The 144,179-nt window shown below is 41.2% G+C and overlaps 3 protein-coding genes across 3 annotated transcripts; 2 read left to right on the top strand and 1 right to left on the bottom strand.

The window, feature by feature from the left end:
- Window positions 1-13,020: 13,020 nt before the first annotated feature.
- LOC134564542 (E3 ubiquitin-protein ligase Topors-like) lies at window positions 13,021-16,321 on the top strand. Its single transcript, XM_063423436.1, has 2 exons — window positions 13,021-13,028; window positions 14,905-16,321. The coding sequence occupies exons 1-2, from the start codon at window positions 13,021-13,023 to the stop codon at window positions 16,304-16,306; spliced, it is 1,410 nt and encodes a 469-aa protein (XP_063279506.1). The 3' UTR covers window positions 16,307-16,321.
- Window positions 16,322-40,688: 24,367 nt separating this feature from the next.
- TMEM215 (transmembrane protein 215) lies at window positions 40,689-41,411 on the top strand. Its single transcript, XM_063422441.1, has one exon. The coding sequence runs from the start codon at window positions 40,689-40,691 to the stop codon at window positions 41,409-41,411; it is 723 nt and encodes a 240-aa protein (XP_063278511.1).
- Window positions 41,412-51,156: 9,745 nt separating this feature from the next.
- LOC134564541 (atrial natriuretic peptide receptor 1-like) lies at window positions 51,157-87,706 on the bottom strand. The gene is made up of 23 exons (XM_063423435.1): window positions 87,653-87,706; window positions 86,493-86,703; window positions 83,541-83,677; window positions 81,024-81,152; window positions 78,975-79,079; window positions 78,328-78,430; window positions 76,579-76,724; window positions 73,286-73,358; window positions 70,917-71,064; window positions 69,405-69,491; window positions 68,997-69,140; window positions 67,442-67,563; window positions 65,626-65,767; window positions 63,033-63,081; window positions 61,985-62,089; window positions 60,914-61,027; window positions 59,957-60,050; window positions 59,000-59,087; window positions 58,105-58,244; window positions 55,174-55,326; window positions 54,466-54,564; window positions 52,110-52,201; window positions 51,157-51,542 (listed from the first exon to the last, which is right to left on the bottom strand). Exons 1-23 carry the CDS (start codon window positions 87,704-87,706, stop codon window positions 51,393-51,395), a joined length of 2,685 nt encoding a protein of 894 aa, XP_063279505.1. The 3' UTR covers window positions 51,157-51,392.
- Between the last annotated feature and the right edge of the window lie 56,473 nt (window positions 87,707-144,179).

The raw sequence follows: 144,179 nt of genomic DNA, 5'->3' as shown, positions 1-144,179 counted from the left end.
TCTTTTTATGACATGGCCCTTAGCTAACCGAGAAACCTGTGTGATGTTTCGCATATACTGAAAGAACTGGGAGCCTCACTCAAGGACTTCTACTTCTCTAGCCTCTCTTGACTATTCTCTGTATCCGCTCTCTGGTACTGCTGTCACCTTCTCTGTCTAGCTCAATGCTAGAGTAAATGTCAAGGGTCCTAGAAACATCTTCAGTTCCACATCCTGATGCTGACCTGAAGTCATGTCAGCATGATGGCAGAAGCACAAAGACACTTTTACCTCCCCATAACACCAAAGAGGGATTAAAGACCCCATAGAGATTTTGAAAATACCTCCTTCTAATCTAGTGGGAAGGTGCTGGTTTTGGTTGGTGTAGAGCTAATTTTCTTCATGCAATTGGGCTGTGATTTGAATTTGTGCTGAAAACAGGCCTGATAACATTTTTTCTGCTGAACCAAGGCCTTTGCTGCTCCTCACCCTGCCACCAGTGAGGACGCTGAGGATGGGCAAGGAATTGTGAGGGGATACAGCTGGGACAGCTGACTCCCAATCCCATATGATGCCATGCTTAGCATATAAACCTGGAGGAAGAAGAAGGAAGGGGAGGAAGTTCAGAGTCATGGCATTTTTCTCCCTAAGACATCCTTACACATGATGGGGTCCTGCTGTCCTAGAGATGGGTAAACACCTGCCTGCGTGTGGGAAGCAATGAATGAATTCCTTATTCTTCTTTGATCCATGTGTGACTTTTACTTTCCTTATTAAACTATCTTTATCTCAACCCATGCATTTTTTCACTTTTACCCTTTGTCATGGGTTGGCACTGGCCAGATGTTAATGCACCCATGAATACATGTTTTTTCTCTAACAACTCCTGTGGGATGTGATCAGGAACAGAGCAGAGCAGGCTTAAATCTTGAAAACAAACAAAACCCACCAAAACTTTATTAATTACATAAGAACAGGGACAGAAATACTCTTAAACACACACAGAGACAGAAATAAAAACTTCTTAGAACATTTCTTCTCCCAGTTTCTACCTCCCCACCCATCACTTTTCACAGACCAACCTTTGGGTTTTAGATCAAACAATCACCACTCAAAAAAACTAATCTTCAATTCAGCAAGGGAGAGAGGAGTCTCTCTCGCACCACAAACTGTTCTCCAGAACACACAGGTCTACTCCTTATGTGTTCCCATGTCACCCGTGGCACCGCCCAGAGAAGTCTGCCAGGGTGACTCTCTCTTTTTCCTATGTCCAGCGCTCTCACCGCTGTCTCATAGGCCAAAACTGCATACAGGGCTTTTTAAGGATGCTGCATGCCGAGCTCTCCCCTTTTTACCCAGGGGCCGGGGTTCCAGGAGCAGGTCTGCCCTGAGGGCAGAGGGTGCCACCTCACCCTCCCCCTCTCTTCTCTGCTCGCTCCACTCTTCAAGTGCCAGTCACTGTAGCAAAAGCAAGGGCAGCTGCATCCACCCAAAAATGCAGTTTATGTTCAAAAGAGACTTAAGTTCAGTCCATGGCTGACATTATGCAAGAGAAGTCCAGCTCAGAAGGCTACTCCTCTCATTCTTCCATCGGGTTCCTTCCAATCATGCTTTATCATCTCGGTCCCAGGCCGCTTCCCTCTCTCCGAAACCACCAGTCATGAGAATCAATGTCTAAGAAAAGTTTCTTTCTGCCAAGCAAGGGTTAACAGCTTCTATCTCCCAGCAGGGTGCAGACACAGGCACTCCCAGGCTCGGCAACTCCCACCTGGCTCGGCACCTTCTCCCGGAGTTTGGGGGGGAGGAGGGGGTGAGCACACAGAAGGCACTTCCACAGTTTTCCACCCCTCCATCCTGGACGGGGCAGTTCAGTTCCAGTCCTGTCTCCTCTCTTCTCCCCCCCCCGGGGGCTCCGGCTTACCTGAGCCGACTACGTGTTTCCCCTCCCCCACCCAGCCTCGTGGCTGGGCAGGGGAAGGAGGCCTGAGACGTCTCTCTGCTGAAACCGGGATCTGAAAAGAGGCCGAACCCCTTAGACTCCTGCTTTTAACTCTTTGTGTCCTCAGAGGCGTGTCCAAACCTCCGAGTGACCAATCCAGGTGCCAGCAGAAAAGCTGATCACTGATTGGACTGCCCACATCCCCCTGGAAAAAATTCACCTCCCCCGCAACCACGACACCCTTCCAATTCTCTTCCCCATCCCACCATGGAAGAGTGAGCAAGTAGTTATGGGGTGCTTAGTTGCTGTCTGGGGTTAAACCACAACAGTCCTTCTTTGGACCCAACGGTGGGGCTCAAAAAACTCAGATTGTGACAGTCTAGATTGGAATGTGCTAGATGAAATGTTCAGCTGTTATGGCTCTTTAATTATTAATTATTAATTATGAAATTATTAATTTAATTATTTATCAGCAGGCTGTGCTTGCTCACAGGCCTCACCTGACTGTGTATTGCAATCCAGTACTTGTTGGTGGCTGTTTGCTGTAGTCCTGTGCTTCTTATCACCTCACTCTGCTGTGCCTGGGAATGTTTTGATAACTGCCACGATGGGCCTGGGCTGGCAGGTGGCCAGGGCATTGCAGCTGTCTGCTGCTGTACTGGATAGGCTGGAAATCCAGTACAAACTTGAGTCAAAGAGACTGTGACCGGTGGATGAGTACACAGTACAGGGGAAAAATGTGAGAAGTCCTTTTCCTGAAGAAGAAGGAGGGGCAGGAGGTGGTCCAGATGATGAAGCAGAGATTCCCCTTCAGCCCACAGTGAAGCCATGGTCAGGCAGACTGTCTCTCTGCATCCCGTGGAGGTCTGTGGTGGACCCTGTAATTGCTATAGCAGGAACTCCTTGTTGCTAGCCAGGCTAGAATCAAGGGGAGGAATTCATTACGCTACCAAACCCTTCAATCTGGCACAAAATGTCCAGGGGTGGAAATAGTAATGGATAAGCCTTTGAATTGTTGTAACCCATTATTTGAGTTTCGCTTACAGGAATTACTGTAATAGGAACCGCATGAACCAATGGAGGACAAGACTTAAAATAAACAGTGCAAATGCAGCAGAGACTTGACTTGAGCTGCTCTAGGCCACAGTACCATACCACATCACCTCTCCTCTCCTATCCTGTGAGTGACCAGCAGAACAGAACCCCAGCTCATGGGCCCTGAAATGAATTCAGCTGACATTCTATGGACATATATTAACATTTGATGGGCTTTTGCAGGGGATGTCCATAAACTAAGGGAATGATATCTGTGTATTATATCAAAGGATGGAGAGGGGATGGGGGCTGTCAATGAGATTCTTTCTATTAATTATGTAGCACTACAGCGTGACATAAATTGCATGAAGTAAGGAGTAGAGAATGTATTGGGTTTAACGTGGGTAGTTTTCTTCACAGTGGCTAGTATGGGGCTGTGTTTTGTGTTTGCACTTACAAGAGTGATGATAATATAAAGCACTTTCTGTTACTGCTGAGCAGGGTTTCCACAGAGCCAAGGCCTTTGTTGCTCCTCACCCACACCTCCAGGGAGGAGGCGGGGGGTACACAAGGAATTGGGAAAAGATGGGACACTGCCAGGACTGCCAGGACACAGGCCTCAGTGGACTCAAGAGATATCCCAAACTCTGTGGCATCATGCTCAGTATATGAAGCTGGGTGAAGAAGAGGGAATCAAGGAGGAGGGTATTTGTCTTCTGAAGTCACTGTTATGTGTGATGGAAACCTAATTTCTTGGAGATGGCTGAATGTCTGCCTGCCCGTGGAAAGTGGTGAAGAAATTCTTTGTTTTGTTTTGCTTGTTTTGTTTTGCTTGTATGAGTGTCTTTTGCTTTACCTATTAAGCCGTTATTGTATCAGCCCATACAGTTTTTTACTTCTACTCTTCTGATTTTCTCCCTGATCCTTCTGGAAGGGGAGTGAGCAAGCAGCTGCATAGTACTTGGCCGCCTGCTAGGCTTAAACCGCACCTATGAAGTTTGTAAGCCAGTTGTCTCATTTTTTAATACACTGATCTACCTCTCTCTGAAAAAGCTATCTATGAAGCTGCTTACTGACAGTGTTATATATTCCACCTCTCCTTCTTCTTCAAACTCTCTGTTCAGCTTCTGCTCATGTGCTTGGTCACAGAAGTCAAGAAGCACATAGAAACCCCCTCAACCTGCTTCAGGGATTTAATAAGAAGGACTTTGTATCAGTATTCAGCATCCACCATCTTCTCATCCAAGAAGATGCAGTTCAGAGAAAAGAGCCTGTGTCTCCTGTCACATTCAAAATGATACAGCAAATAACTATGTTTAGGCAGCATAGATGACATTCAGATGATATCACCAGAGATGGCTAAAGGAATATATGAATAATGCTGATGAAATCTCTCTCAGATCTTTTTTTTTCTTTTTAATCCTTTTTAATAAAGCATGGCTTATATATCAGAGCGAGACTGGTTTATTACTCTTGAAGTGGTTTGTTTGTTTATGTTTCAGGGGGTTTGTTTGGAAAAACTGTGATCAGCATGCTTTTGATTAGCATAGCTAAGAGGACTTTAATTTAATGAAATGATTAGTTGATTTACCCAGATACGGCAGACACACTAACAGCTGCTTTAATGGACACAAAAGATTCTCCTTTAAATACAACCTTATCTCATTAACATGAAGCAGTACCCATGGATACATGTTAATTATAAGGTTGATCAGAATATGTAAGGATAGCTAAACCTAGTATCAATGAAAGTTTTAGAACAGATTTTCTTGAGTGTGTTCCCCTGGCATGTACAGTACAAGCAGGGGATCAGACCCAGCCAGCATGGGTTTAGGAAAGGCGTCTTACTTGATCAGCCTAATCTCCTTTTATGACCAGGTGACCCACCTGGTGGATGTGTGAAAGGCTGTGCATGTTGTCTATTTGGACTTCAGCAAGGCCTTTGACACTGTCTCCCACAGTGAGAGCACATTTTCCAGCATGCTCCTGGAAAAGCTGGCAGCCCATGCTTGGACAGGAGCACTCTTTGCTGGGTTAGGAACTGGCTGGATGGCAGGACCAGAGAGTGGTGGTGAACAGTGCTGCATCCAGCTGGTGGCCAGTGGTGTCCATCAGGGATCAGTGTTGGGCTCTGTTCTGTTTAACATCTTCAGAGATGATCTGGGTGAGAGGATCAAGGGCATCCTCAGTCACTTTGCAAATGGCACCAAGCTGATCTGCTGGAGGGCAGGAAAGCTCTGAACAGCCTGGATCCATAGGCCAAGGCTAATTGTATGAGGTTAAACAAGGCCAAGTGCCAAGTCCTGCACTTGGGTCACAACAACCCATGCAGAGCTGCAGGTTGGGGAAGGAGGGCTGGAAATCACCCTAGAGAAGAACCTGGGGATGCTGCTTGACAGTGAGTGAACACGAGCCAGCCATGTGTCCACAGTGGCCAAGAAGGCCAAGTGGCATTCTGGCCTGTACCAGCAATAGTACAAGCCAGCAGGAGCAGGGCAGTGACCGTGCCCCTGTACTTGGTGAATCCACACCTCAAGTCCTGTGTCTAGTTCCAGGCTATTCACTACAAGAAATATACTGAAGTGATGGAGTGTTTCTAGAAAGGGCAACAGAGCTGGTGGAGGGTGCATAGAGTGAGTTCTATAGAAGAGCCTGAGGGAGCTGGGGTAGTTTAGACTCCAGAAAATAAGGTCAGGGGTGACCTTATTACTCTCTACAACTCCCTGAAAATGGAGGTCAGCCTGTTTTCCCAGGCTGCTACTGACAGGAGGAGAGGGCATAGCCTCAAGTTGTGCCAGGGATGTCTATGCTGGACATCAGGATGGATTTCTTCACTGAAAGGATGGTCAGGCATTGGAACAAGCTGCCCAGGGAAGTGGTAAAGTCACCATCCCGGGAAGTGTTCAAGAAATGACGGGATGTAGCAATCAGAGTAATGGTCTAAATGCCAGGGTGGTGGTGGATCAAAAGTAGCACTTGATGATCTTGAAGGTCTTTTTTGATTATTCTCTGATTAAGGTTGTAGCTGAATTATTTAATGAAGGCTATTGAAAATTAGCAAAACCAAGAAACAAAATCATTAGTCAGGCCCCTCTGGGCTAAATACAGGTTTAATTCACTTTAATATATGATGATAATCAATTTCTCACAAGTTACACCACCCAGAAAGCTTGAATATAATTGCTTCATTCCTGCATTACATGCTGTTTGAAAATGGAGGAATTGTGCAATTTCAAACTAGAGTCCTAATAGAACCTTCTGCTTCCTTAAAAATAATTACATGCTTTCATTATCCTCTTTATTGTTTATATAATACCATCTTTAACCAAAAGGCTATATAAATACAGATTTTGGTAAACAAATGCAAGTTCATGGTAAATGGAAACCATACAAACTTTTCAAATTCCAAGATGACCAGACAAAAGATGCGTGTAAAACCTAAACATGATATTTCAGACTACTTCAGACAAGTGGCTCCCAGGTCACCACAGACCAAGAAGCAAAAACTACAGCTTCTGTGAGAAAACAGTAAAACAGATTTATTTGTGGTATGAAACAGAGAAGGATAAGGGAGAGAGAGAGACACACACACGGGAAAGCAGGATTCAACACTGACCCCAAAGGACATATCAGGGGGTGATATGTCAGGAGACCCTGTTCAATGACATTGCAAATGCTTTGTCACTAGAAATATGGAACAGACGTGGAATTGGTTTCTCTGCCTTGTTGTGCTGCCAGATGTCTTGTAAGAGTTTGGACAGATGGGTTTCATTTCTCTGTCTGCAAACACAGACGGTGAGTTTTCTTGATGCATTGCCACTTCAGATCTCCTCCATTGTTTGTGCTACCGTCTTCCATCTCTCATCCCGTGCTGTGACCGCTTCAAACGATTCCGTGTTTCCAAACAGAAGTCAGTACTACGGGACCTTGACTCGCCGCCAGAGGCTCGACAAAGCTGTGTTAACACAGGAACGCAAGCAACCGAGAAGCAAAAGTGCACAAAGCCTTTGTGGGAGCTAGACGGCAGTGTTGGCACACGCTCTAAGAAACAGGCAAGCTACTGCCCAGGCTTTGCAGTGGGCTCTGACTGTGGAAACACCGTTTACAGGAATCGGGTTTCCACCTCCCTTTTTTGCCATCTGAAGAAAAAATGATTTAGCATCTCTGAAACTTCAGCCTCAAAAACAACCGCAAAAGAGATGCCCAGGACATCGGGCAAAGCAGCAGCCAAAAAGGCTCAAGTGAAGTTCCCAAAGCAGAAAGAACACACCATTTTCCTTAACAGTAAGGTGTTTTCTGCCTTTAATTCAAATTTCTGCGTGTTAGTAGAGGTCCAGTTGAACCGTGGCACACCACTAAATGAGCTTGTCACTAAGAGAAAGTTACAGGTTTTGAAATGGCTCTTTCAAATGAAAGAGAGGTGGTGAGCTCTGCCACAAACACTGGAAGAGACAAACGGTTAAAAAGATAAAGACATTCAAAGACCATATGTTGCCCCAAGCAGCCATAAATCGATTTTACTGTGGTTCAGTGAGTTTGGCTTGCTTTTAATGGTTCATTTGGCAAGTTGTTGCTGCAGAGATTACTACTAATAATAATGCCATAATAATCTTTTAACCGGGTACAGATGTGTGGCTATTCAGGAATGCTCTAAAAGTGATTTCTGGACTTGGTGAGATGGAAAAACATAGACAGTAAGTTCCTTTAGTACGTTCCTCTGTGGCACACATCACACTTAGAACAGAAGGACAACAGTCACTGTAAGGAAGAGGAAAAGGCATTTTCCTGCACTCATTTTGAAACAATTGCAGCAGCTAAGAGCACAACATGGCCAGCAGATAAAGACAGCATTTACTTTATTCACACTACGTGACTTACTGATTACAGTCATTAAAACAACATATTTTTACTTAGCGAGCTATTTTTTGGTAGAGTGGTTTTGTGAAAAATGCATATTATATGGCTCTACGCAGATATTTATTATATGTATTATGCTAGGTTGGAAAGTTATGCTGTATTAACATTTCAATAATATAGTAAATGTAGTAGTGTAATTAAAATCAAGAGTGGTTAAAATAGAAACTACGTGTGTGAGAAATTTTTTTTTAGCTCAAGAAAAGGAGAAGATAATCAAGAAATTCTTCGCACAGAGATAACAATAATAGAGACCCCTAAATTTTCCAGTGGAGAAGAATTTATGGCTCTCCTTATCAACAGAAACGAACTTTTTCAAGCCTGACTTACACTCAAAGGTGCCTGGGGATTAACAGAAAGTTTTGGACAAGTACCAGACAAATCTCTTGTTTTAAATAAAATATGCATAATCATGAGGTTACTCCTCTTAAGGGGTAAATTCTCTTTTAACGAGGTCCTTTTCCTGGCTCACTTTGGTCCAGGAAGAGGTACCCAGCCCGGGCTGTAATTCTTTCCTGGTATTGTCTCATTAATTGTCCTAACTCTAAATTGTTTAACCTTTATTATTATTATATTTGTATTACTATTTTTTATAACCATTTTATTTTTATTAAACTTTCATAAGTTTCAAAAACAAGCGATTGGCGTTTATTACAGTTTCATAGTTCTTCATTGCAAATTATATAAATGATATTTTAACTTTATCTTTGTGCTGATTCAAATAGGAAAGTAATCAAAATTCTTAAAATTATGAACTGTAATTAAGACCATATATTGTTTTTTATCGTGAACCAAAAGCTGAGTGCCAGCATTAGAGCATAAAGGGAAAAAACCCCAAACAAGTGAAATAATTTGCTGGTTATGCAGCTTGATAATCATATCTTTTTTCATCAGCTGTAGTTATCTTGCTGTCACTTCACATTGCTACAAAGGCTCTTGAACACAGAAGAACATACTCTGTGTTCTCTGTTGTCATTTTTTAGATGTAACTGTGGGTAGACAATACATTTTGCAGCAGGTAGAAGTGCCTATTGCAAGAAGGAGAAATTTGTAGCACACTCTCCTTTTCAATTCCCTCCCCTTTTCCTTTCTTTAGAAGATTCAATCCAAATTCCATACAAACTACTCACCTGAGCTGGGGCAAATAATCACATCAAAGTAATAAAGGCATACAATTTTAAAAATCATGCTCTGTGTAAACATCTGCAGTAGGCTTCTGTGTCAGACATAGAGATTCCCATGACGATGATAGTTGTTCTCAGTGATTTCAAGGTGACCGTTCACATACAAAAGCTTGTGCTGAACTTCCATGTTCAGGATGTAAACCAAATTAATTCAGTTTTAGCTACAAACAAGCATCAAACTAGAATCCTTGCAGGGGTGTTATTCATTATTTGGTATTTAAGTATCACTATGTGGCACCTTCTAAATCATAAATTCATATATACGAAAGGACCAGTTTGATCTTTATTTATGCGTCAGCATGTGTTATACATAAGTATTCCTATAGGGAGTGTACACGTGTTGGGAGCCCTATCCCGAGGAGGCTTTGCCTGCAGCCGATCAGGGCAGAGAAAGCTTCCACGATGGGGCTGCGAGTGACCCGCACTTGCTGCTGGAGCACATGCCCAGGAAAAAATGCCTGGGAAATGGGGCTGTGAGAGGAGCTTTAACACCGAAAAGCAATTAGCTGCGACACAACCAATGCCATTTTGCTTTGCGTTTCTTGGAGGGATCGGGGGCTCGCCCGCAAGGTCGGCTTGGCCCTCCTCGCCGCCCTCGCCTTTCCCTCCCTGCGCTGCTCCTGCTCGCACCTGTCCCGCCGTGCTCCATCTCTTCCCCGCAGCAGCCCGTGCCGCCCATCCCGGCGCTCCGGCGCTCCCCGCACGCAGCGGGCGCTGCCCAGCGCTCCCCGCCGCCCCGTGCCCGCCGTGCCCGCAGCCCCGGCCCGCGCCCGCCGCTCGCCCCCAACGCGGCCGCGCTGCTCCCGGGGCTGCGCGGCCTCGGCACCGCTCCGCCTGCCCAGCCCCGCTGCCGAGCTGACGCTCACCGGGCTGCAGCGGCAACATCTGTCCCCGGCCCCTCTTTCTTCCTCTGTCTCTCGTTTGCCCTCTCTGCTCTCTTTTCCGTCCCCCTTCGGCAGGAACACTTACCCTTCTTGATCAAGAAACGGTTCTCAGATATCATATTGCTGCCTTTGTACTTTATTTTTGTCTGAGAAACATATCCATAAGAATCCTCTCCAACTCCTCTTCCTACAGCAGGATGGGACACGTGAGTTGAGGTAAAGACCATTTAATAGGGAAAGTAAAAGCCAAGGAAATCAAGGAATTCATTCACTGCTTCCCATAGGCAGGCAGGTGGTCACCCATCTCCAGGAGAGCAGGGCTCCATCATGGATGGCGAGGATGGCTTGGGAAGACAAATGCCATGACTCTGAACTTCCTCCCCTTCCTTCTTCTTCCTCCAGATTGATATGCTAAGCATGGCACCATGAGGGATGGGATTGGGATATCCCTTGGGTCATCTGGGCTCAGCTGTGTCCCCTCACAATTCCTTGTGCAGCCTCCTTCCCTCAGCCTCCTCACCGGTGGGGTAGGTGAGGAGCAGCAAAGGCCTTGGCTCTGTACAGGCACTGCTCAGCAGTAACAAAAACACTCCTCTGTTATCGACCCTGTGTTCATCAGAAATCCAAAACCCAGCCCCATACCTGCCACTCTGAAGAAAGTAAATGCCAGCACACTTCTCATTCTTAGATGCCAGCATAAATGATGGCAGTTTTACAGCTAACCTGAAGCTTTTTCAGAGGGGTGCCTCACCTGATCTGGAGTGCTGTCCAATGCTGTATGGACAAAACTATGCCTGCTGGCCTCCTCCCCACACAGCACAGGAAGCAAAGACGTGGTCCTTCCCTGCCAAGGGGGAGGGCCATAAGATGCTGCATTACCCAGGGCCTGGCATCAGGCAAAAAGGGTGGCTGGTGCCCAAAGGAATATCTGATGATTTGGTTTGGATTATGGGATGCTCAGCTGGAGCTTAATTTGCTCTTTACCTTGTGCCAGATAGGGAATCCCTGTGGGGAGCAAACACCAGAACCCGTGTTTCTACCTGGGCCTAGAGAGTGGGCACATTAAGTTGCTGTTTTCAGGATGACCTCCTGATGCTGTGCAATAGCCACAGAGACCCATGGAGCTGCAGCTACCCTCCTTCCCTTCCTCAGCTTTCCCACTCTCTTGTCTCAGTTTTCTTCATCACCCTGTCCCCTTCGCCTTCCTCCTTAGTGTCTGCATGACACTGATCCATATGGCTTTAGCAGAATATCATTAACCTGCAGCACTACAGAATGCTGGTGCTTTCTTACAAACCTGCCACTTTCTATTTTTATGGTCTCTGAAGTACAGGCACCTCAGACCAAGCTGAGGGGCTGACCTGCTGCCATGTACTGACCTTGGCTGCTGTATCTCTTCACAGGTTTTATTCTGCTGATGCTTCAGAGATGGCTTGGACTCCAGGCTGTGTCTCTTCAGACTGTAGGTCCACTACAAATTTGTACAATATAACAATAAAAGGGTAGAAGTAAACTTGCATTTTCAGTTTTCAGATATGCCTATGCAAATGAGGATGCCTTTGAAACTTGAAGAAGAGAATGGGAGTTTGCTCTGTTTCTATAATTCAAATTCTCTTATTGCCTCACCCTCATCTATTTTTTCTCCTGCTTTCACAAGTGCTGCAAGAAATGAGCTAACTTGCCTTTAAAACACAGCGAATATGGTGTGGAACAGCACAAGTGTGCTTGTGCTTTCCTTCCACCACGCTGTACCCTCAACTTGTTCACATGGCTTTTTAAGCTGGAGTATGATAGTGTTTTGTATCATATTAAAAATAAGGACTCTCTATTTTTTTCTCACACAATATAGGTTGCATTTTTTCTTGTTTAGTGGCTGGCTAAGCAAATATTCACTGCGTTTATTTCATGTGGTTGCTTTCTGATTATGTAATCTCTTTGTGTAGTACTATGCCATGTAAATTTGGATGGAGGGGGTGTAGATTTTTACATTGCAGGCTGATTGCAAACCTCAGCATTTAGCAGCTGTTTTGCTGGCAGTTAGTTTAATCACATGTCCATGATAAAGGAAGGCACATGCGATTATATTTGTAAACTGCCTTTTAGTGAAGATAACTTATTTTACCTCAGAATTAAAAAAAAAAAAAAAAAAGTCTTAAAACTGTGAAATCCAGCTAGACACCTAACTTTCCAAACTCCAGGAATGCTAAAATCAAATTAAATAAAAATCACACCTTTAAACCTTTTCACATCACCAAGTTTCATCTTAAAAGACTTCTCAGATATCTAAATCTCAAAGCATGTAGATTGTACCTTTACGACTAAAGATCTTGGGGAGTTTTGCACCAGTTTTTAACTTTTAACCTCTGAAACAGAGGAACATAAGGCATAGTACCAGATTTCGACAATTTATGTATTCTCTAGTGAAAGTTGCTTATATAACTTAATGTACAGTTCATGCCTTGCAGCATCAGCCTGACTCTGAGAACTCACCATGGTTAGAGAGGATGCTGGGTCCCAAAACCAGGCTGTTCCATATTGGCTGTTTAGATGTTCAAAGTATATTCAATTAAAAAAAAAAAAAAGAAAATTAATTAAGTGGGCATGTGGCTGCCTACCTGGGAATACTCTGTGCTTGCAAAGAGGTGCAGTTTGAGTTGCAGGACTTCATAATTTGTTGCAATTTATTTCTTTCATGAAATAAAAGACCATTTATAGGTAAGTACAAAAAGTTCTTATCTTTTTTTCTTTCTCCAGCTGCAACATAATTATGTGGCATACAACAAAAGCAGCATTTCCACTGCATACAAGGAGCAGAGGAGGCAGGCCCAGAAGCCTTCCTGTGCACAGGGCTCAGCTGTCATGGAAGCAAGACAGGATATGATTTACCTTTGTTATTCTCTCCCTTATGGTCTCTACTCGACCTGGCTCATTCTCTTTATAAGAAGCTGCTGTTACAGTAGGATGTCACTTCAGTCCCTGTTCACAAGTTTTGGCTGTTTTTTTCTGAGACATAAGGACAGATAATTTGGGGGTAACTGGCTAAGGCTTCTAGTAAAACCACTGTGCCCTTTTTATTTCCGTATAAATGTCCGGGTAAATTTATCAGTGCAGGATTCTGCTATTGTCTTACACCAATTCCTGCAGACCTGGGTTGGAATGCTTTTTCTGACATCATTCCACCAGAGAAAGCATGAGTTGTTTTAGTAGTGTTCACACCTGTCATGCATCTCTTTTTCCAAGGTTCCCTGTTTCTACACTCTGTGTAGAACCACTGAAATTACACTGTGTGCTTTGAATACATTGCAGTGAAGGACCAGAAGCTGCCCAGGATCACAAAGCAACACCTTTCTAAGATCTGAAATGCCCATCAAACAATATTACAGGGATTCTTGCAAGTACTGTCCTGCTAGCATCCTTCACTGAGGAGGATGGAGTCACTGCTGGTTATATTGCTCTTCTTTTGAGGCATTAGGTTTAGTCACTGTGTGGACAGGCTGGAAACTTAGACATTGTGACTTAAGAGGACAATATGCAAGAAATCCTTAGAAGATTAAAAGTTCTGTATATGTGATTTTACCTGTTAGTGAGTGTGGAAGGTTTTCAATGGTGTCCTTGCCTATCTATGAAAACATGTGATATAATTTCTTCCCTTTATTTGTATTGTTGGTTTTGCTTTTTCCTGTTCACCTTCCTGCTTTTGTACATGGCTGCTGCTCTCAATGCAGCTTGCATCTGCTTTATACAATCTCTGCTGTCTTACAGTTCAAAACTGCCTTCAGTCTTGAGCAGAGCCAAGAGCAGAGCAAATCCTGGCCACAGAGCAACGTTGCCGCTTGGACAGTCTCTAAAATAACAAGCTTGGTTTCTCCCTTTGCTTAACAGCTTCTGTTTCAAGCCCTTTTTGACCCAGTTTTCACATAGCTTGAGAACTCATTGCTTGCTTTACTTTGTGTCTGCAATATGGCTCACTCTGTTCTGTGATTTCCACTTGACCTTTCCAGTTTAATTTGCTTCTTTGCCATCAGCCAACCAAAGGGCAAGCGTTGAATATGTTTAAGGTGTCAGGTTGCTGATGTGGGCACTGTTTGGGCAGTGGATCCCTGTAGGAATGACAGGAGGATGTATAGCTTGCTGGTAGAAGACAGTGCATTTCAGAGTTTGAAAGCTTTGCATAGGAGAGCCTGTGCCAGGGAATACTAAATATTATTTCATGTTCAGAAATAAAAGTCTGAAGATCATGCTGAATTTCTTTCTATCTTCTCTTCCAACTGTTACCCAGAGGACTCTTCAAGAGGAGCATGCAATTTCACAAATATTCAGTCCCTTTGGTCAGTGACTGCATGGTGTCCATACTTGGTCTTTTTGATTATGATGCTGGTTTAGACTGTGTATGTCCTTTCACATCCAGGAGACTGAGTCTGTGTTTTTGCTTAGATGATAATAATTAATTTTCTTTTAAAACAAATTCCATTTTTTTTTCTGTTAGAACATGATTATTTTATAAAGTAAAATAGCTCACTAGATTGTGAGCTCCATGTGGCTTAAAGAGGTAGTTGTGAAAGCTAAACCTTTGCCTTCTGACTCAATTCCCATTCATCTATTAGTGAGCAATGCTGCCATCTGACAGCTGCCTGCAGCTCACATCAAGATGTGATGGTTGCTTGAGGCTAAAGGGAACTAAAGGGAAAAAAAAAAAAAAAGGAAGACCCTCTAATCTCTACTGCAAGTTAGGATCCTGTGGGCACCCTTTGACTAAGAGCCAAGAACAGAGACAGGAGATGCACACAGAGCATCTGCTGGGAAAAACTCCTTATCTCAGTGAGCAAACTCAGCCTGTCCTTCACAGGTCAGGATGTGACTCATGCTCCAAGGTGCTTTGCAGCAGGGATGACCTGACTAGCCAAATGGTAATCCTAAAATGTGGGAGGTACTAGGTGCTTTCTGTTAGCTGAGAGATTGCAAAAGATAGCAATTTTTCGCCCAAAGCCAGCACCAGTAAGCTGCCGACAGATGCGTCTCCCGACTCCAAATGCCCCATCTGCCTGGATAGATTTGACAATGTTGCGTATCTGGACCGCTGCTTGCACAGGTTCTGCTTCCGCTGTGTCCAAGAATGGTCAAAAAACAAGGCAGAGTGCCCGCTCTGCAAGCAGCCCTTTTTCTCCATTTTCCATACAATCCGTGCTGAAGATGACTTTAAGGAGTACATCCTGAGCCCTTTAGAAACCAGCTCTTTTGCCAGCCCCGACGGCCGGAGGTTTCGTTACCGCACTACCTTAACGAGGGAGCGCCGCGCGCGCAGCTCCCCTTCGCGCAGGATGCTGTCCCCTCCAGATAACGGGATGCTGTTTGAAGGGCTGTCCGCTGAGCCAACGCGACACAGACACAGAGAGATTGAGCAGATGCTCAGGAGGCTGGCCTCGAGGAGGAAGGCCAGCGCAGAGGGCAGATCTCTGCGGCAGATTGAGGAGGAGGACATGATCAACTTCCGCAGGGCTCTGTACCGCACCGGCGTGCGCATCCGCAGCATTCAGGACGGCGGGCGGTACCGAGAGATTTCGGCAGAGTTCTTCCGCCGCAACCCGGCTTGCCTTCACCGCTTGGTTCCTTGGCTGAAGAGAGAACTGACGGTCCTGTTTGGAGCGCACGGATCTCTGATCAATATTGTGCAGCACATAATCATGAGTAACGTCACTAGGTATGATCTGGAAAGCCAGGCTTTTGCTGATGATTTGAAGCCGTTTTTGCTGAATCGGACAGAACACTTCCTGCACGAATTCATCAGTTTTGCTCGTTGTCCTTTTAACTTAGAGGCGTATGACCAACATGCCAATTATGACTGTCCTGCGCCGTCGTACGAGGAAGGAAGCCACTCAGAGTCATCAATTATTACAATATCGCCAGATGTGGCGTACCCTCAAGGGCCAGATAATAGTTTGTCTGTTCCTGGTCTGGGTCAGGCCCCCTGGGATGATGAAACTCCCGGGCCTTCCTATTCCATTTCAGAAGAGGTTCGTGCAACCATAGCTTGTCCTCTGGGGTCATCAGAAAGTTCAGATGAGGACTGTGCTCCAGGGAGTCAAAGAACTAAATTGCAGAGTGAGTTACAGGCTAATGCTGACTCAAATGACAGTGGCTCCTCCTCAGACAATTGTGTCATTGTTGGGTATGTTAAGCCGTTAGCTGAGAGGACACCTGAAGTGGTTGAGCTGTCCTCTGACTCTGAGGAGTCCATCAAGGAGGAGAAAAAGGAAGATGTCAAGAAACAGCAACCAGTCCAGTGTCACAGCTGGAGTGACAGTGAACCAAGCAGGAGTTTCTCACCCCATTCCCCAATGTATAGGGAGGATGTAGGAAGTTGTAGAAGATAAATACAGTGCCATTAAAAGATCACGTGAGCTTGTCTTTAGAGCTTTTTAGCTTGCCTGTCATCAGAATATTGCCAATTTCATATCTTGATTTCAAGTTACTAAAAAGCTGCATATGCCTGCCAGGAGATAATAAGATTAGAATGACTGGACTGGGGAACACAGTAAAAATATTCAGAAATGCCTGAATTCCAGGAAACAGAAACTCCTCTGTGAAAATGTCTTTTCAATCAATTCTAATTACAGCTGTCCACTGATAACCTCAGGGCCAGGATGAGATATTAGATTAATGCCATCAGGTGTGCTGGACTTCACAGCCAGACTGATTTAATGAGTTGCGTCAAAAGGTGTTATAAAGGATGTGAGTTAATCTCCTCACTGTGTGACTGGACATCATTGTTCAAAATCAAGTTGCCTGCTCTGGCAGACAGTGCAGCCTGGAACATCAGCTGAGCAAGCAAGGTTCTACCTGCTGCTTAAATACTATTTTATAATTTTTTAATTAATGAGGATGTTAGGGGGTGCTGCCCAGTGTTCAGGACAAACAAAATCAAAGTCTGTTACAGTATTGATCTTCTCTGGGTTAAAAAACAGAGCAGAAAACTTTATTTCACGTGAAGTTTGCCTATTTCCTCACTCCCAAGTCCTCACACATTTTATTTACATATATACTTCACATGCCAGATTTCCATTATGAATGGTTAGTGAGAAATGCCATTCCCTTCCAGATAAGCATTCCTGACATTTCCTCCTTATGTTAGCTCTGTCCTAACACAGGAGAAGCCATCATGGAACTTCTCGTGAGCACTGGAGGATTTGGGAGTGGAGTGATCCTGAGTCAGTGTTGGGAAAGAGAGGTATTAGATGAGACTTAAACACCAACAATATGCCTTTCTGTTCAACTTGTAGTCCTACTGTAGCTTCAGAAGACCCTGATGAAAGGGGTAAAAAAGAAAGCAAGGATTTTTGCACTGTCAGTTGAGACTCTGTCCAGGAAATAGAATATATTTGATAATATACAATTTTATAGATAGTTGAAGTGTGTTGGATTATGTTGGGTTTTGTTAGTGGTAAAAAAATACCTTCTTGATCCTTTGTTACCTTGTTCTCACTGTACATAATTGGGAACTCTTTCACTGAAGCTCACCTGATAATTTTGAAGCATTTGGGCAGCTTTGTTTCAAGTTGCTATTTTCAGTGTCAGTAGGAGGATATAAAGTATGTGACCTTATTATGCATAACTCTTAGAGTGAGGCACCAGAAACAAGTCAAGAAGGCCAGCTGTAGAGGTAACTTCCTGGTTATACCTCATATGACACACAGTTTTCTGAAAATCGAAAGGTTTTATACAGGAATGGTAAGGATGTCTCCACTCTCACTCCATGCACAGGTTAATTCCGTGTTGTTCTCTTTCTGTTCATTCTGTTTAATAAGAGCCACGGTTTAAGGTTAATTAGATTCGTTTTGCACAGTTTGGAAGCCATGGAAAGATGAAGAACAGCAAACGGATGAGATGCTCAGGAGAAACTCACGGGCTTTGAGGATGCATCACCCCTGTGGCATCTCTCTGCCATATGCCCCTTATGAAAAATCCATTAATTCGGGTAACTTTTTTGATAAAAGCTTTTGCTTCAGAAGACAAAACCTCCACACTGAATCTATGTAAGAACTCCATGATCTTTGCCTGTCACAAACGGCTTTTGTATGTGGCAAAAGGCTGGGCCCTTTCAGGGAGAAAAAAAAAATACAGATATTGTTTCAAATTCAGGCAGTGGTTACATATATTTACATATATTTCCCCACCTTAAACTGTCTAAGTAGAAGTCACCTGATGTATTTGTGGTGTAGCAAAACCCCTAGCAACCATTACCCTTGGATGTTTGTAGTCTCATGCAGGTAATTCACATTCACATTTTTAAGGCACTTGGAAGAAATTTGAGAACAGAGCACTGAGTAGTAATTCACTGGGCCAGACTCATCTGGCCCATGGGTGAAAACCAAGACACCAATTTTTCAGCAAAAACCAGATAGCCTAGGATGAAAACCTAGTTGGCCAATTTAAGTTAGACATCTAGTTCTTGGATGGCTGTTAAGACACAATGTCTGTCTAGGTTCTCACATGTTGACTTAATCAGTTTCATACTAGAGCAATTCAGCTTATCCATGCAGCCATGAGAAGATAATAAAGTCCTTAAAATAATTACAGATTTGTAAATATGGAATACAAAATAGGTGTTATCTCCTGGCTTTAAGTTGTATGTTAATTCTTTATACTGTTTGAAAGCCTCATTCAATTCTTTTAATAGAATTAAAGTACCATTTTTAAACTGTGGAGTAAGAGTCTGTTGCCTCTTTCTTACACTTCAAAACTTTACTATTTTCAAGGGGACATTGTGTGAAGTTAGCAAAAATTCAATTTGAGTTTTTAATTTTCAACTTGTGGCAAGTTGTGCCTAAACTTATTATAAATGTAGCAAAGGAAGAAACAGGGTTTTTTCTATTTCTTTTTCAAAGGCATGACTTTGCATCTGATGAGCTGATTGTGTAAAGAAAGAGAGTCAAACTTTCATTTGGTGGATATGGCCTTATTTTCTAAAGGGCAAGTGGTTTTAGAAGCTTCTACTTTGCATTTTGCCCCCTGGGAGGAATGGGGGTGTATGCCTGATTTGACAGGTCCTCTACATTCACATGCATACCATCAATCTTTTTTTTTTTTTTTTTTTTTTTTTTTTTTTTTTTCACTTGGGCTGTTCATACAACATAGCAGGGAAAGAAGCATTTCTGTTAGTGAAAAATAAGACTGTGAAAATGTTAATTATCAGCAGGCTGCAGGCACAGCTTCCTGTCTTCTAAAACTAGTAATAACTCAGTTCTATGTGGCAACTGACCTTGCCCTCTTAATTCAGCACAGAAATTTTATACAGATTTCTAAAGCATCACTTACAGTTTCATTACTTAAGTTAAACAGAAAAAAAATATAGGTGTTATACTTGACCCTGAGGAAGCAATAACAGAACATGTGCTTATTAATAATAATCCTACTAAGCTATTTTTTACAATTGCTTCCAAAACTAGAAGTATGTACTCTTCAAATGAGCTCTTTTCCCAGAAGCTGTTTAGAACTGTGGCTGAAAGAGATAAATTGGCCAACAACAGGCTGAGGCATGAGTGAAGTAGTTTTGAGATGCAGTTATGTTTCTTTCTTCCTCATGGGCAAAGACCTCCTAATTATGAAAAAATGATAGTGGTATTGACTTACTCATAGACTATCTGTGGATGAATCTTGCACAGGAAACACAGCTAGTTTATTCTAGTCTACTGATATCTGTCTTAAGAAAGCATGATTTTCTGAACTTTTAATATTTCAAGAAGTTGCAAGTTATCTTCACTATCCATTCAAATGTAAAGTTAGTGATTTGAGATACTACCACTTTACAAAGCATATTAAATTACATGTTGGTGCACAGACTTTGTCCTAATACATACTAATATATTCCATTTTATCTGGAGTAGTAATGAAAGCTGCTTCTGAATTTGTAAGTCGATCCTACTATTATTTATTGTAAAACATTTCTCCTTATCCAAAATCAAAATTCCCTAAGCAAGTTTGGCTGGTTGTTGCTGTTTGATTTTGCACTGGATTTTTTTGCTGGAAGCCAAAATTAATGGACCATTCAGAAAGAAACAAGCTGTCAGGAAAAATATAAATCAATCATCTGTGAGTGGCTGATGTCCCCATGTGGACACTTTTACTGGACAGACTAAGTGGGATGGTAAAAAATACTCCCATCTGCTGACTTGTTTCATCTTGAGGAGGGGAGTTTGCCATTGCCTGCCCAGTGGAACTGTCTCCCTTCCTATCCTACCTATCAGACCAGGGTTGTCCACTGTCCATCTTGCTCAGATTTTTAAATATCAGACTCATTGTCTTTTAATCTGGGACATTGCACTATGACACCTCAGATTTTATTTTCTGTTAATCTCTACAGTTCTCCACTGTCATCCATTTGCAGCCCACACTTCCCATCACAGCTGTGGCTGTGTTTCAGTACAGTTTCAGAAGTCTTTAATAGAAATCATATGTTAACTGTGTTTTTAAAACTCTTTTTGGCTTGGGAGATGCTGTATCATCACAGGAGGACTATGGTTAATCACTAGCTTTCACCTTGCCTGTGAACACAAATAACTTTCTTACCAGCTCATCTCCTCAGCTTCTGCTCAGGGAAACAGGCACGAAGGTATTTCCCTATTTCCCTTCATTTGTTTCTGGAGCAGTTCTACATAAGACTGTGAACTCCATGGACTGTGTGCTATCTTTTGCACCCCCACAAAAATTTGGCTGTCTCTGTGTTATAGTTACACATGGCTCTAACAGTTCTGTCAGACCTCCTTGAAACCTGAGATCAAGCCTAATTAATTGCAGTTATTTGGGGAGGGGTTTATTGCTGACTCCTTTGTCACTAGACTAAATCGCTCCATTCTCTTCTGACAAAAAGCCTTCTGGTTGCAGTAAATAAGATCTGTAGGCTACTGCCCCATGTGGAACTGCCTTAAGCCAGGCATATCAGCTTAATTAACTACCTTTTGAATTGGCATATTTTGAATAGGTAACTCCTAATATGTGCCATCTATCCGTCCAGGAATGGAAAAATGTTAACACTGCTTAGTTTAGTTCTCTTGAGGTGAAACACCCAAACAAGCATCTCTCTGTTGAGAAGGCAGCCCAGCTGTACCGAGGCAGGGTTTGCTGATTAGAAGTCATGGGTTTTTTTCTTGTGACAGGTGATGAGATGTGTCTCAGTTTAGGAAAACAGGTGTCTGCCAGGGAAAGCCAGAGCTTCTCTTGGAATGGAAAATGTAAAACCCCTCCCTCCGAAAAGAAAACCCTGACAGAGTCAGAATACAACCTGATGTCCTTTTGTTTAGGATCTTAGTACCAGTCCAATTAAGTCCTCCTGGAGTAACAGATGAGGTTCTGTTAGAGCAGAGATGATCCTGTAGAAGGGTGTAGTTTTCCTCTGAAGGTCCAGTGGTGGTGTCCGGTCTTCCTCTGAGAATCCAGGCTTCCTCGTGTTCTGAATCCCAGTTTTTATCCAGCTAGGAATGCCTGGCTCCTCCCACTGGGTGGAGCATCTCCCGATGGGATGATGTAATTTTATCAGTCAGTGCAGTGAGACTCAATGGCCCATTATCAGAAGATATCCCCCTGGAGGGAGGATGGGTCATGGAAGAGATAAAGAAACACCTCCCCAGACAGTTTCAACAGATGGCAATAGAATACATACTTTTGGTTACATCTCGCATTGCAAACCAAGACAGGTGATAATGAGCAAATACATTCAGCTGCAAATTTGACATAAAATGTAATCCACAAGCCTTTGGAATGCAAATAATAAAAAAAAAATCAGTTGGAAGCAGGTTACCTCCGCAGAGAGGTCAGCTAAACTCTGCACATTGTCAAGACCTTGGCATCCCCTTTTGCGTGTCATACTGTAAATTAGAATATGAGCCCTTCTTGGAGACATAGGGTATTTGGGTAAATGCCATCCCTGTAGTCTGACCCTGCAAACAGGGTATATGAATGTCCCATCCTGCTGTAAGAAGGGGAGTTGGAGAGGATTCTTATGGATATGTTTCTCAGACAAAAATAAAGTACAAAGGCAGCAATATGATATCTTAGAACCGTTTCTTGATCAAGAAGGGTAAGTGTTCCTGCCGAAGGGGGACGGAAAAGAGAGCAGAGAGGGCAAACGAGAGACAGAGGAAGAAAGAGGGGCCGGGGACAGATGTTGCCGCTGCAGCCCGGTGAGCGTCAGCTCGGCAGCGGGGCTGGGCAGGCGGAGCGGTGCCGAGGCCGCGCAGCCCCGGGAGCAGCGCGGCCGCGTTGGGGGCGAGCGGCGGGCGCGGGCCGGGGCTGCGGGCACGGCGGGCACGGGGCGGCGGGGAGCGCTGGGCAGCGCCCGCTGCGTGCGGGGAGCGCCGGAGCGCCGGGATGGGCGGCACGGGCTGCTGCGGGGAAGAGATGGAGCACGGCGGGACAGGTGCGAGCAGGAGCAGCGCAGGGAGGGAAAGGCGAGGGCGGCGAGGAGGGCCAAGCCGACCTTGCGGGCGAGCCCCCGATCCCTCCAAGAAACGCAAAGCGAAATGGCATTGGTTGTGTCGCAGCTAATTGCTTTTCGGTGTTAAAGCTCCTCTCACAGCCCCATTTCCCAGGCATTTTTTCCTGGGCATGTGCTCCAGCAGCAAGTGCGGGTCACTCGCAGCCCCATCGTGGAAGCTTTCTCTGCCCTGATCGGCTGCAGGCAAAGCCTCCTCGGGATAGGGCTCCCAACACGTGTACACTCCCTATAGGAATATATATGTATAACACATGCTGACGCATAAATAAAGATCAAATCAGTCCCTCTCACCATGATTTTTTTCGTTCTTATCTTTCCATTTCTTTTCCCCATGCCCCTCTGGAGAATGTCAATTTGTCCAATTACACATGTGAAATGAAATCTGTTTTCCTAATGATTTAACTTGCTCTCTACACTCTACGCCACATTTTGGAAGCCAAGGGGCTTGAAGAAAGCCAAGTTTCGGGGATGACAGCCTTTCCCCGGGAAGGACTTGTACCGAATGTGTTCATCCCCAGACTCAGCTAGGATGAAATGTGAGCTGGCTGACTCTGGTAGTACATGCCATCAAGGCAGGCACATGCCTCCTCCCTGTTGCAGCCTTTACCCAGTGCTTCATGTCATGGTCAGAGGATGCCGATGTCACAGTCGGAAGAGGGAGCTGGTACGATGAAAGCTACACCTGACAGCCATGCAGGAAGGAAGCTGTAAATTGGCACTGAGTGAAACCTTGATGGACATCAGAGACAGACTGATGTAGGATCCCCGTCACTGAACAACCTCCTTCCCAGATCTATTCCACCTGCCAACGCTAGCCTGACCCAGAAGCTGCCCGCTGTAATTCTATCCCTCGAGCAATGCAAGCTGAACTGAGCCCCTTGTGGGCCGAAAGGTAAGTGCACGCACAGGTGCAGATGAGACAGAACTGTGGATTATCCCATCTCACAGCAACTCAAAAAAAAAAAAAAAAAAAAAAAAAAAAAAAAAAAAAAAAAAAGGTCCCCATTGTATCTTGCAGACCTGGATGCATATTCTGGGAGTTGACATGACTGGAAATCCTACAGCATGTCCAAAAGGATCCCTGAAGTTCAAAGAGCACATGGTAGAGAAACTGCCCCCTTCTGACTCTTGTCATATTCAGCTTCCTTTTTGTGAGACCCTCTCTCATTGTAGCCCTGCTGCTTTTAGCTGCTGCTCCAGCAGTGCAGAGATCTCTCCAAGAAGACAATGTAGGCAGGGTTTACCTTTGGGCCTCTTGCTTTTGAGCAGAATTACAGAAGCAAGAGGTCATTGTGTTCAATCCTGGTGTTGAAACCTCCTCACTACCACAGTGATTATTATTACCACGGGAGCAAGTTTTCTGAAGCTGGACAAGGCCTGGAACGCCCTCCATTCAGAAACTCTGAGACTCTGATGTGACAGTTGGCTCCAGTCTGACAACAAGGGTCAGACATGAGCACTGCAGCTGATTTTACAAACCACGGGAGTCACACCAGATCGTTAGAACTAGGAACCAGTGGGCCTCAAAGCAACATGCTCTTGCTGCAAGGATTGGACTGAGACCTGGTCAAAAAAACTGATGTCAAAACACATTCAAAAGAAAAAGCAGAACAGCACCACTGCTGCTTTCTATCTCCACTTGCTCTCTGAGATTTTAAACACTTCTTTCGCTACAGATAGACATGAGCCAGCACAGGTGTCACAGGCTTGTTAGGCAATCGGGAAGTAACTAATTACCTCCGTGGGGGTGCCCTCTCAGGTATTCAAAACAACATGTGCTATGTGAGTACAGCCTGCCAGTGCACCTGGCACATCCCCTGCTCTGTGACCCTCCCCACCTATGATTGTTTAAGATCTAGGAGTGAATTTAAGCAGCAGGACAAAGAAGGATGATCAAGTTTAGCTGGTCTAGGAAAACCATGATACAAGTGTGTCTAACCAGTGTGCTTTTTCTTGGAGGACTGTGGGAACTGGAATCATTCAGGCACACACATCAGAGCAGTGTGAGGGAATCAGCTCACACACCACTGAGATGTATTTGTCACTGGGGCAAAATACAACAGCTGTCTAGCCATGTACAGTAGCAGTGTGTAACAGTCTTATGCTAAGAATGCCTGAATTAATTGGACCTTTGGGGGAATTGGGGAAGGCAGAGTATAATTACTTCAGCTGGAATTTATCCAACTTGAAAAAATCCCAGGTTATTCCTGGAAAAATTACTATGTGACATCCAAAAGGACCCATAATGCTGGATTTGTATGACATATTAAAAGCTATCCAGTGCTGTAAAGAAATCGGTCAAACACACTTTACAAATATAAGATAATTGTAAGGGGTTATCTGATGCAGGCAGATCTGATCAGTGAAAAACACAAATCAGTATATACCAATTGATTATTGGAACAACAGAGCTCCTTACACTGATTTATAAATTCTCCATGCCTGGCTAAAGGTGTGCTTATTAGTTTGTTTACAACATAAGAGTTATTTAAAATAAAATAAATTAGCATTAATTTTTTTTCATTCCTCTGGCCACCCTGAAGGCAGCTGTCATGTTGTGGATGAGCAGAAACCTATTGAAAAGTGACCTAACATAAGACTGTGAGTTTCTGAGCAGCCACAATTCTCTAGGATTCAGCAAATTTTGCACCAGATGTGATTGGTTTGTTATTTAAATTGAGTTAGTTAAAGATATATTAAGGTAATGGATGAAGTTAAGCCACTATGAGGCTAGTGAGGAATTTAACTAGTACAAACCAGGCAAATAAAGCAAGCTGAACTGATCACGATTTTGTGTTTAGACGAAGAGAAATATGTCCAAACTCAGTCCTGAGACTTACTTTTCAGTAGTAGGGTCTCTGCAGACCACTCACCTGGAGCACATGCAGCATCAGCACATCAGCAGCCTGGCACGTTCCCACAGGACAGGCTGGTGCTGAACCTCCTGCCAGAAGCCACCTGGGATCCACTGCAGCCTGTCTGCAGCTGACCTACCAGCCCTGGGGTCTTGTCCTCTTGTTCAGAAGTGAATGTAATGGCAAAGAGCAACTTAGGGCATGCTCTAGAGGAGCTCTGCTGTTCAGGTAGCAAGAGGACATCTTCCAGGACACAGTGTCCCACATCTAAGGCAAGTGGGACATTTTTATTATTAGAAAGCTATGATACATATTTGCAAGCTTCCACTGGATCTTTATACACTTTCTTTGTGGAGCTAAAACTCTAATTCTATTCATACTGGCGTTTTTGTAGCATGCTTTTGAGAAGCAAAAACCTTACAATTACAATCTTTATTAAAAAAAAAAAAAAAAGAAAAAAAAAGGCAAAATTTGCAAAAAGAATACCAAAATTTCTCTTGCTCATTCCCACATATTCGTATACAGGCTCAGGACAATCTTTTAGATATCATGTGCCTATGGATATCTGGAATTCATAGAACTCTGATATCAATGAATTACAGTTTTGTTTGGTTAGTGAAAGTTGGGTGTCTCATTTGACGCTTTGTGACTTGGATATATGTTTAAGAATTTGATCCAATTAATACACACTTAAGCTTCTATCCAGTAAAAATCTCCTTGGGACATATGGATTGACAAAGCTGATGACACTGTCCCAAAACTGGCTCTGAAGTGACAGTGGGCAGCTGTTACACAGCTCAATACTGAAAGCTGATCTGGTTTCATCTGCAGGCAGCCATGGAATTGCCTGCCCTCCAAACATTTCAGCAGAAAGAAAGAGGGATCGTAGCCAAAGGAAATGAGAAAGTGATAGGCATAAAAATTGGAATCAGCTGAAATGCCACAGAGGGTGATGGAATAAGTCTAAACACAGGCACAGCTTTGCTTTCATAAGAGGCTTAGCACTGTCTTCCCAGGACTAGCTTTCACACAAGGGAGCATTTTGGCTCACTCTAAAGAAGAAATGAAGTGTTTAAAGGCATTTCAGGAATACCAGAACAAATTCAGTGCTAACATGATGGGGGAAATAGCTACCACCAGCAAAACTTTTGCTCTGCTAGCACAGTCATACTGCTGAATTTCATTCCTTTTCTCTAAGAGTATTTGAGACACACTCCAGAAATCAGTTTCAGGGGAAGACAGAGAAATTATCTCAACACCCCTCCACCAAGTCTCTAGGAACAAATAAAAAGTAGTGGAAGTTCAACACTGGGCTCTGCAGCACCAATGGTTACAGAAATGCACAGCTGCCACCACAGAGGTAAACTTAGCTCCCATCTAGTAGGAGCCATTTTATGAACTCAGGGCTAGATACATGATAATGAGAGAATTTGCTACAGCACACTCATCTGACAGGACACCAGCTCCTGTCTCAGATGATTACCAGCTGTGAGAACAGACATCATCCAAAGGAGAAGCATAATGCATGCCTTGTTCCCCCACCCAAAGAGTAGGGGAATGGATTTAATTTCTTCTGCAGCTATAATGTTGTAATGGTCTTGTCCACTAATCAGGGAGAGTAATATCCTGGTCTTCCAAGGTTATTAGTAAAATTTCCATTAAATTTAACAGGATAAGGGACAGGGCCTTTGATCACAGGGGATGAATCTGTTGAATAAATGTTGCTGAGGAATTTTGGTGTTCAGATGTAGCTCATCCACAAGACCTTGCCTTAGTGTTATGTTCCCATAAAGAATTTCTGCTTTGGAAAAATATCAGCAGATATCAGGTCAGCCTCAGAAGACAGACAGAGTCTCAGGTGCTACAACATGACCAAGTACCCCATCTGTTAATACACCAAAGCACAAAGGACATGTGACTATTACACACAGTATCCTTAGAAACCACACAATATTCTTCGAAACAGCTATTTAATAGTAAATAAAGGAGTACAAAAAATGACCACCTGATAATTTCAAAAGAAATGACAACTGCAGCTCATCCAGTTGCGCTCAGCAGTTGACATGAGTGGGCTGGTAGACAAAGTTATTTTTTGGGCAGGCTGAGCTCGGCCAAGGGTGTAGCATGGCCGGTAGGAGTCAGCAGAGCAGTGCCAGTGACCTCAGGAAGCCACCACGAAATGCCCAGAGGACCAGCCAGAAAAGAATAGAAGTAAAAATATAATCAACGTGGCACAGGCTGCTTGTATAAAGCTACTCTTCATGAAGAAAAAAAGAAAAAAAAAAAAAGCTCTGGAAGCTCTTTGCTTAATGGGGTCCTTGGAGGCTTTTGTCAGGAAGAAATACAAGCTGAAACACTGAGCCAGTATTCACCTGTGAGCAGTCCAGCCCTGTGACTCAAGAGCACGTTTTGTCACACGGCTATGGCAGAAGCATCTGCTGGGGGAAGTGCACAGTGTGCATTTCAGAGGCAATTGCATGTAGTCTTCACTGCCTTCTGGCTGTCAGCACTCAGCTTCAGCAGAGCTGCTGGGTGCTGCAGCTACCCTGTGTTCCACGGCACCTTCAGTCTCGGGAAGTAGGTCACCAGCCTCCCAGCATTCCGCCATGGGGGAAGGCAGCAGCAGCCTGGAGGATGAGGAAGCAGAGGGCAGATAGCTACAGCAAATGAAGTCACACTTGATATTTGATGTAGCTGGTTTTGCATCCAAAAAGGCTCAGACAGGACTGGGAAGGGAGTGTTTACACACAGACAGCCAGCAATAAGGGATAAAAATCATAATGTGTGTGGCTTTGTGGAGCCTCTACAGCATAGCTCTGTTGCCATGAAACAGAGGAAATGTTCCAAGTTCTAGTCATACAGAATTTCTGGGAGTGAGAGAGACTGAGGCAAGAATTACAAACAATAAGTTGCTGAGACATGCAAACTGATAATCTCACTAATATTTTTGGTTTTCAGTTTCTATGTGTTATCCTAGACAATAACAATAATATAAAAGAATATAGGGATTCTAGTTCGGGATAGCATTTTAGAAAGAAAATCATGGAAACACTCCTCTTTATCAACAAACTGATTATCTGTGTGCCTCTGAGCAGGTAGCTCTGAGCAGATGACTTGTAGGAAGGCATTCCCAGTTTAAGCAATTTGTCCAATGAAATTATGTATACAGATTCACAAGCCAACTTCAACCCAACTTGGAGGCAGTATTAATCTCTGAGGCTTTAACCAAAGTTTCTGATGGTGTTTGAAAATAGGGAACTAGTTAGTATCCCCCCAGGGAAAAAGAAAATATATTAGATGTTCAAATATTCATTTCAAAGAGACCTTCCCATTCTAGTGACAATGAAAAACCTGATCTCAGCCATGTGGAAAATGGTATCCTGCTGAAAACCACACAGAGTAATTAGTTGCTGCTGTGGTACCACCCTATTCCCTTGGCAAGCTCATGTTCTTTGCTTTCAGCTCATGTTCTTTGCTCTCTTTACCCATCCAGAGCCCCAGTCTTCTTACTAGCTGTGCACTCATATGCTGTGCAAGGTCCAATCTGCCGTCTTTGCTGTCATCCACTCGCTCTTAATTTAGAGTCAAATATTTCATCCCCACAATTGTAATTTGTGAATGTGAGGCAGTGCAGAGACAGTAAAGGAAGGTAAAATCCACCTACACGTTTTCCCATTGGGACAGATTTTGTGGAGAAAACCAAGTTGCTTCTGGGTTAATTTTCAACCATGTCCCTATTTTCGGCCAGACTACATCTGGCACTCCTGTAGGTTCCTAAAGACTAACTGCATTTATGCAGTTAGGTAGGGTCAAGCTTAACATTTGAATGTTAAGGTAGAATGGAAGGACCTTCCTTCCTGCTATTTGAGGGAGGTAGGACCCTTTTCTGATTCTGTTAGGCTTTGTGGGAGATCCTGTGAAAGCACTCAGAATTGGAGCTGCACATGTATCCGCATTTTCCATAGTCATAAGATGCAGTGTTTGTTGGGCTAGCAGGAAGTTTGGTTCCTCAGTCTTCACTGAGATGCTGAAAGAGACAACACTGATGATGTGATGCACTTGGCACTCTTGGTGCTCAGTCTGCAAGCACTGCAAATTACTCTGACGGGCAAATCACATACAGGGGCATTAACTGTGCTAAGAACCAGCACTTACAAGGTCACCTTCAGTTTTCAAAAGGTCTGGTCTTTGGTTAAGGTAACGTCTGAAAACAAACGACATGACACAAAATATCAGAAGGAAGCATGTGTTTTGCCTTGATAAAGTTACTGAGCTCTTTGGCAAAATTGTCTTAACTTTTGGTGGCTGGAGATTCAAAATGTCCACTCAAGTTCCAGCTGTTTGCCACAGAAATTAATCTAATGAGTTGCCTGTGAAATAAACCATTAAAAAAGCTCTTGTTAAATTGTATCAAAGTAAATGGTTATCTAAAATACACACCACAGGGTGGTTCCTAATTAGTCTGTTGTCAGCTAGGACTGGAAATGCTTGCGGCAGCATGAGGCTAATTAAATTCTCATCCTGCCACATTGCAGCTTCCTGTCAAAGCACAAGGTATGATTCAAAACACACCAATGGCTGGTTGCTCCTTTCCAGAGACCATGACAGCGGGAGAAGAGGGTTCCAGATTGGCCTGTGCTCACTTTCCACAGGCTAACTGTGCCTGGGATAAGCTGTCTGTCTAGAAAAGGAGTCTCTGATGCCCATATTCTATTGCTTCAGCTGAACATTGCTTCCTGGATGGAAAATGAAAATTAGTCTTGGGAGGAGGGCATTTGTAATCAACTGGAAGCCCCAAGGATGTGCTTACACAAGAGTCTTTATCCTGTGTCAGGGTGACGCTGCACAAGTTGTGCCCATCTGCTTGTGGTGTGGCACTCAGAGAGCACCTGATACCTGATACTGGATGTAGAGACGGAGCCTCAACCAGGGAATGGCTGGTGGTGGGCTGTGAAGGGCCAGCAAACAAATACATTGGGTAAATATCCTCTGGCAGCCTCTAAACCTGGTGTCTCTGGGATGTGGTAAGGGACATCCCTGCTCACATGAGGCTGTCCCAAGTGGCCTGCACTCTCTCTGCTCCAGGCAGAGGACAGGGGAAATGAGGGTGGGTAGAGGAGCAGGTCTGGCCCCTCTGAGCGTGTGCTCAAGGTTTGGTTTGCGCTAAGCCCTCACTCCTGTGGGATGGCTGGAGACCTTCTCATGCTCTGCTCCTCCTCTGCAACACTTGTAGCTGTTTTTACAACATTCTTCCCATTTTCTTCAGAGACACAGGTCTGTTCTATGGAAAGGGAGTGAAAAGCAATGTATTTACACCCACACTGGCAATCAGGAGCCATTTGATATCCCCTGATATCAGCATGCAAGGTTTTTACCGACTCTAAATGTTGCAAGCATTCCAAGTATATAGCAATAAAAACTTCATTACGCCCCTGCATCAAATGCCTTTGAAACACAAGAACACCCTACTGCACTGAAATGTGTGTAATGCTGGCAGAGTCCCCCCCCACCACTGCCTTTTACCCTTTGTGGTTACACACCTCCTCATGTAGTAAACACCAGGATCTGGTCTAAACACAAAGCATTCACAGAGCTGCACTCTGTGCTCCCAGCACAAGGAACACACAGCCCTTCCTCTGAATACTGCTCCCTGACACAGTACCACGACTGTTGTTATGGTTGTTGTTATCTCACCGTCTGCAATGGCTTAGTTAGGTAACAGGGGGCAGCTTTAGGGGAAAAGGAAACAAGACCATAGAAAGGCAATGTTACCATCTGTGAAGCTGTCCCCATAATCTGCCTAATTAGTCAGTAGGGCACTAAGGTTAATCAAGTACATATTTAGCCACTCTTATCAGTCAGTTCTTAATTTTTAGGCAGTGGTGGCATGCAAGAGCCATGGTGATGCACATGCATTTTTCTTTGGACAACAGAACATATGATTTTCCCTCACTCCATCACAGAGGCCTTACCACTATTACCACTTCCTACCCAATCATTGTACTCTCTATGGAGGAAAACAGCAAGATCTTCCTAACAACCATTTCTGCATATTTTTCCTCACAGATCCTCATGGAGAGTACCTGTGGGTGCAAACTCAAACACTGTTTTTCTGAAGGCAGTCTTCAGTAGCATGTTCACAGTGTTGGACAAAAGCCTGGACAGACTTCTGTCACTTCCTCATCTTGGTCTCTGGTGCACCCAAAGCCAAATAAAAAGAAAGGAAATTTCACAGTATATACATGCTTTGGCCTGATTCCCAGCTGTGCATGTTGCCAGGTATCTATCACTGGGACAGCAGGGCAGGCAGAGCTATGAGCTATGTCATAGCTCACATCTCTCCCCTGGTCTTTAGAGCCAGCTCTGAAAGCTCTTCATAGCAGCCACCAGCAGCACCAGTGGGCTGGGGGGAGATGTCCCCCAGGGAGTGCCTGTGGCCCCACAGCTGCTGAAGGGCATTGGTTGAGAAATCTTCTCTCAGATACTCACCTTGCTGGGTGGCAGAAGGTGAAGTAGCAGGTATTTCCCAAAGGCAGCAAGACGGGGGGCTGCCAGGGAAATAAATGCCTGAGAATGAGGGGCTACTATGGGACTGCAACAAGCCAGTCCTAGTGTCTGCAGCCATGTGATGGCTGATGACCTGTTGGAACAGATGGTTTAGGGAAACCATCACCATTTGATCCATTTGACAGGTATTAGACAGGCTGCATCCTGAAAACAAAGCAGATTTCATGTTATTCAAGAACACAGCTGCCCTGTGTGCACACTTTGAGCCCCACTGCACACTTTTCCCAAGAGAATTCCTGGTGTACCTTTCAGATTACACTCCTTCAAAGAGAGCTGCTTGCATCCCCATCTCCAGTAAGAAGTACTCTCTCTCCAGTGCCCCTGCACACAGTGATGAGAGAGTCCTCAGTCTGTGCATGCACACATTCACACTCATCCATCATCTTCTGTGCCATAAAAGAATCACGGAATGGTGCATGTTGGAAGAACCCTCTAATCAAGCAGAGTCATCTACAGCAGGTTACCCAGGACCATGTCCAGATGACTTTTGAGTATTTCCAAGGATGGAGACTGCACCACCTCTCTGGGCAACCTGCCCTGGTGTTTGGTCATCCTCACAATGAAAAAGTGTATCCTGAAGAGGGAACCTCCCATGTTTCAGTTTGTGCCCACTGCCTCTAGTCCTGTCACTGGGCACCACTGGGATGAGCTCTGCTCTGTCTTCTTTGTGACCTACCTCCCTTCATGCACTCATAGAGATTGCTGAGATCCCTCTGAGGCTTCTCCTCTTCAGGCTGAACAGGCCCAGCTCCCTCAGCCTTTTCTCACAGCAAAGGTGCTCCAGTCCCTCAGTTATCCTGATGATCCTTCCATTGAAGTGTCCACTGAAGAATGCATTCTCTGCAATACGTTCATGGCTCTACCTCTACTGTACTGAGGAGTGCAGAACTGGACAAAGCACTCTACCAGATATCCTCATCAGCTCCGAGTAAATGAGCAGGATCAGCTCCCAGCTGGCTGGCAATACCCTCTCTAATGCAGCCCAGGACATCATTCTTCTTCTTTGCCACAAAGGTACACCGCTGTCTTATATTAAGTTTGGTGTTCCTCAGGTCCCCCAGGTCCTATTCTGTCAGCTGCTTTCCAGCTGGGCAGTACCATTTTTTCCCCTCCCCACGTGCAGGATTTGGCATTTCCCCTTGCTGAATTTCATTATGTTCCTATCAGCCCATTTCTCAAGGCTGTTAACGTCCCTGTGATAACAACATGACCATCTGATATCAACCACTCCTCCTAGTTTTATGTTCTCTGAAAAACTCCTGATTGTGTGCTCTGCCCCATCATGCAGACCATTAATGAAGATTGTTGAAGGATCCAGTATTGACCCCTGGGGTACACTGCCAGTCACCAGTTGTGCCACCATACAGATATTGTGCCACCAACCATCAGCATTTGGGTCTGCCCATTCAAGTAGTCTTCAGTCCAGTTCACAGGTCACCTAAGCCATATAACAACTGCCTGTCTAGGAGGATCTCCTGGGAAACAATGTCAAAGGCCTTACTGGAGTCCAAGTAGACAGCAACCATGCTCCCCTCATCCTGCAGGGCAGCTGTGTCAGTGTAGGCTATCAGGTTGATCAAGCATGATTTTCTTCGTGCTTACTGCTTCTGATGATTTTCTTGTCATTCATATGCCTGGAAATGTTTTCCTGGATTAGCTGCTACGTCTTAGCAGGGGTACAGATGTGCCATGAAGTAATCGTGGGTTAGGCAATCAGGACCATTATGACAAAGACTTCATTTCGTCTTTCATATCCACAGCACAGGATGATATTTATAAAGGCATATTTGCATTGTTTAAATGAGCTATAGACTTTGATGATATCCATCCCCATTTAAATTTGTTTCAGGTTTACTTGGCTTGGGAAGTTCCAATCTTCCAGAGCCTTCAAGGAACATGCATAACCTTTTGATCAGTTCCCTTAGTTTTATACTTAATTTTCCTAAACAGACTGGAAGGATGTCAGTAAGCTTCACAGAACGAATTAGTCATTGCAAGTATCCTAACACATGGTCAAGATTGTGCTTAAAACTGCTTTAAAAGTGTCCCAGCATATCAAAAATTATTGGCTTCTTCTGCAGAGGTAGGTCAAGACAACCTATTTTCCCTTCCTCTTTCTCCATAGACAAGCAACTCAATTAGAGACCCCCTTTAAGAATTGTTTGATAAGTTCTCTGGGACAAAGCAAGCTACCCATTATTCACCATTGGGCATAACATGCACTACTTGTGGGTGACTCCCCCGAGTTTATTGCATCTTTTGTGAGCAATTTTCGATAGAAGAAATAAAGTATATTTAATCAAAAACTTCCCAAAGGGAAAAAGCATATCAGGCAGAGCGATGCAGATAGATAAAGTTTCCAGTGAATTATATTGGCTAATTTATTGCTGATGCTGTGACTCACACAGCAGCCTGTACCTCTTCCACAGCAATCCTGCTAAGTCCCCGAGGTCACCTCAAGACGGATGCATGACTCACTAGCAGGGTTTCTGAATCCCACTCCTGATGTGATGGCTCAGTGACAAAACGCAAGCCCTTCAGGCATCTGTTATTTCTCTTTCGCCCCTTGTTTATTGATCAGATGGTCTCATCAGCAGAATCCTTCCACATCCAGCCAATTGGCCAGCAAGCAGCAGTCAAGCACAAATGATTGTCTACAAAGAGCAAGACCCAGGGGCTTGAGTGAACAGTCAGAGCCCCAAAAATCCTCCCTTAGGTGAACTTATTGTGCTTGAGGACATGAAGACACAGAGAACTGCCTGGGGCTTTGAGAGCAGTCCAAAGGCATGGAAGAGACAAGAGAAATGGCTTCACAGACCCCTCCAAAAATATAACTAAGGTAATTATGCCATGTGATGCTGGGTAAACACCAAGCATTTTCAAATAGAGAAGAAAAATCTTTTAACTGAGGTATATGAGGATCATATACAGCACATAGTTGCACATGACAAAGAAGTTGTCAAGTATTTCCTCTTGTATATGCTGCCAAGAAAACACAATGTACAAAAAGTCCTGGAGATGGATGTTGCGCATTCAGTATCCACTTCCAGCAAGGAGTACTTGGTGCAGACAGGAAGGACTTGTGTGAAGCAGCTCTTGAGCAGGTTTGAAGTGCCTACCAGTGACCTCAGCAGAATGACTGACTGTCTCCTCAAGCTAATGGGGTGGCTCAAATATGTGCACAAGTGCATTAGTGTAAAAGCCTGAAACTTGAGTATCCCAATCCACACAGAACTTTCTAGCAAAACAAGTCCTGTGTTCCATATCCAAATTATAGACAGGACTTACATGATCCCGTACTCAAAAACAGTATCAAGTTGTAGCATTGCCACAGAGCTTGGAAGGTGAAAATTAGCCTAATTTTACCTATGATGTTATTAAGGGCTTGTGGAGTTCTTGCATGGTATGCCTGGGAGCTTATACGTAAGCCAGCTGTCAGTTGTCATGTATTAATTCAAAACTCCGCCAGATCTTTTAATGTTAAGATACGAACAAATACGGCACACACACTTTTCTATGGATTTTGCAGTATGGCCTGGTCAGAGAAAGTCTTTGCTCTTGCAAAAAGCCTTGACTGAAGCAGAAAATTGTATCTGCAAAAGAGCAGGTTCAGAGAAGGGTTGAAGAAAGAAGTACCAGGAAAAATTACCTGTCATTTAGCTGATACACTTTTCACCACATCCATCTCAGTCCATTCTTTTCTGATCTATATCTTCAAACCTATATAAAAGACCAAAAGGAATGTAGTACATTTAAAGCTGCTTATCCAAATAGATGTTGTGGTTGCTTGGTGGTAATTAAGAAAGGTCAAAGAAAATGTATGAAGACATGACTAGAAAACCAGAAAAAACAGAGTAGAGAAGACTTAGATACTCAGCAACTTTTTTTTTATGTCAATCTCTCTTCCCACACCTCTTGAGTGGATGGACAGCAAGGTGGGGGCTGAATGAGAAAAGTGCTTTCGTCCTTAAGAGATCAGGTTCCTGATCACCGGAGGAACCAGAACACATATGTCTGTGGGATCTACTATGACATGCATCCCAGAAAGTCCAGAGAGAATTGGGTAAGGTAGTTGCCAAGTCCCTGTCTATTGTATTTGCAAAGGCATGGCAGTCAGGAGAAATCCCCAGTGACTGGAAATAGAGAATGAATAGAGTAACTACATCAGTGGACAAGGGAAGGGCTGTGGATGTCATTTATCTCCTGTAAAGCCTTTGGCATGGTCCCTCACAGCATCCTTCTTTTTGCATTGGAGAGAGATGGATTTGGGGAGTGGACTTGTAGATGGATAAGGAATTGGCTGGACTGTCACATCCAGAGGGTAGTGATCAATGGCTCAGGGTCTCGATGGACACTGGTGACAAGGGATGTCCCTCAGGGGTTTGTTTTGGGACCAGTGTTATTTTAAATCTCATTAATGACATAGACAAGGGTATTGCACCCTCCACAGATTTGCAGATGACACCAAGGTAAGTGATGTGGTTGACACTCCTGAAGGACAGGATGTCATCCAGAGGGATGTGGGCAAGATGGAGAAGTGGGCCCATGGGAATCTCATGAGGTTCAATAATTCTCTCAGCCTTTCATGGTGGGAAAGGTGCTCCATGCCTCTAATCATCTTGGTGGCCCTACTCCTTACTCATGCCAACAGGTCCATGTCCTTCCTGTGCTGGGACCCCAGGGCTGAATGCAGGGTTCCAGGTGGGGTCTCCCCAGAGCAGAGGGGCAGAATCCCCTCCCTCCCCTGCTGCCCACCCTGCTTTGGGTGCAGCCCAGGACACCTTTGGCTTTCTGGGCTGGGAGTGCTCATGGCTGGGTCATGTCCAGCCTCTCATCCACCAGAGCCCCCAGTCCTTCTCACAGGCTGCTCTCAATCCATCTGTTCATCCCCCAGCCTATGCTGATACTGGGAGTGCCCTGACCCAGGTGCAGCACCTGGTTCTTGGTTTTGTTAAACCTCATGAGATTCCCATGGTTTCACTTCTCAAACTTGTCTAGCTCCCTCTGGATGCCACCCCAACCTACAGTTATGTCAACCGCACCACTCAAACCACTCAAAGCAGGTTGGCTGCAATTTAGAGAGCTACTGGGTAGCTTTTAATAGGAAAGTCAGTACAAGGAGGCTGAGAGATCAGTAGTTCCCAGAGTTCTCCTTCCTACCTTTTTTAAAGGTAGGTCCAATATTTCTGCTTTTCCAGTCACCAGAGACTTCACCTGACTGCCAGGACTTTTAGAGTACCATGGAGAGTGGTTTGGCAGTTATGTCAGCTAATTCCTTTGGGACTCTGGGATGCATCTGTCATGGTTTAACTCCAGCCAGCAGCCAAGCCCCAGCAGCTGCTCAGTCACCCCCTCACCACTGGAATTGGAGAGAGAATCAGAAGGATAAAAGGTTGAGAAGTCACAGGTTGAGATATAGACCATTTAACAGGGACACTAAAGTCCATGCATGCAAGCAAATCAAAGCAAGGAATTCATTCGCTGTTTCCCACAAACATGGTGTTCAGCCACCTCCAGGAGAGCAGGGCCCCATCATACCTGACAGTCACCTGGGCAGACAAATACCATCACTTCAAATGTCCCATCTTTCCTCCTTCTTCCCCTCAGCTTTTTGTACTGAGCATGCTGTCACACGGTCTGGACTATCCCTTTGGTCAGGTGGGGTCACCTGTCCCAGCTGTGTCTCCTCCCAGCCTCTCATGCACTCCCAACTCCCTCACCAGTGTGGAAGTACAAACAGCAGAAAAGACCTTGGCCCTGTGTAAGCCCAGCTCAGCAATGACAAAAACATCTCTATAATTATCAACCCTGTGTTCAGCACAAACTCAAAACCCAGCCCCACACCAGCTACTGTGAAGAAAATTAACTCTATCCCAGAAAACCAGCACAGCACCTCATCAGATCCCATAGACACACCCATGTTCAGGTTTTTCAGGTGATCACAAACCTGATCTGTTACAGTAGAGAGCACATTTTCCTTCAGTCTCCATCCTGCTGCCCATCCACTCAAGAGGAAGAAAGAGAGGGTGCCATTGAAAACTGAGGTAAAAACGTAGTTGAGTACTTAATTTTTGTGTACCGCACCAGAACAGAAACATACTTCACCTCAAAGGAGTAATTTCTTTTTTCTAGCTGTGAACAGGATATAAAATTCAACCATTTGCATTGTAGCTTAGTTGTGCTAAGTGGCACTTGCTGATCTCTTGATTTCTAGCTTAGAAAGACAATTTTAACAATTGTGGCATGCCTTCCTGGAACTGGGTGATTGTTTTCCCTTTCCATCCTCTCCTGCTGGAAGCATACAATCTTGTCTTGAAATCACTCACAAAGGGACAAATTGAAGACATTTAGTTCCACCTTTGTCCTGACATTTTCTGTGTTTTTCTGTCCACTAACAGCTTTCTGTTCCAAAGTAGATGTTCCCTCTTCCATTTCAGTAAGCCTGTCACTTAAATTTGAAGGGCCATTTTTACTCCTGTTAGATATTCTGGCATGTACTTCAGGTCTTACAGCAATTTTCCTCTCCACTAATGCCACTAATATTTACATTTCTGTGTTCTTTTTCTATCTCTGAAGGACTGTTGATGAATACAGCTTCAGGTAATTGCTTTTCCTAGGCATCATAATTTGTTTTTCAACAACAACAACAACAGCAACAACAACAACAACCAATAAACAAAACACAACAACAACAACAACCCAAAACGAAACAAAAAACAAAACAAAAAACCAAAACAAAAAATTCCAATCTTTTGAAAGACAATTCAAATGCACTAGGGGAGGTGCGGGAAGGTCAGGGAGCAGTAACAGTGACTTTCATGGCATTAGTTACCAGCATACTCATAAGTTCATAACTTACACTTTACAACATTTTAGTTATGTGGGACAGGCTTGCTGAAGGTTAATCACTTCCTTTCATCCAGAATCTAGCTGATGGATTAAAAAAGGCATTATTTATTCCAACGTGAGAACATAAAAGCTGTGTATCTGAATAACAGCAGATGGAAAGAAATAGCAAATTTTCACTCTGGAAAATAGGAGCTGAGAATGCTACTGTCATTTCTCATACTACGAAATCCTGCACAGTGGCAAAAGTAGAAGTTAACTTGTGCTGGCTGGAAGGTTTTGATTTTTAAATCTTCCAGTCAAGAAAGGTTTTCTAACAGAGTCCAAAATATTCCCGTTTTAGCCCACTCTGCAACAGGTGAGAGGTTCAGTGTGAATTTTACTGGACAGTTTTCTGAAGGACAAGGTGACACCATGATCATGGTCCATTACAAACTTTTAATCTCAAACCCAGACCATTGCCACTGACTTAAAAACTCTCCCCAGTGTATACTTCTCTCATTTACCCATCCTTCAAATGAAACAGTAAATACTATAACTTGACACCCTATCTGTGAAGAGTCCTGTAAGGCAGGAGCTGTTCCCACTTATAAAATTATATTCTTGGACTTGCTCTCTGCAAGGCAAGTTGGAAATTTACAACACAGAAGTGCTCTGTTGATGTTGTACTGTAAGGAGGGTAAATAAAACCCATGCTTTTCATGACCTGAGAAACACATGAGTGTTTTCTAAATTGGCTTCTCTGAGCTTTCCAAGTCTGTAGTATGAGGAAAGTGAATCATGGCAGTGGGAAAACTTAGAGAAACCATGGTTTCACAATTTTAGTTCAGAGTGTCCTTTTCTATTACCTTAATTTTCCTGGAAGCTTTCTGGTATCACTCCTTTCTATCTCCCAGTGTTCCTGCCCCAGGTGAAAACATTTAGTCTTTTGTATCACTGGCAACCTGCCTGAAGATGCTGCTGCTTTTCCACATTCCCACCTAGCTGGGGTCCTTTTATACAGTCATTCAGCTCGTGGTGCTTACTTCAAATTACCATCACCGAAGTGCATCAAATCACAAGGACAGAACGTCACCACCACAGTCGGCAGGCCATGGATACCAAAGGAACCCGAACATCTGTGTTCACTCTTGAGGAAGGAATAACATCAGGAGAGGCTTTACTCCTAAAGGGCCACTTTCAGGATGAAATCCAGCTGCAGCAGAGCATCTCTTGAAGCCTTGCTCTCCACTGGTGCCTAACTTGGGAGAAGACTCGGGGCAGGATTGCTGTCTGCCCGGGAGCGGATTTACTTACCCAGCCCCGTCCTCACCGAAGAAGAGGCTTTAGGTGCGGGTGCCCTTGCGGAGGATGCACATGCCGGCCTCCCGAGGAAGGACGCCCGTCGGGGGTCCGCTCCCCTTCGCCCGAGAGGGAAAGGCTGCCCGGGGCGGCGGCAGCGGCCGGCCAAGCAGCGGTGGCCATCAGGTAGGGGCAACCCCGCCGAGCCCCCGCGCTGGCCCCGCAGCATCCCGCGCCGGGCGGAGCGCGTACTCACGGCTGTGCGGGGCTCCGGCGGGGCCGAGCGAGGACGAGGAGGAGGAGGCGGAGACCGGGCAGGTGAACCCTCCCGGCAGCTGTCTCCCCGGCCGCTGCTGCTGGAAGCCGCCCGGTCTCCCTACCCCCGGCCTTTGGCAGGGTGTGAGCCCCCCGCGCCCGCCGCCAGCGTGGGAGGGCGCGGCGGGGCTGCAGGCGGGGGAGCCGCTCCGACCGGCGCCGGGGAGCGAGGGAGAGAGCGAGGGAGGGAGGGAGCGAGGGAGGAGGCAGGAGGCAGGACTGCTCCCAGCCCCGGCCCGCCCTCCCTCTGCGGTTCCACCGAGGGGAAGCCGAGCGGTGCCGGCTGTCGGGGTGCTCCGTGCCTCGCTGCCTGGGAAACTTCGGAGGCTCGCCGCGGAGCGTCTGCCCGCTGGCCCGAGGGGCGCTCCGGCGGAGGGAAGTGTCCCCGTGCGCACCAGCTGGATGGCGCGGACCCTGAGACCCGACGACATCAACCCTCGGACGGGGCTGGTCGTGGCTCTGGTCAGCGTCTTTCTGGTGTTCGGCTTCATGTTCACCGTGTCTGGCATCAAGGGAGAGACCCTGGGAGACATCCCGCTGCTGGCCATCGGGCCGGCCATCTGCCTGCCGGGCATCGCTGCCATCGCCCTCACCAGAAAGACCGACGGCTGCACAAAATGTCCCGAGAACATGCGTCCGTGCTGCAAGGAGATCAAGGACCGCGATGTCATGGAGCTGCTCAGGACCCCCTCGGACCTGGAGTCTGGCAAGGGAAGTTGTGACGAGTTGGCCAGGAAAGCTTACCGCAAGGACAGGAGAGGGCTGAGGGGAGAGGACACCGTGTTCATCTGCACCACCAGCACCACCGCCGCTGCCACGGGAGAGGGCAAGAGCCTCACCAAAAAGGTGGAGCAGGAGGAGATGCTGAAATACCTGGAGAGCTGTTACCCAGAGATGCCAGAGAACGTGTTCGTGGGAGATGGCTCCACATACAGTGCCTTGGAGAAGAAGAGCTCTTCTCCCAGCAGGGACAGCACTCCTTGCCCTGACATTGAAGACAACATTTTTGTGGCTCCTAAAGATAGTATCATTGTCTGCTCTTACAAGGATAACAGCCCTTATGACAGGTACTGTTGTTACATAAACCCCACTGGAGTCAACTCAGACCAGGAGACCATTGTGTGAAAGATTCATATTTTATATATATGTATGTATACAAAAACTGCAACTTCAACTTCTTGATTCTTGATAGGGGATAATATAGCTGACTGCATGGGACAATCCTGATACTATTTCAATTTTAAGTGGTATGTGACTGATACTCAAACCTTTTGTGCCTGAAGTACGCTTTCTGTAAGTAAACAAGCATGTTTAAAGGTTAAAGAAATCAAATTTTCATTTTTGGAAAAAAAAGAAATTACATTTTAATTGCATTTTCTCCCTTTCCCTCCCTTTTGTTTTCCTGATGCCTATTATACCCAAGCCTGTAGCCACACTGGCAGGAGGGCAGCAGTGGCTGTCAGCTGAAATCAAGAGCTGAATGAAACTTTGGCGCTGTCTGTAGGAAAGAATGTGGTACTCTATGGCTGAATAAGTTTTTGAAATACTGTCACTTCATTTTGGGGGGGGAGGATTGAGAGATGTCAGCATGAACTCCAATAGCTGCCTGATGTCAGGGAGTGTAGAAGTCATTTGTCTCCCTTTGTCCTGGCAGGATTTTATTTTCCTTTGTGTCAAGGAATAGATGTCCCGACCCCACGGGCTCTTCTGAAAGTCTCCTAGGAACCAGATAGGCTCAGGAGAGTTTTCAAAGACTAACACATCATGAACAGCATGAAACATAGAGGCGTTAGCTTAGTTTTCCACTGGTCTTGAGTTCACTGGAATGTTTCTAACACTTGGATTTTACAGGCACACTTGACAAGGAGAATGCAACATGAACACGACACAGTTCTTGCAGAGACTAGGAACAGATGTCAGTGAACTCAGGTCTTTAAAATATATTTCAGTACCTCAAAAATCGCTTCAGGAATAGACTTCTGTCAGTTATGTTCAGAGTGGGATCTGACTCTTCTGAAAATGCCATTTTCTTGTGCCTTTTCTAAAATGACAGATATTTCTGTATGGGGGATGCATGGTGACAGTCCACTCAGGGGTCTCAAAGCCATGCTTTGCTGGGAGAAGGGAACAGAGGGAACACCTGACTGACAGGTGGTTTTTTCACAGCTTATGGATACATAGCAAGAAAATGTGAAGTGAGTAATGAAGATTAACCATTCAAATTCAGAGCCTGTAGTTTACATACAGAAATACAAATCACTAAGTTGCATGTTCCATGCTGTGCATAAACATCTTACCTGACCTCTGCAGTGTAGGTAACAGAGATGTGGTATAACACAATGTGCATGCTAAGCAGATACTCAGAGTGTTCAGGTCTTAGGGTAATGGTTGCTAAAGCATAGAGTAATTTGCTAGCATCTCACAAAGCCCCAGTTCCTATAAGTAAACTCCCACAATGCCAAAAAGTTCCTGTGTGATGAGAGTCTTAATAGCTGTTCCTACTTAACTGTTTTTTGTCAACCGTAAGTGGTACCAGAGAAATGTATTGAGTTACCAGAGTAGGAAATAAGAAAAACAAACTTTCATTTGTAGCAACCTGAAACGTTGTGTAGAAAATTAAAAGGGATTTTGCACTCCAGCGAGGCTTTCCATGCCCATGGAATTGTTTGGAAAGTGAATGTAAATTTTATACATATACTTATGTGTGTATTTGTTTGTTTGTTGGGAAACTTATGTCAAATTGTGACAGACAATCAGTCTCTGAAGATGTTTCCAGAAAAAGGAAACCATTTTCTGGCTAGCTTGGTGTCTTTCAGACCAAATAAGATGTTAACCCTTTTGCCAGGCTTTGGTGGGGCATCTGGATACTGTTAACATAAGTTCAAATAACACTAGCTAGTTGAAGTCATGCAAAAACTCTGAGTAGGTGGTTACAGGCAGCTCTGCTCCTCAGGCATGCAGCAACAGTACTGTGGTAAAAAATGAACACCTGCACTCTGTGCAGCCCAGGTTTTATCCAGTGGGCAAAGGAATTCCACAGAGACAGACCATCTCCCTGACATGTTCAACTTCCACATAAAAGCACTCAGTCGTTGTTAGCAGCTTGCGTCCTGCTTAGGCTTAGTCACTGCAGGACCTTACTCTGCAATGCACAGAGCGTCTTCAGTGGCACCAGGAAGTCTCATTTCATGACCTCTGAAGCCAACAGCCAAAATACTGCTGATGAACACGATGACGAATAGGGTCTCTTGCTTTCTGCTTCTAGGCAGAGCATGTGAGGGTCTCATTGTGTGCCCAGGCGTGCTCAGCATCCCTGGAGATCAGACCCACCACGAGAAAACAGGCTACTAGGTCCTGCCTGCTGCCTCTGACAGGGTTGTGAGTAATCGCTGGCCTTGCATAAGAGAGCAAGGCACCAGCCTGCTGGGAACCTAGATTTGTACAGTTCTGCACATATATACAGGAAGCAGTTTTTTTCCATTTTATCTAGGATTAGATGTTCTCTGTCAAAAGTTACGTTGGCTTTTTCAAGACAATACAGCAAACTTTAGTGACAAATGGAATAGTAAATATATAACTTGATATACAGACATGCAGATTTGAGTCATGTGCTTTATTCCATTCTTAGTGTAAAAACAAGAGTATGCTTGTATGCAAGCAAAGTTTAATGGGAGTGAAAATGTCCCACAATATAGAAAGAGGTATAAAATAATGTGTGTTTAAAATTTGATATTTACAGGCAATGTCATCCCTCCATTCATTCAGCTAAGATTTCACAATAAAATACAACTTTAAGCAATATTTCTAGGCTAATACACCGTAATCCTCTAAATTTGTTTATTGAACATGTGAGAATTTGAAACTAGAGGAATAAATTAGTACTGCCTCTGAAACCTTTCTTTATTTTTCCTTTTTCCCCCTGCTAGTTTAATAGAGAATGGAATGGAAAATGATTAATTTGGCAATTTTAAAAGTATGGATTTTTAAATTTGAAAATGAAAAGGGTGTAGATTTTTTGTTTCTTGGGGTGGTTAGATATTAAGGTTTGGGTTTTGTTTATTTTTGTCGTTTCGGGGGCTTTGTGGTTCTGTTGTTTTGGAGTTTTTTTAATAAAGTGACCTTTTTATAAGTTTGCCAGTAGAAACCTAATTCATATTTGATCACAGACATCATGACAGCATTTTCAAGTATCTTATGCACATAGCATGCCCAGATCAAAGACAACATGGGACTTTATTTTCATTGAGCTCATGTGGACACTAGAACTTGTGGTACCAGTGCTGATCTTAGAACAAGCAGGAATAATCACTGCTTTTCAGAGGCAGTTGTTAATCTGAATTTGGCTTCAGGATACCACAGCTTGGGTGTGACTCCAATCCATGACCAGAGATGAGAGCTTCTTTCTGTTCTTGCTGCTTTAAAAAACCTCTGGGTCAAAGTTCCATTTTTCTCCTCAATGCTCTCTTCCAAACAATGCATGAAGTTTTAGGGGAGCTCAGTTTGGGGGATAACTATCTTCGGGGATAAATGTCTTGTGAACCACATATTGCTTGGTCTTAAAGAATGGGTGCCAGGGTGTATAAAGCATTTAATAGAAAACAGTAATTTGGACATTTAGAGAAGTTTCCTAAGATATATAAACTTTATTTTTGGAATAGCATTTATCATAGTGCTACAGTGTAGTTTATCTTCTTTTAAGAGACTCTGTGATATGCCGATCAACAAAAGGCAATTTTGTATTGCTTTGTTTAAATTCCTGTTGTCACAAATAGCATTTTTACAATCATACAAGCTGATCACTGCAAAGTCTTTAATAGATGATTTGAAGTTTTAATCAGAGAGCACTTTGTCCTCCTGCACGCAAAACAATAGCTGGTCTTTTCAGTCTGGAACTGAATAAGCAAGAGGTGAGTGTGCTCAGAGTATGTGTCCCTCTGGACTGGTACTGTATTCTTGATCTGCATTCTGCAGAAACACTCATACTCTTGGAGAGGCAGTTCCTCCCGCTCTGACCCAAACTCTTTGCAGTCTTGGCTCCAGTAGCTATTCATTCTGTTTAAATACAAGAGTAGCAGCTGCTGTGACCCCCTCTCTCAATATCTCTGCTGCTACATACCAGACTTCGTGGAGTGAGCTCCTGCGTTTGGGCAGAGTGGTAGAATTTGACACTACATCATCCATCCAATCTAAGCTGTTATGCTGAGACATTCAATTGTATTGTCAGTTCTTGCAGCACATGCTTGGGATTTTGCCATGGGTTAGAGCTGGACTGTCAGGTCACCAAGCACCGCCAACCTGATTTTCATGTGTGTGTAGGGATTAACCTATTTACTTGCAGAGCACAATCAGCACACAGGACCTCGACTCTCAGCGTGTTGCCAGTAAGGCCAAGGCATAGGAAACTTTCGATTCCTGAAAGGTTTCTGTCCATGCTTCTAATATAAATTGTATTAAAGCTTGTAGAGGAGTTTCCTAATATGTAGGCTAGAGGTGTTCTCCTGACACATGGCATGGGGCATCAGCTGCAAAGCAGCTCATGCTGAGCCTGTTTCCACTCTGAAGCCAGTCTTAACATGCAACCCCTACAGGGAGAACTGTCAGCGGGCTTGTTACTTCTCTGGTAGTGTGGGCTCTTTTATGTCTGGAAACCACAGAGAGAGTGCATTGAGAAGTGACTTTTCATGCACCATGGCAAACTTTCATAGATAAGCATTACCTTTAATTTAGCTGTCTTATTGGTACTAGAATTCCAGACCCTATATGTCTTTACCAGACATGGAGATTCAGCTTTCATTAAATCTTTGTGTATTCTGTGTTTAGAACAGTTGCATGGATTAACCTTGTATCAGATACACAGAACTGTTTATGCTTAATGTTTTTACTTACAAACTGCACCCTGGAAGGGTGTGTATCTATATTCTATACATTTGTCTGCAAGGGTAGGTAACAGAATGCAACATAATAATTTGAGATCTTCTCAGAGGTGTTTTTCCAACACCTTACCCAGCTTTTCTCCCTCAAGTATATTGGTGCAATTTAAAATTCCTTCTGTTCTTTAGGAGAAAAAAACTTCTTCTAAAAAAATTCTGTTGTGGCTCTTTAAGAACACATAGTTCTTCCAACAGAGGTAAGACATTCTATGTCTGTGTTTCACTATGGCCCCTGTGAAATCCTGGCAATTGAAATCTGAATTTTTCCAGTGCTTTGCATTCAGCATTTCCCAAAACCACTGGTAAAAGCCCAGAACCTTTAGTCAATTCTGAAAGATGCTTATTGAGCATATTTTTTCAACCTAAAGTTCAAACTCCTCAGGGAGTGAAAAAGGGTTAATCACTTTGAAAATCTGGTTCTGTACTCTCACATGTTCTAGAGAGAGTAGAACAGAAGAGGTCTTCATAAAAGCAAAAGAGACCAAAAAGGCATCACACAGAGTATTTCCTTACTTTGTCAGGTTAACTGTGTTGAGTTCTGGTCACAAAAGCTGTATGTTTAGCACACTGTTCCATGTGTGTATTGTATCTTTGGTAGCTTACCCAGATGGCTCCTCAGGTAGGGACAGAGAATGTTTCTCCTGCCTGAAGGCATGATGCAAGAACTACAAGAAAAAATTATCATGTAGGGGGAATCCAATTTTAGATCTCCTCAAGCACTTATTCTCACACCACTGTATTTTAGTATGAAATGCAGTAATAATCAGCAGTTGTGCACAATCATGAACATAAGAATGCTCCTACATTTGCTTCACATGTGGCACTCACTGGAAGGAAGTGCTAATTTTGTTGCTGTTGAAATCCAGGGCAAATTGCACAAAGGTGTAACACTAAACACTTCACTTCAAGGAACTTCAAGGTCAAACTTAGTGCTGTATGAAAGCTGTTGAACCAAGTCTTTGGAATTTAGTTCCAAAAAGAATTGCATATGTGTTGAAGACACGGTGCATTGGAAAGATGGTGTACAAATAAGAAGGTGGAGTAGGTTGTTTAGCTGTGTGAACCAGAGGACTGTGGTTACTATGCTGTGGTACATTAAATAACATCATGTAGACTCATGGGTGTTCTTTGGAATATTTCAGTCATTAGGGTTCCCACACAAACAAATTCTAAACACCCACTCTGTCACATTTTAAACTCTGGTTGTTTTATACCTCTACATTCAAAAGTGCATTTAAATTTAAACCAAAATTTACATCAAGAGGAAAGGCAATTTTCCCATATTTGATTTGAAGAGAACATTTCATTGCAAAGCATTTTATCTTTGAAGTCCAATTTAGAATGTTAAAAAAGGTACAATGCAATGTTTTATACTGAAGTAGGGAAGAACTGGGAGAGGAATTAGGCGGACAAAGTGCTCATTAGCTGTAAAGCAGATGGTACTCAGTTGGAGTTTTATCAGAATAATCTTGCATAGCCTTGTCTTTTTACAGGTTTGAAAGGGCAGCCCGAGAAAGACACTCATAAAAAAACCAAAGATTTCTGCTTTTGAGGTCAATTCAGATGGAAGGGCTATTAGTAATTTTCAGGGGTCTGAGTAGGAGGGAGCGATGTTCTGCAAGCTGGGGAAATCTCATACTAATCAGACATTGACCTTAAAGAGACACTGCATCCTTTGACTGCGTAGTCAGGTTCAACACTCATTTTATGTCCCTCCTTTGTTTGCAAAGGACACCTGAATTCACTTCACTTTTATTTAAACTAATTTATTTCATGTGACTAATTAGCTGTACAAGGAAACAGGTAACCTTTCTGTTTGCAAAAAAAACCCAAAACAACAAACCTTGGAATTGGAGACTACACACACACCAATAACAAGCTAAGCAAAATATGTTTGCTACCTAATCTAGGGGATACAGAATAACTTTTTGGTGGCAAAACACAGTCTTTTCCAGTGCCCATGGTTAGAATAAAATCTAGGAAGTTTTACACTTGGAAATACATTAATGAATTTTTGGCTTTACTTGTTGTGATTTTTTAAAAATATTGTGGTTATTCAGTCTGTTCCTCAATATTCAAGCTGAAACAATATTCAAGCTGAAACAATATAGTGAAGGTTTATCAAGCTAATAAAAGACTTTAATAAGTCAGTTTTTGTGTTGTGTGATTTTTTTAATTACTGACTGCATTCGCACTGCCAGGTAGACAGTGCTGCGATAAACAATAATCAGAATGCACAATCTTTCCATAAAATCTCCACATTGTGAATAGAGTCTTAGTAACCTCTGTATTATCTTGCACGACTGTGGAAAATGAATAGCCACTGTGTGAAGTGATCTATAAAGTACATATCACTTTCACTTCTTCTGCTCTATTATTGCAATTGCTTTCCCATTTTCTGGCATGGATAAAATCATCAAGAAAAGAAAGAACACATCACATACTTCTAGTATATAGTATAGAATTTTAGAAAAGAATGCTTGCTAGATTAGCTGACTAGCTCTCTGTGGATTTAAAGCATCTCATAGATGAGCACTGTGCTGGTTATCATACTTCAGCTTTACGAGCTGCTGAATGCTTTCCTGCATCTGAAATATGGCCGTTGTCATTCACTACGTCTGCCAAATGCCTGAGATTAATCTTAAAATACTTGTAGTTGACTGAGAACACTTCTGATTGTCTGTAATGTTCATGACTGTACTTCTGTCTTCTGAAGTCAGTCATATCATCACAGTCATCAGACAAACTGACATTAATAAGGACTATTGCTTGAAGTTGCAGGAAAGATATGACAGATTCAGCAGTCCACAGAAAATAATTCTCATTCTGGAGATGCTCTGTCCGAGGAGAGGATCGGGAAGCAACAATAAAACTGAGACAGGCTGACCCAGGCACTCTTTAGGCTGTACCTCTTTTATGGGAAACTACCAGGCTCTAAGCCTCCTGAAGTCAGCAAGTCTCTGCTGTCTTTGGCACAACTTGAATACTGCCCAAGGACTTGTCGGTGGTTAAAGCTGTCAATCCAGTAAGCTTGCTGTTGGTCACTCATCACTCATTTCTATTTAGAAGATTTTAAACTCAAAAGACACTTTGAAAAAATCTTTTCATTTTATAGATGACAGCAAAATAAAGCAGAAGAGTTTAAACCAAAATACTATGGACAAAGCATATGCTTTCACATCCACATTTGATAAGGATATGCATCTTTTTAATAAAAATGTAAACAAATGCAAACTCATTAAGATAATAATGTAAACTAATACATCATGAAGCACTATAATAGAGCAGATAGTTGCAAAATTTTTAGATAGCATTTGGATAAAGGAAATGGTTGTATTAGAGGATATCTCTGGGCTACTGATAACTGAAAAGTTTCTTCTGCTAAGATTAAAACCGCAGTAATTGAAATATACCTTCTAATATGAAATTTTACAAAGGAGAAAAGAATTTTTAAGCTTAGAAAAAAGTAAACTAATTAAAAATTTTTATTTTAGAAATTTTGGCTGGACTTTATGTTGGGAATGTCATGCACCAAAGTCAGCTATGTCTGTGTCCCTTGCTGCGTTTCTTGTTCCATTCACTGCAGATACAGTTTCACAGACTTCTGAGACATACTTTCACTCAGAATCTTATACATCCTTTTTGTGTAGTTCAAAAAAACCTCCCATCATTTGGGAGTATTTAACTTTCTACCTCTGTTAGGAATCTCTGAAAAATCTACCATGGCTGCATTTACTTCTCTCATAAACTGAAGAAAGACTGTAGTGTGACACTCATATCACTACCACACAGCATGTACTTGGATTTGAAAGTTGTAGCCACGCGACTTACATAGGAACATGAACAAGTAGTCTGCTGCTTGGTTAAACTACACAAATTCATACCAGAAAAATTGTAATTGTAAAACTGTATGCATGTTTTTGTACTTGTACCTAGGATCAAGGACAGACTAGAGGGTAAGGGAGAAGAATAAGCAGGAATAAGTGGTCACTCTAAGTCCTTCCTTTTCATCTCCTCCCAATTAGCTTTACCTAGTCTAGTTCACATTATGGTGGAAATGCTTTGACTTTTGATATCCTTTGTCTCTCAGTTTCACTTATTCTGTTAGATTGTTTGTTACTCAGTTGAACTGGAACAACTAAACTCTTCAAAATAGATTAGCCCAGAACGGTAAGTCTTTAAAGAAAGCCAACACCAGCAATGCTCACAGAATCATGCTCATCTAGAGATTACCCCGCTTGTAGTGATGGTTCTCTCTTTACAGGAAATGCTGGCTCAGGAATGAACTTTCCTAAACTGTGTCCTAAATTGCACAGTGACTCACTCAGAGGGCTGCCTGATTTCACTGACAGACAGCTATCCAGAATAGTAGGTTCACTGCCACTTTAGTCAAGGCAACAACTTCAGCTAATGTTAAGAGCTGTTTTTCAGAGAAATCCCAGGGCAGCCAAAGACAAGAGCATCTGTAGTAAACTTTATCCTGTTTAGCAACAGCATACAATGTCTTGCATTTCTCTCCCAAGAGTTTCAGGTCTCTGCAACAAGATGGCAGGTGTCGCTAGGAATTGGCTGTATGGAAACACACCAGACTTTCATTTCAATTCTACTTTCTATGCTCCAGACAGTGGAGATGAAGTGGAAGTGGGAGTACAAATTCCTTTTTCAATTTGTATCCACTATAATTTCTCTGCTTCATCCTTTTTTGATGGAAGTTACTTCCTCACCCAATATACACCCCATTTTTCCCTTTCATAGCCCAAACCAACCACATCCACAGGGTTTATGATACCACTAAACAGCAACACTACACTATCTCCTTTCCTGTGGGAGCACCTCACAGGCTGGAATGTCCAAACAGCTGATTTTGAAATCATGGTGGCTGCTGGCTGAGGATTTCCCATCAAAACCAAATCAAGAAGTAACACTGGGAGCAACCTTCTGCTCTCGTAGCTGGTGGGCCATTTTCTATGTATTATTCCTTAAGATGAGTTTTTGCTTTTTTGTATTTTCAGTGCCACTGCTGGGAGAAACACCTGTAAATAAAGCCTGAGCTAATACATTCACAAGACCAAAGGAGTGTGTTGTCTCTTTTCTAATTTTCTAATTCAGCAGGATGACCTAACAGACTGAAAGCAGAAGGGGTACTGGAGTTCATGAGTGACTAGGAAGCAGGATTCTAGAGAGGATCACTGGGAAGGACACCTGGTATCGGACTATATGAAACTCTGTTGGCATCTTGAGGAGTCACAGAAGTGCTGGTGACTGCCTTCTGGGTGACAGAGGCTTTCTTACCTTCAAGCCAGTATGTGACCATGTCTCCTTTCCCCTAAGAAAGAATATTAGTCATAGGGTTATAACACTATCTGTCATTTATGAAATAATTTTCTTACTACAACTCAAAATAAGTCCCAAAAGAAGAAATATGTGCCTGTCAGCCATTTTACATAGAGGAAAAAATTGGCATAAAAACTTTCCTTAAAAGATAATAGCAGTAGTATCAATTAAAACAATTGTCTGAAGTCCTATATAACTCTGGGTCCACAAGTATGTTAATTCTCTTATGGAACTCACATGAAGATCTGTGATGTCTCTGGGGGACCTTTTTTGATTTCAAGCAGTTGTGGCAGTGAATGTGCTTTGCAGGACTTGCAAGCTTGACTAGGTCCTTCATCTCTAACTTACGAGGTTTGTCCCATGAACAAGTCCATGGAACTGGTCCTGGCTTAAAATCTGAGCATGCTGTCCTCAGGTACAGGAATTAGTCTAAACAAAGCACTGTGAGATATAGAGGACTTAGAAGATATAGGGGATCGAATGGGTTAAAATTCAGGGACTCCAGAGTACTTTCACACTCTCCTCTCTGAAAAGCTGAGTATAAATGTTGCATACACACCTTGACTTGTAAATTCCCACGGCATACTAACACATACTCTCCAATCTGCTCCAACAGCTGGTATGCACTTGAACTGCACTGTATTTTAAGAGCTGGAAAGAAAGATAAATATCATATTAGCAAACAATTTATATATCTAAGACAGATCCACCTCCAAAAGTGTGTCAAAAAATTCAAGACTCATTAATGAACACCTCCTTGGGTTTTTTTTCAAGTCTTTGCTTTCATTCCTTGTTATTTGTTACTCAAAATGTTTGCACACAAGCTCCAGTATCCTGGCCTGTTTGTGAGAGCATCTCAGGATCAATATGGGGATGTCAAAAACCACTACTCTTCACTTTCTGCATCTAATAATATTTTTTTACTCTTCACAGTTGTCTATCTGTGCTGCTGATAAGCATCCTTTTCATCTGGTGAAGAAAACTATACACAGTTCTACCTCCTGGTCAATAAAGAGCCAGGGCTTTCTTTGCACATTTAGTTTTCAGCAAAGTCTAAACATTAAAGAAACAGCCATCCTTGCTCTGACTCCAAACCTGTAAATTAGGGCAGCTGGAAGAGATGATATTAACATCACATTTTTTTAACAATGTGATTTTTCCTTAGTTGAAATTTAATCTGATGTAAACCATGTCATGTAAACCTCACCTGTCTTGCCTTTTACAAATGATGGAGAAAGTACCAACAAGGACGACAGATAGAAGAAATTCTACTTTTGCTGGAAAGCAAAATTTTGCTGAAATTTAAAAAAAAAAATTAAAAAATGCTTTTTTCACCTTAACATTCTGTGACACAGAGCCAATCATGATTCTTTGTTTAAAAAACATCCCAGATAATAGTAGGATTGGCTAAGATTGTCTAATTTTTCTTATATCAGAAAATGACAGTTCTATAATGTCCACTTTTGGTTGTTTAAATGTTTTTTAGAGTCTCAGAACACTGCTGGTAGATAAGGAGATATATGTTTCAACAAATACAGACACATATCTCCAAAATATTCTTTGCAGTAGATACTCTATATTTCAACTTGCCATCTTGCTTGAAACAAGACACTGGCACTGAGATTCCAGGTGATAGCATTTTTAATGCACATTGCTAATAATTGATCTATTTTAAATGAATAATTTTAGGGTTGAAACTTGGTAATGTATTTGAGGTTCTCACTATACATCTAGAAAAAGAGGGAGAGAAAAAAAAAGGCTTGAAAAATAAATGCTCTGTCTTTATTTCTAAGTCTATAGTTTTGATACACCATCTGAGAAAGAGACTCGCATACAGAACAAAAGATAACCTGAGAATGATGGAAGCAGAGTTTGAAGGTATTAGTTTCCAAGCAGTTCGGATAAGATGACACAAGGAGCATGAAAGGAGTTATCTGGGAGACTGACAGAAAGAAAATGAAGTTTTATGAATTCCATCCACATTAACATTTGCTTTGGAAAAATAAAAAAGGTGAGAAGGAATAGATTAGCTGGTGATTGGATGCTAGTGATTCTCAAATCCTTTCAAAACTTTCAAATCCATCATTTAGAACCATTCCCCTGTCTTTCTGATTTTAATGGATCATGATAGATGCTGAAAGCTTCAGTTTTTACCACAAAATTAAACTAGGAGAATCTTGTATATGCCTAGCTCATTTACAATGCATTGCAATGTGAGCCATAAAACTACTCAGCTTCATTTAATGAATGAAAAGAAACAAGCCATCAGGGTTCTGTGATGTTGAATCAGTCGTTTTTTTTCTTTCAGTTCTTGTAGATCAGCTACAATATTTCAGAGTCTGAGGTTCAAATGGTCATGCTGGCTGAATATGAAGCTTACTAAGTAAACTTGGAGTTCTGTTGCCTCTTAAGAAGAAGTAGTGAGAATACCTCCACAAAATTTCTGTTTAAACTCTTTTCTAGAGGACATACGTAATCTTCTGTACTGGTTAAACACAGACACAGATCCCATGGTGTCCTACTGTTTCTTGTGTTCTCAGAAAGTTATCAGCAATAAAAGAGGAGTAATGAAAATATTTTTACCATAAATCCAGCTGGGTGCCAGGAACAAATAGAAACAATAAACATAACCACTTCCCTCTCATTTATTCCTACCTTTTTTTTACTGTAGAGAACTTCAAAGCCACAAAAATCCCTTTCTGAGACTTGAGAACTAAGGGGATCTGGTTACAAAAACAGTTGTAGAGAATATCACTCGAATAATTTGTCCCTAGGCAGACTGGACACAGAAATCAAGGACTCTTTACAGGATTCAGAATCACTTGAATAGGTCAGGACTCAAGACTCAGCCCAACATTTTTAAAGAACTAATTCAGGGATGATTAAAACACTACTTGCAGTTTGTTCCTTATTACCTTCACTCGTAGATTCCATCCTGGAAGCTGTGTTCACAGTATCTCCAAATAAACAGTACCGTGGCATTTTGGTTCCAACAACTCCAGCTACAACTGCCCCTGTTAAAAAATAAAGACATTTTGTGTTTATAAATCACATAATCAGTCATACAGCCTTATGGCTGCTTCCTACACTATCTTAAATCTAATTTGTTAACCAGATAAAGTCTGAGTGTCAGTACCGTCTTTACACGGGTTACAAATCCATCTTACAAGAAGATGTGATTTCTTGGTAAGACAATGTATGCTAATTAGTTGGCAGATGCTGGGCTGCAAAGGACATGTCCAGCTTTGTCTATCAAGAAGGAATTGCAATTATACATCAGATTAAATCAGGGAGCTAGGATTCTGAGAGTGAAGGCTAGATCAGAATGTCAGGAAACAACTCACTATTTTGAGAAGAGAACAGCTGATAAGGAAAAGTAACAGATATAGAACGGCAGTTCTAATTCACATCAGCAAAGACACAGGGGCTGGGGGAGGTTTCCAATGTTGTATTCAAAACTGAGGTACCAATATCCTATGTATCCAATAAACTATTCTATTGGGATGACCTCTATGTTGTGTCCCACTGCATATCAAAAAATTAACTTTAATGGAGAGGAAATGGCCACTACAGATGCATTTGTAAGGCCAGTGGAAGACTCTTTTGCAGCTTTCTCAACATACCTGAATGTATTCCTGCTCTTATCTTTAGGAGGGTACTGGGCTTGTGTGGGATCTTAAAAGTCTTGCAGACATCCAGAAGATCTAAAGCCATACTTGCAATCTCACCAGCATGAAGGATCCCATTCTCCTTGGGTACTCCCGACACCACCATATCTTAACACAACAATGCAACTGTGTTAGCCTTTGGTATTACACATACATTTACTAAAGCATGCTGCCTATAATAAAAAAAATAAAGATGGCGAAAAAAGAAAGAAACTGTATTCCTTCATATCCCAAGGCACAGTTGTGCCTGCTGAGCAAAGAAAGCTAGAAAAAAATGAAGACTAGGACAATGGCTCATGTGTGGAATTACCTTAGGTATGAAATATGTTATATTTCTTTCTTATTTTTACATAAGATTTATTCCCTCCAATCCTTTCTTTCTTCATCCTCCCCTCCAATGAGAAGGCTTTAAGTGGGACAGGCCATGCAAATGTGGCTGTTCAGTACCTTTTTTCGTTGGGCAGATATTATAAAAAAAGGTAATGACTCCAACTAGGCATTGTCCTATGCTTCCTGCACTATACTTTAAAAACTGATGATGGGTTTTGGGGTCCCAGGGTGCTGAGCTGGACAACCATGACTACAAGAATGATAAACTCCCATTAAACCCTGAATTTATGCGGGATTTGCTGCTCTAGTCTGATCCCTGTGAATCTATAGGATGTGATGGGATTCATCCCATAGTGCTCTCAGCAGAATTTTGGAGAAGATTTTTCTGGGAGGTAATGAAAACTACCTGAAGCACAACATGGTAATTGGTCACAGCCAGCATGGCTTCCTGAGTGGAAAGCCCTGAATGTCAAATCTGATTTCCTTTTATGAGAGGATAATCCACCTAGATGATCAAGGGAAGCAAGATGATGTAATCTTTTTGAATTTCAGTAAAGCTTTTGATATTGCTTCTCCCAGGATCCTCCTGGACAAACTGTCTGGCATGCAGCTGGAAAAACACATCATGTGATGAGTGAACAACTGGTTCAGGGGCCAGGCACAAAGGGTTGCAGTGAATGGGGTGACATCAGAATAGTGACCTGTCACTAGGGGAGTTTCACAAAGCTCCATCCTCAGCCCTCTGCTCTTCAGCACCTTCATAAATGGCTTGGACACTGGATTGGAATGGATGCTGAGTGTGCTGATGCTACTAAATTGCCTCACAGGCAGAAAGGTCCTACTAAGAGACATTGAGAAATTAGAGGACTGGGCAATCATCAACTTCATGTTTAAGAAGGAAAATGTTAGATTCTGTTCCTGGGATGAGGCAACCCTGTATGCACAGACAGACTGGGAAAGGAGAGGCTGGAGAGCAGAAATTAGTGCAGGAGAAGGACCTGGGAGTCCTGGTTGAAGTTGAACATGAGCCAGCAGTGCCCTGGCAGCCAGAAGGGACAACCCTGTCCTGGGGTGCACCAGGCACAGCATCACAGCCGGGTAAGGGAGGGGATTGTCCTGCTCTGCTCTGCTCTGCTCTGGGGCAGCCTCACCTCCAGTGCCGGGGACAGTTTTGGGTGCCACAATACAAAAAAGACACTGAGCTGTTAGAGAGTGTCCAAGGGGGACATCCCCTCACATCCATGAGGATGGTGAAGGGCCCTGAGGGGAAGCATGTGAGGAGTGGCTGAGGTCACTTGGTCTGCTCAGCCTGGAGAAGAGGAGAATGAGGACAGACCTCACCACAGTTACAACTTCTTGTTGGGGAAGAGGAGGGGTAGGCACTGATCTGTTCTGTGTAGTGACCAGCAAAAAGACCCGAGGGAACAGCCTGAAGCTGTGTCAGGGGAAGCTTAGGCTGGATATCAGGAAAAGGTTCTTCACCCAGAGGGTGGCTGGGGACTGGGACAGGGTCCCCAAGGAAGTGGTACCAGCAGCAAGCCAGAGACAGCTCAAGATGCATTTGGACAATGTTCTCAGGCACATGCTGTAACTCTTGAGGATGGTCCTGTGCAGGGCCAGGAGTTGACTCTGTGATCCTTGTGGATCCCTTCTAACTCAGAATTTTCTATGATTCTTTGATTTTGTTAATGTGTAGAGCAAGAACCTGGTCTTTTAGGGATCTATGGAGTGCATTTGTTGAGGAATTTTATGCTCAAGAATGTGTTCAGCAGTTCCACAGAGAAAAATGAGTGGGCTTTTTTTCCCCACATATCTTATACGAATTCTGTCTGTCTCATCCAAAAGCCCAGTCAGACTTCCTTAGGTTTTATGGAACTCCATTTTAATCATAGTCTATCACCAGCAGATTGCCATGGTATATCTCTATATCTCTATCTCTATCTCTATCTCTATCTCTATCTCTATCTCTATCTCTATCTCTATCTCTATCTCTATCTCTATCTCTATCTCTATCTCTATCTCTATCTCTATCTCTATCTCTATCTCTATCTCTATCTCTATCTCTATCTCTATCTCTATCTCTATCTCTATCTCTATCTCTATCTCTATCTCTATCTCTATCTCTATCTCTCTAAAATATAAAGCCATTTTCCTACAAACTCAAAGAGGAGATGCAGTCAAGCCCCTTCACTGTATTATGAGAAAGAAGATTGTAATGGTCTTTGCAAAAAAGACAGATAATAAAGCCTAGGGTATGGCATCTGTGATCCCATGTAGATGTAAATATTTTAGTTGTGTTCCTGTGACACAGAAGTTGCTGAGATTAATCTGTCCCATTCACAACACTAATTAATTGTACAAATTATTAAAGGTATGCAGGAAAATGCTCATAAAGTTTGTTAGGGTTCTGGTAGGACTCATCCTCTAATTGTTTCATTTGGTCTTCCCAGTGGTAAAAAGCTTTCCAAATATCCTTCAGCTGTTCTTCCTTGTCATCAGAGATGCTCCATCTTGATGCCCCAGGCCCCACCATTGTCCACAGCTCAAGGAACTTACAGGCATCTCCTATCGTCTCCACCTTATAGACATCATAGTTATCTATGATTTCATCAAAAGTGGTATAAAGCTTGTTCAAGAGATCCACCACTTGGTATGGTGTGCTGCTGCTGGACAGCTCAGTGAAGCCAACAATGTCACTGTTAACACACAACAGAAACAGCATAATCATCCACTGTCGGAATCATTGCTGATTATTAATCTTAAATACACAGTAAAAATTTCTCAATGCAATTACATTACCTTCTCTTTTCAATAAGTCTTTCGCTAAGATTCTTATTGGATAGTTTTGTCTTCATCTATTTCAATTTACAAAAGACTCCTTCCTTTTAAAAGGACAGACTAACCTAAGTCTTTTTGCTTAGCAGTATAGTAAAGCATTTCCAGAGGCAGACTTTAATCTGTAACAGACTAAGCAGTCTTCAATTCTGAGTTGCATATTATCGAAAGAAAGGGAACTTGATATCTGTTCATTTAGGACAAATGAAGGCATGCCATTCATACATTGCGTCCTGCACACATAAAAAAATCAAAACTGTAAATCCATGTGGACTCTAAGGATAGACAATTTTTCCTTACACAGGCTAAATGATGAATTCTTAGGCCTATCTTGTGAAACATACATTCATGCATGTGCAACACATGTAAAGTGATGTGCTGCTCTTTGTTAGAGCTACAGAGTAATACCACTTTTATTTAAGTATTAGAAAGAAAAGTAGGGAGGTGTTAGAATTTTGAAGGACACTCTTTTGCAGAGCCACCTGTTACAATAGGAGGCAGTTTAGAGAGAAATTCTGTACTCGGTTAGGAGCTTCACCTCCACGGGAGGGGAAGTTTCTTCTAGAAATTTCTTTTGTGGGAGATAGTTATAGTCCTATCTTTCATTTTTATTTACCTGAAGAAGATGGTGGCACTTGAGTAACTTTGAGCTTGTGCATGTTTTCCCTGCCTGAGATCATCTGCTACTTGTTTCGGTAACATACCTGTTGTAGAAAGTAGAACATTGTAATCTTTTTACATGGGTAAAAGAAAACATTAAACATAACATGTTGGTTTGGAGGCACAAAAAATGTTCATAAATGCAAAATATTATGAAGGTGAAAATATGCTTTGGCATATTGGCATAGGCATTAAAATATTGCCAAATATTAAAATATTTGGCAATAAAATCCACTCTGCAGTAATGTGAGACTTCACAATAAATCTCACTGATAACACATCTCACTGATAACACATCCAAATTTTTCACATGGCCCATAACTTTTAGGACAAACAAACCAGTATCTATACATTCCAAGAAAGAGTAACGTTAGATTCTAACAGTATGATCTGGGATTTTACTAATTCTTTGTCAGATCTTGGCTAGTGCTTTCTACCTGTGCTATGTTTACTATCTCTTCTCTGTTTTGTTTTGGTTTTTTTTAATCATCTTTGTTCCCCCATCTTGCACTTTCACATCCCTTTGTTTTTTCCTCTCTTCTATGCTATTCCCATCCCTTTATGCCTTTTTTTCTTACATACACTGGAATTCTGGAACATACACTGCCACCAAAGTAACCAACTACAATTCCACAACATTTATAACTATGTGAAAGGCCTGCCACACCGATGCAAAGTCCAAGCACTATGGATTTTGGGCCTTAGCTCTCAGATGAGTGTACTGATTTCCAGGGGAGAAATACAGAAAGTAGCTAAATATCTTTCCAGCTTTGCAAGAAACAAGTATATTCATTATTTGCTAGTTAAATGTTACTTATTAAATAATCACCTATCAAAGGGTTCTTATTTGCAGTTAGATGAAATAAAATTATAATTGAGAAGAATATCCAGTATTTTTTTATTTATAACTTACTATACAACAGACGATCAGTCTTCTGTTTTTCATGCATTAAATCTTGGGTTCTCTCAGAAACCAGTATCTCCAGATGTTTGTTATATTTCTCCATCTAAATAACAGAGAATTTTCTAAAATTTTTCAAAAATTGATCTTTTTACTGAAACAGATGGCTACTTGGATAGGATTTAAGTACTTGAATGATTCTGCTTTGAAAATATTCAGAGATAAAAAGGACATAGGTCTAAGACACCTGACACTTTTTTACAAAATCCAAGGATCAGATTTCTCCTTAAGTAAGTTTATGAATCTAGACTTGATACTGTTGCTTACACACAAGACAGCAGAAGGTAATTTCAGGCTTTTCAAATTTCATGCAAAATTTAGGGGCCAAATCTAATGCAGAGACCAACCTACAGACAAAATTTTAACGAAGCAAAATCTTTTTCAAGTCTCAATCTTTTATCAAAAGCTCACAATGCCCTTTCATAAACTATCTTGCTATGCTTGTCTATGCTTTCTTTTTGCATCCCTCCTCTGTGTGAGGCAATAGCCTGTGGAGGCAGGAATCTTCTTTTTCTGCCAATGGGCTTGAGATACTCTGCTCAAAATTATTTATAAATATGCTATTTGTAAAATGCAGGGATTCTATATCCCTGGTACTATAAGATCACTGAGCTACAGGAAAGAGGGAATATAGTTTGCAAACAACATTTGACAGACAAAAAAAATGTTCAGCCGTGAAGAAGTTGAGAAGTTAAAAAAAACAAATGCAAAGGAAAGCTAGGTTTCAAGCAGAAGTCCATCTACAGTCAACCCAACAGAACTGAACAAATAACTCTGGATTTTTTTAAAATCTTAAACCCCAAACAAGGGGTTTAAGATAAAAAAACAACCAAAAAAAACACCCTGAAGAACAGAGGTGAAAGTTATTGAAAGCGAGCAGATTGGAATGGATTAAAATGCTAAATTTACCAGAGTCATCATCATGTCAACAGGGCTAACAGGATTCATCTTGTACAACATTTTCTTGACTTGTTCAAATGTAGGCCTTTGGGATGGATTTTTTTTTCTGCACCTTTCGATTAACTGTAGAAGGTAAAGAGAGTGAGAAAAGCAAATAACCTTTTATTATTCCAAGCACGTGCAGTATTTTAAGTTAATACTCCTGTTTTCTTGATGCCAACTGGCTGTGTGAAGCTCTATCTGCAGTTGGTGTGAAGTGTCAGAGCTATACTGAAGCCTCTGGATTTCTACGGGTTTTTGCTGAATGAAGGATATCAGTTCATGAAAATGCTGCTGTGGGGAATCATGAGTAGGATATACACGTTCCTTCTGCTGAACACTGCTTAACCTCTTGTCTTGTGCTGTAAGAGAGTGTTAGGCTGTTGGAGTCACACACTGTTTTCAGAGGACTTGTCTTGTCCGTGAACACAAATTCCATGAAAGATTAAGAGCTGAAGAATCCCTTAAGAATGTTAACTTCTGATTAAAAACCAGTGTTGCTGAGGAGTTTTTTTGCATTTTTGTTGCTAAAAACCAGCAAAGATAAATTATATAGCACTTAAACTGAAATGAGGATGTCCCCATCTTGTTGTGATTTAACTGGGAGGGGGTGTACTTTATTGAGGCTACTGAAGAGAAAGACTTGTGGCATAAGAAATAAACCAAATTCATAATTTCCTTGAGACAGATTTCATTATGTGAAAGCCCTCTGTCAGTAAGCTAGATATTACTAACATGAAATATGTATGGAATTCAACACTTTATAATAAAATGAAATTGCACAAAAATCAATGATTGAATATTTAAAAACATAATCTATTACACTGGCAACTGGAGGGGACAACTGAATCTTTCATTGTCACAATTACAGTTTTTTAATTAAGGATATTAAATATTATAATTTTGCCTTGTTTTAGGTGTACTTCTTGATTTCTGGGTTATTTGTATTTATCAAAGGTAATACTGCCATAAAAATTCTACGATGTGTTGTAAATCCACTTCAATAAATGATTTTTGTACACAATATTGTATTTTACTCACCTCTATGTAATCTGTGGGACATGGGCAAGAATTCTCAGCCTTTCCTGAAATTAATTCTGTCAAAGGTGGACACCAAGAATATTCAGCTGAAGGCACATCATCTTTCTAGAGAGAATGAGATTAGACAACGTTGAAACAAGTGTTTCAACAACCAGCCACTGAAAATATATTACTATTATCATCATCACTTCTATAACATCTTCCCTATCACTTCCAAGTCAGCTTTTTTTACCTAAGAGCATAACAGAAAAGAAAGGATAAAAAAAAATGTAACCCAGTCTAAAATGGGTCGCCTTTTCTAAAAGCTTTTTCATGGCTGACAGGCTTTAATCTTGGTGTTTATATGGCATAAACAACTTTTGAAACAAATGAATACCTGGCAAGATATTGGGACACTTCTAAGAAACTACAAGGATTATATTAGTCTATTATCACAGACTGTCAGAACTGGAAAAAATAGTAGTTTCAAGTCTTCATTGCTAAAATTCTTGTTAAGCAAATGATTTCAGAGAGAATATGTTTACATATCCAGACCATCTGTTTTGAATTTCAAGGTACATTTTTTTTGAGTTTGCCATTTAGCAGTGATCAAAAGACATGCACAAAACAGATATTTTCATTATGGAGAGCAGCTGATTTGCTTTCTAGGTTATTCTTACTACTGCAAAATTCCACTAAAACGGCCTGTAAATTACAGGAAAAGGAAGAAGCAGGAGAAAAAGGAAGATATCAACACATACATTCTCCCTGTATCCACCCAGCCATTAAGCCTCACAAAACTAATCAAAAGGCAGTTTTGGAGCTACATTACTTTTATAGTATGCTCTTCTTCAATGCTCTGAAAGGGAAAACTTGTAGATCTATGAGGAAACCCTGATTGCATGTTCCAATCAGAACTGAACTGAACTGGCATCCATAAAATCATGAGGAAAATTCATGCTCAAAAAGTAACTCAAAGATGCAGTAACTCAAAGTTTGGTTTGTGTCTTCAGCAGAAACAGAATCAAAGTTGTCCCACAAATTCCACAGATAGTTAATTTTTACTCACTGTCAGAGGGTCACTTCTTGTGGCAATTTCTAGTAAAATGATGGCATAACTGCAGAATAAAAATGAAGAAAAATCTTAATGCAGTAACAGCTAATTGAGTCAGTGATTTCTTCTTTTCATGATTTCTTACTCTTCCCCATTCTATGCCTGAAATCCCAGTATCCCCAAAGGAAAGAATTCAATGGTGCAGCTACTTGTTACTACTTCATGTTTACAGAGATCTATTACTGAATATTTCATATCATTTCCCTCTCATGGTTATAGATCCCAGAGATGTTTGAGTTTGATGGTCAGCAAAGCAATTTTCTCTCTAAGAATTAATGAAATCCAGAGGTGATATGTGCAGGTTTATTTGCATGATTCCTACCAGTTAAACATAGAGTTCTGATTTTTGGTCCAATCAAGGATCAGGAGCAGTTTCATCAGAATCACCAGTAGGAGGAGTGGCTTTATTTCAGCCGCTGAAAAGATCAATGTTCTAGAAAATCTCCATGAAGTCTGTGATGACACAGTATGTCCAGAGGAGATATTTCATAGTAAGCATTTCTCCTTGTTCCTTCTGAATTATATTTTCGTGGTCATTATCTTCCTCAGCTGAACTAAGGTCAAATACATTCATCAAGGATGAAGAATGGAAAAAGACAGTAAAAACAGAGAATCTAGTTATTTTTTCTGAACTCATTGGAGAACTTTCCAAACAGTGACCTTTTAGAAGCAAGCACCTCCTCCAGCCAACAGCTGGATAAAGTTGCCTCTTTATATAGTGAAACTGTATAATAATTTACCCCTGCATCTCTCTCAGCTTGGTAACACTTACTTTTTTGGAAAATATTGGTTTTCAATCTGTTGTGTTGCTAATAGTTGCACTGTTTTGTAAGACATTCTCTTGGTAACAGGACATGTTTATCTATCTTTCAGTCCACTTGTGGACCACCATTGGAAAATAAAATAATGCATATAAAACATTATAAGCTATTTTGAAATTAATCTGATGAGATTTTTACATCAATTTTGTGGTGATTTGGTAGGAGATAGCAAAATCAATCCTGGTGAGGCAGCAAAGCTGAAACAGATTTTCAAGAATAATAGATGATAGTAAGTCTGATAAAGCAGTATTGATTTAATACATCTTCAGCTGCCCAATAAAATTCACTATCCATTGTGGACAGTGAAATTCATATGACGATTACAAATCAAGAAGAACCAATCTAGGAGAAACTGTGACTGGAAACAGCCTCTTCAGCTCAAAACAGGAGATACCTTCATGCTCGTGTTCTCATTTCCATTTTAGCTTCCCCATCTGACCAACATTTTCCCTAGAGAACTTTAAAAGCAAGTGATTCATCTGCAAGAGCACACTAAATTACAAGTCCCACTCCTGCAGTTTCTGCTAATTTTTTAAAGAAGATGTGGATTTTGCAGACATGTGGGCTTTATCCAAGATAAATACAGGAAACATTCACTGAATCTGTCAAAAGTTCATTGTAGACATATATGAGCAAATCAGATCTTAGGACTATTTAAAGGGGAACCCTTGGCAAGAAATGCCTTCAGGAGGCAAAAGACGCCAGCAAAGTCAAATAATATCTATCCAGAACAGGACCAAAATGAGAGCAACAAGCCAAGGAAACATTTTCTGGGATGCATTTTGTCTTCAGGGCAATGGTAAACTGGAATGTATAAGACAATCCTAAAATTATTGCTTAGCTGGAGCACAGCTCTTTCAAAGACTACTTCATGTTGAGAAGGCACAGACCAATGTAGGACAAAGGACAGGAGCCAGAAGTACCAACACAATCCCAAGCTGCCTCAGCTGAGCTATTTTGGAGCAAATTCTAAGGACATTCTAAGCCTACAGGCAGAAATACTACTGAGACTTCAAGTTCCTGCCCAGTTAATCTGATAGAATAGATAAAAATTGATGATCAAGCACATTTTATATGCAGGAATTTGTTTAAAATTGTGTTCCGATTTATCTGAAAAGTGGTTGGATAGAAGCAATCCACCACTGGCAGGGAAAGCCAATGGAAAACAATCTTCTATAAAGGCTTTCAAAAGGAAAGGAATGGAGTTATTTCCTAGTGCATCCATTTTTTTCCCTTTTCTTTGTTTGGCCTCTGTAAACTAAATATTCTCACCATGTATATGCCCCCAAATAATTGTATGAACATTCAATTATAGAATTACAAGATTCTATACATATGTGCATTATGACATTCTAGATCACTGATGCTATTAACTTTTAAAGTATTGCCACTTGTGAAAATAATCTACTCTTCGTAAGAAACAACACCAGAAAAAAGGGATAATTAGATAATAGCAGATCTTTTTGCCTTTTTATCTTACCAGCCAAGTGACTCCTTATAAATCATTGGACAAACTCTCCTTTTAAATAATGTCAGTGAATTCAGTATTTGGTTATCTACCTTGAAAGCAAAGATTCTGTGATATCGATGCTGTTTTGTATTCCAGGACCAATCCTTTTGAAAATACAATCAAATATATACCTGGAATGACAACAGAACGACCAAGCCTAACTGTCGTTAAAGAATACTCAACATTACTAAAAGCCAGATCAGGAACACTTATCTACCTGTACACATCTGACATAGAATTGGGTTCAAAATCTGAAAGAGTATGTATTTCAGGAGCTGTGTAAATCTGCATCAAATGCTGCTGGGATGAACTTGATCCATCAGAAGAATCTTCTTTTCTGTATGACTGCAAGCCATAATCTAAAATGGAAGAAAACAGGAAGCAAACTATTCAGTGGATACTTCCCTGAAACATGTGCAGTAGTAGAAGCAACACAGCTAGTCTAAAGAAATTAATTTTCCCTATTCTAAATACACAAAAAATTACACTTAGTCTCAAAATAGTGTGGTTTGAGTGGTCTTGCCCCCCTAAAAAATTGCAAATGTAGCATCTGGAAAACCAAATATTTGGGTAAGGCTGGATGACAGCAGGGAAACCGAACTACATGACCCATTGCAATCAGAATTATTTTATGATTTTATCAAATTATTTTCAGGTAATAGTCTCACCTCACCTTGCACTCAGTGCAAGAGTTAGCATGTAAATACAATTTTCTGTTCTACATTGTCCCTTGATCTTTACTTCTGGTGGCAGGTTGCTCAAGTAATTACTAGTTAGGCAGACAAACAACTGAAAATCAGATGGTGGGTGTTGCTGGAACACCACTAGCATCAGAACAAAGGCAGCATAGATGTGAAACATCTTTCCATCTATACTTCTAGCCTAATATAGAAGGAATTCTTAGCATATGACTCAGAATCAGGAAGAAGGAGAAAGAAACAACTGACTTGTGTTCTCTTTCTTACGTAAACAGTACTCTTCTGAGTATATGTGAAGGCTGGATGCAGACGTTTCATTTTATTTGGAGTGACCTCTAATTAGGATGTTCCTATGGACTGAATCTTTATGTGGAGACCATTTTTAGAATAGCTACCACATTTGTTATTTATGAGGTTTGTTTGACATTATTGCAACCAGAAAAACCATGAAGATTTTAAAACACTACAGTTTGACACAGAACAGAATCAAAACAGAAGTTGCTGAATGATTTCACAGATCTTCTGTTTACTTGAGAGGAGCTGTGCTAAGGTGATGCAGTTAATGTAATCTCACTATGTCTAATTTTTATGTTTTTCTCCAGAACAGTCTCTAAGCAGAGTAGGCAGTTCTGAAGGCAGAAGGATACTGAAGGAGTTGGAGAAGCAAGCCTGGCCCTGTGTAGGAGCCTTAGTCATAGGATGTACCACTGAAAAACAAATCTGGTGCTGCTGCTTTTAGGATGGCTATGGGTTAGAAAGTATGATGACTACTCTGGGCAAAATGTAGAAGACAATATCATTGCCTTAATTCCCCTTGGCAGCTGCAAACTAACTTAGACTCTCCAGTAGTTTTCCTGTACCCACAGGCTGTCTTCCTGTACCAAGAGTAGACCTGACCTGTAGCTCCATGTCTGGGAGAATACAATTCAGTGCTGTGAACGAGACTTAAAAGCTCTGAGTTGAGTCTGCTTTTCTCCATTAGACTACCTTGCGACCATTAATCAGACAGCATTACTATATCTCTTTACACCATTGTCCATGCCTCAGGTTTCTCTCCCTATCAAAACAGAGAATGAGGCAGAGCTTCTGCTTGGATGTTGATAGACTGAATCATTTGTGGGATCTGAAGTGTGCATCTGTGACATGTACTAAATGACTTGATATTGCAACATGAAACTTGTTTCAGCAGAAGGCACTGTGAGTGAAGTCTGGTACAGCCAGCAATTCCACATGAAGTGTCAACATGACAGCACTTGGGAAGAGTGTTGTGTGTGAAATCTATAATTAGGAGGTTAGCTGGACAGTTTTGAAAATTTTTTCTAGCCTTCTCTTTACCTGTAATTTTACAAACCCACCGGTCATCTATCACACAGTTATTAGACTTCAACCGTCCATGATACATTTTGTGGTGGTGGAGATAGGCCATTCCTTGAGCAATATCAGTAGCAAAAGAAAACCTGAAAGCCAGAAATCAAGGAGCTAGTCATTCCACTTTCACTCAGAAATGGCTCCAAAGCCTGCTGAAGTTTACAGAAAATATAGTTTTCAATTTGTGTCCCCATGCTCCTTTTTCCAAAACACTTAAGGTGACTGTTTAAAAACCCACATCTCCCTGAGCTCACAGACCAAGAGAGTAAAGTTTCTTCTAAAAACTTTGAGTACTTTTGTATCCTTTTACATGTTTTTGGAGTGCTTTTACATGTTTACAAGTGAAACAATTTTATTATCTTCCTCCCTTTATTTGGAAGGTTTCCTTCCTGAAAACCATTTTTCTTTGCTGAAGGCAAGCATACAGCAGAAGCAGAAAGGACATGTCAGGAAGATCAATCTCAAAAAACAATATCAGTGCCTTTGTGAAAGTTTCATTGACAATGTGAGCTCATTTCCTGTCTTGGTAAGAAAAATAAACCTCTTGCAGGTATGCTAACCATTTGACCAATATGTCATCACAAACAAAGATGTGGTTTTTAGTTAAATCAGGATACCTAATATATCTGGGAACAAAGTAAAGATATATGGAAAAAGGGGTTTTAAAATAGTTTTGCAGAGTAACTAGAGAAAAAGTTGAAAAGTCATTGGCTTAGCATTGCAAATTCTAGATATATGAAACTAAACTAAACTAAACTAAACATCCAAAAGACAAGTTGGATTGGATATTCAAATTTCCTTCCTTCCTTCCTTCCTTCCTTCCTTCCTTCCTTCCTTCCTTCCTTCCTTCCTTCCTTCCTTCCTTCCTTCCTTCCTTCCTTCCTTCCTTCCTTCCTTCCTTCCTTCCTTCCTTCCTTCCTTCCTTCCTTCCTTCCTTCCTTCCTTCCTTCCTTCCTTCCTTCCTTCCTTCCTTCCTTCCTTCCTTCCTTCCTTCCTTCCTTCCTTCCTTCCTTCCTTCCTTCCTTCCTTCCTTCCTTCCTTCCTTCCTTCCTTCCTTCCTTCCTTCCTTCCTTCCTTCCTTCCTTCCTTCCTTCCTTCCTTCCTTCCTTCCTTCCTTCCTTCCTTCCTTCCTTCCTTCCTTCCTTCCTTCCTTCCTTCCTTCCTTCCTTCCTTCCTTCCTTCCTTCCTTCCTTCCTTCCTTCCTTCCTTCCTTCCTTCCTTCCTTCCTTCCTTCCTTCCTTCCTTCCTTCTTTCCTTCCTTCCTTCCTGCCCGCCTGCCTGCCTGCCTTCCTGCCTGCCTTCCGTGCTTTCCACGCCTTCCTTCCACACCTTCCTTCATTCCTCCTGCACCTTCCTTCCTTCCTTCCTTCTGCACCTTCCTTCCTTCCCTCCCTTCTTCCTCTCTATATATCACAGTACAGGCCTGTCTAGACAAGAACTTTGCCTAAAATTAACATATTGTTCTAAACAGCATATAGCACAATCTATGTCGTTTAGCTTATCAAAAGCTGGATTTTTTTACCTGAAACCCCAGTTCAGAGGAATATCTTCATTGAGGAGCACATCACTCAGGCTGCCTTTGGGGCAGTACTCTGTGACAACAGCAACATTTGGAACTTCTATACAACCTCCAATGAATTTGCAGAGATTGGGATGGTCAAGTTCCCTGTGAAAATCAACAAAAATCACAACACAACAGTAATTTTTACAGATGTCCCTCTTGGTTTTGTAGTGCAACTAGAAAACCAAGCGCCTTGTCTCACAATCAAAAGAAAAAGTAAAATAGACATAACAAAATTTTGATCTTTGCTGTCTTTCAAGTTTGAAAGAAAGAGAAATATGAATTTACAGTCACATTTGGAAAAATTTTAAGCCCTAAAAATTAGTGTAAAAATGGAACAACATATAATTCTGAGATTTCACTTCTTACCTCACTTGCTTTACTTCTTTACGTATGGTTTTAGACAGTGTGAATGCCTTCTTCATTATTTTCTTTATGGCCACTCTTCTGCCATCACTGAAACAGAATGAAATGCTGTTTACAGTTGTAGGGCAACTTCAGAAGCCAGCAATACTACAAAAATGGGCTGCATATATTTTGTAATGGGGAACAGCTTCATATCTCTAGAGATGAGGCAGAGAATTTAAGTATGTCTATATATGGTTGTAAATCTGAATCAAAGACAGGGGACTGGACCCTGTTTCTTTTGATAAAGGAAGCATTAGTGATTATATGCAATCAATCTTGATCTGTGGACAACATTTAGAATGGGAGTGTTGGAGTCATTTGTGGAAGTTTGATGATGGAGTAGCAGCAAAGGAAAGGTCAGAGTGAGGAAATACAAACAGCCACCTCCTAGCTATCCATTAATTCTGGCTGCTGTTCTGCAGATCCTTCACTGACATTTAACATACTTTTGTTCTCATGGGGTTGGGCATTCTCAGCAAAGAAGCAGTTGAGTTTGATAGAGAGCAAAGCAATTTTCCTTTTTAGAGTTAAGGAATTCAGTGGAGATACCTGCAGGAATTCTAGTGATGACCACCATATAAATACAGAGTCTGGGGTGTCTAGTGTAGCAGTTGTAGGTGCTTCACCATTGAGACTGAATGGCCCATTCTTACATTTTTCACCCTTGATAAACGTTTTTGACTTTGAGTCATCTGATGATGTTGATGATGATGATGAAAATGTCACCATTTAGAAAGAAGCAGCAAAAAACATCAATGCTGAACTCAGTATTTCATCACTGAAGTTGATGTGATTTTCCACATTCTCTGCTGAAGGCACTTTCTCCCCTAGCCAACGATACCAAGTGAGCTTCTTTATCCTGCAAAGCACAGATCCTTTCCTGTGTATTCAAAGGATCTGCTTCCAGCTTTGCACATGTTCTGTTTCTATCTCTTCCTTTTATCACCTCTATGGGAAAAGCTGCTTTTTGGATGGCAGGATATATCTATAACATTTTTCCTTACAGTTACATGATACGCACCTTTATAATTTCAGAGGTGAAATGCCCTGAATCTTGAGTCTTGTCAGCTAGTTAAAGGACAAGATTTCTCAAGTGCTACTGTGTGTTCATTAGAGCAAAGAACCTAGTTTGCTCTGCCTGCATTTTGGAAAAGGGTTTTAGAAAAGCCTTGGCTTCAGATACATTTGAACAGCAAGGACCATTCATTAACAGATGCAGGACATCTTACGTACCAACAACCTTTTAACAAGACCCTATAAAAAAAGGACAAATGATAACCCAACCTGGCATGAAAAGTACTCCACAGACAATATGCAGTACAGAAGTCAGATGATGATCTTAACTTACCAGATTTGGCTAACAAGACAAATTCAAGCTTTTTCTCTGCCTATCAACATAAAGTGGCAAGAACCAGAAACCAAGGTGAAACATATGTAGTAGATACTGCAGTAAATGAGTCATATATCACTTACTATCTCCCAGTCTGGGTGAAGTATTTCCTCCTGGACACATTGGCAGCTGCTGTGCAGGAGCTCACAGCAGTAACACAGCTGACATTGGAGTCACTGGGTGCTGGGGGAGCACTCATCATGCTTCCTGTTGCTGTCCGTGTAACGCAATCTAAATGGGATATGGGATGAGAAAAGGCACACGAAGGTTCCTATTTGTACACAGGTGGAGACTCCAGAGGCAAACAAATATAGAGAATTGCCAAAATCTTTGCATCTCATCTGCTCTTGTTAATGCTTAAGCGAGAAAGCCATTGCTTGGAATGTGACTGCTGCATAGAAAGTAAAAAAAATTCAAAGATGATTCATTGCCAGAGATACTACTCACTAATCCTCAGGATTTTATGCAATTTTCATTTCTCTGCTCTTGAGATGATTAGCCCTTTCTGCTACATGGAAGCTGAGGACAGAGGGAAGGAGAGTAAACCCTGTGCCATACTTTAACAAGTCTATTTGGAGCTCCTAAAAGACTGTAAAGTACAGGAATGTGGGAAGTGATTCTGACACCAGAGAGAAGTCAGAGAAGAGCAACAATACAGTAAGAGGAAAAAAATCCCAGTGATTTTCAATGTAAATTTTTTTATGTGTATTTATCAGCTCACAGTAAAAAATGGACTTCAAAACGAATTTGATGAACTACATCTCATAATCTCCAATTAAAATCCAGATTTAGCTGATTAGTCTCAGAATTGCTGAGACCTCTCAACTCTCCCTGGTAGAAATATCTTGCTGAGGAAGTTCAACATCTCACCTTGAATCAGGACTGCCATGTTCCCACACCACAGTATTATCCATATGCATTTCAAAATTGCATTGACATTTGAAGCTTTCTACAGCATTCCACCCAGAAATACATTACAGATCCCTGAGATAGCTTTGAGAATAAGACTGCATATATATCTATATCTCTATATATGGTGCAATACACACACAAAAAAGTTATCTTAAAAAAATAAAGCTGATTTTTCATATTAAGTGCTATGTACCCTGGGTACAGCACTGCTGATGTGTTTTCATTCAGATATCTGTGTATTTCAGGCTACTGTGGGTAGCAGCAGCTCTGAACAACTCTGTCCAGAGAAGATATACTGTCTGAGACCTTATAATGTTATCAGTCCTCATTAAGTTGTTAATCATCACTCTTAGAGCAATACTCTTAAACAGTATTGCTGCTTTTCAGCCTTTTTTTCCAATAAAGTTACATCTTTCATCTTGGATTTTTCAAAATAATTTTAATCTGTTATTTTTTGATCATGCTTCTAATTTCCCTCAGTCTCCTTCTATTTCTTTCTCTCACATGTGATGCTTATGGCATTTTCTAATTTACTATCAGCTGAAAATTTGCTCATGTTACTTTTTGTCATATTGTAAAACACTTTTCTCCATTTCTGTTTTCACAAATCTGGATTGAAGTTCATTATGTTTCCTGTAATAAAATTAATTTCTAAGCCAAAATCTCTTATTTACAACTACAAGGATATATTATGAAAAGTATGGACAGAAATTAATGTTCAAGTCTAGAGGCTGAAAGTATCTTTACTATATATTATCACAAGAAGATCTTGACACTGGCAACCCAACAGAACACAGACAAAGCAGACATCTGCTGAGCAATTTCTTCCAGAGACAGAAAATGACAGTGTGTACAATCAGCATAGCAGACTTGTACGGATTTACCCTTTCTGAGGATCTAAGAATTCTTTTCCTTCTGAATGCTAAATCAAGCAACAGTGAAGTAAATAATCTATATGTATCTTAAGTACAGCATAATAAAGCACATAATACCACCGGAAATTATTCTTAACTTGTTTAATTAGAACAAATTAAATCATATTTTATAACCAGAAGATAAAATAGAAAAAAAAACCCCTCCAAACCTCTGGCCAAAATTAATTAACAGGTCTGCCACAGACAGCATACACTGAGAGAAATTAAGATAGTGCTATATTCCTCAGTATATTTGTGCAATTCCAGGGCAATTTAGTGAGATCAATTATAAAGAAAGCTATATCCACTGGAGCAACTGTAATTTGTTTTGTCCAGCTCCAGAGCTTATCTGTTTATTTTGGGGTAGGCTTGTCTTCTTCAATTAACAAATTAAACATAAATAAAAAAAAGGAAACTATTTAAAATAACTTTGTTGTCTAAAGGTTTGATTAACAAAAATAGGAGTGAGCAGCTCACAGAGGTTACAGGGATGGAATATTGGATATGTCTTTCAAAAACAGCTTCACTTTTTGCAAGTGAACTTAAAATATGAACAATATAATTAAGATTATTTCTTAAAATTAATAAGGAAATGGATCACAGTATCAAAATTACAAGTTACTAACCTTGTTTGATGCAGGTGAAGTCTATAATCCAGCTTTCATCCCAAAGCATCTTTTGTTTCTGGTATTGAAACCACTACAAAAGTAAAAAAAAATAATTCCTAATGTAGTCCTCCTGTCTTTGAAGGAATTGAATCAGAGATTATTTTTATAAAATATGAAAATTTAAAAGTAGCCAAACTAAATCTGAAGTGCCAACATCAAGCATATGTCTTACAGCAACATTAGAACAAAAACTATTAATAACAGGCTTAGAAGAAAACAGCACCTAATCAATAGATTAAAAACTGTACATGCTATATTCCAGAACTAATTACATGTCATATTCTGCATTGTCTACAAACTCTCCATTATTGTCAACATTTATGCATTTACATTTCAGCCTGGACATCAGATGAAGGGTTTACACGTCTCATGTCCTATGTTATTTAGGTACATGACAAGAACACACTTCATCCCAATCCCGAGATAAGGAGCAATGTATCTTATATCTTGGAATATTTTTTTTTAGCCCATTGTGAAAAAGGCATATTGTGTGTGTGGCTCTACGCAGATATTTACTATATGTAATATGCTAGGTAGAAAAGTTATGTAGTATTAACATTTTAAATAATATAGTAAATGTAGTTTTTAACATTGAATCTAAGTAAAAATTGTGTGTAAGGTATTTTCCTTAGCTCAAGAGCAAAGAGAAGATAACCCGGAGGTTTCTGCACAACGAGAACAATTACAACAAGCCAGACTAAAACCCCTCTTGGATTTTTCAGAGGGAAAGATGCATATCTCCTTGAATCCACAGAAGCCACCCTAGTCAAGCCAGCTTATGCATATCTCCTTGAATCCACAAAGCTACCTGGTTACGCCAGACTCCAGGATGCCAGGGGTTTAGCAGAAGGCTCTTGGCAAACGGGCTTTTCTTAGATAAAGTATGCATAATCATTAAAGTTTGTCCTCAAAAATAGAGAGGTTTCTCCCTAACGGGGCCCTTCTCCTTGCGAGCCTTTGTCTGGAGAGGAGGGGGGACGTAGTCCTGGGCTACCTTCTTTGCTCTTATTGCCTCATTATTTGTCCTGTCTCTGAAAACTTTTTAAACTTTTATTATTGTATTAATTTTTTTGTAACCAATTTTTATTCTTTATTAAATTTTCATAAATTTCAAAAAGCGAGTGATTGGCATTTATCACACCCATGACCTATAAATTAGGCCATATTATGTCAAATACTCTATCATAAAGCATATTAGGTAGGGAGTCTGTGGCTACTTTGTAAAGAAGGCATTGAGCTAATAGCTGATTTTCGGTAGAGCTGACATGCAAAGCTAACATTTACAAATTGTAAATGCATGCTTTCAAAGGAGCAACAGATTAAATTATGCAGTTGTTATGACTGCAGTCAATGCCAAAATGTTAAATCAAAGCAGCATTTTACCATCATGATATAATTTTCTTTAGTGCAAAATTTTATATTAGGAATGATGCATTCATTGAAACAGGTAACAAAAGCCAAGATAACGGACAAGGAACAGGTTGTGGAGATTGTGCTGATATATTGGTTGAAATTGTGACAAATATAAAGCTCACTGAATCAAAATTAAGTCATCCCATTTATTTCAAAAAGCTTCTGAGGAAAGAAACCTACATTTTATCTTGCAAAGGTGTGACTGTAGAAAGACATATTAGCAAGAATAAATACTAGGCTTGTTTCCTTTGACACTGATATCAAAGGAATCCTTTCCGCTCCTCAAAGCATTAAAGAAGGCATTCGTTTCCCAGATAGTTCCTTTTACATTGTATCAATTCCTGAATTAGATAAAACAATCTTTTCTATCTTACTACAGTAAAACCCAATAAAACTAAAAACCCCCCATGCTGCTGCTATTGAAGAAGTCAGCAGAATATGTCTACAGAAATGAAAGAAGGAAGAAACCCAAATTACTCTAAACCTACAGAAATGCAGCAGAAATAATAGAACAATAGAAATAAAGTTATTTTGCTACAAGAACTTCAAATAAACATATGCGAGACTAAGAATCTCCATCACTCTTTCTAAAAAGCCAGTTACCTAAGACTGTCTAGACTTCTCATCTGTCCAACTGCATATTTCTATCAAATCATGTGGTTTTATTGGACAGTTGTCATAAACTCATTGTCACAACTTCCTTGTTGTGAATACTCAAATAGTTTTCAACAGTGCTTCTGCTTCTAATTCAGAAAGTCACACAGTGAGGTACAGAAAGACAGATTCAGCCCTCCCTGAGAACCTCAATTTGTGGGCCATCAGCTTTCTCCTACTCATTCCCTCTCTGTGCCGCTGCCTACCGCAGATGCTCACTGCAACTACAATATAAGATGGAAAGAGAAGGAATCCCCGAGGAAACAGGAGCTTATAGTTTTACGGGACATATAGGCCAAGGCCTTTATTTTACAGGCTAAATAAATTACCTGTTATGAACATAGTCAATACAATGACTCTACAACTGCCATATTCACATGCTATACCTCCGTTATGAAACTCATAAATGCATTGTTTTCAAGATACAGATGCATAAGGAATGCACTCTTAAGTACTAAGTCATAATATCATTCTCTCTTTATACAGACATTTTCATTCAAAGACACCCAAAACATTTCTCCAGTATCTATACATTCCTCTCTCCTCATTCCCTTTTTGTTTTTCCTTCATAAGTCTGCTACAATAATTAATAACTATTATGCAAAATTAGTCACTTTGAACTGAACCAAGCTGGTTCTTGCACTAAGAAAACAAACCTAGTAAAAAAATCAACCGACCAAAACAGAAAAAAAATTTATCTTCTCCCCATGATTCTTTTGAGAATATCCCAACTTGAATGTTTTGCTTTTAAAGTTCAATTTGGACTCAGAGATTTAATGGCCTCTTGTGGAGCTAGCCCCTTAATGAATTTACGCAACTTGTTTATGAAGCCTTTTATAATTCTTCATAGGGTTTTGAAGCCATTAATTTCATAAACCAGTTTTATTGTGAGTGAAAAATACTCTTACTTTGTTGGAATCCCCTACTCCCCATATTGTGGAAAATATTTTTTTCCTTTACATTCCACCTCAGTCTTCTCTCTTACAGAATGAAAATTCCTAGTACAATGTGACTTCCCTTATAAGGAAGCTTTAAAAGTTGTTTCCCTTCTTTCTGCTTTTTTCCGTAGCACATAGGAGCTGGAGGAAGAAGAAAATTTCTCCCTCTACTAAGAGAGAGCTCTACTCTGTCTAATAAAATCATGGAAGAGAAAGGAAATACATGAGTAGAGAACAGGTACTTACCATGACTGTCAAAATGAATCCAGTGCAGACTAAACATATTGGTAAAGCAATTGCTATCTTAACATCAACAGAAAGAGGGCATTCCCCACAGTCTGCTGGACAGGTAGAGCAGCCTTCTTCTTCCTCGCAAAAGCCATCTCCACAGACTGATTAGAAAACAAAACACACACCAGAAAAATTTAAGGCAGTTTCCATCTACAAATTGTATTCAGATTTAAACATGTGATTCTTGACCTGGGAAACCTTCAGAAACCCAGAAAGAATAAATTTTGGAGAATTCAGAGAGACCATACCAGCAACTTAAAGAACAATCTGAATTTCTGAAGTAATACAGGTTCTCTTTGGTCAGGTTAAATGTTAATTACATCTGAGCCTTTGACATGTTTTGTGTATAAATCTAAACTTCATCACTATCATGTTTCTCATTATCCACATTTTTTTTTCTGAAACTCAAAGTTCTTCAAGGCTTGCATTTTCTTTTGCATTCTTTGTATTTAATCTAACGCTTGTGATCCCCAGAAGCCAGGGACCCTTACTCAGAAGCAGCAGACGACACTGGGGACTGCAGACAGAAATCTTGCAACCCACACTTCAAGAATTTCCTTTACTTTACTCCTGGGTCTTATATAAATTATCAGCAATATCAGATGTAATTTAAAACAAAAGTCTTAAATAACAAAAGTCTTTCTCCCATGTCTTGAAGGGCCTTTCAATTTTACCTCTGTGACTAAACTAATATCATGCTGTACTCCAGACTTGCGAGGTGAGCTGAAGGTATTATTTTGTCATTATGTAATTTTTTTTTAATAAAAAAAAAACCTAAAAAAAAAATTCCACTGCTCAGTAATAAATCTGTTTCAGCCTCATTAATTCCAGTATAATACCAAGATAATAACAGAAGTCACTTTCTGCCTCAGGGGTAGAGCTGCATTTTTAAAAATTTCTTCTCTGATATATTGCAAGTTTCCTGGAAAATTCAGCTGCAGTTATCTAGAAACGAGTACAAAATTCTATAGACAAATACTTCTATTCACACTGGAGTTGCTTTGTGGTTTGTTTGTGGGGTTTTTTTGTTTGTGTTGTTGTTGTTGTTTTTGTTTCTGTAACATTGGAAAATATATTCTCACACTTCCAGAAGAGTAGCTAACAAGAGTATTGTGATGACACTTTTGTTCTAGCCAATAACTTTCCTGAGGTTGTGTGTTTAAGTCATTGAACAAGTACACTTTTAAAATTTTACACCACTAAGAGAATTGCTACAGTTATTTCTGCTTGCCTCTGTACAGGTATATTAAAGAAAACAAAGACTGATGCCCTTGGGAGCAATTTTTAATGTGAACAAGGGAATCAATATGGATTTCTACCTTTCCAGTATATTTAAGACTAGTCTGTTCCCCTTCAGAAGAAAAGTGTCTGGATCCTCAGCATATTAGCAGGAGGAATATTCTCACATTCCCGTAAACTGCTGACAAACTTTGTAGTACCCGAAGCCATTGGTCATGGTATTTGACTTTACTCATTTGACGAGAGTGGCTTTCTACTGTTCTAGATTAATACAATTGTTAGAAGCTCAAACACTTTTTCAGTTTTCAGTGTTATGTGACGAAGAATTTTGGAAGACATTTGCGTCTTTTCAAAGTTAGGCTGGGATAGGAATCACTTTTGCTGTCGGTAACCATGCATGAATATAAAAGCATTGAGGTTTGCAGACAATAAGCATTTACCTCACACTTTCATTTTATGTCATACCTACTGCAGGAAGGACTGTGGTTTTTGCTTCCAGAGCAGCTTGGATTCTCCCAACTCTGATGTGTGCGATGAGAGAAGTCACACCCACGTGAACTAGAACAACCTGTGAAACAAATGAACAAACCAGCAAGCATCAAAACTTCACTTGCATGTAGTAGGCTTTTATAACAAGAAATGGCTGACTCTGGTTTCCTTCAGAAAAATTTGTACATTTTTTCCGAAATCAGGGGAGACAGTTCTTGTGAGAAAAACCGATCTGATTCCCTTCCTGGTGTGTCTTCTTCTCACCAGGTAGGGCTATCAGCCCTGTGTGTTCTGCCATGTATGCTTTCCTGCTATTTCTTTCAGATAGGATCACAGTCCAGTCAGTAGTGGAATGCATTGTTTGTATAGACCCCAAATGGATGGATGATGCTAATAATTTTCCTCCCATTCCTATTCTTTCCACTACCCACCTAAGGTGTAGAGGTGATACTTCCAAGTCAAGTCAGGTGGGAATAGTACTCAGCTACATGCATAACTTAGATAATATCACATATATATAAATGAAATAGAGAACATATCAATGAACTGCATTAAATTATTAGCAAGTAAGCTCCAAAAAGAGCGAATCAGGCAAAATCCTACATGCAATAAATATAATTTACCTTGGCAGTCCAGTTTCTTTGGCTCATTTTGCCAGCAGTAGACAAAGTATGAGTAAATATCTGACCATCATCTGGGATCCATGGACCACATATTCTTCCTTTAGCCTTTAGCAGATATATTGGTTATGTCAGTATACCAGAAAACAATGAAAGTCCTAGCTCCTCCTCTTTTACTTTCTCAAAATTACTTATGTTCTCTAACAGCAAATAAAATTTTATTTCATAACCAAAGCTGTCATAATGCCAAAACACAAGCAACATGGTTCTGGGACAAAATAACAGAGAAGCAACTGTTCATATATTCAGTTAAGATCTCACATGTATTGTTATTTCTTAAAACATGAGACTCAGTAGTGTGCTCAGAATGAGTGATCTTATGAAGCTGGTTCACTTTTTTGGATTTGCTGTGCTAGAACCAGAACCAGAATCATATTCCACTTTTAATGTTTTTCTCAAGTGGTTTTACTGAAGTGTCACATCTGATACAGCAGCTTTTTTCTTTTTTTCCTTTAATGAGGAAGGGAGGCACTGCTTCAGGGCCTGTTTGCAGAGCACTTCTCAATAAAGCTATTAAGATGTAAACCTCCTAGAATGGCAAACACAGAGGATTAATTTTGACTATGCAAAGATCTTGCAGTTTTTTGTTTACTTGAAAGAATTAAGCTGGTCTCCCAACTCCAGGTAACTCTTCAGACACTTCTTTCAAAGGACTGTAAGTAATAGACCAAGACAAAAGAAATGAAGGACACTAAATAAAATGTTTTAGAACACATGATACTGAAAAAAAATAAAAAATGAAACCCCAAACTCCTCTCAAACAATGGAAAAAAGCTGACTTTGAATGTATGTTCACTCTTATGCAGTGACATTCAACTGTATGACAAATAGCTCAGAGCTCCTTTAAGCAGATACTCTAACATTTAGAGAATTATGAAGAAGCCAAATGATGCATGCTTTTGCCATTTCCACACCACAACTTCAAGCAGAACTAATCATAAAAATAGAAATAATAGCGAGGTCACCACAGCAGGTGGGATGTTGAAGTTTTTTATTATGGTTCTAGACAAAAAATTTGATGTGACGGATTCTAGCAAGGATTCCTCTTTTAAACCAAAGTCCTGGTACCAGCTAAGGCTTTCAGGGAATCATTTATAAAACAAGTCCTTAAGAACAGACTCTCAAGAAGCAAACTAGAGCTGTTGTGGAGTCATCAGACCTTCACACATAAAGGTATGAAACAGCTCCAATATGTGTAGGCTAGGCTTCCTATTACACCACCTTTGATTACGAAGAATGTGTCACATTTCCAGAAGGGAGATTAATTAGAAAAACTAGGCAGCTGCATGAAAGTTCTTATGCAGGATAAGTCTTACCTCACAGATTAAAAGAAAAAAAAAAAGAAAAAGAAAAGTGCTCCAAACTGTATGTTTAGGATCAGAACTTTAAGTACTCATTCAAAGAGTGACAGGCCAAGCAGACAGGCTAAGAATGGAACTCGCCTTTACTCCATGAACAAATTTTGTTATCCTGTATTTGGATTCCTTTTTTTTACTCTGACACAATGAAGAAAAATCATTCCATCTCAGGACACAGGTATATAGGCTTCAGTTCTACAAGTCACAGCCAGTGATACTCAGCCCCCTCAACTCAAGTAATCCAAGCAAATTATTCACAGTCTCTCTATAAAACAGAGAGACTGCAATACCTCCAACCAACAATTTGCCCTGCTTGTTTTAGAATGCAGTGATCTGTCTTTCTTTCTCTGTTGGATGCACAGTGGTCCAAGTCAGATAAAATAAGATGGATGAAATTGGTCCTACTAACGAGAGAATCTGAATACTGCCTTGCAGTCTCAGCATCCAATGCAAAAAATATAAAACTGACAGACAGCCGATGTTTTAATGAACCATAATTTTTGAATATACAGTGAACTATATAAATTTGGTCTAATTGTAATCACAGAAATACTTCACAAACTTGAACCTGCTGATTGCAATGTTTCATCCAGTAGCAAGAACAGAGTACATGATGCTGCACCATCACACTAACCATGAAGGCCAAAGGACAGGAATGAATATTGGCATGGTAGACACAGCAGTTGTCCCCATTTGCATCTTTCCATCTGGCAGGACATTCATGCTCCTCACAGAACTCCTTTGCTGCAGTAGCATTGCTAACCAAGCAGGAGAGAAAGAAAAACTTTTACATCCATTCCTCATTTACAAAAATCGCAATAAAAACGAGAGCTTGTTCCTTATTCTGCACAGAGAAATTAGCAGTAAAAACATATGTAGTCAAATAAACGCTGTTTAATGGTTTCTTTCTTTCAGTTGTCTTCTGGTTTAAATGCTCCTGGAGCACTGGAGGTTGTTGTCAACTAGACCTCTGTCTGCTGCCATATACTAGGGACTTCTATCAGACACTGTGCTGCAAGCAGGTACCAATCTCCACTTCTCTTTCCAGCCTGACTTCATGACCAAGTGGGATTACTTGGCACTACTTCATCTGGCACAGACAAAGACACTCTCAGATATATATGCGTCCCTGACCACTTCCAGTCTCAGTGATTTCAATCATAAACCTTAATCTATGCATGCAATTCATACAGACTACTTAGCTCCAGTCTTTGCTCAACAATCTAAATTGTCAAGGAAAATAAGTACAATGGACAATAACATCAGATACAATTCCTCAAAAGACAAATTTAGAGTAGATCTTATGAACAGACTGTTCTATAAAACAACTTTTGAAAATTTATTCCTGAAAGATGAATGTATTCCCCTCAAAATATTTGATGCAACACTGTTTCCTCAATTACACTCTCAGTGGTTATCACTCTAATAAATTTGGCTGTAAGATAAAATTGTTTTCTGCAAACATGACTTACTCAGATACAATCAGAATCAACTGCAGTTCAGCTGAAATGTTACACACTTGTGTTGGATCTTTATAAAACAATTCCAGAACACATGATTTATTCTTTCGCTTGCTCTTAATGAAAGAAGAATTAGCCAATAATGAGTAGATCTAAGACAGTAGGGTTTGTTTATTATGAAAAGACTCTGTTTATTATGACAAATAAACAAAACCACAGAGGATTAGATTAACATAGATTGTACTCATGGCCAGAATTACAAGGGCATAGACATATTTAAAATATGAGATAAGCAAATATGTCAATCTCCAAAATATTCAAACAGATAAAATGTTAACATTTATTAGCCTTTGAGTTCATACTGGAAGTTAAGAAAAATAATTAAGTTTGTGTCTAATTCCATCATGTAGTTTTCTTAAGGGCTTCTTCTCAAAATTTATCCAGTAGTCTTTATTTTTTATTCAGTATCTTCATCATGACTTCACCCAATTACACTGATGCCCATACATTGACTCACCAGCCTCAGGTATATTTGGGTCAGCCACTATAACCTTTAGTGTCAAACAGACAACCTTCTAGTCAAAATGAGATGTAAATTTGATCCCTTTGAAAAACTGCAGCATAGATTTAGCTCTCTTTAAAAATATTTGCTATCTGTCTCTATTTTCAAGGTATATATAAGTACACAAAATTCTGACTTTTCCAAATTCCTTACTGATTTGAGGGGTCTCCTGGGGAAGACTAGAAAAATCAGATTCATGCCAAGCAGCGAAAAAACCTTCTTCATGGTTAAGTTCTCAGAACAATTAGTAGCCATCCATTTCAGAAAATGTGATAAACAAATTTTAAGCTGTTTTAAAGGATACTACATAGATGACAAAAAAAAAATCAACTTTTTGCGGTTGCAGACAGATTATGGATCATCTTTCAATATTAAATAAAATAACTCTGGATAACAGCTTTTCTAAATTGAACTTTGCAATGTGAACACTCAGACACAGAAAAATGTTATGTAAACATGCCTTACACAACAGCACAGAAAGTGAGGCTCCACCCTCTGTCCCAGGTGCTCCTATATAGGAATGGAGAATTGCTACTTGCCGACAAAAGTGTGAAATCAGAGTGTATTATCCCTGGATTTATAGATCCAGGTCTGTAGATCTGGAGTTGCACCCCTACTCTCTAACTGCTGATGTCCACCGTCACCAATAGAGTGTGAGCTGACATATAAGCTCCTGGAGTGATTTTAATCCCACAGAAATCAGGCAAGGTTGACCACTGATTTAAATGGATTCAGGGCTGGACTAGCTCTTTTTCATATCCATGTTGTTCAATTGAATCATACTTATGATTGAAATGAGTATAAGATACAGAGATCCTGTGACTCATGCTTACACTTCAGCTATAAAATCAGTGTGTAGAGAAGGCAAGAAGCGATGTTCAGAGTTGCACTGTGACAGCAGTGATGTGACCTGTCTCTGACCTAGCAGGCAAACATGCCATGATGGCTGGTCTGAGAGACAAGGGAAAAATAGCAGGGAAAACAGAGCTATAAGAGATCTCAGAAGATGGAAGGCATTAATCAAGAGTCCCAGAGTGTCTGTTTCAATTATATCACTGAATATGTACACCTCATATACTCATGTAATCCTCGTATACTCATAATTATGACAGTAATTTTATAAGAAGTAATACCTGTGGGAAAGGATTCCATTTTGCACAGCATATTGATAAAAACTGTCTGAAGCAAAGACTGCATAGGTCACATTGAAAGATTTCCCACTCACAGCCTTTTCTGGAGGCCTTTGCACCCATGTCATCTCCAGTCCTAGAAACAGTGCAATCATGGGTCAGAATATTTGCTATATCTTTTTACTTAACAGATACATACAAATGTAAAACTTTCTCTGTAGTGATTTTCATTCTATTCATAGGATCATAGAGTGGTTTGGGTTGGAAGGCACCTTAAAGATCATCTAGTTCCTCCTCCCCTGCCATGGGTTGGGGCACCTTCCAGAAGACCAAGTTGATCAAAGCCCCATCAAACCTGGCCTTGAACATTTTCAGGGATGGGGCATCCTCAGCTGCCTCATCCTCTGAGCTGCCTGTTCCAGTGCTCCACAACCCTGTGAGTAATCCCTTGATTAATTCTCCAATTACTTTTTATGAGCCAAAAAGAGTTGTGTATTTTAGTGGCTGTATTGGTAAACACAAATGCACATTAATTGAAGAATTCTGACTCTCAGAAAAGATCAAGCATTGGAGAAATGTAACAAAAAATCTGCTGATCTTATGTAAACTAACTTTGTTTCCAGTATATGGCATTACTTCTTGTTCTGGTATATTTGGTTTTCTCTTTTGATCAGTCAATATTGCCCTTAATTCTTGGCTGCTTTCACTGAGACACACCTTATTATGGAAGAGGAACAGACAACTCTACCACACAGAAAATTCAGTCAAAACCACTAAACTCATGAAACATAAACTATATATACTAATAATTACATATTTAAGAATGCATTCTCATGTGATAGAACCATATAGCACCTGGAACAGAGGACACTGGAAGGACTGCTATCAGGCATCTGTCATTTTCCATTTTCACAATTTTAACTGGGAAAGGGAGTTTTATCCTCATCATGTCTATTGTCCCTGGGACTCCATAGTAGCTCCTCTAGGCTTGAGAATGAAGTGAGATAAAAGTTGGGAAAAGTTTTAAACCCATAAACCTAACGCCATCAGATTCTTCCCACTGCACTCACTTACCTTTTTGTCTATTGTTGGATGAAGGTTTTTAATTTGCACCACATCAAATTACTTACATACTGCAGCTGTGTAACTCAGCTTGTCAGGAAGTATTAAATTTCTTCAGCAGAGGACTGGTATAGACCTCATTTTTTCTTCTTGTTGTTTGGTTATGACCTCTTCTGATACTAATACTTGTTTTAACAAGTATATTCTTCATTTGCACTGTACTGAAACCACTATTTTCCCCCTAATTTACTATCAGATTTAATTAGGCAAATTGTAAAATAACCTGTTTATTTTGTATCTCCCTTGAAAAGTAAGAATTCATTTTAATTGCTAACATTAAGTGAAAAACTATAATACAAAGATTTAAAAAAATGCTAGTGTGATTTCCAGTAAAGAGAGCGGAGCTTCAAAGAATATGTGAGAATGAAGACAAAAGGTCAGTACAAATTTCAGTTAAATTGTTTTCTGCCTCCTTACAAAGGTCTCACAAAGGTAAACCAAACTCTTCTTTCAGTGACAGTTACTCCCACACATAAAAGCTTTGAAAATCTTATATTAATTCCACAGCAATGAGGCATCAGTATATGTGTTTTGCTTTTCTTCTAGCAATGACCAGAAAACGGCAGAGAAAACTTACAAAGAAAGGCAGGATAGAGCTTGAAGTCCATTCTAAAACTGACTGTAAATGGTATACATTAATTAAGCAAGCTACTCATCTTAGTTTCCCTTGTATTTAGTAAAAATAGCTTTAAACAAGGCACCTGTACTGATAAATAGCTATTTCAACATTAAACCAATAGTAAATTCATACAGGGATAAAAGTCTTGGTTGAAATTATCTAGAAAGTCTTTGAACTTCATTGTTCCAATAGAATTAATTGGTGAATGTTTAACTGTAACACTGAGCTAAGAGTGTGACACAGCAGTATATTTCCTGAAGTGTTTCATTAGACTGACCTTCTGAGGTGTTCTTGGTTTTTTCTTAAAAACCCTATTGAACACTTGTCTCAGGTCCTACCTTTCACAACAAAGTATTCCTTTATCAGATATTTATTTGTTACTGAGTCACAAGATCACAGGAGAATTTTGAAGGCATCTACAGAAATTATTCAGTCCAAGCCTGTGTTGCTCAAGGCAAGGTCATCTCAAGGATGTTTGTCTAGTCAGGCTTTGAAAATCCCCAAGAATGTAGAAGCCACAACCTTTCTGAGAAACCAGTTCTACTGTTTTATAACCCCTACAGAATAAAATACTGTTTCTTATGCTTAAATAGAGTTTTCCACATATCAGTTGCTCCTTAATTACTTCTCCATCTCAATAAATTACCAGCATGTAAAAATATTCATTTTTTGTTGTTATCTCATCACGTAAATTAATTTTTGAAACTGGCAGGAGTAAGTCATTAAAGGTCTAAGGGTTTTTCTAAGTGTTCATGGAACAGTTTTGAGCAATGTGGAAAAGCGTGACATAGAATCAGTGATTTTTCTTACTGGCTTACTGATTAGGCACAGCACACTTTTGAACTGACACTGCAAAGGTTCACCAAGTAGATTTGCTACAATGCAGCACTGCCTCCGTACTTTGTCTGGATTCAGTTCGATTTGGTTTTCCAGTGAGAAAGAAAATGTTTTCAGTTTCTCTCTAGGTAAATGGATACAGCTGTTGTTATTACTTTTTCTGTTGAAACAAAGGTATACTGGACAAATAATTACTCTGAAGTATGTTTCAGCTGTTTGTTTTTCACTTACTTCTCTAGGAAGAGAGGTTGTCACAGATTTAGGTACATTTCACCACGGGTAATATCCATCATGAGTAAGCTATTATTATGAATACTTCAATTTTGGGGTTTCAGCCATCCCCCAAGTAAATCTTTCTTTATGACTCACTCACCTCCGCAGTCCAGCATGTTATATTCATCTGGCTTTTCCAGGGGCCAACAGTCATAGTCTTTGTTATCCAAATCATGCCACCCCTCCACTAATATTGTAGAAACCTGCCAGAAAAAAAAAAAAAAAAAAAAAAAAAAAAGAAAGACATGACAAAACAACAACAAACAAACAAACAAACAGTATGAGAAGAGGGAAAAGATGGGTTCTATCTCCTAAGTTTATAATCCTTCTGCAGAAATCAAATAAAATGCAGAAACATAGGCTGGCATAATTTGACTTCTCCAGCTCTTGGAGGAAAAAAAAAAGGGCCATACAAACACAACCAGTATGTTATTTTGATCTATCCAGAAACTGGCATGAAACAGGAGACTTAACTACCTTTCTCTTCCAAAATGGTTCTTCACCAAGAGCGCGTGTTTCTGGACCATATGCAGAGAGACAGTTTATTTAAAGAGGGTTTTTTGTTTGCTTTTAGAATAGCACTCTCCCCACTCCAGATGATTAATTAAAAGAAACTGGTCAGTTTATTTTAATCTTTTATATTTAAAATCTTTGAACAAGTAATTTTTGTTATACCTTTAATAACAGAATACAAACTTTAACCATATAAATGTTAATATACACAATGACACACAAAAATAAGGATTGATTAGCCTATTATAGGTAGAATACAGCACCATAATATGTTGCACAGAGACTGAACTGCAACAATAATAAAATATACATTATGTGTATATATATATATATAAAATACATTATAACAAATTGTATTAGTCATGTATTAAACAATACACTTTAGGGTGTATATGAACATACCAGAATATGATAATCCACTCTGGGTTTATCCTATTTCTAGTAAAAGATAATAGTTTCTACTCACACAATGCTATTGTTTTTCTATATATTATTAAAACATAATCATCTACGGTATTATCCAATTGCCTATCACAACACAATGTAAGTGGAATAAGATAGAACAATACAACCGATTTTTCCAAATTATCTTCCATTATTCTTGGTTTCTACATTACTAATATAAAAATCAACAACTGCCTAGTATAAGTAGCTGTTTCACTATGCTGCAATAAGCCATATACATTTCTTTCTGTATGCACACACCAGAGGAATAAATTCCAGTAAGCAGATCTAAGGTAGACCTACCAATAAACTGAGGAGGCTTCGGAGCTCTAAAGCTGGTGATTTGACAGCTCCCATGCTCCCTAAAGTGCACCCAGCTCACCAAGTGTCAGGGCTGCTTCTGATGTTGCTGTTGCTTCTGAATTAGATGCCCTTGCCTAAGAGGGGGGTTGCTAGGCAAGCTGATCCTGGCAACTCCAGCTGCTGGAGCTGTTCTGCCTCCTCCTTCCCTCTTCTTCCACTTCATGGTGCAGGGTGGAAATACCCCTCTGAAGGTCTGCTGAAACCCTTCAAAAAGCCACCATTATTTGTAGGGGCAGCCCCATCTTCCTGAAATTTGTGTGCCTTACTGCTTAAAACTGGAAAACCAACTGAGGGGATTTTCTGGCAGTGCCTTGTCAAACGTGAGCAGCATCCAGCCCTCAGACAGATGAATTGATGCTGTGGACATAAATACGGTGACATAGCTGAGCCCAAAGAAGAAGTGTATAAACACTAAGGCAAGCAAAGGCTACTAATATAAAATGAACAGTAAGGCTGATCAGCTGACCAGCTTCCTTAGCTTTCTTCCAACCTCAATTGTATGAAACTCTGTGACTTCAATTTCTAAGTCCCTGAAGGTGTAGGACAACTTCTATCCAAGTGTCCTGCTACACACACAGGTGAAGCAGACTTCTGTGTAGCCAGGCTGGTTCAATAAAGACACAGATGTGTCCATGAATACCTATGTTTGCCGAAGCCCTGACAATACTAATCTTCAGTTGTGATTCAGCTCTCCTGAATATTTCTCTATGCTCTCTTGAATTCTGTCTCTCAGTCCAATCTGATACTAAGTATCTTAGTCAAGCCTCTTAACTATTTCTTGCATTAAAATGGCATGAAAAAAACACCTAAAGAATATTGTGTACTTAAATAATATGTGTGCCTAAATAATATTGAAAGAGCTGTAGATTAATTAAAAAATCTGTTTGGCTTCACTCATCAAAGAGTTATGTGTATAAACTAATGTGTTTTAGGTTGAAATGTTATGTTTATTGTGAGATGCTAAACCTCATATGTGTTTGTTTTCCTGCACTATAACAATTTGACTCAAATGATAGGTTTCACTGTGTGGAAGTCCTTTAGAAAATTTCAGCAAGCCACTTCTTTTTCCTTTTTTTTGTTTTGTTTTGTTTTGTTTTGTTTTTTGTTTGTTTGTTGTTGTTGTGTTGTTTGTTTGTTTTTGGGACAATTATCTACTTAAACCGGCCCACTTATATTAACATCTCTGAGAGGTTTTATTTGCCCTGTGTTTTAGGATATCCTTGCTTGATAAGGAATTTGCTGGTAGGGAAGCTAAGGATTCTAACTTGTTAGATACTACAGAAGCCAAAAGATTGCCAGACTGATCCTATTTTCTTTAATTAGACTGACAAATCTTCAGATGACCTTGATCATGATTCAAGGACTGTAAATATCATACATTACCTTTACAGCTACTTGTCTATCACCTCATTCAGAATTCCTGGAGAATGGCCACATGTACTTGGGAATCTTGGATTAAAGATGGACAGACAGGAATGGCTGACAATTGTCTGATATAACAATCTATCCCAGTTACTTTATCTGATTTAACAATGTATTCCAGCTACTTGAGATGTACATCACCATCTCTGCATTTAAGCAGAGACCCATCAGAAATTTTAAAAAGAGAACCAAAGCAATAAAAATATATAAACCTTGGTAAAAAGAAAGTATTGAGCTTAGTAAGCAATATATTCTTCAGCTCTATCCACAACTCTCTGTATATAAAAGAAATGAGAAATACATATTAATAAAATGAAGTGCTCATCTTAATAATATTTGCTTTACATGTTCTCCTTTTATTGTTTTTAAGTTATATGCAGTTACATAATTTGCATAAATATCTTAACATTCCATCATACAATGGATGAGTTTATTATCACAGCCAGACCCAGTCTAGCATAGACTAAGTGAATTCTACATACTGCTGCTTGACTTGCTTCATGCCATGACATTGAGTTCTTCGGCTCCTTTTCTTCAAAGGACCTCTTAATCTAAAATAAATAAATAAAATAATAATAATAAAAAGAGTAATTTCTACTGATCGAAATTAAATTATCAAATCACTTTATGTTTACAGATGTATTTTTGTTATGTTGGCAGTATTCAGACAGTCCCTTAAGCTACATGATTTCCATTTCAGTAATTAACACTATAATAACTTCCACTATGAAAGAAATAGAGGAAAAATAAAGATATTTCAAAAGTTTGAGCAAGAAAACTTTAGATATTTTTAAAAACATGCATTCTTATTAATGTTTCAGTAATCATAAAACTTAAATATAAATTTGTAATATTTGCAGCAAATAATAACGGATACAAAATTGCAGAACAAAAGTTGCCACCTATGTTCTTTCAAGTATTTTAGGATAGCAATTTCCAGCAGTAAGTAAACAAAAAAATTAGTGTTATGAAACTTCAGATACCCTTGAAAATATTTATTTATTCTGACATTTAAATTTTCCAGATGGCTCTTGTCTTGGCAGCAAGATGAGGATACTAAGTTAAAAGCAAACAAATAAACACCCCCTTCTAAAATCCCAAACAAACAAACAACAAAATCAAAAAATCCCCAAAAAGCAACAAACCCAAGAAACAAACAACCAAAAACCCCAAACAAAAACTCAAAAGCCACTACCAGGGCTTACTTGACATTTAAAAATTATGACATTCCAAAGACACCATTTATCAGATTCATGAGGACTGTGGTGTGATTTGTGAAATCAGCAGCTAAAGCTTTAGTTCTTAATATATAAAATTCCATTTATGCAGAGTATGTTCATCATGGGTTGGGATTCTGCTCAATGCTCCAGGTTCCTAGCATCTACAGGGATGTAAGATTATCCATGTTCTTCTCCTCTAACAGTGATAGCTCCAAGACAATTTCAAAGGACACGCAGTCCGAGTGCCTTTCTCACCAGGAGCAGCAGAGCCTCCCGTCCCCGCGGCGGTGGCGGGGCACGGCCACAGACACTGCTCTGACACTGCTCTCTGGTGGTTTCCCTGCAGCACGACGGCAGGCAGGTTCCCACCACGCCCGGCCTGGGCCAGTGACAGCTTCCGCTGGATGCACCCACTATGCCCAGCCTGGTTTCAGGACAGTCTCCTGGTGAGGCACCCCAGTACACTGTCTAGTGCAAGAAAAGTCATCTCTTGATGCACAAACTCTCGCAAATAGAGTAGAGAGCAGTGACGAAGCAGAGAACCTGTCCAACTTCAGGTTCTCTCCAGAGAATTCAGAGGCAGCAGGTGGTGGCTTTCTACCCCTTCCCACTGTGCAGCCACAAGAAATTCCCAGGGCTTTGTCAGATGTGATGACAGTACCACAGCACAAGAAGTGATCACACCTTCACTTCGTCACCCTAATCATTTGTTTATGCATTTTCAGCCTGCAGAGAATGGGTTTTGCTGACATGTGTAATGCAGTCCTACAGACAAAGGCTGTTGACTTTCACCTTGTTGAAGCAAAAAATTACATGTGGCAAAAGAAGCCTTTCAGCATGGGCTTCTTATTCTCTCCCCACAGCGCTGGCCTTCCAAGCTTTCTGCTGCTTATGAAATGAACTGGACAACTGGATCAAAAACCTCATCTGGTCACAACTGCTATGATGATGATGATGATATGATGATGATTATGCATTACTTTAAAAAGATGTGGTGGTTTTTTTCCTCCCACCCTTTATTTTTTTCTCATCATTCTTGTTCCAAACACCTATTCAAGTAATGCACATGTGAGCTCATACGGTTCAGTGAGATTTACATCTCATCTGAGCCTGGATTAGCAGGTTTAAAAAATAACACCTGTTTTTCTCTAGAATTACTAATAATTTAATTAAAAGACTAAATATTGTAATAAGTTTCCTAGTAGATTAGTAGCTGCAGAGGTACTGAGTGCCTGCAGTCTGCTGGGAGATCTGAACAGACAATAAAGTGTGAATCTGAAGAAATGCTGGAGAGCAGTAAGCAAGATCCTGAGCCTTACACACACACCATCTCTTAACTTTGCAGCATCTCTTCATTGCTCTAATAAATTTTTCCATTTTCCATTCAATAAATTATTGAATGCTTGCAAGAATTTCAAAGAAAGAGGTCTCAAGCTAAAAAAATGGTAATCATACATTGAAAAAGAATTAGTGACATACTGGTTTTCAAGGATCTGAAAGGCTTATGTTAGGTGATTGATCTTTGATGACAGTTTACTTACAGCAGAAGTAAATTACATACTTACACAAAGGAACAGAGCAGAGAGGTAGTATGAAACCAAAACAGATAAAAACGGTAACTACAGCCAGTGAAAACTACAGCAAACAAACTGCTTACTCTGATGACCACCCACAATGTTGTACGTACCTCAGAAACTCAGAGAAACCTCAGAAAAGCAAGTGTTATTAATTGGTGAAGGTGGCAGGTAGTCTTCCTTGCACTCTCAGGTTCCTGGGAACACTGAACAAATGTATGCTTTCATAGATGCATTCCTTAGGTTCACTCTAGTTCATGAGGCATCATAGGAAGGCTTGTTCTATTGCTGTACTTTGAGTTTGATCTGTGGCACTAAACAACCCTAACTATTTAATTTATTTCAAAAATGTTAGAAAATACATCAAAACTTGAAATGAAAAGTATCTTGTATACTTCCTCCAGGTTGTATGCAGACTGTCACATAGGATATGTCACAGATTTGAAGAAGAAACATTTTTCCTTAAGAATAAGACTATTCTCTATTTAGAGGAATGACCACTACAGGAGCTATTGTAGAAAAAAAGCAATATTCTAGAATTTTCATCATGTAAAACAACACATATTTTTTTTCTTCTAAAGAGAAGATAGAACGATAATAATCTAGAATTCTGCAAGGAAATTACTCACAGGAAGAAAATTATCAGGTAACAGTGACTATCTCATTAACTGAAAATATTGGTAATGTTAGCTAGCTGATGTCAAATGTAATGGAAAACCTCTAAAGAGATCGGATAAGAAAAAATTAACTCAGTTCTTAGAAAAATGACCAAGAATTTTATTTTCAAAGTAATCCAGGTTAAACTTTAGAAAATTCTAGCCTAAGTACGTAACTTAATATAGATTTCTGCATAAGGGATTTTCCTGAACAAATCTTTGTGTTTCTGTTACTGTAACATAGCATGTCAGTACTCTAGTCATTCAAAGGACATTCAGCAAGTCTGAGAATGTGAGGATGAATTTCAATTTTTCAGGATGACTGCCTGGGAGGCTTAAGAAGAGTGGGTCCCAGCTCAGCACAGAATGATTTTGAGTTTTTCAGCTGAGCAGAACATTACTGAGGTTCTCAAATTCCTCCCATCTTTCAGTCCTCCCACACAAGCAGAAATGTTACAGATGTCTCCAGTGCTTAAGAACAGAAACCCTGGCTGCTCTTAAGATCTGCTGGAGCACCTGGGTAATATAGTGACAGGCAGTTAAAGAACAATTCTGATCCTAGCCTGCATTATGATCCTAAGATACACTGGTTATTCCATGGATAGCCGTGGCATTCAACTGAAATCTGCCTTTTCCCTTAATGAGTTTTTCCTTCTCACTTCTCACCGTATTAGTCATTCCTGTTTCCAGAACTCTTCAATGATTTTCCAAAGCTCATATTTTTATGTACAATTAGCACTGCACATCTATGGAGATTGCACATAGCCCTTCTCTCCCCCAGAAGAACGCCCTCATGAGTCACAATTCCTTCCATATTTCCAGGATGTCACGCGATCAGGGATTCCTAAGAGACACTGAGAGATGACTGAGACAGGGTGTTTCCCAACTGAAGGAACATTTAGCCTTGTTATCATCTCATTGGACCAATCTACAAAAGAAAAAGAGATCCAGATTATTTCTTCTGCTCAAGTCATGATCATTTCTGCATATACCAGGCTATAGAGATGTTTGGCCAACCTATTTTTAATAATTTTCAGAAATGGAGCCTCTATCCCTTCCTTTGTGGCATAATCCAAGGCTGCCCTACCCTTCCTTGATAGATGGGTTTTTCTATAGCACCGCCAGCTTCTGTCTTGCTATAATTTCAGTTCAATACTTATCCCAGATACACAGAAAACAGTCAAACTGTTCTGTATCCTTTTTATATGCTCAAAGTCTCCACCACTCTGGTTTCTGCCAGTCATTACGTATCAAGATGCCTTACACACATGTATTCTTGCATTTTTTCACCGGGAAAAGGGTCATCCTAATTTCTGTAACACAATACAGGAATAAACGCAGATTTTAAATAAATAAATAAATAATGAAAAGCAGAACATATATTTCAGCTGTAGAATTAACACCTTTCCTCAGATTTTTGAATGCAAACAAGTGATTAAAAATGCAGCCTGGGATCACTACCATACAAGCAGTCTCATTCTCTAATTAAAATAAATGTTAGTTATAGAGAGAAGTAAAAATCAGACTTTAACATCACAGTTATATATGCTGATGGAGACTTTGTCTCAATGAGCTTTTTTAATCTGTGTGCCTCAAGTGAAGTGAACTTTGAAAATGTCCAGTTTGGCATAATGCTATTTTGTGGAATGTTTTGTGACTGACAAGTTGTCAGTAGTCTAGTGGAAGAAGAAGATTTTTGCATGCTACTGAACCTGAAAAGATTTCTCTGCTATTCAGGATTCTCTGGTTCTTTGGGTACATTACTTTTGTTGTTGAACAGACATGTCTTTCTTCCATCAGAAAACACTGGGCAGACAGGAATTTCTTCACACAGCGATCAGTCTACCACTTGCACTGTAGCTTTGACACAAGGAATAGTAGCTCAAATGGTGACTGAAAGGAAGAGACAGAAAACTGTTTTGATTTAAAACCCAAATACCTGATGTGACATACCTGTTGGGAATAAAATAAGGTATCCTTTGCAGTCCCGTGCAACTACCATCTGATTTAGGTCTCAGCCTCACTTTAGCTGAAATCCCTGCCTGGCACATGTCTTTGCTTTTCCCAATGATGTGCTAGTTCCAGAATGGAAAACTTGAGAATCTACTGTAAGGCAAACTGTGGGCATATGAAGTCATATTTATAAAGAGGATTTTTATTTTCCATTATTTCAATTTTATATTGTCTAAGTCTACTTCTAATTGATTGTTCTCCTGTTTTTTGATATCCCTCTCCCTTCAGAGAGTACACTCCAAAGTGGAATCCTTAATGATTTCTAGTGCAGTCTGGTTGGCAAGCAGCGTGATCTGTCAGATGATTCTACCATAAAGTATCTCAGTGCTCTGCTCTGTCAAATACTGGTTAGGAGTTGAGCTGTACCTTCTCATCTTACACATTTTTTCCAGACCCCTCATTTCCTTTATATTTTAGTTATCATAAAATCTCTGGTTTTAGAAATTCCAAAAGGAGAATCTCAAAGACATAAATAGCAACTAGAGGCCTGATGCCCACTGAATCTCCCCATGGCTTTCTGTAGGGGTGCAGTTTTATTCAGCTATATTATATATGGTTTTTTACATATGTTTATGATGTTAAATGGTTGGTTCCATGTACCCCTGTCCCTATTTTCCCTATGGTTTTTCCCCGGAACTCCCCCTTCCTCAGTTACCTGTCAATCCCCTGTCTCCCCTCCTTGCCGACCTGTGTGTCATCTCGGGGCCCTTCCCTGGAGCTGGAAAGTTCTATCGAGGGCGTCAAATGACAGGCCAGAACCAGGGGAAGTCCCCCCCTCTCCCAGGTGATTGGTTCCCAGATGTGTCCCTTACCCACCAGACCACACCCGAGTCGTTCCTATAGGCTGACCTCTTGCGTCCTCCCCTCTCTCCACCCCCACATAAAAGCTGCTGTAAACCACTCTGGGGTGCTCTGCTCGAGCAGCAGCTAAAGAGCTTTCCCAGAGATCTCAGTAAAGCCTTGTGACAACTCTGCAGGGTCCTTCCTTCTGTTCTTTGCTGCTGTTGTAGGTCTACACCAGTGTCCTCGGGCATTGCCCAGGACCAGAACCCACAGAATCGGCTCAGCTTGTATGCCTTCCTGACCGTACCATAAAGCCACCATGGTGTTGGAGCTGGCCTGGCAGGCTTGAAACAGCACCTCAAGCAGGCACTGCGACAGCTTTCTGATACTTAGTTCTGAAAAAAAAAATCTCATTTTTATGTATTATGTGTGAAGCAATCAGTAAAAAGGAAACACAATCCTGACAGGGGTTAGAAGCAGCTATGCTCCTGAGCATGCCACCCACTTGGTCTCAGGGCCAACCGGACAGTGCAGCTCTTCATCCATGAAGCCACATGCAGGAGTGTTGCCTGAGAAGCGCCTGATGAGATTCCTCGCCTTTCTCCACAATCTGCTTTCAGGCTGGGCTCTCACAGAGCTATATTGCGCCTCTGCCCACACCTGGCCAGGAACCCAGTTGATCTGAATCCTGACCCTGACCACATGGATTTGACTTCTTGGCTGGACCTTGGATTTATCTCATCACCCTATATTCATCTATTAACCTCTGCTTTTGCTGGAGACTATCAACAGGCCTGTCATGATCGCCCTTGTCTGGCACTGTCGACCTGGCTGTCTTTAGGGTATTGGTACTCTGCCTCCTTGCTGCCTAGATCTCCTTCCCTTGTGGAGCACTCTGTCCTTGCTCAATGACAAGGATACCTCAGCTATAATGGCGGGGAAAAAAATTAATATTAAAAGTATAAGAATAAAAATAATGTTCAGGAGTAAATATGCAAAAAAAAAAAATTCTAGGCAGAAAGGAAAATGTAAATGCTTTGCTCAAAACATCACAGAAATAACCCTCCTACAGTATCTTTTGCCAAACTATTTCTAATTGCAAATAAGGGGTTTGTAAAGGGCTTACTCTTTATGAACAAGAAATATTTTCATTCCTTTCTGTTTCAGTAGAAATTGTCAAGACAGGCCACAATTCTATGCATCATTAACTTGAAACACAGATGTTATCACTATCTTTGGATTATCAGTGGTTTCAGTAGTATTTTAAAATGAACAGCATTATAACTGATTTAGTTTCATATCCAGTTTCACATCACACCCCTGCTTCAGACCAGCTGTGGTTTTCGGTATTTTTGTAAAATATACATTGGCACTTTAATTCTTTACCACGGATATGTTTTTGTTAATGCACAACCATGACCAAGTGTTGTACTGGATCATGTTATCACTCTTTCACTAGTCATTAAAATGATGAGGCATATCTTCTCCTCATGCCCCAGGTGCTTATTCCATTAAGAGAAGATGACCTTTACCTTACATAACTTTCTTTTCTCAGTACTTCAGTTGGAAGGAGAAACCTACCTTATTAGTCTTTATATCCCATGCAAGCTACTCCATACTTCATGGAAAAGTTCAGAGATGCGAGTAACACATTTGGAAGAACAATACACAAAATTCTTAGCTCTCTAAGTGTGAAGTAGGATAAATCTCCTACCATTGTCAAACGGGATTAAAGACCCAGGCTACCTACAGACAGGGTAGCTGAACTAGATATGCTGTATAGGGAAAATCAAGAAATAAATTGCTCTTCTCTGAACTCCTGAAGTCTTGCTTCCCAGGGATCATGAGACTTGCTCATTTTTGTTTTTCCATATTAACACCAGGGCTCTAAGGACTAATTTCTGTGGACCCTGAAATGCAACTGATGTTAATGTATTCTGCATTTAAGGGGAGAAAGGGTGCCTGAGAACTTTAATGTCCAGGGTACTCAGTACCCCTGTGCTGGTGAGAAAAGGATACCTGCCATTTTAAATTGTGGCTGTGGGAGAATGGATAAAGATAGTGCTGCAGGCAATCTCGCCCCTTATAAGTTGCAGTTGCAATATTTACCAAAGAGTGGAAACAGCCTTGCCCTCAACAGATCACAGCTACTTCCAATAAGGATGGGTGTTATAAAACAGTGAGTTATCTGGTAGAGAGTTGGTTGGAGTTTGCTGGCTGTACTGTGAGGAGGAAGGGTTAGGTAGTTGTGCAGAAAGAAGTCAGCATTGTGAGGAGCTGCCAGTGGGAACTCACAGAGAGAAGGTATGAAAGTTTTGCTGTAAGACTGCTGCTTGCTACCATCTTCAGTGTCAGTCATTTGAGCTCTCCATCAATCAGGGGAAAGGTAAGATAATGTTACTGTAGAATAGCAAACTGACAGTGTGCTATGGGTGTAGCTCAGCTCACTCAAGTCTCTTATCCGTCTCTCCTGTGGTGGCAAAATGCTGAGGTCCAGGTCCTGGTGGGTTGCAGGCATGAGATCCTGGTCTCTCTCTGGGTTTTTCAGTCCAGGACAGGTTTAAACAGTCCCAAGAAAAAGGAAAAAGGAAAAAAAACCCACACAGTTCAGGGAGCTTCTTTGCCTCAGCTAGCTAAAACTAATTAAAAGCAGATCTCTGTCCTGCTGTCTGTCTGTGGTGTAGACAGCACAGTCCAGGAGCAAAATGTGGAGCAGTGAGTGCAGTTTCTGCAAACAAACTGTGAGCTTTTTCTGTCCCCTTCTTCGCTCTCAGAACCAGTCATAAATGTGTGGAACTCAATATCCAGCACAAACAGAACAGATGATCAGGAATACAAGTGTCATAAAGTCATCCTAGGAGAGGAACAAAGAGACATGGACTCTCTTATGCATCTGGAGGAGAGTCCTTTATTGTAGAAATCACTCCCCTTATAGAGCTTTAGTTTCCACTGGACAGAACCAGAACTTAACAAAAGAAGGGCGCCCATTAGCTGCTCAGCCACAGTCTGCTGTTGTCCACATATTCCTCCTCAGAACTGCCTCTCACCCCTAACTGACCTCTAACCATGCAGCCTGCAGCCACCTTCCCCACAGGGTCTTCTGGTGAACATGAGCCTTTACAACTTCAAGAAATATAACCCCATATCCCAAAAGTCCTTGTACCTGTGTATTTCACTAGATTTTTGGGCTGAAAATGTCTTTGGTAAGATGCAGACATACTCCAAGTGCTCTGCTGTCTCCTTTTTTCTGACTGGTAATCCTGATTGTGAAATGAAACTGAGAAACAGTAGATTTGTCTGTATTGACACAATACAGAGTGCAAAATGGCCTTACAATTTCTTAAGTACTGGGAGTGGCAATGAGAATTTATGCAGGATGGCACTTGATAGGCAACCAAGGAAGAAGGTAGAGGGGCAGAGTTGATTAACCCCCCACAATAAATGGTGTCAATCATCAGTTTGGTCTCCTTTAGTTGAGAAGGACAAAAGGACCTTAAGGGAAAAATTAATCTTCATTGCTAGGAATGAATGGGGGAGTAGTACTCAGAATTGTGATATACATATTTATACACACACGTATTTACTCCTCATTAGATGTATGAAATGAAAAATTGCAGTAGTCAAGCATATCTGGACTTACCTTGTGATGCCATTAAGCACATCATCAACAAACTAATACTTGTTACTGCTGCCTTCTGTAGTGAATACACTCTCCCATTTTCTTTAGGGTGTGCTGAGAGAATTGTCTGAGAACTTCAAGAAACAGCAAAAAAGAGACCTATGTTGATGCAACAGAAGTCTCATCTGTCTCACAAACTGCCAGAATTCAAGCAAGCTGTATTATTTGTGTTTTACGCAATGCAAAAGAGCAATGCAAGTTTCCACCTCATACGTAGAGAAAGAGCAAAACAGTGAATGAAGATGGCGGTGATCATGCATGACTAATCATAGTGGGAAACTCTGCTAATGCAACATTTTTACATAGTTTTATCATTTTTCTATAATGATTTTTTGAGAGTCCAAAAACTGATTTTGCCAGGGTTAAGTTTTACCATTCTTAACATAGTCTGTTTTGTAGTGTATTTATTGGCCAAGATGTTGCTCTTCTATTAATACTTCTTGCTAATTCAAGAATAAATTTACTTAACTTCTAGTGCTAGCATGGCAGGAATCACAATTATAATTCTGTGTATGTGACATTCATTTACTGTTGCTGTAGAATCTCTGTTCTGCCTTGGTGGCAAATAACATCCCACTTGTTAAATGACAATACTCATGGTTAGAGCCATACAAAAAAAAAAATAACCAAGAAAGTGAATTCCTTAGAAACATTTTTTTTATCCTAGTTTCATCACAGTACTTAAGCCAGAATGAAAAAAAAAAAGCCAGTATTGAAACCAGAATGAAAGAAAATTGATACCAAGAACAAATTATAATTTGTAATATAATAAATTTATAGGATTCAGAAAAATCAGAATGATGAAACATTTCAGTTTGCATATCCTCCTATTGGGCCCATGTGGGCCCACAAGCCTTTAGCTAGTACTGGCTTCAGAACTGTTATCTGAATTTCTCCCTCCCTACATTAGGCATTCAGCATAAAAAAATATTTCAAGCATCTACCTTCACAATTGTTTCCTACCCCATGAGCTAATCAGTTTTTCCAGAGTTGTCCCAGGTGCATCACTATTCCACTATAAATACTTAATGACTTTCTAAATTCTGTCTTTATTAGTAGTTGGACTTTATTACTCTGTTAAATTAAGGGGAAAACATAGCCTATCACAACTCCCAGGATTAACTAAATTTTCTTCCCAGCATTTTTTTCACTCTCTTTCAAAATGTGATTAAAAGTACTTCTAAAATTCACTTGCCAGTATTTTTCTAACTCAAAAGTCTTTTCTTTAAATAAAAGTAATATATTTTTAAAACACCTCAATTTTTGGCTCAGGTCTCATGAATTTCGCTCACATCTTCTTCTTAAACTGTTTCATTTATCTGGGAAAAAAAAGAAAAAGAGAGACTTAACCTGCTTAATAAATTTTCAGCAGCACCTACTCTAAGTGCTATTTTCCGCAGAAATTAGGAAAAATAGTTCTAGGAGATGGGGACTAGTGGAAGGGATATATGTGTCCGACATTCTCCTTAATGGAAAGTGAGTTTACAGGGAATCTAGGAAATGCTGGGGTACAGCAAAAAATGAGGGCAATTTCAGTAACAAGATGAGGCAGGAAGGTGGTAACCCTTTATTATTTGCTTTGAAGTTCCTAGGGCATAAGAGTGAAAACAGATTAAACCTTTTGTCCCAGGGGGGGGAAAAAACCCAGAACAAACAGCTCAGACTCAACACATTTAATTACAGAAAACAACAGTACTTGAAAAGGATAGTAATTTGGCTGCTATTGAAACAGTGTTATGGCATGTTACACCTCTCTAAAAGCACAGTTCAGTGATAATAGTACAGTTCTAGTAAATCCTTCCTGAAAAAATGCCAAGGAGGCAGTTTACTGCACTTATACAGACATTTAACATAAACTTATGTATGACGGTTACTTAAATTAGGACTTTTAAATGCCTGATGCCAATTTACCACAAGCAGACCTCAATGCTCTTCTGAAGGAAGCTATGTTTTGTCTGCATATACAGGCTTGCCTTTTTTTGGTAACTAAAAAGGCCCTGGTATTTCAATACATAGAGCTGCCATTTCAAAAACTCAAGTTTAAAAATTTCATATCCCAGTCTCAGTTGAGGGGTCTGCCACAATTTATAACTAAGGGAAGTCTTTAAATGTGAACAGACCAAAACTCACAGGGGAAAAGAAGCAGAGAGGTGGGAAATAACATATCCAAAGGCTGTTACCACTGATTCAGGTGACTGAAACTAAAATGCTCCAAGGATGCCAGTGAAAATGTAAAGGTAACTGGTATGCTTATTTGTACAGATTTTGAATGGTCTGGAGGGCTACATCCAAGACTTTCTGCAACTTGAAAATGCAGATGACATAGAAGTAATATAATATTATAGGCTAGCCCACCAGAGAAACAGTTCCAACTCTGTCCTAGACTTGCTCTGTGTTAGCGTAATTTGCTGAACTTTGCTCTTCAACATTCCGATTTTTGAAGAAAGGCTGCAGGGGTAGCAACTAAATCACAAACTAAATATTAGGAAAAGATAGGTTACAAAGGTTTGATTGCTGCTGAGCTGTATTAGCTGCTCAGTTCTAAGGTGAGACATGTTATATAATTAAAAAATGTATTTACACACTGAAGTTTTTAGAAGTCATATGAAAACTTTAATACTCAACATAAGTCTTGCAAGGAAATGTTCAGGTTAGAAATCTTCATTAATTGTAAAAAATTATTATGTATTTGACTCTGCATTTTACTGTCCAGAAACTATGTACAACACCACATTAAGAATTGGCCACACTGTAGAGAAAGAATATCATTAAATAGGACTCCTTATAGGTGCATGCATGTGCGTTTAGAGACAGATGCTGCAAGTTGGCATTAAAAGTAATTTAGTATGCAGTACAATACTTTTGTCCCTTTTCTAAAAAAGTAGTTCAAATGACAGAGATTCTCAGGAAAATTTGCAACTTCTGGGATCTCAATACCGATTTTAAATCAGGTGTTCCTGCTTCCAACTAGGGTATTAATCACTCAGATAGTAAGTATTTGCTCTTATCTATTTGTAGTCCTTTTTAGAAGCCAGTTTTTACTGCCAGCGAAACAAACCTTTTTTTTCCCTGCAAGAACTCAAGCTGCAGCCCTAGATGTTTTAAGAGTCCTCTTTTGCTTCAGATGTTGTATTACTCAGTAATTTCGTATCATTTCTGGGTCTTGCTATTTAAGAAGAAATTACATACTGTGAGCAGTGCTGAATTAAGAACAAACTCTCTTTCCTGCTTTAACAGATCACAAGGAGACCTGGTGAGAACATTAATTCAGTTCTTGGGCAGCAAGACATTTGTGCTGAAACTGGAGTTCTGCATAGCTTGAGCCCTTGAAAATTACCAAGAAATTTTCTCTTTTGGTCTCACTAACAGAAGTCCACTAATTTTCTTGGTATTCTTAATTAATGGCACTTCCAGCTCTCACTGATATGCTTCAAATTTGACCACGTTATACTAGTCCCTTGTTATTTGCATTTACTCATTGGGAAGAACGCAAGGAACTAAAATTTCTCCATGGAAGTTTGTAATAGTAACAATCAATACAGCCATTGCAGACAGTGAGATAAAAATTATTTCATTTAAAAATGTATACAAGAGTCATAAAATAAATTTTATGTTGTTCTATTGGACATATGTAAAGTTCATACAGAATAGTATCTGTTTGGGGGTATTTACACATAACCACACCACCCAACTAAGGAATGAACCTCATCATCTGTAGGTTCTGAGAAATACAAAATACTGGAGAAGGAAGAGTAAGCATAACCAACATGCATTGGTGACAACAAACACCTTAGGGATTAAACAGCAAAAATCATCACCCAACAGAAACACAAATACAAACGTGGTTCCTTCCAGCAAATGCAGCTCTTGTGAACTTTTATGAGAAATCTAATAAAAAAACACACACTAACTCTGTAGTGTATAAAAAATCCTTAGAATTCATTGCTTCTTTAATCAGTGTCTATGAGATTGGCAGTAGGAGTACTCTAAAGTACCCATGAGGCAAATGTTAACTATTCACATAATTTTTGACAGCCCACAGATTCTTAAGAGCACTGGGCAGCATAGAGATGCAGTAGCATGTGGGATTAAGTAACTTGGGAAGGAAGTGCATGTCATACAGCCTTCTTTCTTTCAGTGACAGTGGAAGCTTGAAGAACACATCAGAAGCCAACAAAATTAGGAGATGCGTCACCACTAAAAATTTGAGAATAAGGAATTATGAAGGCAAATTATTTATCCAAACAAAGTAAAACAAACCAGACCAATTTCCTTACTTTTCAGAAGTAACAACACAGAAAAATACTCCAAAACATCCAAAATGTAGAAGTTGCTACTTGGTACATCAGGTTTTCCAGGGAATGATTAAGGACCATACTTGAAAAATGTAGAAATGCCTGTCAAGAATTTACTAATCATGCAACAATCACCTGATTTCCAGGACTAGTTTCTTGGTTTCCTCAGCAGGTTTTTGTTGTTGTTGTTTTGTGGTTTTTTGTTTTGGTTTGTTTGTTTGTTTGTCTGTTTTTTTCCTGACAGGATGACAGCTAAAATACTCCAATCCAAACAACTAAACCTACGTCTGATAGGAGAACCAGAACTCGGGAGCTATTCCTCTGTTTCTAGGAGTAAATGGTGCTTACAGAAGTTTGCAGCAGCCCTCTGCTAAGCGCAAGCTAAAGCCCGTTGCTTGTCATAAAATAGTTAATTTAAAATCATCTATTATCATGGGCGATGTTTCTTTATCCTTCCTTCCTTCCTTCCTTCCTTCCTTCCTTCCTTCCTTCCTTCCTTCCTCCCTTCCTCCCTTCCTCCCTTCCTCCCTTCCTCCCTTCCTCCCTTTACCGAATTTAGTTCAGTAAAAACTAACAGGCAGCTACTTGAAATAACTATGGGACCGTATTTATTACTGATGAAGTCAGTTTTGCTCTTCGTACAGAAATGTCAGCATCGCCAACAACCCGCATGCCTGGAGCTACATGCCTGCGAGGGGAGATCCAGCGGCAGGGCCGAGATGCGATCAGCACGGGTCCTTTCCTCGCCGGAGCGGCTGCCGTTCGGCAGGTTAAACGCGACAAGGGCTGCGGCCTCCGGCCTGCGCCGGCCCGGGGGCGCTTTGGGCCGGCCCGGGGCGCTTTGAGCCGGCCCGGGGCGCTTTGGGCCGGCCCGGGGCGCTTTGGGCCGGCCCGCCCCCGCGGAGCTCCACGCGCTCCCCGCGCACGCTGTCCCGCGCCCGCCGCTAGGTGGCGCCCCTCGCCCGCGCACCGGCTGCCGCACCCCGGGGCAAGATGGCGGCCTGAGGGGGCGCGGGAAGATGGCGGCGGGCGGGGTAGGGCCGATCCGTGGGCCGGCCGGTGCTGCGGGCTCGCTACAACAGGCACTCCGCAGTTGTCCTCCTGATGGTCTCCTGGCCGGGGCAGCACTTGCCCTTCTGGGAATTTCCAGCTGTCAGGCTGCCTTGCCTGCAGCTGTCACCCATCTAGCTCTCCCCTTCCACTTTTATCAGCATATCCTAACAGCTGCTGAGGCCTCTTCTCTACCTACTATGTAAAGCAGAGAAGAGCTGATTGCTTCAGTTTGCAAAGTGCTGGGCTAGCTGCAGAGAAGAAAAAGGAGTCACAGTGCTCAGTTTGCGCCCGGTTTGGCTGGTAGCTGTGCTGGTTCCGCAGGCCCCGGGGAAACCACCAGACCATCCTCAGTGACCAAACTGTTCAGGGTCTGAGGAGGAGATAAAGGCTAACTGCAAAACCACTGATTTCCTCAGTTTCTTTGTGCTTTGCAGCATAATTCACACCATGAGAGCTGTGTACTCAGATAGCTCCTGGAGGCCATGTCTGACAGAAGAGTGACAAACTAGCCTTTGTTTTCCGTGTTTTCTTCCTATGTTGAAAGATGAGCTGAGGGAGCTTACATGACCCCAATGCAAACTGGTTGTTATGCAGTAAAAACTCCTCAGATAAACAAGCAAACAAAACAAAACAAACCTCAACAACAACAAACCCACAAACCAAAAAACAGAGGCCATGGTTTATATGTTGTTTTTATTTGATGGAATTTTTGTAGAGTTAAACTGCAGGCATTTCAGTAGACTAAACTAAATAGGAAAAAGTACTAAATAAGGAACATACACTTCATCAGAGACAAATATTAGTCTAGTACCAAACATACAGTAACTTACTCCAGATGGTATTGCTGAATGGAGTAACATGACATGACATTAACATCAGTGTCTTTTGTCCAGTACCGTTATGAACATATATTTTTTTACTAAAATACCCAATAGAAAGTCCTTTGGCTCACTTTTTTCCTGGCCTTTTCCCAGAGAAATGTCCCAAAGAAGAGGAGGAATTGCTCAGTAAAGCAAGTATCTCGAAGACAATTCCTAAAACTCCCTGGATGGGCCATGCTTTGGTGTTCCATTGTTGTCCTGTTGGTTAGCCAGACTGCTTTGGGAGTATGGGTTGCTTGTATGGAATATGAAGCTGGTGCTTTTTTCCTCTGCTGCACCTGTGAGGACAAATTGCTAAGCAGGGGATGTAAAAAACCTTACCATCCCTAAGTGTTGTAGATGTATTTTTCTGTTAGTGAAGCTCAGAATAACATGATTAAAATGAGTGGCCTTTAATTTAATGAGTAGTTTTCAAATACATCAATAACAAGAAGAAAACAAAGGCAGGTGTTACTAAACAAGAGGAAGCAGAGAAGGCAGAGGTACTGAACCATCTTTGCAGAGGCTTGCACTGACAAGAGCAACCCTTATGAATCTCCAACCCAAGAGACCAGGGCACAGAAATACTGGGGGGAAGGTTTTGCCTTGATTGAGAATTGGGTTGGAGAACATCTAGGTAAATTTGACAGTTATAAGTCCATGGCTCCTGATGGGATATATCCATGCATACTGAGAGAGTTGGGGGACACCTAGCAGCAGCTGCTCACAATCATCGTTGAAAGGTCTTGGCAGCCAGGAGAGCTCCTGGAAGCCTGTAAATCATGGCTGGATATCTCCTGCTGTTGTGTGATACAAGTAAGACCTGTGGAAAGTGACTAATGAAGGGAGTCAACATGGAACTGCAGAGTTTTTTCAGCAACTGGAGAGTATTTGACTAGACCTAACTTTAGTGGTCTGTTCTCAGTGTGCAATCTTCACATTCATATATTCTGTTTTCAGTACTATACAGGTATTATGCTTAAACTTGTAGGAATTTTTAAGCTACAGGCTAATTATGTGTGAAGTGAGAAATACAGAATTATGGTCAGAGAAGTACCAGGAAAACAGTGTTTTCTGTATTTGCTGGTATGGTATAAAGTCCCTGTAAACCCTGGAGAAGCAGATGATTATCGAAGAAGGGGAGAGACCTCAGCAGCTATGGAAATGCAACTGCCATTTCTCTATTAGCCATCCACACAACAAATGGTTTCTGACTTTGTAGTCCTTCAGCATTACTTGAATTTTATTACAACATGGTCTCAGTTGCTAACTGAGAGATTACTTAAGATAACTTAAGAGATATGACTAATAAGAATAATTTTAGGTACAGAAGCACTTAGTGCTTCTTCTATTGCACTTTAAAAATAAATAGTATTAATCCCAGGAATACAAAGTTAAAAAACTTTCTCTGCCAGGTGGAAGCAAAGATTTCATTGTTTGTCTTATAATGGTCATTCTCTTTTGCTTAACCTTGGTAACTAGAGATGGAAGAAGAATGTAAAATATAAAGAATTGCATACATTACCAGGCTTCTCCTTTGAGGTCAACTAATATGCCAGAAATACAGAGAGTGTGCAGTCTGGCTGACTAGAGAAAAGAGAAAGAATCTATTGATATATATAAAAATACATATATTAAATTTTATATGTATGTAAATACATAATTTCTGTATTTTAGTAGATGATGTTGGAATAAAGTGAACCAGTTCTAAGTGTGGCTAAACTTTGTGGGAAAGAGTTTATTGTACAATTTATAGGATTAAAGTATGTGACAATAGCTTCTGAGAATGTCATTCATGAACATGTGAATTTCAACTAAATTTCCTTTAGCTGAATTGATTTTTCACTCTCAAAAATGTGAAAATTGAGTGGACACCATATTCCAGAAATTGTTCAGCAGAACACTCAAATTCATTTCTTAGGTAGATATTGACCCATGACTGCACTCCAGAACAGAATTATAGCATTTGCTGGTCATTTATGCTGTATTTAAGAGTAAAAGGTATTCCAATTTTCTTGAATGTAGGTCTGTGTAGGCCAAATTAACCATGTCAGTTCATTTTGTATGGGCTGGTAAATAGCTGTTAGATATTGTCATATTTCAGTTGCTGCTGTGCTAGGCAGGACACAGTCTGTTGCCCTTAGAGTCACAGGGCAAAAGTCCTCTAATTAAGATGCTGCTTTCAATCTGTTCAAAAAGCTTTTTCAGAAAGTTAGGGTTTCATGTTCAGTTGGTCTGTCAATAATGTCTAGAAAATGTCTTCACTCCCTACATGCATTAGGTATGCATGTGTCCATGGAGAATTATATTTCAACAGTTGTTTGATTCATACATGCCAGTCTGCTTTAAAAGATCCCCACAACTAAACCTGGTAAATACAGTGAGTGTGTGAGCAGCTTGACAACTGTTAACACTAAGCAGTGGGTTAGGTTTGACAGCACGAGGTTCAACAAGTAGAACTTTTATGGGCATCAAAGGGTTGTCATACATGGTATTTTATATGTGTGCAAACGAGTTTATATGTCCATCCTTTTGCAGCAAGTTTATTGCTTGCCCTTTCTTTTTATACGCTGTACCAGGAAGGCAAGGGATTTCTTGAACTGATAGACCTGTGTGGGACATGGCCATTTCCTGAGGCAAAAGTGGAATCATGGAATATTCTGAGTTGAGAGGGACCCACAAGGGTCACCAAGTCCAGCTCTTACGTGAATTGCCTATACAGGCCCAAACCCACAACTGCAGCTTTATTAGCAACATGTTTAACCTGTTGAACCAATCTTAAAGTAAGATGTGTTCCCTTGAAAAAACTGGTTTCTTTAACCCTTTTTCTAACCCAAATCTTTCCAACAAAAGATTCTTTCTGAAGTTTTGTAATAAACATATGAGGGTATAAGACAAAACTGTATTTGAATGTTTGAATCTAAGAAACAAACTTCTACATTCATAATTATCACTATGTCACTAAGCCCATCTTGTTAAAATCTAGTTTTCCCAGCCCCATTCATGTTTGCTTTTCCTCTAAGATAAGGGATTTTTCTTCGCCTATCAGTGATGTGTCATTTTGAATTCATTGCAAAACTCATTTGGAGGAATCATGGAAGGATGATGAAGCCAAGTGTAACTGTATGAGAAGGTGTGAAAACTGCAGATGGCTGCTTAGTCAGGCAATGAGGTAATGGTCCTCAAGGTTTCTCTCCAGGATTCCAGGACACTAGAATCCTTGTTAAAGCCCATGCTGAGCACGAGCTGAGGCTCCTTCTCACCTCTGAAGGACTGAAATACAGAATTTACTGAGGGTTGTGCTGCAGTGTCATACTCACTTGTCATCCAGAATTGCACTCAGCCTGATTTTGGGAAGTTTCTAGCAGTGCTCTTCCTTTACCCCAGTGAAGATATTGTTCTTCCTGTGCTGCTTCAGCCCTGTCTCCGTGCAAAAGTGAAAGCAATATAGCAATTAAACCATTTTATTAAGGGCATTAAACTGACACAATTAGGTTCTCCAGTTGGACTTGGCACAAGAGTTCCCCAAGCCTCTTCAGTCATTTGCAGCAGTCCTGGCTGACAAGGGAGGTCCCGGATGACCAGAGGTTGTCCAGTGGGATGCTCATCTGCAAGAAGGAGGATCTGGAAAACTACAGGCCTGTGAACCTGACCTCAGTGCTAGAGAAGGTCAAGAAGGAGATCAACCTGAAGCCATCATATGGCTCAAGGTCAAGAAGGAGATCAACCTGAGAGCCATGCAGGACTACTAGGGCATCAGGACCAGCCAGCATGGATTTAGGAAATGCAGATCCTGCTCAACAAATCTGATGTCCTTCTATGACAGAATGACCTGTTTAGTGGATGAGAGAAAGGCTGTGGATGTTTTTTGTTTAGTAAAGCCTTTGACACTCTCTCCCACAGCATTCTTCTGGAGAAACTGGCTGATCATGGTTACGACAGGTACACTCTGCACTGGTTAAGAAAACTGGCTGGGTGCCCTAGCCCACTACAACTCCATTGGGGTGAGTGGTGTTAAATGCTGTTGGAGAATAGTCACTAGTAGTGTTCCCCAGGGGTCAGTACTGGGTCCAGTCCTGTTTAATATCTGTATCAATGAGGGCATGGAGTGCACTGTCAGTTTGCAGATGACACCAGGCTGATCTGTTGGAGGGCAGGAAGGCTCTGCGAAGGTATCTGAACAGTCTGGATCCATAGGCCAAGGCTAATTGTATGAGGTTAAACAAGGCCAGATGCCAGGTCCTGCACTTGGATCACAGCAACCCTGTGCAGAGCTAGAGGTTGGAGGAATGTTGGCTGACTGGAAATCAGCCCAGCGGTAAAGGACCTGGGAGTGTCAACAGCAGCTGAACATGAGCCAGCGTGTGCCCAGGTGACCAAGACGGCCAGTGGCATCCTGGCCTGTACCAGCAATAGTGTGGCCAGCAGTACCAAGACAGTGGTTGTCCTAAACTCAGCACTATTGAGGCCACGCCTTGAGTTCTGTGTCCTGTTCTGGGCCCCTCACTACGCAAAAGTCATTGAGCAAGTCCGGATAAGGGCAATGGAGCTGATAAAAGGTCTGCAGCACAGTCTGATGAGGATCAGCTGAGGGAGTTGGTCATGGAGAGCTGGAGAAAAGGAGGCTCAGGGGAAATCTTATGGCTTTCTACAACTGCCTGAAAGGAGACTGTAATGAGGTGAGGGTCAGCCTCTTCTCCCAGGTAACAAGCGACATGGCAACAGGAAATGGCCTCAGGCTTTATCAGGGGAGATTTACATTGAATATTAGGGAAAGTTTCTTCACTGAAAGGGTGGTCAAATATTGGAATAGTCTTGGAACAGGGAATTGGTTGAGTCACCATCCCTAGAAGTATGTAACAGACATGTAGATGTGGCATTTGGGGATTTGGTGGAGTAGATGGCAGTGTTAGATTAAGAGCTGAACTCAATGATCTCAGAGATCCTTTTCTTGATCAATATTGTGATCCTATAAAAGGCATGAGAGATAGAAGCTAAATTAGCATGTGAGTTAGACAGTCTATTAGGATATAGTGAGCAGAATGGACCTTTGGGTATCTAATTTAAAACTATGAGGTTTCAAATGGCCTGAGCAGACAAAGACACCAGGGTACACTTACATTAAAGCATTCCTTATCAGATTTTCCATGACCATGTATTGGCAAGCTGTGCCAGAAAAATGTATTGTAAACATGAACACATCTGGTCTCATGTTTGAATGGTATCGACTATAGTGAAATTATAATCAGGAAAACTGGTGAAATGTGGAAAAAATACTTAATTATATTATTTATCCAGGTAAATACTCATCTCTGTCTACAGAAAGTATGACTCCTGTAGCTATAGAAAAGGAAGAAATAAAACACTCATTGATGAAGCAGGTGTTATGATCTGCCCATTATCTACTCAAAATAGAGGTCTGAGTGTAAGCTTTTTTCCTGCAGTGTACCTGGGATTCTCTTGTTCTTTCTTGTGGAAATAAATTAGAACAGTATATATGACTCGGATGTGGGTCAGTGTGCAAATGCTTCTAAAACATCTGAGTAGATGGAAGGGGATTTTTCAAGCTCTAGCAAGCCTCATCTTGTAAACTGTGCTGTCCCATCATTCTCTAACCCAACAGAACGACCCAGTTTTACACTGTTTTTCCCGGCAGAAAAAAGTGATAATTGCTTCTGTTTTTTCTTCGGTTTGCTCTAAGACACAGGTATTTCAGAATTTGACAGCTGTTGTTAAAACAGGAAAATCAGTGAAATGTACAGTGTTTCCTTTTAGTGAGTCTTGCAAATTTAATTGCATTTGTGCTTCGGTAAGGATTCCAGTTGAGTGAAGTATATGTTTACATTTTGTGAATAGGTTTAAATATGTTGCAGGATTGGAATTTCAAATCAGTGCATGGTTGGGAGGTTTACTTTGAGATAGACACCTAAAAAGACAGAATTTGGGGGCAAAATTGTTAAAAATAGACCAAAATTTACAGCAGAAATCTGTTACGCTGATAATGGTTTGCAGAAGCTTGTACAATTACACTGTTAATTGGTGAAGCCTTGCTTAGGTCTGTAGCAACCAAAAGATGATGCTGTGGTTGGATGGAAAAGTCCCTATCACTATCCCTATCACAAAACCCCAGTGATCTACCACTTCGGCTGACCACAATACCAGAGAGGGCACAGCATCCCCTTGAATGAGCTGCTTTCCCACAGTCTGAGGTCAGAGAGGCAGCAGAGACAGCAGAGGAAGTTCTGTCTTCTGTGGAGAGAGAGTGTGTGTGTGTGTGTGTGTATGCTCACAAGATGGCTCAACCTATATTTGATGTGGACCAAAGGGAAGCTCTTTTTCAGAGTTACTGTTGCTAGCAAGTTTCTCCAAGAGTGTTTTCTTGTCCCCAGTCCATAAACTATTGTAATGACTCCTGGATTTCCTCTGAAAAGCTACAGTTTGCCCAGCTGTGTTCCCTACCTAAAACTGTAACTCTTTGCTTTTAAGTCTTTCATAGACAAGGCTGTGCCAGTTCCTTTCTCTTTCTCCCGCACTCCGTGTAGTTCCCTCATAAGATTTAATTTTCTTATTCTCTTGGCTACTCCTTTATTTGAGGAAAGGTAGGCTTTGTACTGCTTCTTGTAATATGAAGGAGTGTACTGAAAACCTAGAAAACCTGATATCATGATATGGGAACCTAGACAGAACCAGCAGGATTTGAAGGCCTCTGCTGCCTAGCTCTTGGTAGAGCATACACTCTACTGGACTGAAATGCTCCTGTATCTTCGTATTCCTTGCTGCAACAAATTACTGTATGGAGTGCAAAAACTGAATTAGGAAGTGGAAACAAAACTTTGTCCATTTTTCTTTAGGAATAAATCACAGTCTTTCCTAAGGTCTTCGCTGACAATATGTGGCAGGTGCATCAAACATCTTCAAAAAGAAGCACTTTTTTACAGAAAAAAAAAAAAAGCACCAACCCAGTCAAACAAATAAACAAAAAATCACAGAAATCCCCAAGCATGTCATCTTTTAAAATCTGCTGGATGCCAGTATTGCCCTAGTATGTCAGTATGAGTTCATTTCTCTCATATTTGAATTGTTGCTTAGTTGCCCTTAGCAATGACACAAGTTCTTCCAAACAGCGGTTTGTCCCTTGCATCTGACAAATATGTGTAATACTGAGCGAGAAACTCATTATGTTCACTTTACTTGCACATCTGGAGTCATCAGGAGGTCCCCTTTTTAATCCCACTGTTTCTAGGGTGTCTCTTTATTAACTACCATCCCAAGGACTGCTGATGCATCAGGCACTGCTTTCCCCAGCTGTACACCCTAAAGAGTGATGCTCCCAGCAGCGGGGATTCCTGCAGCCTGGTAGAGCAGGATGGCCATGCTGGTTTCCTGCCACCGTAGCAGTCATTTTCCAAAGGAGAGTACCTGATTGGCTGCATCCAGGCTGCTATGGGATATTTGAGAGACAGACTTACATTGCTTGGCTACTGTCTTTCTTTTTCATCTACCACAGCTTATACTAATTCAATGCTTGTACTACATAATTTTACAAAGTCTTATAGCTTTTAAAAGCATGTGACAGAGTGACTGTAAAATGGTACCACAAATGAAGTTCCTGTGACATGAAGTTGGTAGCATCTCTTTGGCTTGGAATGGTATTTAAAGGTTGCAATGTCTGTATTCAGTGGTTTGTTTGTTTTTGTTTTTGGTTTTTTTTTTCCAAAATGCTATTAGTCTTTCCAGGAAAGAGATCTACTACTTTATTAACCCAGGGAGTGAATTCAGTGAGATAGCTCTGTGTGTCACAGGTGGTCTACATATCATTCTTCTAGATGCTTTTTCACTGAATTCTTGTGTAATTATGTTGTTGAGGTTGAGCACACTGAAATTTTGATGAAAACAGTTAAGCTAGGTAATCAAGGAAGTCCTACAGAAACTGTGTACCTGAATTGGCAGTTAGGAATTAATTCAATTAGTGCCAGCAAATTTAAGGGGTCAGTGGCAGGGGTTTTAGCTTATAGGCAGCAAGCTGTAACTAATGTACTCAGTGACTCCCGGGATGTGATTGTTTATTAATATTCAAAAGCTCAAAGTAATCAACATGTAACTTAATTTCTTATTCTTGCCAAAACCCGAGGTTGCCAATCTTTTCTGCAGGGCAGTTTAGTATGTGTGCTGTAAATATATCTAGAACACCATAAAGCATGGTGCCAATAATAAAGATTGGTTTCCTTTCGGGGCATCATGCAGTACAATTAAACAGTATGGAGTTTAAGTTTTCAAGTGAATTTTGCTTTAGAACCACAGCTTCTCTGATTCTAAGTGCAAATCATTAATTTATTCTTCTCTTCTGCTTAGTTCTTCTATTTCACAAATATTTGCAATCTCATTCCTATGCAGAAATTTTAGCTAATTCCACTGTGATTGTTTGCTATTTAGAATGCAGTTGTAATCTTATTTCTGGATAAAATTTAAGTCACTTCCCATTGTGGACTAAGTAGTGCCATTATGGAAGAAAGTTCCTATATATAGAAGGAAATCAGTGTACAGTACGGCAGGGCAGAGAGACAAATGCATAGTGTAACTCAAGCACATCTATGGATATGATTCCTTTGCTGTTACTGTAAAGGTGTTCATAAAGAAATCATAGCATTTTCTTTTTTATTTATGGTCAAACTGGTTATTACTTACTGTATTTTATGATTTCCATGCCCCTCCTAAAATCAAATTTCAAATGTATCTGCTGTCATGGCTGTCACAAACATTTTCCTGCTAGTCCCCACTGGTGGCCTCTTGCACACAGCTGAAAGGACAGAAACTGTGGTCATGTGGATTCCTATAGGGATGGTGAAACACAGACTTTTGACTGTGTGAACTGAATCATTTTACTCTCCTTAAGCCACCTCTCAAGTGTAATATGCTATTGGACTCACATTCATGATGATTCAGTTTCTGATGTTGTAGCAATCTTTTGCACCTCTTGTCCTGGAAATCAGATTTGGTTGTCAAGACTTGCCTGCAATCTGCTGCTACTGGCCTGTCACAGAATCACAGACTCGCAGAATGGGTTGTGTTGGAAAGGGACCACAGTGGGTCGTCTCATCCAACCTCCCTGCTCAAGCAAGGTCTCCCTAGAGCACACTGCACAGAATTGCACCCAGATAGTTCTTGAGTATGTCCAGGAGATATCTCCAGGAGGAGACTCCGTGTAGATGTCTCATCATCCTTGCCTCTCATAGCAGAATTCTTTAATCTCTTCCCCAAGAGTAGGCCTACGTGCCAAACGTATCTTCAGCAGTGGCTCCCTGCCCTTAGCCCCATATGGCAGAACACTTGCTTTCCAAGCTGTTGCCCAGGAGCACCTGCAGGAATAGCACAGCTTCTTTAAGTGATGGTCGAGGGGCCTGGAAGTGTGGCCACATGCTTGGGATGATTAGACTTGCTGTCTTCAATGCACTTGCCAAGGCACTAGTGCTTCCTGCAGAAATGTTCCACCTGCTTCTTGCTCTGGCATGCCACTGCCGTGGCATGGGCTGGGATGTTATGTCAGAGGCATGACAGATAACTCACCCAGCAGCTGCTGCCCCATGCTGTGTGGGATGAGGAAGAGAGACTGGTGTTCATTTTCAGCTTCTCTCACAGGACTGCCAGGCAAGAGGCAGCAGGGTCAAGTTGTTACAGGATAGTGATCCCTAATTCCCCAGTCATGGGCTCATGCTAGAATGTATCCAGAAAACATTTAAAATTGAACTTATGGGTGACATTGAGAACTAGAGAGTAACACTGGCTCAGCAAAGACCCAAAGACCAGCTTTAAGAGCCTAATCTCCTGTCCACAGAAACGAATATTTTCTCCTTTGATCAGTTCCAATTTCTTCTCTGCCAAGTCAAAGTCATCCACCCTTCAAATCTCTTAATTCCTCATCAAGTTGCAAAGATATTTTTTATGTGGAGCTGGATCTCTGGTCCTACTATTTCACTCCAAAACTCAGAACATTAATTTTGCCTCTCTCCTGGTATTTTCCAACAGTCTCTTTAATCCAGCTGCAGAGATTGTTGTCCAAATGCAAAATCATGATTTCAAAACTGACTCAGTGAGGCAGGAAATAAAGATGAAATTTTTTTTTCTCTCCTGTATGAGTGGAAGAATAGCAGCCCAAAAGTATGTTGCGCAAGTCATGCTGAAAGTCTTTTGGAGATTATGCAAATGTTAGTCTTTGCATTATGACCAAAGAACAACCCAACGTTTGAAACAGCAAACCATTAGGTGAGAAGATAGGAGCAACATAAGTGACAAACAGAGGCTATTCCAGTTCTTACAGAAATTCAATGTTCTGTTTCCATGCTAGTAAACACGGCAGTGGGAACAAATTAAGTAATGCTTCTGATCTGGTGAAAAGTAAGCAAATGTTTACCCTTTAAATATTGCTACTGATGACCCAAACTATTCTTTTCTCTGGAAGACACATTCATTCTGGTTAGTTCAAAGACCAAATGATTCAGTTTTTAGTAGCATTTTATTTGTTAATTTGCTTTATGAAGGTAAAGTACGAAAGGATGTCAGCTGAAAGAAAGAGTAGGCTGTCCTTTTAAATATCATATATGGCAATTGTGTTCTACTTTTATGTTAGACTTTTCTGTTGGATAAGGTCCCTAATGGACAGTCTCTTCCACTTCTTCAGCCTCTATCCCTGGTATTCTTTATAATTATGAATCTGTGTTAAACAGCAGCTCTGATCCTTTGAGTCCTTGATTATTAAGCAGCACAAGTGTTTTGCATGGAGCTGTCTGTATGACGTATTAATCCCAAAATTACTCAAAACTGATCTGCTTGCTGTTTCAGATGTTAAAGGAGTGTTTTAAAAGGAATTTCCTGTTGTCTCATAAATCTCACAAGCTGTTGTGGTTGTAAAATCAAAGTTGTCATAGCTAAAACATTTGTGTTCTATGCTGCCTAATTTTTTGAAAATGCCTACTCCCGTTGTCTCAGCTGATATAGACAGTGTGGGTTATTCTGTTGGTAATCCATGGGCTTTGGAAGTGTCTCATAGTTATAATATTGTTCCTTTCTTTTCATTTCTTCAATTTATACACTACAATTTCCTGTTTTCCTAGTATTTGAAAAATATACCTTGAAGTTTTCTTTCAAATGATAAAAAGCAAAAAATTCAGACTTAGAGGGAAACATGCAGTTAATTTTCTTTCTGGCACCTAAAGGCCAGAGAGCAGCAGGACTTAGTTGGGAGGCCATATGGGAAAGCTCTTGGCTTGCCTCATTACCTCCTTCTCAGTAATCTCTGCATTTGCAGTGAATCAAGACACTGAAAAGTATTCATAGCCTACATTATATAGGGGCCAATATATTCAGAAAGAAGATTGCTCAGTGCTTATTATACCCATGGTGTAATTCGTGTGACTCAAGCATTAGTGAAATTTCCTCTCTGTCCTTTCCTGGTGGACCATGGATTCGGAAGCCAGCTTTAATGGACAGCTCAGTCCAATGCTCTGAGATGAACTTAATTTTAAACTTTGCTGGGGAACAAGGAGGTGTTAGGAAGCCTGGTTCAGGGTACTGGAGAAGAGAGAACTGGACCTCTTCCCAAAAGAAAGTTTCTTTGGCCTTAGTACAGGCTGTAGCCTGAAAAAAGGATGAAAGGAGACATTGCAAAAGAAGAAATTTTAAGTTCTATCCTGACATTGTCCTATGTTAGAAACCAGAAATTTTTCTTGTATAACACTGCTGTGACCTTGAGATAGAAGTTAACCTTTATAGAATGAAGGCTTTAGAACTAAGGGAAACCTTGTCACGGGAAATCTAGTGGGCTTGTCCAGGCCCTAATACTATTCTTATAGCCAAAATGAATCCTTTTGTCCTCAACAGACTCCAATAACTGCAACTGCAACTAGACCTGTGAAGGATACCATGAAGAAATTTCTGACCCTGCTATTGAGACCAGGTGGTTAAGAGAAGGAAGATGTTTTGAATACAAAGGCTATAGCAGCTAAACATCTGTGTGTATGTCAAGAGTGAGAGAGACTGTTGGAAAATATCAGAAGAGAGGCAAAATTGTTGTTCTGAGTTTTGGAGTGAAATAGTAGGGCCAGAGATCCAACTTCACATAAAAAGTATCTTTGCAACTTGACGAGGAATAAAGAGATTTGAAGGGTGGATGACTTTGACTTGGCAGAAGAAATTGAAACTGATCAAAGGAGAAAAGATAAGTTTTAACAGGTGAAAGTGAAATTGAAGATTTAAGGAGAGACAGTACAACATGTTGTGCAAATTGCATTTAAGAGGAGTGCATGATAAGGCATCTAATATTTTCATTTCTGAGACTAGTAGTCGTCAGGATCTTGTGAGAAATAAAAAAATGTAAGGGTACCATTCTTGCTCTCTCCCTCCTTGCCTTTCTCTTCTCGCAAGGCTCCTCATGATGACCAGGGTTTGGGTAGATGACATCTCCAGGATATCTTCACTACCTCAGAAGTTGCTTATTTGACCCCTCTTTCCTTAAGACACTCATAAACATGTTGAAAAAGTCTTGGATGGATGAAATAGTACATTACATTTGCAACCATAGACCTGTTATCAGTTTATCTTGGAGCCACAAAGACCTTCCCTCGTCTTACAGTATGGGACACATGCATCCTGTTTTGCATAAATGGCGAGCACTTTATGTGTCAGGCAATCATAAGGTTTTGGGGAAAATAAAGTATTGAGAACAAGCAGTAAGGAATCTTCATGCTTCTGATGGCCTAGAGTGGCATGTGTTGCAGAAACCATAGATTTGAACATTAAATGATAGACTTATTAAGCACAAATCAGTCTGCATAATAGGTTTTATGTTGATTGAGAGTCAAATTGTGACTGACATGCCATGTGGTGGTGCTTGACACCTGTGCTTCTATCTACTGGGAGAAATATTTCCAACAAATACTGTGCAGGATAACTTTGAAAGAATATACAGTTAAATCCTATAAGGTGAGATCTAGAGAATTACTCTATTTGATTTTTTTAAAAATTTAACTGTTTCAATACCTATTCTGCTGCCACGGGGCCTGTCAATTGATTTCCCTTTATCCTATGCATTATATCCATGACTAAATGTATGATGGAGTCCCCTGAGGAGGACTCTCCCCACAGAAAGTTATTTTTAGATCTCATTTCTTGACCTCTGAGATTTTGTCACTTGCTTCTACTACTCTGTGGTGGTTGGGCAGATTGGGCTTGTTCACCCTCAACAAGACGCAATTAGTGGATTGGCAAAGGAAAAATAGTAACACACCTAATTCGGCAATCCAAAAGAGAGATCCAAGGAATCTGGACCCTGACTGTGACTCAGAAATCATACATTGGAGTAAGCCGAAAGGAGTCGCAGTCACAGTATTCGTGCCCTGGGTGTCCATTGCAAAATCCATGGGTGAATTGGCTCATTTAGAGTGTTGGGTGGCAAAACAAGCGAACCTGACTTCCAATGCCCTGGCTGGCCTCCTGAAAGACGAGGAAATTACGAGACAGGCCATGCTGCAGAATCGGGCAGCAATAGACTACCTCTTGCTCAGACATGGCCACACCTGTGAAGAGTTCGAGGGACTCTGTTGCTTCAATCTGTCATCAAAGGCTGAGGACGTGAGGAAATCCATCACGAAAATGAGGGACATGATCAGCGACATTAAGAAAGAAACAGCAGATTGGTTTAATGGACTATACCAGCCACTATGCTCTCGGGAGCCAAGACCCACAGGAATCAGCCCAGCCTGCACACCTCGCTGGCTGATCCTCAACAACTGCCGCCGGTGCCTGAGCTAGCCTGGTGAGCAGAGACACTGCAGTCTCTGGTGGCACTGCAACACTCCTCTTGCTTTCTAAACATTAGAGGCAAAGCCATGTCATTTAACTCACATCCATGTGACAATGCTGAGGTTTTCCTGTCTCAGCTGGGGAGTAACAGAGTACATGGTGACAAAGGCATTTTTCCACTGTTCTGTTGTCTGTATAGGTTTTTTCTTGCACTGACTAGCAGTGAGGCTAGGAAGTAATACTCTTTGTGAGACAAAGAATATTTCAAGTGAGGAAAAAGTAAGTAGACTTGTAAATGGGCATACAACAGCATGCAGTTTTGAGTTTAAGGATCAGAGGTAGCAAGAAACTCACAGTAACTTGGGCTGAGTCAGTCTGTTCGCCAATCCTTGAAGCTACGATTCTGCCAAAATGTTGCTTGATTATAAGTTTCTGAAGATTTTCTCAGATTCTTCTGCTTAACATTATTTTTTTCTCCCTTTGAGCATCATAAGCTGGGAGTATCACTAGAAAAGCTAAATTACATTTCTCATTTTCCTAAAAGTCCACATTTTTGACTGACAGCTGAAGAACAACCTTGCCTTGCCTTCCCGCATTGTTCCATGTGTGGAATTGTGATGAAGAGTTGCACATGAAGAGTAACTCATGTAAGTAGTCCATGTACCCAGTACCTATGTAGCTGTTTATCTGCTTGAGGCAGCCAATCTGTGCCATCCTGCCTTTAAAGATAGAGAGAGAGAGAGACTTCATACTGTGGGCCTGTGGGTGCTATCAGAGAAGGGATGAGATCATTAGCTCTTCAAACTCTTTTATCAAATGTACTGATGGCTCACATACACTCTGTTGTGGCCTCCAGTTACAAGTGACATAAAAAGACCGGCAGATGGATCTGTAGATAGGCTGGTTAGAATGATCCTGTGCTTCCAAAAAGTTATGTGATAAAACTTCAACCTGCAGTATCTTGGTTTCTAGCAGGCACAGCTGTTAGGCAGTAGGATGCTGATAGGCTGCAGGAAAAGCTGTTGTCATCTCTTTTGTATTAGTGTTCTTGAAAAGGATGAAGCAGGACAAATGCTATTTCAAGTGTAGAGGAGAAAAGAGAGCACTTCCTGTTGACTGTGCAGAACAAAGTGTTCTGGCTTTTCTCCTGTCTGGTTGTAAACCTGTCTTTGCTGATACTCATGTCAGCCTGAGTGCCAGCGAGTGGGGCTGCTGGAGCCAAAAGCATATGAATGCTTGCATGCTGTCTTGCCAGCAGAGGACTCTTCACCTTAAAGATGTGGTTTATTTTCTATGCTGTAAGTTTAGCCTCATTAACAGTCCTGAGGAAGTTTATAGAAAAGACAAGTCTTCTTAATTTGTATCAGCATGATTCTAAAATTAGAAGTTCATCTGTCACTTGATTCCATAGCAAGATATTTCTCCGGAAATTTGAAATGTGTCTCATTTGTGACTTTCTGCCTCATAAGGCTGAAGTCAAATTACTTGAAAAATTTCTACATCATAAAAGGCTTCAAATGGAAACTCACTGCTTCCAGAATTGAGGAGTTTGTATCAGGTAACTAATCTGAACTAATAATGCATTTTACTCTATAAAATGTATATATGTTTTCCTATGAAAAGAATTTGATTGTAAGCTAACTTAGTCTAAATGTGAATTGATATTTTGTGACCTATAACGAGCAGCTAAAGGCTCTGGCTTTGCCTAGTTGGGAAAAACAGGTCTAATTGATAACCTCATTGCTCTCTTCAGCTTCCTGAAGAGAGGAGGGAGAGAGGGAGGTGATGAACTCTTTTACCTGGTACCCAGTGACAGAAAGCTTCACCTTCAAGATGAGGTTTAGACTTGATATTAGGAAGCATTTCTTTACGGAGGGGTGGGTGAAATACTGCAACAGGCTTCCTGGAGAAGTACACCATGCCCCATGTATGCCAGTGTTTGAGACATTGGGACAACACCCTCTTAAGCTTTTCCTCACTCCAGAAAGAGTCAGGCAGTTGGACTGGAGGATTTTTGTTATGTCTTTTCCAAAAGTAATTATTCTATTCTACTGTACTGTATTCAATTTCGTTCCACTCTATTATTTTGATAAAAGTAATTTAGTTGCTTTTTTTTAATATCTCTCACTTGTTTTTTGATATGGCTCTGAATGATAGTGTTTCTTATTCCTTAAGGTCAATGGCAAATTTCTACTGATTCACTGTAGAATAGTAGCAGATATACTGTGGTTAATGTAATGCAGTAAATAATTTTCAAAACTGCTCAGCATGAAAAAAAAAGTAAAATTTTTTTTTTTTTTTTTTTGGAATTATCACCTCTGCAATAAGTTCTTCGTGACTGTTTTAGTTACAGATTTCCCTGTTTCCAGAAACTTCAAAGCTGTAAAATTCTCTTAATTTTACTTCATCTTTACATATCTACTGTTTGAATTCAGAACATTCCTCCCTGGTGTAAATATTTTAATACTTTTTGAAAAATTTGGCTTACAAAGCTTTAAACTTGCAGTTTCTGAGAGCTCTAAAAAGACCTGTTCAATGTTGTTCTGACTGTTAGGGAAGTATAATCCAATTAAGAAGTGAGTTTTCCAAATCTACTTTGGCTAATGGAATACCATGACTTTTATATTGAACTCTTCCTTACCATTCAGACAAAGATCCTCTTTTAGTATACATGCTTGAAAATACCAGCAAACACTGCTGTCCTTGTTTTCCAAACAACGGGATATTATGAGATTTTAAATAGGATGGATTATTTCTCTTCTGTGGAAAGAAACATCAATTTTGCTGCTTACAGAAAATTAGTTTTCAATTATGGGATAAATATGGAGAACAGATACCTACAACTGTGTCTTGGCCCTAATAAAACTGAGAAAACTCTCATTGGCTTAAGGTGATACAGGTTTTTTACTTGGCAAGGTTATTCTGCAGTTTATACAACTCAGAAAGCTTGTCTTATTACCTGATGGAGTCATTCTTAATCAGAACTGGCTGACAGCTTTTCAGCAAGAGGAACAAACCTTTGCTAGCTGTAGATGAGAAACAGGATTATTTTTTGCCTGAGGGAGAAAATAAAAGGATAAGAAAAGTCAGGACATAAACAGGAAGCAGGGTAAATGAAGGGTAATGCTTATCACTTTTTCAGATTTCAGGGCCTGCAAGAGATGCCAGAATGCAAAATTCACCCTCTGTCTCAGGTCTCTGATAAATCAACATATCATAGGGTAGAGCCACAATCCCTTTGAATTTTCCATCAGTCTTAACCTGAACCTTGCTGTGCGTATGTTTAAAACTATCGCTGTTGGATGAGTTCAGAAGATTATGAAGGTAAAACACTCTATCAAAGTGGGTACTGCTACCATAGTCTACACTAGATAACTTTATGTGTTTGGTCCCAACATACATGATTTTTTTTACATGATACATAAAGTTATCCTTGAATTTAAGATTACCCATATAGATGACAGCTCTGTTTCCCCTCCAGTAGAACTGACTCTATTAAAGTCCAAATAAAAAACCTATTGTTTGGCTTTGTTGCAGAGTTTCTAGTCATTACACTGCTTGTAAAAGCTAGGCATTTGTCCTGTGGCATGAAGAATAATTGTTTGTTGGTAGGTACTATGCAGTACATGGTTATAAATTGACGCTTATCCTTGATGCAAAAAGAAAAGTAACTTTTGTCAATAACAAAAATAGACTTAAGGTTGCAAAAGAGAAACATAATGTATGATCTAATCCCTACTGATAAAGGCAGAGGTTTTTCTGTTAAAGCAGTTAGATGTTTTAGGTTAGACACTCACAGAGATGCACAGAAACAGAGAATTTTCCAAATAAACCACAATTATTAAAGGAAGCAGACATGTCTGAGCTTTTCTGGAAATGTGTCACAACAAAGAACCAAGATAGTTTAAGCAGATGCTTCAATGCATTCAGTAAAATAGTTCAAGTGTGGCTCAAATGTGGGTGATAGCTAGGGACAGGCGCTCGGAAGATCACGTGATGTCACGGGAAGATAAGGACCCTCCCCCCGTCCCTTCGGTGGTGGCCCCTCCTAGCCCCATTAGCTTCCCACCAACCACTGACCTTTAGATCCTTTGCCCTCCCACTGACATAGTAGAAGACCCTTTAGACTATTTAACCCCATGTGTAATACAATAAACCGCCATTTGCCGTCCACCAAATTGGTGTAAGCGTGACAATGGACCGAGTGACTCGAGGAGTCGAGTTGCCGTGCTGACTCTTTGAAACCAGGTCGCCATTGCCTCATATCAAAGGCAACATTCTGGTGCCGAAAGCCCGGGAACAAGAAAAACGCTCGGGAGTCGGGATTTTTCGCCTGGACAGGAGCAGCGGCCGGGGCAGGCCAAAGGAACTGACCCTCGGCGGGGGAGACGTCCCCGGACCAGCGAGACTCATGGAGGCAATCGCGAAGGTCGTAAGTGTAATTCACAGACAGTGGGGGATTGAGTGCAAGCCCAGAGATTTACAACTTGCTTTGGCAAGATTACTGGAGCTTGGGGTGATAGAGCGCCCAGTAGAAATCCTCCATTCGGAGGTATGGGGGAGGTGTACACTCGCGCTGGCCGAAGATACGGAATCCACAGGGAGCGGGAAACACCTTAAAGCATGGGGGAGGGTCAAGCAAAGTTTACGGAAAGCGCTGGAAGAACAAGAGACCTGGAGTGCCGCCCGTGTGTGTTTGCTGGCCACTCCTAAGCTGGGAGTGGGGGCCACCACGCAAACGGCGTCTGAAAATGATTTATCCGAGTGCGAGAAGCCGCGGGAGCCAAGCACGCTTCCCCCCTCCCGGAGCCCGAGCCCAAAGCCCCCGGTGCCCTCAGGGAACCCCCCGACCCCCACCCCGAGCCCGTCAGCTTCCCCCCCGCCCGCGGAGCCTTCCCGGGCATCCGGAGGTCCCTCCCCAGTCCCCTTGCCGTCGATCGGTGGTTCGGTACCCGAGGCGCGGCAGCGCGTACGATTTTTCTGGCAAGGACTGGCCGAGGAGGCCAGAGACGCCGAGCACGTGGCTCAGGAGAGCACGTGGCCGGCACCGCCACCGTACGGGTTTGAAAATGGCGCCGGCGGCAGCGGGGAGGGGCGGGGTCTGAACGTTTGTGGTGGGGAGAGCCCGGAGCCGTGGGTGTGCGCCAGTGCGCATGCGCAGGGGAAAGCCGGGGAAGAGGGAGAGGAATGCGTGCTCAGACAAGAGCCGCGGGCTTCTGCTGGCGCGTGCGCGCAGCAGGAGGGGAGGGGGTGCATGTTCGGAGCGGCGCCGCGAGTTCCCGCGGGCGCGTGCACACGGGAGAGCGGCGGGGAAAGCGCGCCCGGCCCGGCGCCGTGGGCTTCCGCGGGCGCGTGCGCGCCGGGAGGCGGTGGGGAGGGCGCGTTCGGGGAGGCGCTGCCGTTCCCCGCGGACCTGCACACGCGGGAAAGCCGCGGAGAGCGCCTGCGTGGTTCCGAGCCGTGGTTTTCCGCGGACCCGCATGCCCGGGACAGCGGCGAGGAGCGCGTGCGCGCCTCGGGGCCGCGGTTTCCCGCAGGCACGCACGTGCGGGAGGGGCGCGAGGAGCACGTGTCCCGTCGGGAGCTGCGTTCAGCACTGCCAGCATTTAGGGGAGAGACCTCGCCCCGCAGGAGGCAGGGCAAGCTCAGGGGGTGGGAGCGGAGCCACCCCCGAGAGGGGGGGCGGGAGTGGAGCCACCCCCGAGAGGAGGGGCGGGGCCGGAGCCGCACTGAACGACACTCAAACCCAGAAGTGAGCTGGCAGTGTGCCTCTGACTCCTTGTCAGACAGTACCGGCAGCAGCAGCTCCGGAGAGCAGACAGACAGTGATTGGGATTCAGAAACAAAGAGAGCAGAACCAACACGATTTAAAATGAAACCTAATAAAGCTTTCAGCCACTCCAAAAAGAGTTTACAACATGAGCCAGCCCAGGTCACTGACTGGGGAAAAATAAAAATAGCCTGTGCTGAGTGGACACCGGCTTCCACAGTGAAAGCGTTCCCAGTAAGGGTTACTGGAATAGGGGACAACCAACAAAAAATACACACGCCAGTAAATCCCAAAGACATACAAACAATTGTAAAAGCGATTTCAGGGAAAGGGATGCACTCTGCCATGGTCTCCACTCTGCTGGATGGCCTTTTTGGTAATTATGATTTACTGCCTTTCGATATCAAGCAGATAGGACGCATGATATTTGATGGGGCGGGGTTGATAGTTTTCAAACAAGAATGGAAGGACAATTGTGCAAACTTCCTAGCTCAGTCCTCTGGAGAAGGGCAGCCACTGCACAATTCCAGTTTATCGAGATTATTAGGTAAACATGATGACCTGATAACCCCTCAGCAGCAAGCCACAGGCATGCGGGCTGAGGAGGTCAGAGCCACCACTCAGGCAGCCAGAGAGGCCATTCGTGCTGCCTCTCGAGTAGTGTCCAAGCCCCCCCCATGGGCCACCATAAAACAGGGCGAGAGTGAGAGCTTCACACAGTTTGTGGACCGCCTCCAAGCAGCCATAGAGCAATCTGCCCTGCCCTCAGAGGCGAAGGGTCCGGTAGTAGCCGATTGCCTGCGGCAACAATGTAACTCTGTTACTAAAGACATTCTGCGCTCCTTGCTGGCCGGAGCCAGCCTGGCTGACATGATTAAACATGTAGTAAAGGAGGAGCAATTGACACCTATCCAAGCAGCCGTCCGCACCCTAACCAGTGCCATGGCGTGTTTCAAGTGTGGCCAAGCAGGCCACATTGCAATGAGCTGTCCCCAGCCAGCACAGCCATCCCCGGCAATGCCCCCGCACCAAGCCCGTGCGAGAGGGCCCTGCTGGGGCTGTGGGAAGAGAGGGCACCTTGCCAAAGACTGCAGGTCCCGGCCTCAGGGAAACGGGAGAGGGAGGGGGCGTGCGGGCCGCACCCAGCCTCCTCCCACTGTGAATGCAAGGCGGCCCATCTATGCCAACCCCCAGTGGGGCGGGGAACCTTCATACCCCCTGCCCCCACAGGGGACAGCCGGTTTTGCACCCCCCACAGCAACACAATGGCAAAGCTTCACAACACCGCCAGCGGTGCCCTCGTGCCCACCACCACAGCAAGCCACGCCTGTGTAACAGGGCCAGCAGGGGACGCCCCAGAGCGGAACCCCTGGGTGGCCCTGGCCATGAAAATAGGGAAGGAGCCTCTAATGGTTTGGGGGACATGCCGCCTCTATGGCAGTCGGGACCCCCACGTCATAGGGCTTCAGTTTTGGGGAGACACAAGGTCGGACTGTCCTATACTTCCTCAAGTCACGGGTCAGGGAAAATGCTTTGGCAGTGCAACTTTAGCCAAGCAGAAGGGAAATGTTTGCACCGAAGTTGTCAAACCTGACAAGAAGATCAATAAGAGGATGATCCCAGCTGTATCCGGAATGTGGGTTTGTCAACGGTCTGGGGTGAGTCCTTGTGTGTCCCTGGCCAAATTCAATGACTGATGATTTTTGTATCCAAGTTCTGATTGTTCCTAGGGTCTTGTACCGCTCAGACGAGGAGGTGTGTCAACTTTCCGAGGAACCGGGCCGAGTCCACAAGCGAGAGATAATAACAGGGGTAACCATCGCGATGCTGCTCGGCCTGGGAGCAGCCGGTACAGCCACAGGTGTCTCAGCCCTCGTGACCCAACACCAAGGACTTTCTCAATTACAAATGACTATCGACGAGGACTTGCAGAGGATCGAGAAATCCATCTCCTTCCTGGAGAAATCGGTTTCCTCACTTTCAGAAGTCGTCCTGCAGAACAGGCGGGGACTGGACCTCCTGTTCATGCAACAAGGAGGCCTGTGTGCCACCTTGAAAGAAGAGTGTTGCGTTTATGCTGATCATACAGGAGTCGTTAGAGACTCCATGGCAGAACTCCGAGATAGACTGGCTCAGAGAAAGAAAGACAGGGAAGCCCAACAGGGCTGGTTCGAGTCCTGGTTCAATCAATCGCCATGGCTCACCACCCTAATTTCCACATTGATAGGTCCACTGGCAATGTTACTCTTAGCTCTCGCCATTGGACCATGCCTGTTAAACAAGCTGGTCACATTTATTCAAACACGCCTAGAACGGGCCAACATTCTATTTGTAGGACAGCAACAATTGTTGTAAACCAAACTGTGAACACTGCCAGTTGCAAAGTTCTGCCTAGTCAGCTTCGCAGAATTTACTCAAGTTTTCCAAACCCCTTCTTTTTTTTATCAAGTTACTACCTTGTACCCCTTTTCTCCAATGCCTCTAACTACCTCATTTTTTTTTTTTTTTTGTGAAAAGGGGGGGGGAGATGTGTGGGTGATAGCTAGGGACAGGCGCTCGGAAGATCACGTGATGTCACGGGAAGATAAGGACCCTCCCCCCGTCCCTTCGGTGGTGGCCCCTCCTAGCCCCATTAGCTTCCCACCAACCACTGACCTTTAGATCCTTTGCCCTCCCACTGACATAGTAGAAGACCCTTTAGACTATTTAACCCCATGTGTAATACAATAAACCGCCATTTGCCGTCCACCAAATTGGTGTAAGCGTGACAATGGACCGAGTGACTCGAGGAGTTGAGTTGCCGTGCTGACTCTTTGAAACCAGGTCGCCATTGCCTCATATCGAAGGCAACACTCAAAAAGTGCCACATTTCTTAAGTGACAATGCACTTAGAATCTAGATTGGGAGTCATATCACCTACATTTACTCAAGATACATAATTTATTCAACTTGTTAGTACTGAGGCTGATTGAAAATGCTTTCACTTCACCTCATAATCAATTATCTGCTAACTCATCCAGAAATCAGCCCAAGATGGTGTTATAAAAATAATTTATTTGCAATGAATTTATTTTTGCTGTAATCACATTCTTCTTATGCTTCTCTTCATGGATATAGCTGGAGAATATTCATAGACAGCTCTAGGGAAATGTCCAACATGTTTGCTCACAAATTAGTTGTTTGTGAACCAAAGCAGAATTTTTAGAAAGGACTGAATCTGAATTTATTTGAGAAGGAATCTGGATCTAATCAAAGAAGAGGGAAGAGAGAACTGGAACTGGGGAAGAACAGGTAGCAATGCAGGGACAAAGGTGGACTGTCTTTACATTTTGTTTGACACAGGATCAATCCCAACATTTATTTGCTTTTCTATTGTTGTTTTTTCACCATGCTATTGAGGAGAAGGCCATGTAATTACAGAACAAAATTAAGAAGTCTGGAGTTCTTTATGCTTATGTTAATGACTCTGTAAAGCTAGATGCTGAATAGCATTCAGCAACCTCTTCCAAGAAAAAAGGGAAAATGCAGATATTTTTCTGCTTTAGGAGTGCTTTATCAAGGCAGGTGTTTTAAGTGCCCTTCAGTAGTAGCAAACATTATTCATTATGAAGAGTGCTTGTTTTCCTTCAGTGTAGAAAATACTGATCTAACCTTAAAAATACCAGATTCAGTGTAGACGAGGGCCAACAATTTGATAAAATGGGGCAATATTTTTATGTCTTTGTTCCCTGATATTAAAATATTACTTCAAAATGGAAATAATAATGACTTTTTTTTCTGAAAACATGTCCGGCTTATTCAGAAAAATAGGTTTGTACCTTATCTTCCAGATCTCTGTACAATAAAATGTTTCTAGAAAGTCATGTAGCATTTCCTAAGTGAATCAATTACTTGGAAGGTTCAAAGAGAAATTAATTTCTGGTGGCATTGCGTAGGAATGTACTGATTAGCAGTTCTCATCACACTGAGAGTTTCAAACCACCATTCTGCTTGGTTTGAAACACAATTATTTTTCTCCTTTCAAGGGGCTCCTTTTGTCTTAATTAAAAATGGCAATTTGATGCATGATGTCACAGTAAATATCCCTTAGCCAGTTTCTCGTCCACATTTGAATAAAGCTGACTGGAACGTGGAGAACAATCTTCAGCATTTCCATAACTGTGGCTTCAGTCCTTCAGTGGAGGAGAATAATTTGAATAAATTAGCATTGGTGAAAAGTAAGGATACCTCATTGAGTGCTAAAGATAATGTTCCCTTGTTAATCAGATTAATTCTACTTCGTGAATCACAGAAACATAAAATGCTTTGGGTTGGCAAGGATCTTAAAGATCATCTAATTTCAACCTTCTGGCCATGGGCAGGAGTGCCAGCCATTAGATCAGGTCCAGCCTGGGCTTTATAATTGTTCAGTCCTGTATAAAACTGCCATGAAGGAAAGCCCTTTGACTTACTGAATGCTGACTTCAAAATACAAAACCTGAAGAAAAACACCACCTCAAGAGGACGGTGTAACCACTAACTTGTGAGACTGGAAGTACTCAGGTGAAACTTTAGTTCAGCATTTCCTGTCCTTCTGTTTCATGTTAAAGCACTTACATCCGTGTAGTTTTAGTTGAATATTCTGTTGCTGTTGAATTTTTTAGATGAATTGTGAGGGTCCAAGATTACACTTTCTAGTGTATCAGACAGAGTATGTCTTCTGGGACACTGAAACATCAGCACTATATAGAATGTCATTGAAGTCTGATCCTTCGAGTAATTTGATCACAAAAGAATGTCTATTAAAGACATTAAACTCTGTTTTGCTTTGTTATTTAATCTTACTGCTTTCATAATGTGCTCTTGATTAACCAGTGTTTATTGCCATTCAGGAGTATATATGCCCCCAGAAATATCCCTTTAATATCAAGGAGACAGAAATTTTGTTCTTGTCATGCTGCAATATTTGGGGGACACTGTTTACTCTTAAGAACCCAATTTAATTTTCATAATTCAGTCTTCATGTTCCACATGCATATTCTTAGTTTTATCCAAGATATGTGGCTATTTAACTATTTCCCTAGACCTCGTTAAAGAGGCCTGATACCTAGTGATGTAAGTGAAAGTCACTTTTTCATATTATTCAGAGAGTGACGGTGTTCCTCCTACTGGATATGGGAATTTTGCTTGCCACACTCTAACTTGCATAGGCATTCAATATATGTAGTACTTGTACAGATTGATGTCTTGAAAAACTCTTGGGCCTGAAGAGCTTTATAACCATTTATTTCTTGAAATCAGATTTGAGACAAAATTCCTAGAATAGGGTGATACTAAGTAGCAAGTATGTCCATTTTTAAGCACACAGAGATTACTCCCAAATCCTGATTTACTAAGAATAAAAACCATGCTCCTTGTTTCTCTATTTTCTTTGTTTCAAAGACTGATCAGCAAGATAATTTTCTTCTGATGTTTGTATCTCTTTAACCTTTCTAGAAAAAATAGGTTACAGTGTTTGCATGGCACTTCTGACTTGGAAACACCTGGTTTTCATTTGAAAATTACGTGAGACACTCTAGTCCTGTGTTTAATTTCAAATGAAATCTGTGTGGCTGTAATGCAGAGCAGCACTGTTCTGGGTCCTGGTTACAAGGAGCACCTTAATTGAATTGACAAAAACACTCCCCTTTCTCCTCTTCCTTGCCAACTCCCCCAAGTTCAAAGTTATATTAGGAATAAAGAGTTGGAATAAAATAAAATGAAATTAAATAAAGACAAGGAGCATTTCCAAACAGTGTGCTTCAAAGTGTCTGGATAAAAAAACCTTATAGGTTGAGCCGATCCTATGATACAGGTCAACCAGCTATGAACTCCACTGTGAAGAAAAAAAATTAGGAAAAAAGTGGGGAGAGTGCACTAGAAAGTTCATAAAAAGAAATGTTGATAAGGGTAAAATTAATGGATCTTCAGCTACGTGGATAAACCGTGTACATTGGGTTATTTTACAGCATACACCCCTCAGTGGGTTTCCCATGAGGGAATTGCAAAGGAAGGAAGTAATCATTTTACTTTTTCTTCATTTTTGAAGATAGTGCATGTTTTGAATACTCTCTTTGAGACTAATCCCAACCATATGGAGAGCTGCATTTTCTCTAGTTGCTACCTTCAGACTGAGTTAGCCACCTTCTTGAGGGTTTAACTGTCTCTGGTAGCAACTTGCCCATTGACATGTAGATAAAATAGTCTAAATTGTGACTTCTCTCCTGCCTTGCCACAATTTCTTGTTATTGGTAAGATGACAACCACACTGTTCCTGGGAAGGAATAGGAATGCAATTTGCTTTTTGCAGGTGGGGACTTGCAGGATAAATTCCCATTAAAAAACCTAAAATGCACACAAGTACATCCCCTATTGCACAACAGGAACATCTTGAAGTTGTTGAATAATTTCTAGTCCGTGTGAGAATGTGGTCTTGTTGCCACAATTGTTTCTACTGACAAAACCAATGTTGCCGTTGTTGTCCCCTTAGACAGACTGAAAGACAAACTGAAAGAGAAATTTTGTTGTGTCCAAACATTATGAACAAAATCTGGACAATTGCCTTCTGTAAAACTTTTGACCAATGGGTTGTTAATCTCTCAGAAACAAAAGTATTAGCTATATATTGACCCATCCAGCTCTGTTACCACACAAAGTAACCTCCAAGTAAGCTTCACTTTCAGTTCTTTTTTCAGCTTGAGGTTTGTGACCCATGGTCAGCCATCGCCCTTGTAGTGCAGGTTGGCCAAGCTGGTGCACTCTGCAGATAATACAAAAATTCTGGTGATGAAAAATCAAGAAGTGAAATACTTTGCTGATGTGAGTCCTCTTGATTCCTGATCACTCTCATTGCTATCTGCATTAATGAAGTAGAAATTAGGTGAAACTGTTTCTTGCTGTACTGTACAGAGGCCAAAGCAATGGCTCTTTCCTACAACTCACCCGTGTCCTGAGAAGGGTCCCAACCTCTCTCTAATGATGACACTTTTTTGATGATAGTTTTCTTCCAGCTTGTCAGCATGCTTGGTATTGTGCTAGTCTGTGTGTTTTGGAGTGGCTTGCTGAACAGACAATATTTCATTGTCTGGTCATTTATAACTGTATTGGAGACAGTTCTGGAAATGTGCTGGCAGGATGAACTCTGGCTGTTTCAGATAGCCGAATGGATGTCTTCCATCTTTCAACTTTAATAATTAACCTCATTTTGTTTAATTTGCAGTGACTAGCGGCTCTTAAACAGTTGATAAAAATATCTGATATTACTTTTCATATGAAAGCTAACTGAAGCAATCAGCAAACAACTGTGTACACCCAGACTTCAAGAATGGTGGAGCGTGTGGAGGGGAAGCTGTAAGAGGAGTAGCTGAGGTCACTTGGTCTGTTCAGCCTAGAGAAGAGATCAAGGCTCCCCTTGCCTTGCAGGTCCAGCTTCCTCAGGAGGGGGAGAGGAGGGACAGACACTGATCTCTTCTGTGTGATAACCAGTGACAGGACCGGAGGGAATGGCCTGAAGCTGTGTCAGGAGAGGTTTAAGCTGGGTATCAGGTAGAGTTTTTTTCACCTAGAGGGTTACTGGGCACTGGAACAGGCTCCCAAGGCAAGTGGTCACAGCACCAGCCTGATAGAATTCAAGACGTGTGTGACTCTTGGGGTGTCCTGCAAAGAGCCAGGAGTTGGACTCAACAATCCTGCTGGGTCCCTTCCAGCTCAGCATATTCTGTGATTCTGTCATTCTACATTTGCAGTTTTGATCAGTGAGAAATGGAAATTGTCCCTTCTGAGATTTTGTCTTACTCTCTAATTCCCTTAATCCATTCATGTACATGGAAGTACACTGACCACTACTGTTTAGCACATAAAACAACTTCAGGCTGCTCTCTTACAACCTTCTTTGTGGTTGCAGGATCTGTTGGAAAGGCAAATCAGTCAGGGTGTGAGCTGAAGCCTTGTCTATGCTGCTTTTCTTTGTTCTCATTACTTCCTTACCTTCTTGTATCACAGAGCAGACTATTTCCCTTCAACCACTCATTTTGACTTCCATGACACATGAAATTGGAAGACCTTTGACGTGTATTACTAAAAATAAATAAACTTGTACTTGAAAAAAAAAATTATAGGCTTTACATGATCTGCTTTTGGGGAGCAGGAAAGAAAATTCCAGTATTTGGAAAAACACTTTAGTAGGTAAGTATGAAAATTCCCCTCTAACCTGTCAGAGCAAAATGTCCTCACTCTTTTAAATGTGATATGTTTCTCTAATGTGACCAAGCTGTAACTTGTTAGGCATCATGGCAGATGGCAGGTGTTATATGAATTTGAGCAAATGTTATCGGTTTAGGAGTCATAAAAAAATAATTGAAAACTCTAGCTCTTAGCTGCATATGCAGACAAGGATTTTAGCATAGAGAAATGCTGTAAAGCTTTCTGTGCATGCATAAACCCTCTCTTTAAGTACTAGGGCTTGGTGTCAGAGGCCTTCTGAAGAAAAACAGATTTCTCAAAGGCAAGAGGGGCTACTCGTCAGCAAAACTTCGGTTTATAGACACATAATGAGAAGTACTTTGTTTTTCTGTAACTTAGTTATTTTCCTTTCATGCTAAGAAGTTCCAGATACCTGAAATGAGATATTTTCTCAATTCCTTAGGCTCTGTTTTACATTGCATATGAAATGTTCTCTAAACTCTTTCAAGATTTATTCCCAATTTTAAGCCCCTTTACTCTGACACTAGACACCATGATCTGCCCTCTAGCCTAAGGCTGAATAGTGCTGTGGTCGCTGCATGAGTGGAGCCATGAAATACCCAGCAGACTCCCTGTGTGTGTGCTAGACCACCCACAAGGAGATTAATACATGGACAACCTTTCAGACTGCAAGAAACAGCTCCTTGTAGGACTTTCAGAGCTGCAACACACAGACGTCCAAGCATGGTCAAGGGCAAAACATGTGACTTGCACCCCATCAAAGACACACAGATGCAGGTCCTGAAATACTTGAATGTGAAACATCTTCCTCCAAGAGCTTCATGTATTGAGGCAAGTAAATGCTGACATCCACTTAACAAAGGGTGGTCTACTGGATATGCCTTCAGAATGGCCATGGACAAGGATATCCCTGCAGAATGGCCAGAAACAACATGCATGCAAGTGCCTACATGCAGTCTCAGTCCCTTGGGCAGGCACGAGCTGTTAGATTCCAGGCCCCATCCATATGTACAAGTTGATAACTGTCCTTTTTTTAAATAGTGCAGGTTTTGGGGATGTGATGGCTTAATCCCAGCCAGCAACTAAGTACCACACAGCCACTTGCTCACTCCAGCATCAGCAGGATAGTGGTATCAAAAAAGTGAGAAAACTTTTGGGTTGAGATAAAACATAGTTTAATAGGGAAAGCAGAAGCTGTGCACACAAGCAAAGCTAAACAAAGTGTTAATTCGTTGATGGGCATTTAGCCATCAGGGAGAGCAGGACCTCATCACACAGACAATTACTTGGGCAGACAAACAGCCAAACATCTTCACAGTCCTTTTTCTGCCCCTGGCTGTATGCTGATACCACAGAGAACTGGATATCCCTTGGGTCTGTTGAGGTCAGCAGTCCCAGATGGTTGCCTCCCAACTCCTTGTGTGCCCCCAGCCTACTTGCTGGGAAGGTGATAAAAGAGGCAGCAAAGGCCTTGGCTCTTTGTAAGTGCTGCTCAGCAATAACAAAAACGTCCCTGTGTTATCAACTCTGTTTTTACCACAAATCCAAAACATAGTCCCATACAAGCTACTGTAAAGAAAATTAACTCTATCACAGCCAAAACTAGAACTTCATTCCTGAAGTGAACGCTATTGCTGAAGTGATACAACTGCAATCTGTGTTCTGCCTCTGCCCCATCTGCCTTTGCACTGGCTGCATTGCTATATCAGAAGCACCGTCTCTACAGCACCCCATCTGATTTAATATATTCCTACAACAACTAATTACGAAATCATAGAAGGAGAAAGTTGCACCACATCTTTAACATAAGAACTAAAATTGTCTTTCATCAGGTCCCATACGCGTAGCCTACTAGACATCAAGGCTTGCAGGAAAATTCAGGTCTCAGTTTCAATTTTTTTTTTCTTATAACACCTTTTTTATGTTCAAACTTGCTCTTCAGCTAAAGGGGAGAGGATTCCTAAATGGCAAGATAAGAGTGCCAAAACTTCTTACCTAAGGAAATAGAATGGTACTTGAGAATTATCATCCACACCTTTAGTCTGCAGGCACAAATATTTTTGAAATCACCTAAATAATAGGAAGGAAGAAGTTCTAGTTACTTATTTCAAGTCAGCAGTTTTTTAAAAAAGTATCATAAAATGGTATTTTAAAAGGTTAATTTCACAGCTTCAGAGTTGGACTCAGTTGTTTCCCTACTGAAGCAAAAGATGTTTCTAATTTTTTTTTCCCACCATTTGAAAGATGTCATGCCATTAATCTCATCTTGGATGCATTGTGTATGTGTTTGGTGACAGCACCTGAACCTACAACCTTACAAGTAAATCATAAATTGGCAAAACAGCAAAGTGGAGTTACTATGTTAAATAATAGCGTAAAGTCTTTGCCTTTTGAAACAGTCAGGAGAGATATTTCGGTCTCTACATGCCAAGTGGAATCAGTGAAAAAGGTATATAAACAATTTAACCTCTACATGCAACTCCTTGGAAAACAGAGGAGTCTGGACAAGGCTGGCCAGGCTCCACTTGGCAACACACAATGCAGCCAGTGTATATTGCCAGGAATGCTGGAAACTAGATCTCAATGCCCTGCTGTTTGCCTACATCTCTCTTGGTGGCCCCATGCAAACACTTGCAGCACTGCATCGCCGTGAACTTGGCACTGCTGTGTGTTTTAGGAAGTCTAGAAGGCATGGAGAAGGAAGAAAGTGTATTAAGGGCTGCCTGTTCTGTTTACCTGTATTATAGGGACGGTGTCACTACAGGTAGAATGAGTTGCATCTGGCTCTTCACAACGTAAGATGGCTTGTCTTTTATTATTTTTCTTTTTCTTTTTTCAAATTTAAAGTTAGTCTCTACAAAGTTTGAATGAGATACAGAGCCTTTGAACATCAGAGAGAGCAACACCATCCTTACAAGGGCAGACCACTTCAGCACTATACTTCCTCTTCTCTGAGAATTCATTTGCTAGTAACCTATAAATAAACATGCTTTCCACTAACTCAGCTTCCAAGAAGTCATCGGGAACCAGTTAGTCATTGTATCCCAAATCATCTTCTCAGAAAGAGAGGTGTGTTACTCATAGATGGCCGCTTTCAATGCCAAAGGTAATGAAATATAGTTAAGAAGCTCTTAATTTAAAGTCAGATTTATCACCAGTATCTGACTACTCGTCAGAGAACTAATTTTGTTATATATCAAATGATGCCTTATCTAGAAAAGAGAGCAAAATGTAGCTCACTATTATTTATTTTTACAAGCATAGATGAGGTATGAGGAACTGCTCATTGCAGTTACAGGCCCATTAGTAAACATTTTCCTTGCTTTTGTACTTCTTTTTTCCTCATAAAGAAATGTGGGAACAGGCAGAGGTTCTCTGGTTTTAGGCCTATTTCTCCCTCAAGAGGCTGACCCTGAGCAAGCTGTGATAAGCTGAATGCTCAGATTCGCAGAGGATTGCATGGCATCTGGCTGCTCCTGGTCTCAGCTTAGAGTCTTCCCTCCAAAAATGAACACTCCTCTGCTTTGGTCTGTGTCCACTTTTTGAATACTTTCTAAAAATTTACAATCAACCTGAATAAGAGAAAAGAATCTGCTTAGTTCTTGTGAGAATATTTTCCATTTGAAGCTAGCTAATTCCAGTATTTATGAAACCTGACAGTCCTCCTTATTACTTAAATATTAAATAATATAAACAGGTTGGGATGGGGTTTTCTTTATGGACAGATGATTCGTCAAAAATCAAATTATCTCTTGATTCATATCGGACTAATGTGTATCATTAGTATTGATGTGTAATGCTACATAAGAAAAGAATTGAACGAAAGTCTCAAATCTCATTTAGTCTCTGGACCAGAAAAGTGCTTAGTTATTTTCTTTGCTACCAGGAATTATAGTGCTTGAAACTTCTGTGTCTTGATAAAAATCATAGCTTTGATAAAATGGAAGTCTTCACTGTTGTGTGAGCAAATCGTCTATTTTTTGTTTGATTGTTTGTTTGCTTGGGGTTATTTTGTTTTGTGGTTTTTTGTTCCATTTTTTGTTGTTGTTGTTGTTAAGGAATAGGGATGTCTTCAGGCAATAAAATTTGAAAATGTTGTTGTGCTTTACCAGCACTGTTTTTCTGAACCACATTGTTTCCAGCTAGTCTGCAGTTGCTGTCCCTCTTATCTTCATACCTGCAAAGTTAAGCACATTCAGGTAATTTGACCTGGAATTCTGCAGTCTGATGAACAGTGAATTGCTTTAGTGGTTTGGGTTAGACTTTAAATATTAACCATGATCTACACGAATTATCAATTATTTAACCACAAATGCTCCTTTCCCCTATGCCTCCTGCAGTGCATACCTAAAAGCCTGTGCAGTTCACCTGAGCATGCAAAGATTATCCTGAAGAGGAACGCTGGATTGTTCTTCTAATGCCATGTCCCTCTAAAAAAGCCATGGTGTATTCCATCAGGGAAGATGTTATATGTCACCTAGGCAAGTGTTCCACCGTATTCCAGAGAGCAGTATTTAGTACATGCGGGAATCAGCTGTGCTGGAGGTGATTTATGATGACTTGGACAATGAGCAATTATCCATATGAAAGCTTGTACAGTACCTGTGCGGGATACATTTGAAGGGAGTGGCACATTGTGCTATGCAGACTGATTGGCAGAAATGATTTGGAAAGACACAGAGGGACAAAAGGCGGATTGAGTTGGCTGGAAAACTCTGTCAGTACAAAGAAAGTCTCTCTTCCTCCCTCAAGGCCTGCATGTTGCCTGTGGAGAAGCTGTCTGTCCCAGGGATTCCCACAGTTTGAAGAGGATGTACTCCCCATGTGGAGGGATCAGTGTCTTACGAATTAGGAGTCAGCATTTCTCTGCTCAAGAGAGAGGATACAGTGGGTACACACAATGGGCCACTCTTTGGTTTTGCTTGCATGACCATGGAGAGAACATGATTAAAGGGGGGTGGAAAATCTACTGACCCTAGAGGCATGGGTACATGAGTTGCAGGGAAAACCAGTCACAAGGACAATTGCTGCTCGGTGTGCAACTGGTGTGCAGTTCCCAAACAGATGGGAAGCAGAAAGGACTGGTCTTTTTTTTGATGTTAATAAAGAGAGAGTTCTGATCTGTATTTACAAGAAGCGAATAATGAATACTGTGATGAGGATTTAGATCTGCATTGCCGCCAGCCAGGTGAAGCAAAGGGATGACCCAGTTTACTGGACTGGGTGGATTTGATGGCCTGGCACAGCAGCCCCACACAAATACAAGGCCTTAGTAGACACTGCTGCTGTGCACAGTGTACCCTAATGCCATCAGGCTATGCAGGGACAGAACCCACTTGTATTTCTGGAGGGACAGGGAGATCCAAACAGCTGACTTCATGGGAGTCTGCAGTCAGCCTGATTGGGAATGGGTGGCTGAAGCAACCCATTGTCACTGGCCTAGAGGCATCCTTGGCATAGACTGTCCCAGGAGAGGGAATTTTAAGGACCAAAAATGATAAATTGGCCTTTGTTGTAGGTGCCTTGGAGGCAGAGGAAATTAGGCATCTGTCTGCCTTGCTTGGTGTCTCGGAGCATTCTTCTGTTGTGGGGCTGCTGAAGGCTGAAGAACTGCAGGTGCCAGTCACTACCACAATGATGCATGGGAGGTAATGAGGCTCCAACCGATGCTCTGTAACTCCTACCCATAGAATGTTTTCTGACTGGAGAGCCAAGGAGTGATCAGCAGGACCTGCTTACTTCTTAACAGCCCCATATGGCAAGTGCGAAAGTCTAAGGGGAATGGAGACTAAGAGTAAATTGTCATGGCCTGAATTAACACCACCTCTGAGTGCTGCCACACCCAACATTCTGGAGCTTCAATATGAGGATGAGTCGAAGGCAGCCAAGTGGTGCCACCACTGACATTGCTGATGTGTTTTTCACAATCCCTCTGGCAGCAGAGGGCAGCCACAGTTTGTTTTCACTTGGAGGATGTCCAGTAAATCTGGCACTGACTGTGCCAGGGGTGGAAAGGCAGCCCTGCCATCTGATATGGACTGATCCAGACTGCACTGGAGCAGGGTGAAGCTCCAGAACACCTGGGTTATACTGATAACATCACTGTGTGGAGCAACACAGCAGGTGAGGTTTTTAAAAAGAAAAATGGGAAGAAAATGGTCTGACTTTGCTCTAAAGAAAAGTGACATCGAGGGACCTGCACAGTAGATCCAGTTTTTAGGAGTAAGATGGCACGATGGAAGTCATGACCCAATGGATGGGATAAAGTAGATAATAGCATTGTTTCGACCAACTAGCAAAAAGGAAAAAAGCTTTCTTAGGTGTTGTGGGGTTTGGACAGTGCGTGCCCCAAATTACAGTCTGATTGTTGGCCCCTTCTGTCAAGGAACTGGGAAGAAAAGCAGTTTTCACATGGGGCTCTGAGCAACATCAAGAATTTGAATAAACTCAGTGGGTGATAATTCATTACTCATAAGTTGTGACGTGTTTTATCCTGCAGCTGGGGAGGATGGTCTTTTTTGGAGCCTCTGACAGGCAGTAGCAGGGGAAACTCAAGGTTGACCCTTAGGGCTTTGGAGCTGGGCATACAGAGGACGAGGCCCATTATAGTCCAGCTGAAAAGGAGGTATTGGAAGCTTAAAAAAGGTTTCAAGCTGATCTGGAAGGGATGGGCACTGAAGCAAAGCTTCTCCTGGCACCCCAATGGCCAATTCTGGGCTGGACAACCAAAGTAAGGGTCTCTTCTACACATCATTCAGCTGATGCTACGTGGAGTGAGTTACATTGATAGAACAGCAAGCCCAAATAGGAAACCCCAGTCACTCAGGTCCTTGAGCAAAAGCAATATCACAGTGGGATCTGCCTTTGCCTTAGGCAAGAATAACACAGACTGCTTCCCCCAGCTTATTTTTTGTGTTCAGTGCAGGAACATTATCCCCTTATACAGTACATAAAAGCTTTGATTGGATGGGGGCAGCCTGACTAGTAGAGCCCCTAGTACTGACAAACAAGCAGATTTTTTTAAATGTATGTAAAGCTTTTCTTTCCCCCCTTTATTTGCATAGCTTGTTTTTAATGGATTTTATGTCTCTTGTCTTTTTGTTGTTTTCTTTCTATTACTGTTGTTGTTGTTTAAACTGTACTTACATCAAACCACAAGTTTTCTTACTTTTACCCTTTTGATTCTCTCCCTCATTCTAACAGAAGGCTAGTGATTGAGTGGCTGTGGTAATTGCTGTCTAGGATTAAACCATGAGATTGGCATTGTTTCAAAGAAATTATTCAGACCAGTGGGCCATCCCATCTCATATCCTGTCCTTGGCACTTGTAGCTGCTTTAGAGGAAGTTTAAGAAAACCATGCAGTGTAGTTACAGAATAAGCAAGGATTATTTTTGCTGTGTGACACAGTGTCTAGGTTTGAAAGACAGATATCTGCTAGGAAGGGGCAGGACCTCCCTAGAGATGGAGAATTCAAATCCCCTCCCTCCAAATTATTCCAATTAAAAGGAAAATTAAAGGAGCTTTCAGGCAGAGGTATGGGGATAGGAATAACAGTTCTTTACTAGTATATAGGACAAAACGACAAACAAACAACAACTACAGCATCAATAATAAACAGAATCAAGAACCTTGAGGGCTTTCTTTTACAAAAGCCCAGAGCAGTTTGATCTCGGCGCCCCTGCAGGACTCCGAGAGGCCGAACTGGAAGGAAGGAAAAGTCCTGGACCGGTGGAAGAGATGAGGAGCTCTGCGCTGGCAGCTGGAGCAGCAGGGGTGTCCCGGCAGGGCTGGGCAGTGCAGGGCTACAGAGTAGCAGGAGAGCCTCAAAGGTCCGAAGAAGCAGCGGCGGTGGGGGGAGAGGCTGGAGAAAGCGAGCTCAGGATTCCCGGGTACACAGCAGATGACGATAGATTTCCCAGGACGAGGCAGAGGCAGAGGGCAGCCTGACCGTCCTCCTCGGCGCTGAGAGCAAGAGTGCCTCCCCCTTCCCCAGATCTGTCTTTTTGCCTTTCCCAAAGCTCATCATCTCTCACCTCTGAGGGACACTCCCAGGGACTCAGAAACAATAGGTGTAGCCTCGTGCTGCCATATCCCTCAAGTACCCCTTTTTGTTCTGACTAAGTAGTCATTAAGGCTTCTTGGAAACTTATGGGAAGAAATTCTGTGAGAAGAAAAAAAAACCAAATCTAACCCCCAACACACAGTCACATTAATAATTAATAAACTTAAATACTAGAATTTAATTCTTCCAAATGTTGCATTCTTTTACTGAGGACTTGATACGTGTGTTCTTCAAGTTTTCTTTAATTTGTATCTACAAATTTTCAAATATACTGCCAAAGTTCACCAAAAGTTTAGAAAGTATTTTCTCCTCTGTAATGTAAAACCTCCATTATGTCAAACCAGTACTATTATTTCCTCATCTGCCATGTTCTTTATCTGGGAAAGCTTCCATGAAATTTTCTTCCTCTCTGAATTCCTACACAAAAAATGAATGGAAAAATATATTTTTAAATCTTAATGGAAAGAGCTCCTCCCTTTATTTTCTTCAAATAAAGTGAAGTTCATTTAAGTGAAGGCTTTTGAGCAGGTTCTTATACAGTAGCATTCTACTCTATGTAAAACTACATGGAATTAATCAATTCTGTGGTTCTTCAGACATATTGGCACTTGCTTTTCCTTCCCATTTAATTTCTTCACTAAACAAATATGGTTGTCTCTCTGTGCAGAGAAATTTTATTTCTTTTCATCTGAATACACCTGGGAAAGAAGGTTTTTCAGACAGCTCTACACAGGCACCACAGGTTCAAATATGCAGACCAATAAGACCACAAATATAAAGTCAAAAAACCCAAACCAAATCAACAAACAAAAACCCCACACCAAAACAAACAAACAACAACAATTACAAAGTAATTGTAGGGCATGTAGGATATTAAAAATGCTTTAAGAAATTTATATACTCTCAGAAATCATTGTTCAGGCCTTCATGTGTTTAACTTTCTCATGTCTAGTTTAAGGCAACAGCTATTATTATTGAACTTATTTCTCATGATAGTTGTGGAGCATGGCACTTGCTTTTCAAGTTCAGCCTAACTTTCTCCTTTGTTCTATGACCCGTCCTTTCATTCCCTCTTCTTTAGTCCTCGATAGGGATATTTTTGCGGAGATAATGATTTACTTTTTAGATTGGTCTACACTCTTAATAGCTCATACGTACCACTGATATTTGATACAAATTCAAACCTGGAGCTCAAGCCTCAATCCATAAGGGAATATTATTGACTGTGTATAAAAGAAATACAGAGAATAAAGAGCCAAGAATACTGAGATTTCAGTACTTTTCAGTAGATGTTTAGAGGACTCTTCTAAGCCATATGGTTGTGTTTACCACTATCTACATTCATCTATTTTTCTAATGTTTGTTACCAAAAATCTCCATACTGATTTTAAACCTGTGAGGAAAAAAAAAAAAAAAGAACAGAAAGGGCGGAAGATTCAGTTCTAGGTGTCTGAAACACCAACAAATATGGATTTTTTTACATGCTGGTATATAGGTTTAGAAGCTTGAAGTGATAGTCACTTGAAATAGTGCATCAAGTTTAGCTCACAAGTAAGAGTACAAACAAGTTAACACTCCTAAACAAAATTAATTCTTCTACAAAGACAAGTAGAAGGAGACACAAATAAGAGCCTGAAGAACTGTAGACATGTTCAGAATTTCATTTAATGACAAAATCAAACAGTTTAGCAGCCTGTTGCTTATCAGAGACACAGTCTGTCTTCTACTGGAATAGCCATCCTACAGCTGTAGGATGGCTATTGCAGGTTAAAGATAATCCTGTTGGGCCTGGGATTATCACTTGGAGGGTTGATCTGATACTGGGAACCAAACTAAGATGCAACATTTGTCACCAGCCAGACACAGCCAAACTCTGAATTCTACATGCACAACAGAAGCTTGGCAATGGTCTATTCTTCAGGACAAAAAGACATCTCTGCTACCTACAGCTTCACTGGAAAACATTGAACAAGAGCTACCTGACAAATTTCTGGGTTTATTTCCCCTCTTGGAGGCTGGCATGAGTTTTCACACTTGTATTCCCAAAAACTTGTTGTGGGGTTTACCATCTATTCTATTTTGCACATGTACTCTGCTAGTCATTTTTAGAGGCACATATTTTTCCATGACCTGTCCCTTGTGTCAGCTTATTAATTTTTGTCTTTTTGGGACTAAAAAGTACAGATTGGATGAATGGCTGGAGGCAGAAGTTGCCAGTCCTTGCAGCACCTGGTAGCCACTAGGAAGGACTTTCAGCTTTGTATTTGGCAGGGGACCTACACGGATCAGTCAAGAGAGGGTTATAGCTGCTTGTTGTTTACAGACTGATGTGTGCTGCAGTTGCATACTGTGTGTGCTGGATCACAAGACTGGCATTGCCACATCCATATGCATGAATGTCTGCTGGGGCATGAGTGCTCCATGAGGTTTACTACTGCTTCTGCCAGTACTAAGTTTCTCAGGCACCTGAATGGTCTGCTTTTGCTTGGCCTTACTCCCTTTGTCAAAGTTAATAAAAAATATATACCCCAGGTCAAAACAGCAAGAACGGTTGTTTCAGAGGTAAGGAGGGAGGAATAACTTCCTTCCTTTGTAGTGTGGCTCACAGATCACTTTCTCAGATGCTCACCTTAATTCTGTGTTCCTGAAGGGTCCCAGGGTTTTGATCTTGCCCCAGTCCTCTTATGATATGACTGTGTGATTTGAGGCTGTTGGTTCTGAGTTACCATCTTCTATTTAATTTTGGAGAATGTAATTTATGACCTTTTAGTATGAGCTAAGTATTGGGAAATTTTCTTTCCAGAAGGAGTGTCTAGCTTGCAGTTCCTTGTTGGTTGCATGAAATGAAGCTTGTCCAAGCAGACAAATCCTTACACACCTGTATTTCTATACTACTTGCTATATCTATCAATAGAAAACTCTTCCTAAGACATGTTCTTGTGAAACTTAAGAGAAAGGTTTCATTCTCTCCTCATAATTCCTGCAAGTCATTCCAATGAAAACCAAACCATTGGGAAAGTGGTTCTACCCACAAGGTTGTGCATTTGAAAATGGCAGATCCTGAT

The sequence above is a fragment of the Prinia subflava genome, chromosome Z (assembly GCF_021018805.1).
Source record: "Prinia subflava isolate CZ2003 ecotype Zambia chromosome Z, Cam_Psub_1.2, whole genome shotgun sequence".
Taxonomy (NCBI): domain Eukaryota; kingdom Metazoa; phylum Chordata; class Aves; order Passeriformes; family Cisticolidae; genus Prinia; species Prinia subflava.
Note: the sequence above shows the minus strand (reverse complement) of the source record. Positions and strands in the feature narration are given on the sequence as shown.

Excerpts from the sequence above, each read along its gene's own strand:
- LOC134564541 (XM_063423435.1), bottom strand. The coding sequence starts at position 87,706 with ATGGGAGCTGTCAAATCACCAGCTTTAGAGCTCCGAAGCCTCCTCAGT. Across the intron at positions 79,080-81,023 it reads CCTGTCCTTTGGCCTTCATG|GCTAAAGGAAGAATATGTGG; the intron begins GTTAGTGTGATG and ends TATCTGCTAAAG. Across the intron at positions 67,564-68,996 it reads CCTCTGAACTGGGGTTTCAG|GTTTTCTTTTGCTACTGATA; the intron begins GTAAAAAAATCC and ends TCTGGCTTTCAG.
- TMEM215 (XM_063422441.1), top strand. The coding sequence starts at position 40,689 with ATGGCGCGGACCCTGAGACCCGACGACATCAACCCTCGGACGGGGCTG.